General features: G+C 43.0%; 1 protein-coding gene across 2 annotated transcripts; it reads left to right on the top strand.

Annotated features, from left to right (window-relative positions):
* The first annotated feature begins 63,228 nt into the window (after nucleotides 1-63,228).
* On the top strand, nucleotides 63,229-130,066 carry LOC126484096 (cytochrome P450 6k1-like). 2 transcript variants are annotated; one of them, XM_050107472.1, is made up of 8 exons: nucleotides 63,229-63,295; nucleotides 75,916-76,142; nucleotides 78,336-78,574; nucleotides 89,314-89,576; nucleotides 103,740-103,930; nucleotides 108,108-108,326; nucleotides 113,778-114,029; nucleotides 129,860-130,066. In XM_050107472.1, exons 2-8 carry the CDS (start codon nucleotides 75,923-75,925, stop codon nucleotides 130,024-130,026), a joined length of 1,551 nt encoding a protein of 516 aa, XP_049963429.1. In that variant the 5' UTR covers nucleotides 63,229-63,295; nucleotides 75,916-75,922; the 3' UTR covers nucleotides 130,027-130,066. The 2 variants fall into 2 exon arrangements, with proteins under 2 accessions (XP_049963429.1, XP_049963428.1); XM_050107471.1 differs by having other exon boundaries at nucleotides 63,242-63,291.
* The last annotated feature ends 14,113 nt before the right edge of the window (nucleotides 130,067-144,179 follow it).

The following is a 144,179-nucleotide window of genomic DNA, read 5'->3' as shown; positions in this document are numbered from 1 at the left end:
CACCCCCCGTCCTCACGGCTTTAATTCCGCCAGTACCTTCCGCTTTTACCTTCTGTGAGCTTCTGTGCAGTTTGGAAGGTAGGGGACGAGGTACTGGCGGAATTAAAGCTGTGAGGATGGGGCGTGAGTCGTACACGGGTGGCTCGGTTGGTAGAGCACTTGCCCGCGAAAGGCAAAGGTCCCGAGTTCGAGTCTCGGTGCGGCACACAGTTTTAATCTGCCAGGAAGTTTCATATCAGCGCACACTCCGCTGTAGCGTGAAAATTTCATTCTAAGGTGACTCAGTGATGATACAAAATTTCCAGGATGATGGAGAAGGATAAATGTATCAGTCCGAGTAAGGGTCTCTGTGCCGGAAACGAACGGGCCGGAAGTTACAAACGAAAATGATCCTTAATACATCTACCGGTACTGTTGTAGCTGAGACTGTAGGCCATGTAACTTTCAGAGTTGCTACTATGGACCAAAAAAAGAAAAACTGTCTTGTAAACATGGCCTCTAAAATGCATGTCTGAGGAGCTATGAGCACCTGTTCATCTTCGCTAGTATGAAACACATCTGCTCTATTGAACGAGTGCTCGTAGCTTTTAAGGTATGCATTTTAGAGCCCATGTTTACTACACATTCTTTTGTATTGGTTCATACTACCGCCCCTAAAAGTTATATACCCTATAACCATAGCAACAACATTACTGGTACACGTATTCAACTGTTACATGTACCAGAACGATATTCGCTTTTAACTTTCGACCGCTTCCAATACACTTACCTCAAATTGATGCATGTATCCTTCTCCATCATCCTTGAACGTAACATTACGGAATCACCCTGCATATTCGAACATTTACAGCCGGCGGCTCACTCTCCTCTACAAGTCCTAGTAGTCTTAACATGTAACAGAAATTTTATATATATAAAATTATTCACGTGTGGACCCAATAGGACCACGCGAGGTACAACAAGTCGCTTTTGATGGCTGGCCAAATTTGTCCAAATTTGCTTCATCCTTTCAGAATGAGGTCTCTTTCTTTCACCAGACCACGGTGTTCCAGTCCGTTTTCTTATTTCCCTTTGACCAGCTTTCCAATCAAATATCTTTTGTCTAAATGTTTTTCTACCTGTAACGACTGCCTGAGTTATACCAGCTACTTTACGATCCTCCTTATTTGCAGCGATCCATCTAATTGGCTCAGTTTTGGCCTTTTCATAGATTTATGCTACTTGTTTTGTCAACTTACTGCGTGCCATTCTTTTAACGCGCCCATCAGATTTAAGTCTTCGTTTTCTCACGTCACCATGTATGTCTGTGTATTCTTATATTTCCTTATTACTTCTCAGCCTATAAGTTTCCCCATCAGTAATTTTGGGGTCTACTATTTTCCTAATAATCTTTTTTCCTTTGTTTTGAATTTCTTGAATATCTCTCTTTCTATTTCAAATTAAAGATTCTGCTCCATAAAGATATCCAGGTTTGATTAGAGTGCTGTAATGCCTAAGGTTACTAAACTTAGAAAGTGATTTTTTATTATAAATGTTTTGTGTTCATCTGAATGTAGCTGCCATTTTTTAACAGCGAACTTCGTTTGCAGCGTTTTCCAGTTCGTTTTCTTGTATGATTTCTCCTAAGTATTCAAACTGAGAAACCCTTTTTCTTTTCCCATATTTCGTGTTCAAAAATTTTGGTGCTCGTTTGTTGCATTTCATATATTCCGTTTTCTTGAATGATATTTTTTACGAATTATAGTTTGTTATTGAGCTGTGGTAATATACCTAGTCAAAATTTGCAAGACGTCTGCAAAGGCGAGGCAGTCTACTCTAATATTACATCTACCTAACTTGACTGATTGATCTATATTTTGAATCTACATTTTTGATCTATGCTTTGAATCTATATTTTGACTCACTTTTGCTCTCGCCATTCTGTAACTACCTTTTCCAAAACACATTTAAACGGTAATGGGAAAAGTCCTCCCACTCTATCACCAGTCTTTATATCAAATTATTCAGAAATTTCTCCCACGAATTTAACTTTAGAGCTAGTGTCACTTAACGTACCCTTAATCAGTGTTAGAGTTTTATTATCTAGCCCTTGTTGTTTTAAAATTTGGAAAATAGGTTCACGATCAGCTGAGTCGTAGGCCATTTTAAAATCAACAAATGTACGTACAATATTGTTACTAGACATCCTCCGGCGCCTAAGGATTAGTTTTAAATTAACAATTTGTTCCAGACATGATCTGTTTGGTCTAAATACTAATTTTAGATTCTAGCTGCTGTTGGGCTTGGTAAAGTAAACACTGCGACAGAGCTGAGAAGAGAGATGCCTCAGTAATTATTAACATCGGTTCTACCCCTTTTTTATACAATGGATGAATTTAGTGCAGTTTTCCAGTCCTCAGGTATTTTCACGGTTTGCCAGATATGCCTTATTAATTGAGTTATATCTTCTATAGCGTTTGACCCAGCTGATTTTAGTAACTGTGCAATCATACCATCTTCTCCGGATGCTTTATTGTTTTCAAATCTCTTAATTTGTCAGTTATTTCGATTTCGTCAGGTTCTTTAGGAGTAAGGGTTGGTGTTTTAGTTTTCTGCAGTTGGAATTTATTCGCTGGTTCTGGATAGTTCAATAGTTTTTTCAGAATAATTCGGAAGTACCTTATAATTTTCCAGGTTGTTAAGATATAAAATGCCACTTTCATTTTTAAAGCAAAGACTTTGAGACTGGTAACCGGTTAGTTTTGCTCTGAATGTTTTATAAAAGTTTCTTGCATTGTTCTTTTGGAAGTTCTTTTCGATTTCTAAAAGTTGGCCATTTTCATAGTTTCCATTAGTCTGCCGGATTAATTTAGATGTTTCTTCTCTTACTGTTAGAAAGAAGTTGCTCCGTATTTTCAGCTTTTTTACCATTTCAATTTTTGAATGCCTCATGCTTAGACTTAACCGATGTTTCACAATCTACGATCCACCAAGCGTAGTTTTGTTTCTTTCGAGGCGGAACAGAAATACCGTTGGTGGAACGCGGATAGTGGAACACCAGTTGTTTATCACACCACTGCTGCATCCTTTTCACCCTCAACAGCCTAATCAGGCGCCAACTAGCACCAAAGTTCGTGTCTTTAACAAGCCTCACTACTGGGAATCCAGCGTCGTCCACTCGTCGACCACATTACAGCGTTCGCGGCAGAACAGGAATCCGGAGACGGCATCAAAATCAACTATGTTATCGTGTTTATAGTGATACTGCGATACATCTTCGCGTTTCAGTAGCGGTGCCTGCGTTCCAGACTGCTGTCGCCGAGCACGCGGGTCCCCATACGACCCTGCCACGGGGGTCGACCCCCACCTGCGTAAGCAGCTGGCGCTGCAGCCGCAGCATCCGTCGCCGTTCACAGTCACGGCATCGGTCCTGTATCAGCAGTACAGCCTCCCGCTGCGCCCACCGATGCCGTCGGACAGACGTCCTACGTCCGGTCTTTGCAGATGCTGCCTGTGGTTCGCAAGGCGAATATCAGGACACAGACTGGTTGGCGCCATCTGGCATCACACCACAGCCAACACCGTGGCACAGAACTCCCCCCTTGTCGATGACCGCACCCACTCTATGCGGCGCAGCGCGGTTGCCGTTTTGGCTCTCGTATACAGACTGGAACCAGTATGGACTCTTCTACATCTACATCTACATGATTACTCTGCAATTCACATTTAAGTGCTTGGCAGAGGGTTCATAAAACAGCAATCATACTATCTCTCTACCATTCCACTCCCGAACAGCGCGCGGGAAAAACGAACACCTAAACCTTTCTGTTCGAGCTCTGATTTCTCTTATTTTATTTTGATGATCATTCCTACCTATGTAGGTTGGACTCAACAAAATTTTATTTCTCATTCGGAAGAGAAAGTTGGTGACCGAAATTTCGTAAATAGATCTCGCCGCGACGGAAAAGTCTTTTGCATTAATGACTTCCATCCCAACTCGCGTATCATATCTGCCACACTCTCTCCCCTATTAGGTGATAATACAAAACGAGCTGCTCTTTTTTGCACCCTGTCGATGTCCTCCGTCAATAGCACCTGGTAAGGATCCCACACCGCGCAGCAATATTCTAACCGAGGACGAACGAGTGTAGTGTAAGCTGTCTCTTTAGTGGACTTGTTGCATCTTCTAAGTGTCCTGCCAATGAAACGCAACCTTTGGCTCGCCTTCCCCACAATATTATCTGTGTGGTCTTTCCCACTGAAGTTGTTCGTAATTTTAACACCCAGGTACTTAGCTGAATTGACAGCCGTGAGAATTGTACTATTTATCGAGTAATCGAATTCCAACGGATTTCTTTTGGAACTCATGTGGATCACCTCACACTTTTCGTTATTTGGCGTCAACTGCCACCTGCAACACCATACAGCAATCTTTTCTAAATCGCTTTGCAAGTGATACTGGTCTTCGGATGACCTTACTAGACGGTAAATTACAGCATCATCTGCGAACAACCTAAGAGAACTGCTCAGATTGTCACTCAGGTCATTTATATAGATCAGGAACAGCAGAGGTCCCAGGCCTCTTTCCTGGGGTACATCTGATATCACTTCAATTTTACTCGATGATTTGCCGTCTTTTACTACGAACTGCGACCTTCTTGACAGGAAATCACGAATCCAGTCTTCAAAACTATTTCACGAAATTTGAACGTGATCCAAAGCAGTAAAGGCTACTTTTGCCTTTTCAGCGCTCTTGTTTCCCACCCTCGTGTGGCGTGATCACGCGAGAGTGCAACATTAATTTGTCCGTGAATAAAACGGCCAATGGTTCTTCTATGGTATCCCCCCCCCGATGAGAGGAAAAATTACGATCGCGCTGCATTGCAAATGCGTGCGATCGTGTTGAATAGTGACGCAACACCGCAGTGTCCTTAGAGAAAGGTTTAAAGTCCAAAGGTGGTAAAGGATGTCAGAACATCTTCCCATTGCTCAAGGCACGGCGAACTGTCGTTTTCGACAGCAAAATGTGTGGGTGTCAACACCCCAGGGAAAGGGATAGTTTCATTGACGCCCATTATGCCACCCATTGAGGCCTTTTCGTGTCGATTTTGTGAGGCAATGTGTGTGAAATATTTTGCTCGACCACCCATAAGAAGATTAGATGATTAAATTAGATTAGATTAGTTTTTCGTTCCATAGATCCGTGCTGAGGAGATCCTCATGGATGTGGAACATGTCAAATATTTTTTGAAGCTGAATAACAATATTAATAGTATAGATATATACAATATATCATTTGTTTCTATTAAAAAATTCGTCAATGGAGTAGATGGAGTTGCCCACTAGTAAGTCTTTTAGGCTCCTTTTAAACTGATCTTTATTTGTAACTAAATTTTTTATGTTTGCTGTCAAATTATTTAAGATGAGTGTTTCTGAGTAGTGGACCCCTTTTTGAACTAAAGTAAGTGCTTTTAAGTCCTCGTGCAGATCATTTTTCTTCCTGGTATTGTATGTATGAACTGAGCTGTTTGTTAGAAAAATTAAATTAAGGAGTAAACATACTGAGGGGCAGTAGTTAGTATACCCAGTTCTTTGAAGAGGTTTCTACAGGACGCTGGTGAATTTACTCCACAAATAATACGTATTACACGCTTTTGGACTCTGAAAACTTTTGTTTAACTTGAAGAGTTATCGCAAAATATACAGAGTCATTTCAACGCTGGGTGTCGTGGTTCTGACTTCCATCTTAGAAACGTCTAATGAAGGTATGAAATGTTGGTCAGAAGGTGTGTGCCGACCTTCTCATCGAAAATACGTCCATGGTGGCGTTGGGCAAGATTGTGGTGAAATTTGGCTCCAGTGTTATTTCATTTATCCGGTTTACAACTTAGAGTAATTTCTGAGCTGTGGCCTTTACTTAGCTTGTGTCCTTGCTGTTTGAAGCGTCGCAGAGGCCGACGGCTGCAGGCACCTCGGAGCGACATTTCAAACATATGCGTCACAATGGGAGACAATTATGCTGTTTCGAAAAAGTGATCCACTAATCCTGTTACGCAGTGTGATTGTTCTAGGACAGTCTTGTAGGACTTTTATCCGATATTGTTCAGAATAACGATTCAATGTTCCTTCAGATGTGCATGCATTTCTGAAGAATAGGAAATACAAGAAATATGAATCTGTAGAACCGTCTGCTCTATAATCCAACGACCACAATGAAAATTTGTGCCGGACAGGGACTCACACACGGATTTCCGGCTTACCACGAGAGGTCGCTGTACCACTAGACTATCCCAGCATGAGTCACGGCCAGGCTCAAACGTCCAGGTGTCTACAACCTGTACACGTACATCCATTATGTATATTCCCCGTATAGGGGAGATATTCATACATATCCAAAGGGGCATTGCATTCTACTCAGAATTCAGAATAACACCGGCACTACAACATCATATTTATCCGCCGACACCAGGCAAGTGACTTTCAAATAAAATGTCTCACCTGTGCGGGAATATGCATAATGGATGTACGAGCACATATTGTAGACACATGGTTGACGTCATGTGGAAATTTGCGTCTGGCTGTTAGTAGTGCTGGGGTAGTCTAGTGGTAAGGAGACCGCTCGCGATAAGCGGGAAATCCGGATTCGAGCGTCAGTCTGGCACAAATTTTAACTGCCGTCATTCCACTATACGTCTGACGGCTGTCCATATTCACAATACTACTACTACTACTACTACTACTACGTGATCAGGCCCTGTGGACCGCACGCATCTACAAGTTTCCTCCTCCACTGTATTCTGTCCATTGCTGCTATCCGCCATTCGTCCACATCTCTTGACATTTGTTTTAAATCTTCATGGAGTCCATCCCTCCAACGTTTCTTGGGTCTCCCTGGCGGTCTCTTTCCTGTAGGTGTGAAATCCAGGAGCTTCCGAGGCCATCTGTGATCCTCCATCCGGGCCCCGTGGCCGGCCCACTGCATTCGTTTGGCTTTGACAGCTCCTGCTATGTTGGGCTGCTGGTATAGTTCCTCAAGCTCTTGGTTGTATCTGATCCTCCATTCCCCTGTATCTGCATCCAGAACCGGACCGAAGATCTTCCGAAGCACTTTTCTCTCAAAGACAAGGAGCTTATGGAAGTCCTGTTTCCGGATACTCCATGTCTCACAGCCATATAGAACAACAGGCTGGATCAAGGTTTTGTACAGTCGAATCTTGAACTGTCTGGAGAGAGATTTGGACCGAAGCAGTTGTGCTAGGCTGTGGTAAGATCGGTTTCCTGCTTGTATTCTGGTATTGATCTCTGCTTCACATGACGAGTTCTCAGTGAAAAGTGCCCCTAGGTATTTGAATTCTTGCACTCTCTTGTAGGAATGGTCCCCAACCTGCAGTGATTGTAGATGATCAGCAGTCTGACAATGACCACGCGTCATAACGAGGTACTCTATCTTAGCTTCGTTTATGTTTAGCCCAAATTTGCTGGCAGCCTCCTTTAGTGCTTTGCTCGTTTGCTCCAACTCCTCTTCCGACCTAGAGAGTAAACAGATGTCGTCTGCGTAGGCTAAGTATGCCAGTCTCTTTCCTTCGATTTCAATCCCTTCGTTCTCTTGGAAGGTCTCGCGTATGATCTTCTCGAGGGCAAAGTTGAACAGGATAGGGGACAACCCATCTCCTTGCCTGAGTCCCGTCACAATTTCAAATTCCTCAGTTACGCGATTTCCCATCTTCACCTTTGCATGTGTTTCGTTCAGACAGATCTTTATCAGATTGATGAGTTTCTCTGCTATGCCAAACTCCCTTAAACAGTTCAGCAGGCTCTTGCGATGTATGCAATCATAGGCCTTCTTAAAATCAACGAATAAAATATGCAAATCTTTACCATATTCACCCAGTTTCTCAGTGAGCTGCTGGAGACTGAAGATGTGATCTACTGTTGACCGTTCTGGCCGGAAACCTCCCTGGTACTCCCCAATCACCGATTCTGCCACTGGCTGAATTCTATGTATGAGGCAATTGGACAGGATCTTATAGCAGACATTAAGCAGGGCGATTCCTCGATAGTTGTCACGTTTCAGTTTGTCGCCCTTCTTATGTATTAGACAAATCAGAGCTGTTTTCCATTCTCCTGGTAGTTCTTCTTTGGTCCATATTGCCTGTATCAGTCGGTGTATTTTTTCTGCAAGTTTCTTTCCTCCTACCAGGATCATTTCAGCCTGGACTCTTATTCTGTTTAAGGTGTCTGATTCTGGTTTTTATCTCATCCAGGGTAGGTGGGGGATAGTCTGCATCGGCTGTAATTGGGTACTGGAAATCAAACTGCAGTTCGGGTTCATCACAATTTAGCAGCTGTCGAAAGTACTCTTTCCATCTCTCAGCCATGTCCCTATCGTTTGTCAGGATCTTATCACGGGAATCTTTGACAAATTTCTGCTTGGCCTGGTGACCTTTGCAGAGGTACTTCACCTTCAGAAACATTTCCCTGGTCTTTTGTCCTCTGAAGTCTGTTTCTGCTTCAGTGATGATATTCCTTATGTATTTCCTCTTTGCTCTTCTCAGAATTGCTTGTGTAGCCTTTTGGACCTCCTCAAATTGTGCTTTGGCCTGTGCCAGATTTGTCCCCTTCAGCCATTTGTTCCTGGCTTCCTTTCTCCTTTGCAGGGCATCTGCACATTCCTTTCCAAACCAGATCTTCTTGCACACTGGATTTCCCATGAGTGTTTCCTTTGCTGTGTCCCTAACTGAGCTCTGGATGTTTCCCCACATAAGTGCGAGGTCCTGATTCGCGTCCACTTCGCTGAGTGCTTCAAAGCGGTTACTAAGTTGCAACTGGTATCTGGTCTTCGTTGCCTCATCTTTTAGTTTCTCCACATGGTACCTTTCCACTCTTTTTAACTTAGGCCCCGTTCTTCCTTTACACTGTATGTTTAAATGGCCTCTGACCAGGAAATGATCACTCCCACCTTCGGCACCCCGCGCTGTCTTAACGTCTAACACCCATCTCTTGGCTCTGAGATCAACGGCAACACGGTCTATTTGATTTACAGTTATCCCATCTGGTGATACCCAGGTTTCTTTATGTATGTTTTTCCGCTGGAAGTTTGTGCTGGAGATGAACAACCCTAATGATGTTGCGAAGATGATGAACCTGACTCCATTGTCACTGCTTAGGTTGTGTAGACTGTGCCTACCTGTTGTGTCTTGGAATATTTGTTCTTTCCCAACCTTGGCATTCATGTCACCAAGGAGGAGCCTCAGGTGTCCATTTGGTATAGCGTCCATCACTGCCTCTAGCTGTGCATAGAACTCGTCTTTCACTTCACATTCGCTCTCCTCCGTGGGAGCATGACAGTTCACAAAAGTCGCCTTAATATGCTTTACTTCCAGTGTTATAACAAATATTCTTGGGTTGACTGAAACGAATTCTGAAACATTAGTGGCCAACGTCTTACTGACGCAGAAACCAGTGCCTAACAGATGATCTCGTTCACAGGCTCCATACAGAATTGTACAGTTTTCAACATCAATGCTCCCAGCATCGTCCCACCGGATTTCTTGCAGTGCAACTAGGTCTAGTTTGTACCTCTGAATTTCCTTGACCACACTGATTGCAGCTCCTGTCTTGTACAGACTCCTTACATTCCACGTTCCAAATCGTATACTGTTTCTTTGCCATTGACGTCGTCTATTTTTGTCAGTAATGTTCCGAGGCTTAATTGTAGTCTTGAAAGCACATTTAATTTTTTACGGAGAGAGGGTGCTGGCCTCCCGTCCAACCTGCGGTGTTACCCTCACAGCTCACAGGACTGCTGGCTTTTCTTAAGGGGTGGGCTCCCCTCAGGAGTTGGGTTATAGGAAGGAATAAGAAAATTGGGAAGACGCCCTCGGGCCTCGAAACCCAATACCGTTGGGGTCGAAAAAGCAAGAGTTGGCCAAGGGAGGCCGACAGGGAAGGAGAAAGAAGGAGTCTGACACAAGTAAGTGGAAGCAATGTCAGACTCAGCTCGGGTCCCCGCGGTCGCCACCCACGTACTTCTAGCTGAAGCCCCTGGGGCGCCATATTCACAATAGCGAGTACATTTCACGTATATAGTAATTTTATTCAGATGTTATGTAATCTGATTTAAATTGTTCGAAACTTTCCAGATACACACAGAAAAATATTTCCACAGATTCATTTGAATTTGCAATTATTGAAAAATTACGTATCATATGTTATGCATTATTTCCGTTGGCATTATCTTTCACGTACGCACACCACATCTAATAGAAGTGTAATGGTTTACACAATAATTCTGATCCAACGTGATATTCAGGGTGATTCAAAAGTTCCTTGACATTTTGGCTAAACACATTGAAAGTTGTTAGTTTTTCTAGAAAACTTCAATATATTTGTAACTTTCAATTCTTCTGTTGAAAGATGTACGGAAACGTGTGAAGTTCCGTATCTGATAACAGAATACTGACAGAAAAAAAATAGAAATTAATTACACCTCCAGCAAATCATGAAGAAAACAGTTCTCAAGTATGTGACTGCGAGTTTTAAAATATTCTTTGACGTCTCCGAACAAATGTACTGCAAAACTCGTCTTGCCGCTGCAATTTCGTGGTCGGCAACACGCTAAAAATAATTCGAAAGAAATACTGCGATCCATGCAGAGTACAATGCTTGGTCACAGCTACTGATGCAACCACATCCATAATTTTTTACATAAAGTGAATGATCAACAGGGGTTTGGTCAACAAGTCTTAAGCAGTGTAAAAATGAAAGAAACCAATAACAACATTTAATTTAATATATTCAGAAAATTGATGATTTAAACCCTGACACACTTTACACAGACCTTTTCATTTGTTCGACTGTATGATTAGCAACGACTTTAATTATTCCACAATGTCTATAATTAATGATCACGTCTCTGGCCATAACAAAGAGACGAATATTACTCTCAATGTATGCATGCACAACATATGTCAGATTCAATGTTTGAGTATGCACACCACAGCAGAATCAGTGGTAATCTTTCCTAAGACATATCAATGTCCAATTTTCATAACCACCACCCTCACTTTTAAGAATTTTGTGGGCTGATTCTTGTTTAACATGTTTCCAAGGAACAAACGTGAAATTCTTACTAAACAGACTTGTGAAAAATAGCATCAGATGTCTAAAAAATGGTAAAATACATAAATACACGCATAAGATTACATAAAATATGTACACGGTATGAAATTGATATACCACACAATGTAATCAAGAAAAAATAATATACAAGTTTGATACTGTGCATGTAAGCACATGTATCTACCTCATATTGATAGTACTTCATTTGATATGATATCAAAATGTTATTTATTGTTCTCTAAGAGTGTAAAAAAATTTTTTTGTTATGTAGAGACAAATATTATGTAGAAATGGAAATAGCGCAAAGAGAGAGAAAATAAATATACAAGTAACAATGTGCAGGTAAGCACTATTATCTGCACAACATTGGCAGTAGTTTATTTGACAAGATAAGAAAATATGATTTACTGATCTTCAAGAGATTAAAAATCACTTGGCAACAGAAAACTAGGTAAAGAAACACCTGTTTTAGGTCTAGCAGACTCAGGGACAACTGAAATTATGTAGACTGATGACCACACCGAACTGTTAATATATCCATTTGAGGACACACAAGCTTGAGGTGTAAGCAAACTCAGGGACTCACTACATACGCTATGTCCACAGACAACCACACCAAAATGTTTGAGTGTCACTGCTTTTCACATTCAGACAACCATAGTGCACAAAATCAGTACTGAGAGTATAAGACACAAGTATACCTTCTTGAGTACCAAAGAACTCATGAAGATTATAAATCATTGAAGCTGTATCCCTTTGATAAAACAGGTTCTCATGATGGACATAAAAGATCAAAAGTCTCATTATGAGACAGTAACAGAAACGAATTATTATGAATAGGTGAATAATAGTAACTTACATACACTTGAATATAAAATCTACATTATGTGAATAGGCACATAAGCTTAGTGCTTACTAATCGACTCATAATATGTTGGACCACCATGTGGCTAGTTTGTAGAAGTACAGTTGTAAATATGAAGTCCACGCCAACCAGATAGTGACAGACTTGTTCTACACAAATTCCTTTTCTGATGGTACAGTACACAGCGTACCATGAAGTATGTGTCTAGATCTAGAACATGCAAAATGTGTGACATATAACATCATGGAATGATATACAGATTTGTGCCAAGACATTAATGGCGACATATTTTTAAAAAATCTTACAATTAATCATAGATCCCAGAGTTGATACATATGTAGTAATTACATGTGATTTAAATTATCATACAATAGAAAATTAGCATTCCTCGAAGATGCATTCACATACACAGTAATGTTACATGTAAACATTCGAAATATGAAGTTCATATAAAACCTATTTCTGTGGCAGATGTTTAAGAAAGTTACATGTGAGTGCACATGCCATTACGTCTTATATATCATAAGGGAGTTGAGCTCCAGTCAACATAAATTAGTAAAGAATGTAATTTTAGACAGTTTAGTTCTCATACCTTTTTATACATTCAATCACTGAAAATTGGGTCAGTCATTACCACAAGTACTTTGTAATTATAACAACATATTTATTTAATTTTTTTTAAAAAAGTCATGATAATGTTTACATGACGATCATCACATAGATAATAATAAGTACCAGCACGAGATGTCGCTATCGTCAGATGTCAAATGTCAACTTGTCTGTGTGTGGAGTCAGAATTGCATGACTGTATGCAGTTAATCACAACAAGATAAATACAGCATTCAAAAGGCATATCTTATAAAACAACTAATAATGACACGACTTACTCTAAGATGTAACACAAAAAAGATTTATCCTCATACTGTTCCGTAGTAGCTGAAAGAAATGGTTTATTAACCGAAAATGAAGCAAGTAACTTTTCTTGAGGTTGAGTATTGTTTAATAATGAGAGAAAAAAGTCATCATCTTACAGTCATTAACTTAATATGATAGTCGGCACTGCAGCACTGCTGTAGCAGAAACATAAGACAAATTCTGAAATAAAATTGTTTAAATAGAAAGGAACTAAGGTATTGATGTAACTTATTTTAAACAATTATTTATAACATGCATAAAAACTGTAGCAGATCAACTTTTATCACGGCGTAGAAATACCATAAGCTGAAAAAAGTTGTCAAAATGCATAACATATTTATATATAGTTCATGCATAAATGTCTTTAACACGACTGGGTACTTCTGGAACGTCTAGTTCTCCGTACCAGACCGCTGCAACATTTGCATTACTAGAATGTAACGCGCAGACTATGTACGTTACACTCTGGTTTGAAAATATGTTTTAGTTCATACAAGTGCATACAGTTCTGCGTTTCTTTTATTACTTCTGCAACAGAGAATATTCAATTAGGATCATGTCACACACAAAAAACAAAGTACAGCAAGTGTAAACAGTAATAAGTACAGAAACAAAATTTTTCACTGAGACACTTTCATTCCACAACTTCGCAAAGCTAGAAAATTCGTTTCACACATACATCACATAATTCAGCAGTAGAGAAAACAATCATTGTAAAACCATTCATGCTTATTACTTGACAGGCACATTCACATATGCACACTTATCTCCAAATACATGTCATCTGCAAGCACTGGTGTTTCATACAAGTTGATTTTCGTGTTCCCTGGAGTTTTCAATGTATATAACAGTTATGATTGGTATCTCAAAGTGCAAATCGTGTTCTTTCCATCATCTATAGCTCTTACGTGTCATAATACACCACGTCAGTCACAAGAAAACTTCAGTAGTACTGTCCTCTCAGAAGTCCTTTCATGACAAAACAAATCTCTTTTGAAAATATCACTGTGACTCTACCTTCGAATGATGTGTGCACAAGCAGAACCTCCACGTATCTAGTACAGCTGTGGGTTGTTCGTTTAAAGAGTTTACGAGGTGCATTCAAGTTCTAAGGTCTCCGATTTTTTTTTCCGGACTGGAAAGAGATAGAAACATGCGCATTATTTTAAAATGAGGCCACGTTCATTGTAAATACGTCCCAGAGATGGCAGCACCGTATGGCAGATGGAATTTTACCGCCAGCGGCGAGAATGAGAACTGTTTTAAATACTTAAAATGGCGACGTTTTCCACACTTGAACAGAGTGCAATCATTCGTTTTCTGAATTTGCGTGGTGTGAAACCAATTGAAATTCATCAACAGTTGAAGGAGACATGTGGTGATGGAGTTATGGATGTGTCGAAAGTGCGTTCGTGGGTGTGACAGTTTAATGAAGGCAGAACATCGTGTGACAACAAACTGAAACAACCTCGGGCTCGCACAAGCCGGTCTGACGACATGATCGAGAAAGTGGAGAGAATTGTTTTGGGGGATTGCAGAATGACTGTTGAACAGATTGCCTCCAGAGTTGGCATTTCTGTGGGTTCCGTGCACACAATCCTGCATGACGACCTGAAAATGCGAAAAGTGTCATCCAGGTGGGTGCCACGAATGCTGACGGACGACCACATGGCTGCCCGTGTGGCATGTTGCCAAGCAATGATGACGTGCAACGACAGCATAAATGGGACTTGGGACTTTCTTTTCGTCGGTTGTGACAATGGATGAGACGTGGATGCCATTTTTCAATCCAGAAACAAAGCGCCAGTCAGCTCAATGGAAGCACACAGATTCATCGCCACCAAAAAAATTTCGGGTAACTGCCAGTGCTGAAAAAATGATGGTGTTCATGTTCTGGGACAGCGAGGGCGTAATCCTTACCCATTGCGTTCCAAAGGGCACTACGGTAACAGGTGCATTCTACGAAAATGTTTTGAAGAACAAATTCCTTCCTGCACTGCAACAAAAAAGTCCGGGAAGGGCTGCACGTGTGCTGTTTCACCAAGACAATGCACCCGCACATCGAGCTAACTTTACGCAACAGTTTCTTCGTGATAACAACTTTGAAGTGATTCCTCATGCTCCCTACTCACCTTACCTGGCTCCTAGTGACTTTTGGCTTTTTCCAACAATGAAAGACACTCTCCGTGGTCGCACATTCACCAGCTGTGCTGCTATTGCCTCAGCGATTTTCCAGTGGTCAAAACAGACTCCTAAAGAAGTCTTTGCCGCTGCCATAGAATCATGGCGTCAGCGTTGTGAAAAATGTGTACGTCTGCAGGGCGATTACGTCGAGAAGTAACGCCAGTTTCATCGATTTCGGGTGAGTAGTTAATTAGAAAAAAAAATCGGAGGCCTTAGAACCTGAATGCACCTCGTATATTCCTTACCTTGTTTTGTTCCATAAATAGCTGCAAAACAAAATAAAATAAAAAAAATGCGTCCTCCTTAAATCATATGTAATGCCTCGTATGTCTTCTTCAGAACAACAAATTTCATTTCAGCATAATATCCGACAAATCATAATTCACTTGACGTAATATACCATAATTACATCATAATATATCATAGTTGCACCATATTAATGTCATAAGCCTCACATAGCAATAGTAAAGCAAATTCCTCGTCATATTGCATATCTATATCACACAGTATCCCCCAGATTTATCATGTGTATGCATCCATCTCTGAAATTATTACTCTTCAAGATACTTTCTAAATAACATAACAAGCATCAGTCAGAAATGTTCCTAGTTAAGCTACTACCCATGCACTTTCTTCAAAAATAACACAGTATTCTGGATGGTAAAGGTAAAGCAAAATGCGCATCTCAGGTTATCACAAGACACAAGAATCTTCATTATATGTGCAAACTATCCTCCTGCAGAAAAAAAGAATGATCTGATGATCTCAAAACCAATTCTACTCTGCTATAGCAACATCTCAAAGGCAAAGTTCCAAAGTCATGAAATAAATATAATGAAATGATAGATCTACAAGCAGAGAATTACATAAGTTTGGAAATTGAGACAGTAAAAACTGCAATAAAATCTTTAAAGAATGGAAGGGCTACAGGCATTGGAGGTATTCCTGCAGAATTATTAAAATTAGGAACAAAGAAATTAATGGAATTGTTAAGAAACCTTTTCGAAAGATGTTTAAATGGGGAAGATGTCCCAAATGATTTGAAAGTAGGATATATTTCAGTGATACATAAAAAAGGAGCGAAAGATGAGTGTAAACATTATAGGGGAATAACAGTGACCAATACCTTCAGTAGATTATATGGAAGAATTATTAAATATTTGTTAGAACAAGAATACAAAGAAAAGGAGGCTGAAGAACAAGCAGGTTTTAGAGCTGGAAGATCAACAATTGATCATATCTTTTGCCTACAACAAATTATTGAAAAAAAATGGTTCGGGCACAACCTATACATTTAGTATTCATAGATATAGAAAAAGCCTATGATAGTGTGCCTTTATCCAGTTTATGGAAAGCTTTAATATCAATAGGAATAAATCCAAGAATAATTAAAGCAATTCAAAATTTATATAAAAATTCTATTTCAAAAATAAAAATTGGTAAATATCTATCACATGGATTCCAAGTCACAAAAGGATTACGTCAAGGATGTAGCATCTCACCTACATTGTATAAAATATATACAGAAGTAACTTTACAGAATTGGAAGAAAAAATGTCACGCTATGGGAATACCAATAATTGATAGAACAATATACTCGTTACAATTTGCAGATGACCAACTGATTATAGCCCAAGATTGTGAGGACATAGAGTATATGACCAGAAAATTGATTCAAGAATATAAAAAATCAGGTCTAAATGTAAACATGAATAAAACAAAGTACATGGTAATTGGTGGAGTGAATGGAGACTTAATATTAGTAGAAGGGATGGGAACAATAACAGCTACTGAGGAATATAAATATTTAGGTGTGAAAATTAGAAATGATGGGAAACAGGACAAAGAAATTAGATCAAGAATAAATTCTGGAAAGACGACAATCTCTTTATTGAATGGAATTCTCTGGGACAAACACATAACAACTGACAACAAAATAAGGATTTTTAAAACAATAGTTAGGAGCATTATTACATATGGTTCAGAAGTGTGGACAACAAAATGGCAACTGAAATCAAAATTATTAGCCACAGAAATGGATTTCTGGAGACGTTCAGCAAGAATATCAAGACGAGAAAGAATAAGAAATGAAGTAATCAGAGACAAGATGAAATGTAAAAATTCAATTATTGATTTCATCGAGCACAAACAACTTAAATGGTATGGACACATCAGACAAATGGAACAGGAAAGGCTACCAAAATGCATAATCGACTGGGTACCAATTGAAAGAAGAAAAAGGGGACGACCACCTGATACATGGATACAGGGAGTTCAGTCAGCAATGAGGAAGAACAACATTCCTGAAGATTTATGGACAAACAGAGAAGAGTGGAGAAAAATAATTAGTGACTTACTGTAATCTAGAATAGGTGCTGGAAAAATGTACTCACATTGTAAATCCAGAATAATAAATAAATAAATGAAATAACACAACAGTATTACATTTCGAACAGTTACTTCACCAGTAAACTCACAATAATGCCAACTTTATAAAAATTGTTCACAAATGGCTTAACATTCCGTTTTGTTATAGTGCAAAGATTGAGGCAAAGAAAAAAATATTCTAATTCCACTGTATTATCACCTTGTCAGACTATGCCTAGCAAATTGAAAGCACTTTTCTTCACACAACACAAATCATAGATCATCCCTATTCATTAAAATTCCCTATTAATTAGATTGACAGTAAGACATACATTAACAGATACACATATTAGTTGAAGAGCATGAAACAGTGCTGAAAAGCAAGGTAAGAAAATGCACTGCAACAGCTGGGGACCCATGCTCGTCACTGCATATGTTTACCAAAGAACAGTAAACTCTCTAGGGTGCAATACTTTGTACACCTTGATGTTCGATACATGATGAAGACCTCATGATTTATGTATGCGTATTGTTTCAAGTTACACGGTAGTTGCATGTGCGATTCACAATATGCGAAAAGGACCTTCGTACACCAAGAAAAACTTGCTACTACACAAGAAAAACTTGCCACTTAAAGATTATCCTTTATGAGATAAACGATGCGATTAGAGCAACACTTTCTGGCGTACCTGCAAACTCTTGATGTTCACTCGTGGGATCTGTAGCTTCTACCTTTTCTCTGCATCTTTCTTGATGTTTTCCAATGCTAAATTATTCCACTGTGTCTTAAACGTCGTTGCGTAAGGAACGCTACTAAACGTTATATACGTTCTGGTGGTGGTTTATTTCTTAGTACAAAGAATGGAGGCAAAGTTGTAGAATCATTCGGTAGTTCGTTAATGATATTTTGACAATCCGATAGGTTTCTGTGTTGACAATAGTTATACGATCTCCACAATTTATCTAATTCTTTCTTAACGCGGTCTGAAGGGTTACAAGTTGACATGAAACGTGATATAAATATTAATTTTTCTACGTCTCAAAATTTTTAGTCATGTATTAGAACGAAATTGTGGGCCATTATCAGAAATTACTTTGTCTACATGTCCTATTTCTTTCAGAAAATTCTTTACGAATGCTTTAGAAATACATTTTGCAGCAGTTCCGTAAAGGTGTGAATGGCATCATTTATGTCATCTGGTAACAATCTGAAAGTCTCTTCCTGTAGCTTGAAATTTTGTTCCTGTTTGCTTCTGGATTATAAGATCTGTCCACGAAGTTCTTTATTAGATTTTCTACTTTCATTACTGAATTTTCTGATATCAACAGGTTGCCAGAGTAATATTATCACTGAAAGAGGGGACGAAAAAATTATTTTGCTCTGTAGGAGCAGGAGCCATACCTGGATCTCTTATTAAAAAATCGGATTGAGTCACAGTATTTTGCCCTCCTGAAATGCGTTTAGTTTCCGGTAGTTCATCACGCATGACTGGAAAATAACATCCTCCACTCTAATTATTCACAGTATCGTCTGAAACTTTCCTGACTTCATTATCCTGAGACGAATGTTCTACACTACACCTCAAATTTTCTGAAACTTCGTTTGGAGGAACTTCTACAGTCTTGTCCATTCCTGCTCTAGTTTTCATTGTCGTTGTAGTAATAAAGAAAATAACACAAAATGCAAAACAAATATCTTAACATAAAACTGTTAACGTCACTGTACCAAACAAATAAACAAATTCTTAACCAGAAAGTGGCTGAAATAAAAAAAATTTATTACTGTGAAACAGCGCGCAAGTATAAAAAATGCTATGCAGCAACTACTGATCAACTACGATTCCATAATATTTTGTAGATGCAATAGCAAGAGGCAGCACCTCTAACTGCGAAATCATCCAACCAAACGAAATCCTGGCAGACAGTTCGACAGGCAAAAGTTGTCAGTTTTAGTAAACAAGAATATATTTGTAATTATTATTTGTTCTGCTGAAAGATGTACGGAAACGTGTGAAATTCCTTCTCTGTCAATAACAGTACTCTGACTTGGAACAAAAAGCAGAAATGAATTAGTCTTCCTGCAAATCATGAAGAAACCAGTTCTGAAGTATCTGACTGCGAGTTTTAAAATATTCTCTAACGTCTCAGAACAACTATGCTGCAACGCTCGTGTACGCAGCAGATAACTTAACTCGTCTTGCCGCTGCAGCTGCGTGACCAGCAACACGCTAAAAATACACTACTGCCATTAAAATTGCTACACCACGAAGATGACGTGCTACAGATGCGAAATTTAACCGACAGGAAGAAGATGCTGTGATATGCAAATGATCAGCTTTTCAGAGCATTCACACAAGGTTGGCGCCGGTGGCGACACCTAAAACGTGCTGACATGAGGAAAGTTTCGAACCGATTTCACATACACAAACAGCAGTTGACCGGCGTTGCCTGGTGAAACATTGTTGTGATGCCTCGTGTAAGGAGAAGAAATGCGTATCATCACCTTTCCGACTTTGATAAAGGTCGGATTGTAGCCCATCGCGATTGCGGTTTACCGTATAGCGATATTGCTGCTCGCGTTGGTCGACATCCAATGACTGTTAGCAGAATATGGAATCTGTGAGTTCAGGAGGGTAATACGGAACGCCGTGCTGGATCCCAACGGCCTCGTATCACTAGCAGTCGAGATGACAGGCATCTTATCCGCATGACGGCTGTAACGGGTCGTGCAGCCACGTCTCGATCCCTGAGTCAACAGATGGGGACGTCTGCAAGACAACAACCACCTGCACGAACAGTTCGACGACGTTTGCAGCAGCATGGACTATCAGCTCGGAGACCATGGCTGCGGTCACCCTTGACGCTGCATCAAAGACAGGAGCGCCCGCGATGGTGTACTCACCGACGAACCTGGGTGCACGAATGGCAAAACGTCATTTTTTCGGATGAATCCAGGTTCTGTTTACAGCATCATGATGGTCGCATCCATGTTTGGCGACAGCGCGGTGAACGCACATTAGATGCGTGATGGCATTGTGTGCCATTGGTTACACGTCTCGGTCACCTCTTGTTCGCGTTGACGGCACTTTCAACAGTGGACGTTACATTTTAGATGTGTTACGACCCGTCCCTTTTCCCTTTCATTCAATCCCTGCGAAACCCTTCTTTTCAGCAGGATAATGCACGACTGTTTGTTGCAGATACTGTACGGGCCTTTCTGGATACAGAAAATGTTCGACTGCTGCCCTGACCAGCACATTCTCCAATTCTCTCATCAACTGAAAACGTCTGGTCAATGGTGTCCGAGCAACTGGCTCGTCACAATACGCCAGTCAATACTCTTGATGAACTGTGGTATCATGTTGAAGCTGCATGGGCACTGTACCTGTACACGACATGCAAGCTCTGTTTGACTCAATGCCCAGGCGTATCAAGGCCGTTATTACGGCCAGAGGTGGCTGTTCTGATTACTGATTTCTCTGGATCTATGCACCCAAATTGCGTGAAAATGTAATCACATGTCAGTTCTAGTATAATATATTTGTCCAATGAATACCCGTTCATCATCTGCATTTCTTCTTGGTGTAGCGGTTTTAATGGGCAGTATTGTATTTAAATGAAACTGAATAAAATTTCCAATAGTCCGCTGTGGCTGTATTTGTTCAGGTCACTTATGAATCAACGCAACTGCTTTCGCAACTTTTAATTGCTTCTTCTGGCGCAATTATAAATGCTATGTCGTAGGTCACAGAATGCCTTAGAGCAAGGGTCTCCAAACTTTTTAGTCCACTGGCCACTTTGACTCCTCCACGAAGTCATAAGGGCCAAGATCTACCTAGTGGGATTAAAGCACCCTAGCACTCCATGATCACCGTAATGTAAGGCTAAAGGAAAGATGAAATCGCAAAAATCTAAGGTTGTGGGAATAGCTAGCACTGAAACGAACTACGATTTTTCTTTGATTACATAATTTTGATTGGTGGACGTACCTGACCGAACTTCTGGCGTGTTTTATTCTGGCGAATTTCACCAACAAAAAAGTATGTCACTGCACATTCTTCACGAAAGCGTCCTGCAAAGCTAACGTAATCTCAAAATCATCGTTAGCAACACAATTACTGCAAGACGTAACAGAGGTAGAGTATGTCATCGCATTGTTGTTTCAAACGGCGTAACAACAAGTTTAGTTATGTAGTCTTGTAGCGAGTACCAGAGCCAGAGCATATATTTGATAGTTCTGTAGCGTGATTGTGTCCATGTTGCGAGTGTCTCACGAGTTTTTTATTGTTTTATGCGCTGTACTAGTAGGTGAGACGACGAAGTGTGGGACAATTCAAAAGTTTGAATTCGAAGAGACTAGGAAAATCTGAAAGTCGAAGTACGGATAGCACGACTTGAGTATTTTTTGCACCGTATTTTTTAGTGGAACTACAGTGTAATTGTGAGTATTTAATTTAGGAATTAAAGTACCTTAAAAATAAATTCATTGCATTTTGTTTAGGCAGACTACTCCCTAGTTTTATTAGTATTAAATAGCACAATTTTATTTCCGGGTTACAATCTTTTGTGAAGTTCTGTACAAAAATGGAAAAGAAAAGAAAGGTTGACAGTGAATGCAGAATTTTTAAAGAGCAGTGGGGATGTCAATATTTCGTGGTGGAGTCAAGCAACAAACCAATGTGTATTATTTGCAATGAAGCAATAACAGTCTTCAAAGAATACAATATAAAACGTCATTATTGAGACTAAGCACTCTCAGAACTACTCCAAGTTTACAGGATGCGAACGATTAGAAATGTATGAGTCTCTGAAACCCCAGGTAAAAACCCAGCAGTCGCTGTTTAAGAAAGTAAATGCTGAACAACATGCAGCAACTCGTGCTAGTTTTCGTGTGGCTCATTTAGTAGCGAAACAGTGTAAGCCATTTACCGACGGTGAATTAATTAAGAACTGCATTATTGCAACAGCAGAAGAAATGTGTCCAGAAAAAGTTAATTTATTTAAAAACATAAGTTTGTCGGCAAACACTGTGACTCGAAGAATAGATGACATTGCACAAAATATATCAGCACAACTGCGTGACAAAAAATCAAGACAGATTGGTTATCTTTGGCCGTGGATGAGTCAACAGATGTATCAGATACCGCTCAAGTACTGCTTTTTATTCGAGGGATTGACAGAAATTATGAAGTGTATGAAGAGGTTCTTGATGTTCACAGTATTCACGGGCCGACCACTGGCGAAGATATTTTTAAAGGAGTTGAAAGGGCAGTTTAGAAAAACAATCTTCTGAGGAAGAAATTAAAATATATTACAACTGATGGTGGCAAAAACATGTGTGGGAAAAATCAAGCTGTTGTTGCTCTCCTTCCTAAGTGCGTAGAAAATGACGGTGGCTCAAAACCATTAGTAGTGCATTGTATTATTTACCAATAGTCTTTGTGTGGAAAACATTTAGATATGTCAGAAGTTTTAAAGCCAGTTATTTCAGATGTTAATTGTATCAAATCCCTTGCACTCAGTCATCGCCAGTTCCGCGAGTTTCTTGAAGATATTGAGGAAAGCGACTTGGCATATTATACTGCAGTGCGCTGGCTTAGCTGCGGTAATGTTCTGACCCGTTTTTTTAAAACTCCGAACAGTAATTGAAATTTTTTTGAACGAAAGGAATCGCCCTCGGGCTGAGTTACGGAACGGTGACTGGTTATGGAAGCTAGCATTTTATACAGACTTCACTAAACCATATGAATGACCTTAATTTAAAATTGCAAGGTGAAAACCAGCTTCTGCCTGATTTATACACGCATGTTAAGTCCTTTCGACAAAAGATTGCTTTGTTTCAATCTCAGTTGAACAAAGTATGCTTCACGCATTTTAATACATGCCAAAACATTCAGTCAGCAAACTGAGATTCCGTTTCCTGCAACTTTCGCAATTGAAGCTTTGGGCGCCTTAAAAATTAATTTTGAATCACGTTTTTCAGATATCGATGCATATTCAAACGATATCAAGATATTTCAAAATCCCTTTGACGTCGATATAGAAGCGTTACCCATAGAACTTCAGTTTGAAATTATTGATTTGCAATGTAGCGACTTTTTTAAAGAAAAACATTCAAAGTCAACATTACTGGAATTTTATAAGTGTCTTCCATCCACATAGTTTCCAAATTTACATAAATTTGCCCGTGGCTTTTTTTCCGCTTTTGGCACTACTTATTTGTTGAAAAAACTTTCTCCAAAATGAAACATGCAAAAAGTATTTACAGATCGAAATTAAGTGATGAGCATTTGAAGTGGCTGATGATTATCTGTACCAGTAAACTTGATCCACAACTGGAGATAAACATGACAGGAAAGTTACAGCTACATAAAAGTCACTAATTATCACTAAGATGTTAAATTTCTTTACGTGAATTCTCTAACGCTGTGAGTTTTCAAGACATAAATTAATCACAGTTATTTTTATACATTAGTTACAACTAAAATATCCAATATCATTATGTACACCAAGTATTGTATTTTCTTTGAATTGCCTTTAAATAACACGATTTAGTTGTTATGTGTATTTTACAATGTAATCAAAAGAAAGTGAAACTTCGCTTAAGAAGCATTTTCCATAATGATTGATTATTAACACTAGTCGCCGAAGTGGCGTCCACTTGAAAGACTTGCACCAGGCTCGTGAGTAGAATAAAATGCAGAGAATTTTTTTACTTAAAGTGTTTTCGCCAAACTAGTCTGTTAACCGTTTTTCCCCTATCGCACGGTGAATGGCCTGTTTATTGTGGATAGCCACAAGTTTAACCATGACCTTCCGCTTTGTAAAGATAGAGCTCCGACAATGTCGCGGTGTATTGGTCGCGATAGGCCTTGAAACTCAATTGTTGGCAGTACAGGCACCACCTCAAATATTTGGCGGGCCGGATACCGGGGATGTCCGGCCAGCTAAAGCGGGCCGGTTTGCCGGCCCTCGCGGGCCGGTTTATGCCCGCGAGCCGTAGTTTGGAGACCCCTGCCTTAGAGTGACAATTAGCGTGGCCAGGTAAAGTTTGCAGCCCTCCTCAATTGGTAAAAAAAACCATCGTCTTGACGATGGCTTTTTATCAGTTGAGGAGGGCTGAAAAATTTACCTAGCCACGGAAATGGTTACCTATTTACATTAACAAACTAAAGGTAGGATAAATAACAACGTGATTGGAGTTTGTTGCAGGTTTCTAGTGCGTGTCGTGTACGAGATATTATATTTTGAAAGTTTTCGCACCGACACTTCATGGTGCCATTCAACCTGGATAGTTGCTATGTACCATGTTGTTATGTTTACTTACAGTGTGATGTTGTGTTCCTTGAGCTCAATGCGACGTGCGAGTCACTTAGTGTGTGACAGTCCAAGCCCTAGGTCGTGAGTGGACGATGGGATTTACCACTGCAGAAAAAGCTGACACGCTCATGGTGTATGGCGAGTGTAGGAAGATTGCAGTTCGTTCTTTTACGGTGTATTCTGAAAGACATCCTAATAGACATCAACCATCTCGGCAGCTTTTTATCAGCCTCTTAAATCAGTTACGCGAAAACCCGCCAGGGTAGCCGAGAGCGCTAACGAGCTGCTTCCTGGACACGGGTAGGCGCGCCGGCCCCGGATCGAATCCGCCCGGCGGATTAACGACGACGGCCGGTGTGCCGGCCAGCCGGGATGTGGTTTTTAGGCGGTTTTCCACATCCCGATAGGTGAATACTGGGCTGGTCCCACCTCAGTTACCCGACTCGCAGACATTTGAAACACATTCACACTATTTCACGATTTACACTAGACGCCGACAGCTGGGGTACACTACTTCCGTCCCGGGGTGTATGGGGTGGCGGCAGGAAGGGCATCCGGCCATCCCTTAAAATTAACCATGCCAATTCCGTACTTAACCCTGCCGACCCTGTGCACAAAGCAGGTTGCAGGCAGTAGCAAAAAAAGAAGAAGAAGAAGAAATCAGTATGCGAAAGCGCTAGAATAACAGCTAGACAAGGTAACAGAAGCAAACATGTGGCGACAGAAGAGGGACAAATTGAAATTCTTGCTGCTGTTGCCGTTGATCCGCACGTTAGCTCCAGCTCAATCGCACAAGGAAGTGGCATGATTTAATCAAATGTACTACGCATTTTCCGTCTATTTAGGTTCCATTCATGTTACATCTCTCTCCATCAAGAACTGTGTAGAAACGATTATGAGAATCGTGTTAACTTCTGTAGATTTGCATTAAGATAGGATGCTCCAGGTGTATCATGTATCCTGTTCAGTGATGAAACCATATTTACCAATCATGTCCAAATGAACAGCGCAAACATGTACTATTGGCATGCTGACAATCCCCTTTGGCTTCGTGAGGAATGCCGTCACCGTTCATGGAATGTAAACGTGTGGTGTGGGATAGTAAACCAGCAGCACCAGTTTTTCATAGATGGAACACTGAACGCGCACAAGTATCGTAGCTTCCTAATAGACTATCTTGCACGGATGATGGAAGGCGTTGCTCTGCAGACTAGGAGGAACCTGTGGTACCAACATGATGTCTGTCCTGCCCATAGTGTACGAAGTACCACAGCAAGTCTTCAAGAATTTTTTTGCAAATCGTGTGACTGGAAGTATAGAACCTGTACCTTGGCCGGCCCGTCCCCTGGATTTGACGCCTGCAGGTTTTTTTCTGTGTGGATCTTAGTATATCACGCCGTGATATGCAATGACGCTTTACTGCAGCCTGTTAGGATATCAACACTGAAATGCTAGCGCAGTCGTTCCATACTGGAGTAGGATCGTGTGTTGCCGCTGCCGGTGGCCATTTTGAATACAACCTGTGATGGTCAACTGTCTCCTTACTAGTCAGAATCCACACAACTGGTGTATTGCACTTGTTTTTTAGTATGTGCTACAAATATAGGACACTAAAATTTCTTCTCGTTTTGATCAACGGAAACTAACGTACATACGTCTGATAACTGAGAGCTTTACAATGGTAATCGTAATACAGACATTTAAAACAAAATTCTTGTTGCAGTATGGACGAAAAAACGCAAATAGACATTTATAGTAATACGAAATTCGAGTTAATAGATGACTGTAATAACATGGACAAAAGCACAATATGATAAAACACGAGAAATTAAAAAGAAAGTTACTACATAAAAATAATTAAAATCACGTCGACAAAGGTTTCAAATGAAACCACAGTGATAGAAAAAATATGAGAGCAAATAAAAAAAGATAATTCACTCATTAAAATCACACCGCAAACGATCATAAATTTAAAAAGTACATTTAGACTGATTAATTCAATAAAAATAATGATCAGTCATTTCTATAATTATTTAAAAATGAAAATTTCAAGTCACTTTATGGGATTCGAACCCACAGCCCCCAGTAGGTCCGAAATACACTCCTGGAAATTGAAATAAGAACACCGTGAATTCATTGTCCCAGGAAGGAGAAACTTTATTGACACATTCCTGGGGTCAGATACATCACCTGATCACACTGACAGAACCACAGGCACATAGACACAGGCAACAGAGCATGCACAATGTCGGCACTAGTACAGTGTATATCCACCTTTCGCAGCAATGCAGGCTGCTATTCTCACATGGAGACGATCGTAGAGATGCTGGATGTAGTCCTGTGGAACGGCTTGCCATGCCATTTCCACCTGGCGCCTCAGTTGGACCAGCGTTCGTGCTGGACGTGCAGACCGCGTGAGACGACGCTTCATCCAGTCCCAAACATGCTCAATGGGGGACAGATCCGGAGATCTTGCTGGCCAGGGTAGTTGACTTACACCTTCTAGAGCACGTTGGGTGGCACGGGATACATGCGGACGTGCATTGTCCTGTTGGAACAGCAAGTTCCCTTGCCGGTCTAGGAATGGTAGAACGATGGGTTCGATGACGGTTTGGATGTACCGTGCACTATTCAGTGTCCCCTCGACGATCACCAGTGGTTGTACGGCCAGTGTAGGAGATCGCTCCCCACACCATGATGCCGGGTGTTGGCCCTGTGTGCCTCGGTCGTATGCAGTCCTGATTGTGGCGCTCACCTGCACGGCGCCAAACACGCATACGACCATCATTGGCACCAAGGCAGAAGCGACTCTCATCGCTGAAGACGACACGTCTCCATTCGTCCCTCCATTCACGCCTGTCGCGACACCACTGGAGGCGGGCTGCACGATGTTGGGGCGTGAGCGGAAGACGGCCTAACGGTGTGCGGGACCGTAGCCCAGCTTCATGGACACGGTTGCGAATGGTACTCGCCGATACCCCAGGAGCAACAGTGTCCCTAATTTGCTGGGAAGTGGCGGTGCGGTCCCCTACGGCACTGCGTAGGATCCTACGGTCTTGGCGTGCATCCGTGCGTCGCTGCGGTCCGGTCCCAGGTCGACGGGCACGTGCACCTTCCGCCGACCACTGGCGACAACATCGATGTACTGTGGAGACCTCACGCCCCACGTGTTGAGCAATTCGGCGGTACGTCCACCCGGCCTCCCGCATGCCCACTATACGCCCTCGCTCAAAGTCCGTCAACTGCACATACGGTTCACGTCCACGCTGTCGCGGCATGCTACCAGTGTTAAAGACTGCGATGGAGCTCCGTATGCCACGGCAAACTGGCTGACACTGACGGCGGCGGTGCACAAATGCTGCGCAGCTAGCGCCATTCGACGCCCAACACCGCGGTTCCTGGTGTGTCCGCTGTGCCGTGCGTGTGATCATTGCTTGTACAGCCCTCTCGCAGTGTCCGGGGCAAATATGGTGGGTCTGACACACCGGTGTTAATGTGTTCTTTTTTCCATTTCCAGGAGTGTACATTTTAAACCCTTCTCTGTGCAATACGATCAACTTTACCATAACGATACACAGCTTCGCCAGATGTCACATTACCGGCGGTTGGCCCAGCAGCAGGGGCATAGGCCTTTGTGTGAATAAATATTTGACACTACAAAGTGAAAAAACCGAAAACAGACGTAGGTTGTCAAGGGGAATGAACTGGAATAGAGGACTAGCACTTATAGGTTCTCGGTTTGCCCGTCACCACACTGTAGTACGTAATTTCTTCCGTGCCTACGCATCTTTCGCTGGAAACTACAAATCGCTCAGTGACACGTGTGACAGAACATAGTCTGGTTCATATCTATAATCTCTTCAGAAAACTGATAGATATGGGGGCGGTATTGCGACAGTGTACACGATAAATCAGTCAAGTGTCCATAATCGAGACGCGTGAATCTCATCATGAGCTTTTGTTTGAAAGCAATAACAGTCAGCGTGACTGCCCATATCTGTTCTCTCTTCCTGGAACGCTCTGTTATGTTGGCCCTTCAGTGTCGTGTGTCAACACTGTGATGTTTGCACCTCGTGTTTGCTCTTATAACGTCTTACTGCCACTGTAACCGAGCACGTGTAGCCGGTAGGGTTTCTCATTCTCGCCTTCCGCCCTAAACAGAATAGAATGAGTTGATTTCTTTTCACGCTGACCTAAAAGAGTGAGTCATCTTCTCTAGCACTCTCGCGTCTTCTGCGTCTCGCACATTTGCACACGACACAAGCTCCATGCGCTGTGTCTACATCTCCTCAAAGCAACAGCAGTTGATAGGGGCAGTGTATGTTACGACTCCAGTAGCAATAGCGTCACATGGATATTTCCACTCTGTGCGCGTCATCGGCCAGTTTTTTTTGTTAGAAACGAAAACAATAATTGAACTGTGTTTGTAGTGTAATACGGAAAAATTTTCATTTCCATGTATTCGTGCAAACACCTTTGACATTGTACAAAATTCCTACAAAGAAAATATGCATGTGTACAGATCTATAACTGCAGTACCCCAGACAGTTTGCATATCCTGGGTGCAGCTGCTTGGTGTGTCTTCAACGCGATTTTGTAAATGTCTCAATGGCAACGCCTCTTCGTAGCTCTATAGACGGAAATTGTTTTCGCCTACAGACGTTGGCGCTTTGCAGTTGAAATCTGTCAAAAGCACTGACATGTGTCAGGGATTTCTTTAAGCTGACTCGCCTGGAGGAGTGGCTTGGTAGTAATTAATAAATGTATTAAAACTTCATGCAACATTTGGCATTTTTCACGCATCTCAGTGTTTATGACTTCATATGTCCTAAACTACTGTTGTAAAGTGATAAATTTATGCAGAGACATTGGGCGGCATATGCGGATATTGTCTACGAAATATGTTGCAAATTGAGTTAGTAGCTGCGAAGTACTAAATTTAAACGTCATGCATAATGCGACATTTTTTTTATGCATTTCAGTGTTCATTACGTCATATCTCCTGAACCGTGTGTGGTACCATGATATAATTTTGTAGATGCATTTCGCAACATGTGTGGATGCTCCCTGCGAAATTTATTGCGAATAGAGTTAGAAACACATAAGTAATAAATCGGAACGTCATGCATGACGCGGCTGTTTTTCACGCATCTCACGTCTCCTGCACTATGATAGGTAGGTAGTTTTTATCTTCCAGCGATTGTTGACCGACGGTAAGGGATACATGAATCAAGTTATGTTGGAATCGGTCCAGCGGTTTAAGAGGAGATGTGGAATACACACAGACATATACACACATACTTACATACTTTTTTATAATATACTTGAAATAAGAAATTCATGGAGAGACTAAAGTGTTTGGTGTGTTCAAAACCCTAGATACTACGTAGGCTGTATAGACTGTGGCGAGTTTGAAAAAATCCTTTAACAATGACAGTCATAAAATGATTAATATGTGACGTTTTGCTTTAATTCTCACACTCAGTTTAAAGAGAAACGTGTAAACGGCAACGCCACAGATCTAGAGACTTTCACCGGCATTTACCGATCTGTACCAGGATGGTAGAGCATTTAAAACATTGCACAGATTGTTTTCTTATACTGACAATGAATTTGCGGATTTTACATCCTCTGCCTGCTACTGCAAGAGTCGTGAAATTTTCCATACGTGTTATGAGAAAGCATATGAAAACGGAGGCAGTGCCGAAAAATGTCCCTTTAGGTGACCGTATGCACGAGATAGTGCATATCTGCGTATTATACACTAACCACCCAGAACATTGTGGTCACTGACCTACTATCGATATAAACCAGTCTAGGAGCTGACAGCGTCATCTGACAAGGAATCACTGCTAGTCAGACAAACGCACAATGGATGTAGTATCAGTGAGTGTGCTGTCCATGTGTAGAATGGGGAGGCGCGGCATCTACCTAAGTTTGACCGAGGGCAGAGTGTGATGGCCCAGAGGTCGGCACGAACGTTTCGTGAACTGCACGACTTTTCGGATGTTCGAGGAATGCTGTGGTGAGTGACTTCAACACGTGGAGAAACCAAGGTGAACCCACGTAGACGTCGTTGGGGCTGCCACCCTTCAGCACAGATGTCGGACGTCGCGGAATGGATAGACTGGTAAAACAGGACAGGCGGCGAACTGTGGCGGAACCAACGTCAGAATTTAATGCTGGGCAGAATACAAGTGTGGCTTGTGATGTTACAAAATAAAAGTGATGATGTTATTCAATGGAAAGTTGGAAATTGAGATTTAGCTTACTGTTTTATCAATCACAGTTGGCGTAAGAATCATGGATTGACCATTGTCATAAAATATTGCGTTATGAGATGTGATTAGTTTTTACTTGCAGTTTCGCGTGGCTTGAGGCAGTCACAACTAGCGTGCTGTTGAATAAGAAATTGCGTTATCGTCTTTCTAATTACTTCATGATCGTAGATACGATCATACCCGGTTGTGAAGTTATTGTTATGACAAAACAATTTCCTAAGGGACCAGAAAGTTCTTAAGGGCGCAAAAACAACTGTAACATCACACAAAAGGAAATTCAATATTAAAGCTGATGCAAGAAGACGATAAAACAGTTTTCTTTTTATCAATGTAACACGCACATTGGACTGCTGATCTTGGCGTCTGTAATATTAGCAAAATGCATAATTAAAATGAAAATAATACTGAGGAGATAATAGGAATGAGCACTGCTAAATGATTCAGTATTCCCAGAACAAATATTTATTATAACTAAAACATATATCGTACCTTAAGCTTAATACAACAATGACGGTAGATTTTTATGTCCGTATCATGTCCATTTAGCGCTCTTTTATATAGCCATTGTCTTCTTTGAGTCGCTCGTGCGTCGTCACGGTAAGTTATAACAGTTCTTTACACTTCACTCAACTCAGACATACACGTTTTTATACATTTAGTAAAAATTAGATCAGACTGCCACAAATCTGCGTCCGTCTTACTTCAGAAAAACAGTACAAGTCTTCTTAGCGCTCCAGGCTTCATTTGTTCTCCAGCGAACAAAATAGTGAAGGATCGTATATCTATCCGTATTTTTCTGTTTTTATTGCCGCCCAAAGACGACAAATTACATCACTAGAAAATTCCACCGTCGCTATGCGACGCCTCATTATACATTAATCATTATTTACAAACAAGTATTTGCCTTCTGGCTGAAAGTATTAACTATTCGTATTTGCTGTTTTAATGAAGTCAAAAATAGCGAATATCTCAGGCTGAACACACAGTGCACCGAACACTCCTAACTATGGACCTCTGCAGCCTGCGATCTACGCATGTTACGATGTTAACACCATGATATCGGCAGCTGCAACTGAAATGGGCACGTGACCATGGACACTAGACACTGCTGCAGTGGCAGAGCGTTCTATCATCTGATGAATCCCGGTACCTTCTTTATCATGCCAGTGGCAGGGCGCGAATCCGTTATCTTCCAGGAGAACAGCTCCCTGATACCTGTACTGTGGGACAGAGAGAAGCTGGCGCCAGCTCCATTACACCACTATGCCCTGGGGAACATTCACGTGGGCTTCCATGGGTCCACTGGAGCTCGTGTGAGGTAACCATTCATGTCGATCGTGTTTCACGATGGCAGTGGCATTTTCCAAGAAGATAACGCGCCATGTCACAATGCCAGGAGTGTGATGGAGTGGTTCAAGGAACACAGTGGCGTATTCCAATTGACGTGCTGCCCCCCTCCCCCCCTCCTGCACAAACACACAGCAGATCTGAACCCCATCGAACACATCTGGCACATGTTTGGACATGGCGTCAGATCTCATGGCCCCCCTCCCCAGAATTTACGGGAATTAGATGAGCTGTGTGTGTAGATGTGTTGCCAGCTCCCTCCAATGACCTACCAAGGCCTTCTTGTTTCTTGTGTGTAGATGTGTTGCCAGCTCCCTCCAAAGACCTACCAAGGCCTTATTGTTTCCATGCTACAACGCGTCGCCATTGTTATCCGTGCCAAAGTTGGATGTACCGGATATTATGTAGGTGCCCATAATGTTCTGCCTTATCGGTGTACTATTTCACGCTTACTGCAGAAAAGGTTTGTCTTTAGACTTTATAACAGAATGTGGCTGTTTGGTGGTTTTTTCTCTTCTTTTGAATACGACGGAAAAATAGTACCGTTAATTGGGTTGCTTGAAACATCGGGTAAATGGTTCAATTGGCTCTGAGCACTATGGGACTTAACGTCTGAGGCCATCAGTCCCCTAGAACTTAGACCTACTTAAACCTAACTAACCTCAGGACATCACACACATCCATGCCCGAGGCAGGATTCGAGCCTGCGACCGTAGCGGTCGCGCGGTTCCAGATTGTAGCGCCTAGAACCGCTCGGCCACCCCGGCCGTGAAACAGTGGGAAGCCTGAAACGGTGTTTAGTTATCAAGCTTTTAATATTCGCGTCATAGTAAGCGAAATATAAAAGATGATTTTGTTGTGATTCTGAATAACCGTACGATGGGCAGTAGTTTTAGCAACAAACTGAAGTAAATCAATGCAATTACCATCCTGTAGGTATCGTTTATGTTGTTGATGATTTATGTTGTTGACCAATAGTACGGCTTATTTCTGTATGTTATTTCCAATATGCTTATCAGTCACAAATAAAGAGGAAAGAAGACTTCGATAAAGTTTCACAAGAATCTCGCAGTAATAGTAATTCTCCTGCCTCGGGTCAGCGTCGGCAGGCAGAGGGTATGAAATATGCAAATTCGTGGTAAGTACAAGGAAACAATCTGCATAGATTCTTAAATGCCCTGCCATCTTGGTTTCAGTGGATAGATGTCGGAAAAAGTCTCTAAATACGTGCCGTTGCCGTTTACAGGTTTTATACACTACTGGCCATTAAAATTGCTACACCAATAAGAAATTCAGATGATAAACGGATATTCATTGGACAAATATATTATACTAGAAATGACATGAGATTACATTTTCATGCAATTTTGGTGCATAGATCCTGAGAAATCAGTACCCATAACAACCACCTCTGGCCGTAATAACGGCCTTGATACGCCTGGGCATTGAGTCAAACAGAGCTTGGATGGCGTGTAAAGGTACAGCTGCCCATGCAGCTTCAACTCGATACCACAGTTCATCAAGAGTAGTGACTGGCGTATTGTGACGATCCAGTTGCTCGGCCACCATTGACTAGACGTATTTAATTGGTGAGAGATCTGGAGAATGTGCTGGGCAGGGCAGCTGTCGAACATTTTCTGTATCCAGAAAGGCCCGTACAGGACCTGCAACATGCGGTCGTGCATTATCCTGCTGAAACGTAGGATTTCGCAGGGATCGAATGAAGGGTAGAGCCACGGGTGGTAACGCATCTGAAATGTAACGTCCACTGTTCAAAGCGCCGTCAATGCGAACAAGAGGTGACCGAGACGTGTAACCAATGGCACCCCATACCATCACGCCGGGTGATACGCCAGTATGGCGATTACGGATACACGCTTCCAATGTGCGTTCACCGCGATGTCGCCAAACACGGATGCGACCATCATGATGCTCTAAACAGAACCTGCATTCATCCGAAAAAATGACGTTTTGCCGTTCGTGCGGCCAGGTTCGTCGTTGAGTACACCATCGCAGGCGCTCCTGTCTGTGATGCAGCGTCAAGGGTAACCGCAGCCATGGTCTCCGAGCTGATAGTCCATGCTGCTGCAAACGTCGTCGAACTGTTCGTGCAGATGGTTGTTGTCTTGCAAAAGGTCCCCATCTGTAGACTTAGCGATCGAGACTTGGCTGCACGATCTGTTACAGCCATTCAGATAAGATGCCTGTCATCTTGACTGCTAGTGATACGAGGCCGTTGGGATCCAGCACGGCGTTCCGTACTACCCTTCTGAACCCACCGATTCCATATTCTGCTAACAGTCATTGGATCTCGACCAACGCGAGCAGCAATGTCGCAATACGATAAACCGCAATCGCGATAGGCTACAATCCGACCTTTATCAAAGTCGGAAACGTGATGGTACGCATTTCTTCTCCTTACACGAGGCATCTTCGTGGTGTAGCAATTTTAATGGCCAGTAGTGTATTAAAACTAACTGCGAAAAACAAAGCAAAACATTACTATTTAATAATTTTTGATTTATTTTTAACGATATTTTTCAAACTCACCGCATCAGATATAGACTACGTAACGTCGACTGATTATGAATACACAAAACAGGTTACTTTCTTTGTGATTGTTTCTTAATTGTTAAATATAATGAGACTACCAGCCGCGAACGAGGAGGCGTACACAGTGGAAATGTCCACGTCACACTACTGCCATTCGAGTGGCAAAGGCCACTGCCGCTGATGGCGGGCAGTGGCGAACGACCAACCACATCGCAGACATTCCGCGAGCGATACGCCGGCCGAAAATGCAGCGCGAGGCAGTAGTGTTACACAACGGAATTCGTGGAAGGCTGGCAAAGTCCTAGGCACACATCACCTGTTTTCGTGCTAATTGTGGCATTTGCAGTATTCCTGGTGCAGTAATCCGTTGTTCATCTCTTCCTCAATGCCTTAGCGACGAGTTAAAATAAAGTGTACCTCCGGTAAGCCGGTCGGATAGCGGCGAGGAATACACTCTGCAATCTTGACAATCTAAGAGAGAAAGCCATTAAATACGTCAGCTACCGCTTGAGGGGCGGTTAACACTATTAAATACTTATAAACACCCTACAACAGTGAAGTACGGAAGTTTAAACCTAGAAGTAAACGGCATCCCAGTACGACGCCACATCGACGTCGACGCGTATCAAGCGACATGGCAGACACCAGAGGCAGCGTTTACCACCCTAAGATTTCCTGTCGTCAGGGCAGAGCTTATTCGTCTGAAAAAAAAAAAAGCGACAGCACAGACACGGTACAGCGCGGAATGGCCGAAGCCCAACAGTTCTGCACTTGCCGGAATGGAATGGAAAAGGTCGCAAATTCGTAGACAGGGTTGTTATACGCACCAGCGTACCACACAAAAAGTGACAATCAACTTAGTGCATAAATCCGAGACGTGGCATATTTCGATGATAAGTGTGAGCAACTGAACGCGAACGCTTTAGAATTCTGTTTTCTGTAATTTTTTTTAATCCCCCTCGCGCAAAACGGATGTCAGCGACAACAAATACATCAGCTCTTCAGGCAGATACTCGTATACGGAAGTAATTAAAAAAATAGTTAAAAATATTTAGGGTTACATGTGGCTTACAAATTAAAATCGGACATATTTATTCCAGTTTTTCTCAAAACGTACAAGTCGATATTTTGGTGAAGGTACAATAAAACTGGTTTCTCTCGTAGGCGATTGATACGGCTACTGATGATGTAGGGCCAAATTTTGGAGAGATAAGGAGTAGGGACGGTTGGAAAATGAGAAGTGAATAGTAGGTGACCTCTCAAATTTTCCATTGATGTAAAGGTCGATGGCAGCATGTCATGAACTCACACAAATGCAGAATGCTTTTCGATCAGTATCCCTGGGATTTGCAGTGGGATGATAGAGGCTAGCAAGAGTGGGGTGGTAGTAGGAATCCGGAAAAAAATTGACATTATTCTCTTTACTTATTCTGATCAACACTAAACTGATACACAATATTTTTAGCGTAACGCGATCCGACTTTTAATAATCCCTACAAAAGAATTGTCCTGACTAACAATAACCTATACCTTTCATAAATCACTTACCTCACAAAAATCTTCGTTACTCAAACTACTGCAATACAGCGAGCGCCACTACTGCCAGCTAAATAAAAGTTTCTAACTACTGAAGTCACTAACTACTGTTAGGCGTAGTTAGCAAATGAAAGATTTTGATAAAGAACAAACAATGTATTTACCTTAATAGTGTTCAAAAGTCATAATACATATATCAGTTCATGACATCCAGTCTTACAAATTTATTGTCTCTGATGGACACACGTCCAGATCACCCGCTCTCAAAACTCCGCCATCTCTCTCCACACATCCACCACTGCTGATGGCTCACCTCCAACTGCGCAATGCTACGCGCTGTTCACATCCAGCTGCCCAACACTACAATAGCAAACAACAATGCAAACCAGCCACAGACTGCACACAGCACAGCCAGTGATTTTCATACCGAGCGCTACGTGGCGTTCCCAATATAAAAACCTAAACAGCCTACTTACATAGCCCCCATTCTCCCCACAAAACATTTTACAAATTGTTTTCGGCAGTGGCCAATACAGATTTGAAGAAATTTGTCATAATTACAATAACAAAGATCTCAAATGCACACACTTATTGATACAATGTTGGTCAAAAGCAAAGATTTTCTCACAGTAAATAAAGATAGTCCTGATCATTCATCACAGTAAAATTGCAGTGTTTTTTTTCTCAAATACTGAGCTATAAAAGAAAATGCACACGGATGTAGTGGATTTCCATTCAGTCTTGAAGAAGTAGTGTTGTCCTTCCAACGGAAAGACAATGCTGACTTTTGACATTCAGACAGGTAATGGGCCACAACAGACCAAACCCACAGCAGAATCAGTTGAAGTTTTGAAGAATATTGGTAGGTAGGTCATCACAGAGTACACCCACTGTATTCCTGGTAGAGATTATGATATTGGTGGGCCACCAGAGGTGCACACCCACTGCAGTCCTTGTAGAAATAATGGTATTGGTGGGTCATCAAAGGTGCAGACCCACTTCCGTCCTTGTAGAGATGGCCAGCAGCCATCTGTTGCGACTGTGCAGGTGCCCAATCACCATCGAAGAGTCTTACGGACAATATAGCAAGTCCATAACCACCACTTGTGCACTCACAAAGTTTTTGGAGTTGACCTTAGAACCAGCAATGCTGTTGGTCAGTCCCTTGCTGAATTGTTAACACACGTCCAAACATTAACAGTCCTCTTTTTTCACACATTGTACATATACTATGACCAACAGAAATGCTTACAAGTTACTTAATTTGATGAACTGGTGTCAATTACAATTATAAATTTTCAACATAAAAATACAATTACAAAGATACAAAATACATCGTTAAAGAACATAACAATACAGATAACATTTGTGGTAATACGGGCTTTACAAAAGAATCGAAATAACATATACATCAGTGTTACAGGAATTATGACATAAGTAAATACATAAAAGGTCCGAATAACCTTCGAAACATCAACTTCACAAGTGAGCATTAAAACATAACAGAATAAATAATGTCTAAATATCTTTACAAAGTAAATAACATATTATAAATGCAAATTATATTTGAGGATGACAGTATTCCTCGTCTGAGTATTCGAAAAATTCTACAACACGAGTCTTATCAGATAAACACATAAAGACAGGAAGAACACAAATACACAAGGTACACAGAGACATTGTGGAATAACACAAAAGGACAGGACAGGGTTTGTTTTCAGTGTGACATTTGGTACTGCAGTCCAACCCAAAACTTCATTTCATAGATGTTTCCTCTTATTTCACTTTTTTTATACCTTGTCAATGCATTTCTTCCAATTCATCACAACTCATTCTCTTATATAGCCTACTCCCTCTTAAGCTAACTTAAATTTACTGAGCTCAGATGCTAAACTAAGGGATGAGGCAATGCAGCAGCACAAAACAATTTAACTCAAACAGCCATGGCCAAAAAAATGCAAATTGGCAAAGCAACTGCAACATTACAACTAATATGAGACAATGTGCAGCAACAAGAAAAATAAATCAGTAGTAAAACTGGCACAACAGAGTAATACAAAGTGAAATTCAGTAGCACTATGCCTGGCAAACAGCAGCAGCAAATGCTATAACTTATATCTAAACATGACAAAGCTCAAGCAGAAAAAATATCACAGTAAAGATGGCCATGTCTAATACCTATGTCACATCTTAACACTAGAGTGATGCATCACCTTGACTTACTCTACGAAACACGTTACCCAGTCATTGACAAAAATTATGTATGCAATTCCTGTGAAGGGAAATGTCTTTTTGTGCTCCCTCATTGTTTTGGAAGCAGATCATAAAATTATTATTTACTGGATCTGTAGGCATAAAATATCTATATTAGTACATCTATGCGTGAAACGTCATTCACTAGGCAAATGGCGTCTCCAAAGACAGTAAAAAAAATCTCTCAACTAGAAAGACAATACATGTAAAAATGTTTCTCATCATTTCATTAGGCATTTTAGTAAATATCATAAATTAAGAGCTCCACAGTGTAATAATATGTTTTCAAGTTTGAGCGTGTCCTATTTGCGATGCTTTCTACAAAGAAATATCAATATCGAGGATAATGGCCTCTTTTTTTTTCTCCACCTAATGGCTTTCTTTATTCAGGCGACTGGCACAGCCAGGCGTCCACAACGCATTACGTCAATGTTACTTAGCTTTCTTACCGAAATATTTACGACACCAGTTTGCAATACAGTGACAGTGTCATAAAAAAATTTCACAGGTCGAGAATTTGCGTTACAAATGTGTAGAAACAAAATCCCATAACAGAGTCCAAAAAATTTTCGTCGGCATTGTGATACATTCACCCATTTACATGCATTTCATAACTCTTAAAGTACGATTCTTGGTTTCCAACATACTTTTTCACAAATCAGAGTCCCTATCCACTGCTCATTATTCCTTACCTTATTACACATATACATATTCGTCGACACCTCTTCAATATTTCATCATAATAAATTCCTTATATAGCATCAGCTTATTGATCATAAACATACCTTAACAGCATAATACACATCGTCATCGTAATAATAACATCATAACATCTCAGTCAAATCTCAAAAACGTCGTAGCCTTCTGCAATAATTTCAAAACCTAAAAAGAGTTCTCTGCTGATTTCAAAAGTGTCATTTACCTCAAACGTACTTTAAAAATCATGATCCCATACCAAATATGACATTCAAAGCTCTCATAGTATCACAATGGTTCCGAAAAAATATGAACAGTTCACACAGTTAAATAATCAGATAGCTGAGTATTCTGTGTTAAAGAAATATGGTACCGATGTGTAAAGTTGTATAAGCAAATATCGTATTAGCTAGGGCTCCTTGTGCTTGCCAAACACATGGTACACAAAGTAAGCGTGTACCCCCCTGAGGATTAATGTGATTACACCCTCAGGTGTTACAGATTACAGCAATGGAATGAAATGTATCACTGTAATTCAATAATATTTAAACATAAATGTTTTAAGTACAAAATCAATCACTCAAATACGTGTAGTGTAGCGCTAAACTGTGCGTCTTGTTGTAAGATAATCTCTGTCATTACTTAAGGGTAAAAAACGTGCCAAGTGTCGTAATTGTCGTCGTCTGTAAGCAAAGTTCTGTGGAAGTCAGTGTACGTACCTCGTAATAAACAAAGTGAATTGCTATGTGTATAGATACCATAGTTGTTACTTTTATTGCCATGATGAAGTAAGTACTGTACTGTAACGTATTGTTGTGCTACAGAAAAGGCTGTCTCATTGCAGCTATACCACAAAAGTTACTACTAAAACATGTTTTCCTTTCCAGAAGAATTCAGTAAAACTGTGCAGATATAAAACAGATACACCGCAAAAGCAACAATGCAAACTGTGTCACACATTAGTAGCATCGTGATATAGTCGTGTAGCTGTCAAATAAACTAACCACTGTGTCATCTGGTATCTCTCAGAAAGCACTTTAAATCCATAATGTATTTTCAAGTAAACCAGAATGTTGCAGTAAAATCTCATTAGCAGTACTGGTATATGTTCTAAGTTTGTAAGTCTTATAATCATTACAGAATGGTTCAACTAACAAGCAAGAATGTAAACACACAATAACACTGTGTCGTCTGTTCACTATAACAATGCATTCGTAATTACTGTCTAAATATGTTCCCTAGATTCTAGACTGGATAGTTAATTTTAAATATAGTTGCATGTTAACAGTTTCTAAGTGTGTCAAACAGTACTAGTAACGTGAAGTGAAAAATGTTATAGCAAAGACTAAGTTAAAAAAACAGATTATCTCTCAATAAACGGTTTTACATGTGAATTGTGGTGCAATCCTTTACTCTTCCTAGTACGCAGAGTTTCAACTTCAAAGCAATTATCATGTTGCATACGTCGGTAAGGAATGCTAAAATTTTTCTCAAGGTTAGCGTCTATGTTATTTTTCGCTGAGCCAGCCGGCGCACGTGGCTGCCTGCGGTGCGGGTCATTGTCTGTCTCTTCGTTATTAGGATTAGCAGACCTAACTTCTACAAATTCACCCTGACGAGAAGGCCCTGCCCTGTTTGAATCACGCCAGTTCTGATGAAATTCAGATCTGTCGTTATGATTATATAGTCTGTCGTCATGTCGGTAGATACCATAATTTCTTTCTTGTTGGTCACGTGGTGGAGAATTTCTCCCTGAATCGTAACTTCGCGCTGAACTGTTGCGTCTGAAGTTATTCTGTCTCCCTTGATAATAATTGTTTTGGTTCCCATATTGTTTGTATCTATGGTCATCTCTGTCATATTCATTACTACGAAAATGCGATCTTTCTCTGTAACTGTTATTCTGCCAATAGTTGTCATACGGGTGGTGTCTGTTTTGGTCACGATTTGCGTTGTAAGACTAGCCTTGTCGTGTCCAGCTGTTATTTCTGTCATCGCGGAATTCTGACGGATGTGACCTGTAATTGTTGTGCTCCTGTTTTCGCGTTCCGCGATTGTCAGTGTCAATTTCCAACTCTTGTAACAGTCCCTGAAAAGCTTCAATGTCGTCTTTGCAACGTCCTGCCAAAATAATATGTCGTAAATGTTCAGGCAATTTGATTAAGCAAATGCGGATTAGTTCTGAGGGGCTGTATGGGTTTGACAGGTACTGATTCTTGTGCAACATGTCTTCAAAATATTTGACAAGGCTGAAAAATTCAGATTGTTCGAAATGTTTCATCATTATAATGCTATGTTTTACTCGGTCTTGAGTACCTTGAGACCAATATGCTGAGAGGAAGACATGATAAAATTCTCCTTCACTGTGACAATCGTGAATGATCGATCGCATTCTTGCAGCTGGTTCATTCCCTAAGTAGCCACACATAAATTCTAATCTGTGCTCTAATGACCAGTAGCGAGGGAAACAATGAGAGAATTGATGGAGCTATGCTTGTGGATGAATGTCGTTGCCAGAATTCTTAAATGTTTTGAATTTTGTGTAGTAATGAATAGCTTGTAGTCAAAGTCATCATGTCGGCGATTCGCACATCGGTCATTGTTACTTCTTTTCGGCGGTTCCATCTCAAAATTCGGTGTACCTTGCCAATTTCTTTCATAACTTCCGAAGTGCCTTGTGTTATTATTTTGTGGCTGTTCTGTATTTCTATGTGCCTCTTCCGGAGCGCGAGTGTCCTCTGAAATATGTAATTCTTGTATTACCTGTGTCAACTGATCTTGTACTTCCCGGATTTCTCTTTTGTACTGTGTATTGATTTGATTTTGATTTTGTTTGAATTTTCTAATTTGTTCACACTCTTCTGTGTCAGTGAAGGCTACAGGTCTTGTGTCATTCAGATCATCATCTACCTTTGTAGATAAGTTAGTGGACTGATCCGAAAGTTCGGCTACTTTCTCCGATAGTGAACTGATTTCCTCAGTGTGTTTTTCTGCACCAAGTTTCAGTGTGTCCATTTGTGTTGAAATCATATCTGCTGTGTCCTTTAAGTTTCCCTGAGTTTTTGCAAGTTGCGTAGCCGAATCGGTAGATGCATCTGAGTCAATTTTAGCTTGCAAGGTGCCGTGATTTTCATGAACAATAGTTTGCAGTTGTTTTATGGCTGCTTTGTGATTCTTTAATGCATGTTCATGACGTGAAAAAATAGGTTGAAAATGCTCACAAATTTGTGTTTTTACGTCATTACAGACTTTTTGACATTTCGATTCGATTTTAAGTAACTCAGCAGTTAAACCTTCACGTGTTTGTTCAAGCGTTTGTTCCATTGAGTCTAACTTTTGAAGCTGTTGCTGTGTTTGTCTCTGATTTGTGTTCCATTGTGTCTAACTTTTGCTGTGTTTGTCTCTGATTTTGTTTCATTTGTTGCATTAATTGCAATAATAATGTATTAGTGTCTGGAATCTGTTTCTCTATGCTTTTTGGCAGTGGATTTGCACCGGCAACATTCACATTTTGAAAAGCAGAAAATCTGTCTTGACTTATTTGAGAAAACGGTGAGGACCCAAAACCTGAATCTGCAGTATTTGCAAGATTGTGTCCTGTCATTCCCGATTCCTGAGGTGAGCTGTTGCAGACCGATCGATCGATAATGCTTCCCTGTTCACTAATTGTTTCCCTGTCTAGACCATTATTTGCCGCCCGCTCCATTTCCATATGCACAATTACCAAATTACTATGTTGAACATTAGTTAATTCATTACAAGGTGGCGCTAACACACTGCTTTCTTCTTCACTGTTATTTCTCAGTTTACTTTGGAGCCTAATATTACGTTTTCCACACGCCATAATTGTCACAATATTTCACACGATAACACAGAAAAGCACAATTTGAAAATAATATCTAGTTAATCGCAAGTGCAGCTGCGAAATACTTGGTGCAAATCTACATGCATGCCACAACTGTTTTACTGTACAGCAATGAAAGACTAGAACTACAAAGGAAATTCTCTCTACAATTACGCACTAGCAATAAACAAAAGCTACACAAATTACAAGAAAAAATCAGAAGATTCCAGTGAAGTATCCTCAGCTAGGGTTCGACATATGAAACGTCCCCTTAGAAAAATTTATGAATGACTGTGCTGATAAAACTCTAACGCTATTTGATTTTGAAACAGCTGAGCAAAACTGAACGTACTCAGACATTATTCTCTTTACTTATTCTGATCAACACTAAACTGAGACACAATATTTTTAGCGCAACGCAATCTGACTTTTAATAATCCCTACGAAAGAATGGCCTATACCTTTCATAAATCACTTACCTCACAAAAATCTTCGTTACTCAAACTACTGCAATACAGCGAGCGCCAATTCTGCCAGCTAAATAAAAGATTCTAACTACTGAAGTCACTAACTACTGTTAGGCATAGTTAGCAAATGAAAGATTTTGATAAAGAACAAACAATGTATTTACCTTAATAGTGTTCAAAAGACATAATATATATATATATATATATATATATATATATCAGTTCATGACATCCAGTCTTACAAATTTACTGTCTCTGATGGACACACGTCCAGATCATCCGCTCTCAAAACTCCGCCATCTCTCTCCCCGCATCCACCACTGCTCGCGGCTCACCTCCAACTGCGCAACGCTACGCGCTGTTCACATCCAGCTGCCCAACACTACAATAGCAAACAACAATGCAAACCAGTCACAGACTGCACACAGCACAGCCAGTGATTTTCATACCGAGCGCAACGTGGTGTTACCAATATAAAAACCTAAACAGTCTACTTACAATCAGTCCCCTAGAACTTAGAACTAATTAAACCTAACTAACCTAAGGACATCAACACATCCATGCCCGAGGCAGGATTCGAACCTGCGACCGTAGCGGTCGCGCGGTTCCAACCTGTAGCGCCAAGAACCGCTCGGCCACCCCGGCCGGCAACCTGGAACATTCTATAATAATTAGTTCTGGAATACTTTAGTCAATAACTTTTACTTAACTTTGTTCTGCTACTGCACTCCAGGAACATAACTAATAACAACTATCTTTCTTGAATACAAATGACTCATTAACAAACATTAACTGGATTGTACAACAAGCAAGATAACACAATTCTGGTATTACGTGCGTAACACATGCAGGAACTAGAGGCTGCGAACCTAGCGAGCTGAAGGCTATTCTAATCTGACTTCGCTCACGACCTGTCGCTGACTGGGCCGGTGCGATCTGCAAGTTTCTGTCCGTGCCATACGGCGGCGCTGCAAGCGCCAGCGAGACCAGAGAGGCTGTAAGTGCTGGACCGCTATCGACTATCGCAACCTCTGGCGTGGTGTCTAACGCTGACGCCACATCCATTTTATCCACAGCTCTTCGACGACAACCCGGCCGCCTTCTTCAGGCGCTACATGTACTTGCGGAAGAATTCGTGAAATGAATAATGATAGGCGACCAGGGAGGAACGGACTATAACAGTCGACCATTCCACCCCAAACGCGTATCTGTTGAGAAAATATTCAGTATCCACCGTAAACAATTTTTTTTCCCAAGAACATGCTGATTTAAGTGGACTAAACCGTGATCGTGAAGAAATAAATATGGCAGACTTATCATAGTTCGAGACGGTCCGGAATGTTATAGCAGAACAACGAATTCGCTCACTTTCGCAGACTACACAACTCGCGCGCAACAACAGTTGTAACCTTACTAAACCACAAACGACATTGGTTTTTTAAACACTAGCCAATCTAAGAGCACTCTAGCGCCTCTAGACAAAATTAGACGATCGAGATCGTTCTGTCCAGTAGTCCATTCCGTCTCTGTCCCCACTTCTGGGTTAGAATGAGGTAGACGAACGATTCTTGGAAACAGCTGGGTTTTTCACCGGAAGTACAGCCCTGGTGAACCACGTCGAGAAAACTTGAACGATCTCAAGCCCACTTTCGTTCAAAGATACATCAGTAATTGAGTAATAGGTGATCCAGTACTACAGCCAGACTTTAATACAGCCTTGAAAGACTGGTGATCAAGTAAAAGAGGGAGGATGGATAAGATTCGTTCGAAATTTCTGAAACCATTGGAGGACGTGCCTACCAATCTGAGGAAGGAATGCACTGTACCTCTGAAGCACAGTATTATATGGAAGTGAACCACTGGCTGTGTGAAAACCGAAACAGCGTTTGACACGTGGCGCTATAGAAAGATGTAGAAAATTAGGAACACTGAAAAGGGATGCGGAGGTCCTTCACACAATCAGGGAAGACAGGGATATATCGATGGTAGGCAATGAAAACGTCGTGACTCCATATGTCTGTGAAAACACTTAATTCAAGTAATTCGTAACTCCATTGTCAAAGAGAGATTTGAAAGTGGATGAATTTCTCTAGTCTATCCACAACTAGGATTCTTATACAGTTACACATGTAGCAACTTTATCTGTATCACTTTATATATTATTTAAGAAACCATTTCTGCTTCTCCTGTAAAATTTAGCAAAATGGAGGTACTAGGTTTTTATTGCCTGCCATCGATATGGGAAACACTGCAAGAAGAAGGCACATGGTGATAGATATGTCTTAAGGCATCATTAAATATCTTCCGTGGTAGCAGAAGGAGCTGTAGAGAATATAATTTGTAGGGGAAGGCCCGAACTAGAATATGTCCAAACAAATAATTGAGGACTTACTCTGAATCGAGTGCAAATAATGGCGGAGAGGACGCCAAACCAAGCTATTGTAATGGAAGGAAGAGATGTGGGAGTGAGGGTAGTCCCAACGAGGAGATAAAAAGGAAAGTTGCGGTAACTGTGAAAGGATGGGTTGGTCTCAGGGCGGATTTTGTTGCCGGGTAAGGAGACCCGCTTCAGGTTTCTATGAGGTCATCTTTATAGTGGCTTTGTCCTTTTGAAAGCTCCCTAAGGTTACGCGGGCGATGACATTGGGCAGCCGCAGCTGGTGGTTGTGCTGGCGTTTTTTTTTTTTTTTTTTTTTTGAACGAAGCTACCACATGCACCACGGAAGATGCGCGGTCGTCGGTCCTACGATACTTGTTCTGGTGAGTTAGTTGCACCACCATGTCGTTCCACGTTACGCTGGCACGCCTGCAATGTCAGTTTTTGTTCCGAAGTTTCACGCCGACGCATCTGTTCATGAACCACGTGTTCAGCACCGTCTCACAAGTCCAGAGTCGCTGTCCTGGACAGCAGCCAGACGCCACTCGGTCCCGGTTGCGTTCCACGTGTGTTCGCTGTGTGCTCGCCCCCCGCGACTCGAGGTCGCAGCTGGAACCACACAGTCCTGGACCGCGTTTCTCAGGTCCGTTTGATCACCGCCACCGTTCCCACGACCGAAGAGAAACACGCTCATTCTGCACTAATGAGCCAAAACATTACGACCACCTGCTTAATAGCTTGTTTGTCCGTCTTTACAACGAAATACACTCCTGGAAATTGAAATAAGAACACCGTGAATTCATTGTCCCAGGAAGGGGAAACTTTATTGACACATTCCTGGGGTCAGATACATCACATGATCACACTGACAGAACCACAGGCACATAGACACAGGCAACAGAGCATGCACAATGTCGGCACTAGTACAGTGTATATCCACCTTTCGCAGCAATGCAGGCTGCTATTCTCCCATGGAGACGATCGTAGAGATGCTGGATGTAGTCCTGTGGAACGGCTTGCCATGCCATTTCCACCTGGCGCCTCAGTTGGACCAGCGTTCGTGCTGGACGTGCAGACCGCGTGAGACGACGCTTCCTCCAGTCCCAAACATGCTCAATGGGGGACAGATCCGGAGATCTTGCTGGCCAGGGTAGTTGACTTACACCTTCTAGAGCACGTTGGGTGGCACGGGATACATGCGGACGTGCATTGTCCTGTTGGAACAGAAAGTTCCCTTGCCGGTCTAGGAATGGTAGAACGATGGGTTCGATGACGGTTTGGATGTACCGTGCACTATTCAGTGTCCCCTCGACGATCACCAGTGGTGTACGGCCAGTGTAGGAGATCGCTCCCCACACCATGATGCCGGGTGTTGGACCTGTGTGCCTCGGTCGTATGCAGTCCTGATTGTGGCGCTCACCTGCACGGCGCCAAACGCGCATACGACCATCATTGGCACCAAGGCAGAAGCGACTCTCATCGCTGAAGACGACACGTCTCCATTCGTCCCTCCATTCACGCCTGTCGCGACACCACTGGAGGTGGGCTGCACGATGTTGGGGCGTGAGCGGAAGACGGCCTAACAGTGTGAGGGACCGTAGCCCAGCTTCATGGAGACGGTTGCGAATGGTCCTCGCCGATACCCCAGGAGCAACAGTGTCCCTAATTTGGTGGGAAGTGGCGGTGCGGTCCCCTACGGCACTGCGTAGGATCCTACGGTCTTGGCGTGCATCCGTGCGTCGCTGCGGTCCGGTCCCAGGTCGACGGGCACGTGCACCTTCCGCCGACCACTGGCGACAACATCGATGTACTGTGGAGACCTCACGCCCCACGTGTTGAGCAATTCGGCGGTACGTCCACCCGGCCTCCCGCATGCCCACTATACGCCCTCGCTCAAAGTCCGTCAACTCCACATACGGTTCACGTCCACGCTGTCGCGGCATGCTACCAGTGTTAAAGACTGCGATGGAGCTCCGTATGCCACGGCAAACTGGCTGACACTGACGGCGGCGGTGCACAAATGCTGCGCAGCTAGCGCCATTCGACGGCCAACACCGCGGTTCCTGGTGTGTCCGCTGTGCCGTGCGTGTGATCATTGCTTGTACAGCCCTCTCGCAGTGTCCGGAGCAAGTATGGTGGGTCTGACACGCCGGTGTCAATGTGTTCTTTTTTCCATTTCCAGGAGTGTACATCAGCGATTCTGCGCATCAGGGATCCGACAGTTTGTTGGTAACTTTATGGAGGCAAGTCCGCCTGCTTAGCTGGATGGTAACGTGGTCGCCTCCCACGCACGCTGGCCCGGGTTCGATTCCCGGCCAGGTTGGAGATTTTCTCCACTCGGGGACTGTGTGTTGTGCTGTCCTCATCATTATTTCATCGTCATCACCGGCGCGCAAGTCGTCCAATGTGGCGTCGACTTTACTTGCGCTTGGCGACCGAACTTCCCCGGATGGGGCCTCCTGACCAACGGTGCCACATGCTCATTTCCATTTTTTCCATGTGGAGGTATGTGGCAGTAGGTGCCTACGTACACGTCAATTTGGGTACGCGGTGATGGCGCCCGATAGCGACCGACATGGGATCCGTAGGATTTACATCTGCTGAATTTGGTCGCCGAGACATCAACAAGAGTTCACTACACCGCTCCTCAAACCACTGTAGCACGATTCTGGGTCCGAGAAACGGACAATTATACTGCTGAAAGATGACTTCGACTTCGGGGAAGACATGAAACATGAAGCGTCAGGGTGTCTCGTATTACTACCACAGGTCCAATGCAAACGCAAGAAATGTCTCCCATAGCATATTACTGCTCTCACCAGCCTGCCCGAGCGGTTCTAGGCGCTACAGTCTGGAACCGCGCGACCGCTACGGTCGCAGGTTCGAATCCTGCCTCGGGCATGGATGTGTGTGATGTCCTTAGGTTAGTTAGGTTTAAGTAGTTCTAAGTTCTAGGGGACTGATGACCTTCTTCTAAGTCCCATAGTGCTCAGAGCCATTTGACCCATTTTTGACCAGCCTGCGTCTGTGGTGCGCTGCACATTTCGAGTCACCGTTCACCTCGATGAAGGCGTTTGTGGAGACGACCATCGACCTAGAGTAGCAAAAATATGATGCATCTGAAGAGCCGACACGTTCCCATGATAGACTGTCGAATTTCGATGGCCCTGTGCTGCTCCGGAACTTCATGTTCAATATCGTCCGATGAACGGCGTGCTCTGAAACACTTGAGCGTGCACCAGCATTGTGATCCTTCGGTAGAGATACCACATATCTCCATCTACCCTGTTTTACACAGAAGACAAGCATCTGACCACTGCGGTCTGTGAAGAGGCGTGCATGTCCAACCATTTAGCACCTAATGGTAGTTTCACTGTACTCCTACCTCTTCCCATACACTCTCATGGTAGAAGCACGTGAACGTTCGTCCAGCTTCGCCGTTTTCGAGATATTCTTTCACAGATAATTGCGTAATAATAATGTGCCCTTTGTCAGAGTCGCTTATCTCAATGCATTCGCCCCCTTTGCAGCCGATATGCTCGTCTGCTCCGCTTACATACTTTTGTCACTGCTTCACGTGCCCGCAAGGCAACCGGGCGGCACCCAATGTCGCGATGGGCAGTGGTCATAATGTATTGACTTACCAGTGTACGTGGGCCACTATAACTGGCAACTGCCGTGCAATAACAGGCCACAACTTTTCCTTGCATAGTGAAATCACACCATGGGCTCAGTCTTCACAACTTACTCTACCAGTATGCAACGAAGTTAAACATCAAACAAAGTAAATGCGTTTTAGGTGTAAACATTCAAAAGTCTTAGCTAATTTTTTATCCACTGGGAAGAAATAGATACAAACAAAATATGTTTTATTTAACTTCCTCTCTCCTCGATGCTCATTGTTTAACGTCGCCTCTCCCGTGAGATATTAAAATCAGATAAGCTGTTCATGACACTTCCTCCACAAAAAGTCAGACAAAAGGCAGATATCTTCGAACGAGTGGTTTAGTATCTCTCAAGTAGTAAGTTAATCAGAAAATTATTGGCATACTATCTCTACAGGTCAAAGGCTAAACACTGACTCCTAGTATCAGTGAGCAAGGCCAATATTTATAACTTCGCATTTCCCGTGAGAATTTTCTCGCAACAGAAACTTTTTAATTTCAATAATTCTTTCATTAATTACGACAAATGTATCAATTTTCAGAAACATGAGAGATGGGGTTACGAGAATATAGTACTGTACCTGGGGTTAAAAGTACACGTGTGGCGAGAAGGAATAGGCATCAAGTTTTCATGTTCCTACAGCAAAGTTCACCATTCTCCCACCAGGCAGCGCACACACGATCATCTCCGCAGTTCTATACTGAAAACTCTCTGTAGTCTGACACTTAAAGCTGGAGAAAATGTGGTTAGGTCACTTTTGTACGTTTTAGATATAAAATTTATACACACATCTAAAAAAGTTTTTCATCACCCTGGTTTCCAGAACCCCTGAAGATAGAAGTTGACTTAGGATATTGTATCGCAGAACAGTCCCTTTGACTGTTCAGAGATGTCACTAAATCCGCCCAAAAATGTAAACAACCATGCATGAGCAGCGCCTGTTAGACGGAGGGGGTCCGACAGTCGATCAGTTCCAGTCATTCCACCAGGAGGAGCTACACGGCTCGTGTTGTCTGTAGTTCAACCACGCCTGGATGGCCAATACCGCGGTTCGATCGCGTCCGCATTGTTACTTTGTGCCAGGAAGGGCTCTCGACAAGGGAAATGTCCAGGCGTCTCGGAGGGAACCAAAGCGATGTTGTTCAGACATGGAGGAGATGCAGAGAGACAGGAACTGTCGAGTCGATGATACGCCTCCCTCAGGCCGCCCAAGGGCTACTACTGCACTGGATGAAAGCTACCTACGGATTATGGCTCGGAGGAACTCTGACAGGAACGCCACCATGTTGAATAATGCTTTTCGTGCAGACACAGGACGTCGTTTTACGACTAAAAACTGTGCGCAATAGGCTGTATGATGCGCAGCTTCATTCCCGACGTCCATGTCGAGGTCAATCTTTGCAACGACGGCACCATGCAGCGCGGTACAGATGGGCCCTAAAACATGCCGAATGGACCGCTCAGGATTGGCATCACGTTCTCTTCACCGATGAGTGTCGCATATGTCGTCAATCAGACAATCGTCGGTGATGTGTTTGGAGGCAACCCGGTCAGGCTGAACGCCTTAGACGCAATGTCGTCGTGTGCGGGCGGGCGTTATCTTGCTGAAATGTAAGCCCAGGATGGCTTGCCGTGAAGGGCAACAAAACGAGGCCTAGAATATCGTCGACGCACCGCTGTGCTATAATGGTGCCGCGGATGACAACCAAAGGGATCCTGCTATGCTCCTGGTTCTCGGAGCGAATGGCAGGCGGCAGTCAGGTCGGTATACCACCTTTCTCCAGGGCGTCTCCAGACGTCTGCACTGGTTATGAGACCTTAGTTCGAAACGGGATCACTAAAGACAAAAAGACAATTCTACTCCAGTTCCTGTTCCTGGCCGAAGGGCCTGAGTGCAAACAACCCCAGGTAAGGGGTGTCAGATGAGCTTCCTGCACTCAAGCGCTAGAGCAACTACAAGGCACCACTCAGCTGAATGGATGTCGAAGCCTTTGACAGTACGTTCTGAATATGCTCAATAATGGTGCATGGGTGGGACCATGGCTTTTGCTGAACAGGGAGGGGGGGGGGGGGTCTTAGAGGGCCTCTTTGCTGTTTTATTTATGCACATGTCAATATTGCACTCCTCTGTCATCACACGACAAGGGAGCCACAAACAGGGGGTCTGAAAAAGCATGAACACCCTTTGCTGCTTTTGGTCACGTGCAGTTTTCGTCAAATGGTCTTGAATTGTTCCAAGTTGTTCCACCATGTTTACCGGAGCAAAAAATGAGGTCGTATTACTCTCCAAATGGACACGTTGAGAAGGGCTGGCTCATCGACAGCCAACTACCGTTTTCGACCGCGAGCCGTGTGGAAACAATCATAGCAGGTGGAGGGATGGTTTCATTGACGCCCATTTTGCACATCCTGGGAGCTTTTTCATGTCGATTCTGAGCGACGGTGTCTCTGAAATGTTTTCCTCGCCCACCCATAAGAAAACGGCGTGATTTCAGCGTGGGGTGTCGCAGAGGTGTGAATAGAAGGGGAGCAATGAGGGTGAGAGGGGATGTGACGTCCTTCGCATTGTGTCATGCGTCCACGATAGCGCTGGGCGAAATTGTGGTGAAATTTGGTGCCACTTTGACACTATTAACCCACTTCAGATGAAACATCCCCTTAGAAAAATTATACAAGACTGTGCTTAAACTGACATACAGTATTTTTAGCGCAACGCAATCTGACTTTCAATAATCCCTACAACAGAATGGCCCTGACTAACATTAACCTATACCTTTCACAAATCACTTATCTCACAAAAATCTTCGTTACTCGAACTACTGCAATACAGCGAGCGCCACTACTGCCAGCTAAATAAAAGATTCAAACTACTGAAGGCACTAACTACTGATAGGCATAGTTAGCAAATGAAAGACTTCAATAGAGAACAAACAATGTATTTACCTTAATAGTGTTGAAAAGTCATAACATACATAGCAGTTCATGACATCCAGTCTTACAAATTTCAAAACTCCGCCATCTCTCTCCCCACATCCACCACTGCTGGCGGCTCACCTCCAACTGCGCAACGCTACGTGCTGTTCACATCCAGCTGCCCAACACTACAATGGCAGACAACAATACAGACTGCACACAGCACACAGCACAGCCAGTGATTTTCATACAGAGCTCTACGTAACGTTGCCAATAAGAAAACATAAACAGCCTACTTACATAGCCCCCATGCTCCCCACAAAAAATTTTACAAATTGGGCAGTGGCCAATAATGATTTGATAAAATTTTTCATAATTACAATAACAAAGATATCAAATGCACGCGCTTATTGATACAATGTTGGTCAAAAGCTAAAATTTTCTCACAGTCCGTAAAGACAGTCCTGATCATTCATCACAGTAAAATTGCAGTGTTTTTCTCAAAGTCTGAGCAGTAAAAGAAAATGCACACGGAAGTAGTGGATTTCCATGCAGTCTTGAAGAAGTAGTGTTGTCCTTCCAACGGAAAGACAGTGCTGACTCTCGACATGCAGACAGGTAATGGGCCACAACAGAGCAAACCCACAGCAGAGTCATTCGAAGTTTTGAAGAATATTGGTAGGTAGGTCATCACAGAGTAGACCCACTGTAGTCCTGGTAGAGATTACGGTATTGGTGGGCCACCAAAGGTGCAGATCCACTGCAGTCCTTGTAGAAATAATGGTATTGATGGATCATCAAAGGTGTAGACCCACTATAGTCCTTGTAGAGATGGCCAGCAGCCATCTGCTGCGACTGTGCAGGTGCACAATCACCATCGAAGAGTCTTGCGGAGAATATAGCCAGTCCATAACCCACCACTTGTGTACTCACAAAGTTTTTGGAATTGTCCTTAGAATCAGCAATGCTGTTAACCAGTCCCTTGCTGAATTATTAACGCATGTGCAAACACTAACAGTCCTTACTTCTCACATATTGTCCATATACTATGACCAACAGAAACGTGTGCAGTGAAATGGAACTTACAAGTTAATAATATGATGAACTGGTGTCAATTACAATTTTATAACATAAGAATACAATTACAATGGTACAAAATACATAATTAAAGAACATAATAGTACAGATAACATTTGTAGTAATATAGGCTTTACAAAATAATAGAAATATACATATACATCAGTGTTACAGGAATTATGACATAAGTAAATATATAAAATAGTGAGAATAGTTCTTGAAACATTAATTTCACACATGATCATTAAAACAAAACAGAATAAATAATGTCTAAGCATCTTTACAAGGTAAATAACATATTATCAGAAAAATTCTACAACATAAATCTTATTAGCTAAACACATACAGACAGGAGAAAGACAAATACACAAGGATACATAAACACATAGGGGAATAATACAAAAGGAAAGACAGGGTTCGTTTTCAGGGTAACATTTGGTACTGCAGTCCAACCGAAAACTTCATTCCACAGATCTTTCATCTTTTTTCAACGTTTGTGTCCACCAAAAAAATCCAATCCAAGCATGTTTTCTGTATTTACATGTTCACATATTTATTACCTCATTATTTATTTTCCATTATCTTACCTCATCATTTATTTCCAAGAAAATCCTACCTTAACTTGTTGTTCCTAAACCCTACTTTTTTGTTCATATCCTCTTTCAAAGTACTTTTTTGGCCAAACCATTTTCTTATAGCTTCTCAATGCATTTCTTCCAATTCATCAACGCTCGTTCTCTTATATAGCCTACCCCCTCTGAAGCTAACTTAAATCTACTGAGCTCAGATGCTAAACTAAGGGATGAGGCAATGCAGGAACACAAAACAGTTAACACAAACAGCAAGACGAAGAAAATGCAAATTGGCAAAGCAAGCAGCAGTAAATGTAATAACTTATATCTAAACATGACAAAGCTCAAGTAGAAAAAATTTTACAGTAAAAATGGTCATGTTTAATACCTATGTCACATCTCAACACTAGAGTGATGCGTCACAAAAACTTACTCTGGAAGAAAGTTACCAAGTCATTAAAAAGTTATTTATGCAATTCCTGTGAAGGGAAATGTCTATTTGTGCTCTCTTTTCTAAGAAAGTACATCATAAACGTATTCTTTACTGGGTCTGTAGACAGAAAATAGTGATATTAGTACATCTATTAAATTTTATAATAAGCAATGCTGCAGTGCAGCTAGAAACTAGATATTAAAGAAAATGAGCAAATATGTACAAAGGAAGGCATGAAACATCATTCATTAGCCATATGGCATTTCATAAGGTAGTAAAAAAATCTCACAGCTAGAAAGACAGTAATCATAATCAGGTGTATAGACATAAAAATATTTCTCGTCCTTTCATTAGGCATTTCAGAAAATATCATAAATTAAGAGCTCCACAGTGTTATCATATGTTTTCAAGTTTGAGCGTGTCATATTTGCGATGCTTTCTACAAAGGAATGTCAATAGCGAGGATAATGGCCCTTTTTTTTCTCCACCTGAGCCTCTGAAAGGCACACACTAATGGCTTTTTTCCAGGCGACTGTCATGCAGCTGGGTGCCCACCACTCATTACGTGAAGGTGGTCACTTAACTTTTTTACAGAAATATTTACGACACCAGTTTGCATTACAGTGACAGTCTCATATAAAAAATTTCACAGGTCGAGAATTTGCGTTGCAAATGTGAAGAAACAAAATCCTATGAATATAACAGTGTTCAAAAAGTTTTCGTCGGCATTGTGATACATTCACACATTTACACACATTTCATAACTCTTAAAGTACGGTTCTTGGTTTCCTACATCCTTTTCCACAAATCAGAGTCCCTAACCACTACTCATTATTCATATACGTATTCGTCGACACTTCTTCAATATTTCATTGAAATAAATACGTAGCATAATCAAATTCCTCATTTACGGTAGCATCATCTTATTGATCATAAACATACCTCAACAGCATAATACACATCGTCGTCATAAAAATAACATCATAACACCTCATTCAAATGTCAAAAACGTCGTAGCTTTTTTGCAATAATGTCAAAACCTAAAAAACATTCTCTGCTCATTTCAATAGTGTCATCTACCTCAAACGTACTTTTAAAATCATGCTCCCTTACCAAATATATCATTCAAAGCTCTCAGAGTATCACAATGGTTCTGAAAAAATATGAACAGATCACAAAGTACAGACAAAATACAATTTCATAAGTGTGAAGTTACCCAACTGTGTAATTGCGTAAACATGTGTCACTGATGTAGTAAAAAAAATGTTTATCTCTCAGTTAAATGATCAGATTGCTGTGTAATTTGTGTGTTAGAGAAATATGCTACCGATGTGTAAAGTTGTATAAGCAAATACCATATTAGCTAGGGCTCCTTGCACTTGCCAAACACGTGGTACACAAAGTAAGCGTGTACCCCCCTGAGGATTAATGTAATTATACCCTCAGGTGTTACAGATTACAGCAATGGAATGAAATGTATCACGGAAAACCTTTGTATGATTGTACTTCAAATATCTTTAAAAATAAATGTTTTAAGTACAAAATTAATCACTCAAATACGTGTCCTGTAGTGCTAAATGTGCGTCTTGCTGTAAGGTAATCTCTGTGGAAGTGTCGTAGTTATTGTCCTCCGAAAGCTAAGTTCTGCAGAAGCCAATGTACTTACCTCATGATAAACAAAAGTGAAATGCTTTGCGTATAGATATCTTAGTTATTATGCTTACTGTCGTGATGAAGAAAGAACTGTGCTGTAACGTATTGTTGTGCTATGGAAAAGGCAGTCTCATTGTAGCTATACCACAAAAGTTACTACTAAAACATGTTTTACTTTCCAGAATAATACAGAAAAACTGTGCAGATACAAAACAGAAACACTGCAAAAGCAACATTGTAAATTGTCACTCATTAGTAGCGTCGTGATAAAATCGTGTAGCTGTCACATAAACTAACCACTGTGTCATCTGGTATCTCACAGAAAGCACTTTAAATCCAGAATGTATTTTCAAGTAAACCAAAATGTTGCATTAAAATCTCATTAGCAGTACCAGTATATGTTCTAAGTATGTAAGCCTTATAGTCATTACGTAATCATGCAACTAACAAGCAAGAATCTACACACACAATAACACTGTAACGTCTGTTCACTATAACAATGCATTCGTAATTTCTCTTTAAATAAGTTCTCTTGGTTCTTGATTGGATATTTAACTTCAAACATTGTTGCATGGTAACATTTTCTAAGTCTGACAATGCATACTAGAAATGGGAAGTGAAAAGTTGTATGGCAAAGACAAAGTTAAAAAGCAGATTATCTTTCAATAAACGGTTTTACATGTGAAATGTAGTGTAAACCTTTACTCTTCCTAGTACGCAGAGTTTCAACTTCAACACAATTATCATGTGGTATACGTCGGTAAAGAACACTGGAATTTTTCTCAAGGTTGGCGTCTATGTTATTTTTCTCTGAGCCAGCCGGCGCACGCGACTGCTTGCGGTGTGAGTCATTGTCTGTCTCTTTGTTGGCGCGCGTCGTTACTAGGATTAGGAGACCTAACCTCTGCAAATTCACCTTGTCGAGAAGGCCCTGCCTTGTTTGAAGCACGCCAGTTCTGATGGAATTCAGGTCTGTTGTTTTGTCGGTAGTTTACATATTTTCTTGTTTGTCGGTCATGTGGTGGAGAATTTCTCCCGGAATCGTAACTGCGTGGTGGACCGTTACATCTGAAGTTATTCTGACTCCCTTGATAATAATTATTGTCGTTCCCATATTGTCTGTTTCTCTGATTGTCTCTGTGATAGTCACTACTGCGGAGAGGTGATCTTTCCCTGTAATTATTACTACTCTGCCAATGGTTGTCATGCGGGTGGTGTCTGTTTTGGTCACGATTTGTTTTGTGAGAATAGCCTTGCCGTGTCCAGTTATTATTTCTTTCATCGCGAAATTGCGACGGATGTGACCTGTAATCGATGTGTTCCTGTTTTCGCGTTCTGCGATTGTCAGTGTCAATTTCCAGTTCTTGCAACAGTCCCTGAAAAGCTTCAATGTCGTCTTTGCAACGTCCTGCCAAAATAATATGTCGTAAATGTTCAGGTAATTTGATTAAGCAAATGCGGATGAGTTCTGAGGGGCTGTATGGGTTTGACAGGTACTGATTCCTGTGCAACATGTCTTCAAAATATTTCAGACTGGAAAATTCAGATTGTTTGAAATGTTTCATCATTATGGTGCTATGTTTTACTCGGTCTTGTGTAGCTTGAGACCAATATGCTGAGAGGAAGGCATGGTAAAGTTCTCCTTCACTGTGACAATCGTGAATGACCGATCGCTTTCTTACAGCTGGTTCATTCTCTAAATAGCCACACATAAATTCTAATCTGTGCTCTAATGACCAGTTGGGAGGAAAACAATGAGAGAATTGATGGAGCCACGCTTGTGGATGAATGTCGTTGCCAGAATTCTTAAATGTTTGAAATTTAAATGTAGTAGTGAACAGCTTATAGTCAAAACCATCATGTCGGCGAGTCGCATATCGGTCATTGTTACGTCGTTTCGGCGGTTCCATTTCAAAATTTGGTGCACCTTGCCAATTTCTTTCATAATTTCCAAAATGCGCTGTGTTATTATTTTGTGGCTGTTCCATATTTCTATGCCCCTCTTCCCGTATTGGGGCGCGAGTGTCCTCTGAAATACATAATTCTTGTATTACCTGTGTCAGCTGATCTTGTACTTCCTGGATTTCTCTTTGGTGTTGCGTATTAATTTGATTCTGATTTTGTTTGAATTTCCTAATTTGTTCACACTCTTCTGTGTCATTAAAGACTACCGGTTTTGTGTCATTCAGATTATCATCTACCTTCGTAGATAAATTATTTAGCTGATCCAAAAGTTCAACTACTTTCTCTGATAATGAACTAATTTCCTCCATGTGTCTTTCTGAACCAATTTTCAGAGTATCTACTGTGTCCTTTAAGTTTTCCTGAGTTTTTGCAAGTTGCGTAACCGAATTGGTAGATGCAACTGAGTCAATTTTAGTTTGTAAGGTCTCATGATTTTCATGAACAATAGTTCGCAGTTCTTTTATGGCTGCTTCGTGGTTCTGTAATGCATTTTCATGACGCGAAAAAATAGGTTGGAAATGCTCACAAATTTGTGTTTTTACGTCATTACAGACTTCTTGACATTTCGATTCGATTTTAAGTAATTCAGAAGTTAAACCTTCACGTGTTTGTTCAAGTGTGGTGTCTAACTTCAGAAGATTTTCTTCCATTGCGACTAACTTTTGAAGCTTTTGCTGTGTTTGTCTCTGATTTTGTTCCATAGTGTCTAACATTTGAAGATTTTGTTCCATTGTCTCTAACTTTTGAAGCTTTTGCTGTGTTTGTCCCATTTGTTGTATTAATTGTAATAGCAATGCACTGGTGTCTGAAACATGTTCCTCAGTGCTTTTCGGCAGTGAATTTGCACCGGCAACATTTACATTTTGTCAAGCAGAAAATGTGTCTTGACTTATTTGAGAAAATGGTGAGGACCCAAAACCTGAATCTACAGTATTTGCGAGATTGTGTCCTGTCATTTCGGATTCCTGAGGCGAGCTATTGCTGACAGATCGATCGATAATGCTTCCCTGTTCACTAATTGTATCACAGTCTACGCCATTATTTGCTGCCCGCTCCATTTCCCTATGCACAATTACCAAATTACTAGTATGAACATTAGTTAATTCATTACACGGTGGCGCTAACACACTGCTTTCGTCTTCACTGTCATTTCTCAGTTTACTTTGGAGCCTAGTATTACGTTTTTCACAAGCCATTATTGACACAATATTTCACACGATAACACAGAAAAGCACAATTTGAAGAGCAAAATAAGAAAACACATTAACATAGCACTGAAAATAATATCTCGTTAATTGCAAGCGCAGCTGCGAAATACTTGGTGCAAATCTACATGCATGCCACAACTTTTTTACTGTACAACAATGAAAGACTGCAACTACAAAGGAGATTCTCTCTACAATTACGCGCTAGCAATAAACAAAATCTACACTAATTACACAAACTGCAAGAAAAAATCAGAAGATTCCAGTGAGGTATCCTCGGCTAAGGGTCGACATGTGAAACGTCCCCTTGGAAAAATTATACATGACTGTGCTTAAACTGACACACAGTATTTTTAGCGCAACGCAGTCTGACTTTCAATAATCCCTACAAAAGAATGGCCCTGACTAACATTAACCTATACGTTTCACAAATCACTTACCTCACAAAAATCTTCGTTACTCGAACTACTGCAATACAGCGAGCGCCAATACTGCCAGCTAAATAAAAGATTCAAACTACTGAAGGCACTAACTACTGATAGGCATAGTTAGCAAATGAAAGATTGTAATAGAGAACAAACAATGTATTTACCTTAATAGTGTTGAAAAATCATAATATACATAGCAGTTCATGACATCCAGTCTTACAAATTTCAAAACTCCGCCATTTCTCTCCCCACATCCACCACTGCTGGCGGCTCACCTCCAACTGCGCAACGCTACGCGCTGTTCACATCCAGCTGCCCAACACTACAATGGAAGACAAAAATGCAAACTAGCCACAGACTGCACACAGCACAGCCAGTGATTTTCATACAGAGCTCTACGTAACGTTGCCAATAAGAAAACATAAACAACCTACTTACATAGGCATCAACTGCTGAAATAGGACCGTTTTTCCGTTTTCTCGCATGTTTCGTCACCTTGCGGTCTGACGCGTCGCTGAGACCGCGAATGACGTCACAGGGCGCCACGCTTTAGCACCACTATAGAGGAAGGCCGTAGGCAGGGTTGAACTAAGTTTGAAACTTATGCGTCGCATTGGGAGACAACTATGGGATTAGGAAAAGTTATACTTTTCTGCGCAGTGTATTTTCTTCCCTTTATTTCGCCCTTCTCTTGCATACCGTTCATCTGCTTCCGGTTATGGACTCCTCTGTGATGGTGTTTCCTGTTTCATAACACAAGAAAATATTGATGTAGCTCCAACTAACACAGTAAAACTGTACCGGCTTCCAGATTCTCAACAGTGAATGAAATCTAGTCTAAGACCCAATGTCTCTAGTATGATACATAGCTGAAAATACAATTCTGAGAGATCAGTTACTTTTTATTTAGTAGAAATGGAATCAGAGAATAGTTAAAAATCTTTTTGAAGGTAGTAAAGCTGCTGCAAACAACACTAATCTCTTTTTCGTAAACCACGCTCGACTAGTTGGAAAGCGATTGTTACTGTTTGCTGCTGTCATCCATAGATTGTTTTAAGGATGACCAATAATTGATGAAGTAGTTCTCGCAAGTGTGTGCAACAGTAGCGAGTCGATGTTCAAACAAAATACAGCGCATTTTGCAAAGGACAGGTATTTGAAAGGAGGTGTACAAGTGGTCGTTAGGCGTTTTTGTTGAGTCTCTCTGATGGTATCTCGTACCCTGTCAGTCACAGACCCAAAATAACAGCGAATGCTACCGTTACTGATCAGCAATTCGCGGCAAACTACACTTCTGTTCCCTCAGACAGCTCTTAGTGCCTTCCTCTCGCACGAAACAACTTCGACAGTGTTTCTGCTGCCGCGGTAATGTACATCTTCAGGCATCACGCGCCTGGTCCACATCTACATAGATACTCCGCAAGCCGCCGTATGGTGTGTCGCGGAGAGCACCCTGCACCACAACCAGTCGTTTCCATTGCTGTTCCACACACAGATTGAGCGACGGAAAAAGACTACACTACTGGCCATTAAAATTGCTACACCAAGAAGAAATGCAGATGATAAACGGGTATTCAGTGGACAAATATATTTTGCTAGAACTGACATGTGATTACATTTTCACGCAATTTGGGTGCATAAATCCTCAGAAATCAGTACTCAGAACAACCACCTTTGGCCGTAATAGCGGCCTTGATACGCCTGGGCATTGAGTCAAACAGAGCTTCGATGGCGTGTACAGGTACAGCTGCCCATGCAGCTTCAATACGATACCACAGTTGAACAAGAGTAGTGACTGGCGTATTGTGACGAGCCAGTTGCTCGGCCACCATTGACCAGACGTTTTCAATTGGTGAGAGATTTGAAGAATGTGCTGGCCAGGGCAGCAGTCGAACATTTTCTGTATCCAGAAAGGCCCGTACAGGACCTACAACATGCGGTCGTGCATTATCCTGCTGAAATGTAGGGTTTCGCAGGGATCGAATTGAGGGTAGAGCCACGGGTCGTAACACATCTGGAATGTAACGTCCAACGTTCAAAGTGCCGTGAATGCGAACAAGAGGTGACAAGGGACGTGTAACCAATGACACCCCATACCATCACGCCGGGTAATACACCAGTAAGGCGATGACGAATACACGCTTCCAATGTGCGTTCACCGCGATGTCGCCAAACACGGATGCGACCATCATGATACTGTAAACAGAACCTGGATTCATCCGAAAAAATGAAGTTTTGCCATTCGTGCACCCAGGTTCGTCATTGAGTACACCATCGCAGGCGCTCCTGTCTGTGATACAGCGTCAAGGGTAACCGCAGCCATGGTCTCCGAGCTGATAGTGCAGACTGCTGCAAACGTCGTCGAACTGTTCGTGCAGATGGCTGTTGTCTTGCAAACGTCCCCATTTGTTGGCTCAGGGATCGAGACGTGGCTCCACGACCCGTTACAGCCGTCATGCGGATAAGATGCCTGTCATCTCGACTCTAAGTGATACGAGGCCGTTGGGATCCAGCACGGCGTTCCGTATTACCCTCCTGAACCCACCGATTTCATATTCTGCTAGCAGTCATTGGATGTCGACCAACGCGAGCAGCAATATCGCTATACGGTAAACCGCAATCGCGATAGGGTACAATCCGGCATGTATCAAAGTCGGAAACGTGATGGTACGCATTTCTCCTCCTTACACGAGGCATCGCAACAACGTTTCAGCAAGCAACGCCGGTCAACTGGTGCTTGTGTATGAGAAATCGGTTGGAAACTTTCCTCATGTCAGCACGTTGAAAGTGTCGCCACCGGCGCCAACCTTGTGTGAATGCTCTGAAAAGTTAATCATTTGCATATCACAGCATCTTCTTTCTGTCAGTTAAATTTCGCGTCTGTAGCACATCATCTTCGTGGTGTAGCAATTTTAATGGCCATTAGTGTAGTTAATCAAAGGGAGGAGAGGAAAAGACGAATTTGGTGGAAGTCTCTGGGTCTTTCATGATTCAGTGCGGTGTCCAGCACTCACCTCGTCGAAGAAATGATGGACGGATGATAAATCGTAGAAGATTACCAGTGGAATACTTAACTTTGACATGGCGTTGTATAAGACTGATTACTGTCGGCTGCTGTGGGAACACTCTGAGAAGACAGTGGCAGAGAGGAAAACAGGCGATATCTGCTCGTGCCGCGTCATGGTGGATTTCGTCACCGCGTGCACTTTAAATTGCACAGCCGCGCTCCGGCGCTGGCAGTTGGCGTACGGGTCCGGAATCTGCACAGCTTCCAGTGAGTACGTGCACGCTATCACTTGTCTCCTTCGTAAATGCACAGCACGTGACCTTCCTCCTGCTGCCCCTCATGTCTATATCCTGACACCTTCTACTTTCATACCCACCTCCGATTATATGAACAGCATTTCCACTATGTACCGAGTATCGAGGTAGTAATCTACGTGCCGGATGCCTGAACGGGAATCTAGAGCTCTTAAGTTTCCCTGCGGCCAAATCTGTCAGCATATTCCAATATGTTTTCCACCCTCTCGGATAAATTAACGGTGTACGACCGTGTACGCATACGTTTTCATTCTACTAAGGAATATTCAAATAGTTCAAATGGCTCTGAGCATTATGGGACTTAAATTCTGAGGTCATCAGTCCCCTAGAACTTAGAACTACTTGAACCTAACTAACCTAATGACATCACACACATCCATGCCCGAGGCAGGATTCTAACCTGCGACCGTAGCGGTCGCGCGGTTCCAGACTGTAGCGCCTAGAACCGCTCGGCCACTCCGGCCGGCAAGCAATATTTAATTTCATTTTTGACATTTCTCATTATCTTTCCAAACAACGTCTTCGTCCTCATTTTACCTGACCTTGCGTCCTTCTTCACCTAACCCATTCTTTCAATGACGCTTTCGTCTGAAACATGGCGTGGCAGACACCTGCAGCTCGACGCTTCCGCACACGCAGTTCAATGTTTTGTTCATACAAGTTCTTTAATCGGAGATCAAATTTCTTAGAAGATTTCTATGTTTAGGCAGAGATTGCATCACAAATGGGTGAAGATATTATGCCGAATAAGAATATTTTCATGTGTCGAACTGCATTTTTTCCTTTATAAAGAATTTAGTTAATGCTCATTGTGATGCGTGTGTGAAAGCATGAGAAAATTTTGTATTACAGAATGCTACTGTTAGAGTTTATTTATTTCCCAGGCTCCTTGGAACCATGCGAGTTGGTCATGAAACGTGCCAGTACATAGTTTACAGAATGCTAATTACATAATTTATAAACAAAAGCATGAAGGGAGAACGTTCTTGAAAAATACACACTTTTCAAAAGATGCAGCAAATCCACAATTTTCGATATGAGGCAATAAATTCTGTGCCATTCTTTATATGAAATTAACGCGTTTATTGTTAACTTCCTTGGATTATACATATATACATTTTTCATGGAATTTTAAAGTTTTATTTTCAAATAGTAATATATATACTTTTCTCTCAGAAATTATTCAAGAGGTTTCTACTAAATTTTCTCTGTTTAACCTCTTTGGATACAGTAGGCTTTCCCCATGAGTTTTTCGAGTATATGAATATGACAGTTTTAATAATTTATAAATTTAATTCTGTAAGTATAATACACTGAAGCGCCAAAGAACTGTCATAGGCATGCGTATTCAAATACGGAGATATGCAAACAGGCAGAATACGTCGCTGCGGTCGGCGACGCCTACAAGAGACAACAGGTGTCTGGCGCAGTTGTTAGATCGGTTACTGCTGCTACAATGGCGGGTTATCAAGATATAAGTGAGTTTGAACATGGTGTTACAGTTGGCGCACGAGCCATGGGACACAGCATCTCCGAGGTAGCGATGAAGTGGGGATTTTTACATATGACCATTTCACGAGTGTACCATGAATATCAGGAATCCGGTAAAACATCAAATCTCCGACATCGCTGCGGCCGGAAAAAGATCGTGCAAGAACGGGACCAACTACGACTGAAGAGAATCGTTGAACGTGTCAGAAGTGCAACCCTTCCGCAAATTCCTGCATATTTCAATGCTGGGCCATCAACAAGAGTCAGTGTGCGAAGCATTCAACGAAGCATCATCGATATGGGCTTTCGGAGGCGAAGGCTCACTCTTGTAACCTTGATGACAGCACGACACAAAGCACAAAGCTTTACGCCTCGCAAGGGTCCATCAACACCGACAATGAACTGTAAATGACTGGAAACATGTTGCCTAGTAGGACGAGTCTCGTTTCAAACTGTATCGAGCCGATGGACGTGTACTGGTATGGAGACAACCTCATGAATCCGTGGACCGTGCATGTCAGCAGGGGAATATTCAAGCTGTTAGAGGCGCTGTAATGGTATGGGGCGTGTGCAGTTGGAGTGATAAGGGACCCCCTCATACGTCTAGATACAGCTCCGACAGGTAACACGTACGTAAGCATTCTGCTTGATCACCTGCATCCATTAATGTCCATTGTGCATTCCGACGGACTTGGGCAATTCCAGCAGAACATTTCGACACCCCACACGTCCATAATTACTACAGAGTGGCTCCAGTAACACACTTCTGAGTTTAAAAACTTTCGCTGGCCACCAAACGTCCCAGACATGTACAATATTGAGCACATTTGGAATGCCTTGCAACGTGCTGTTCAGAAGAGATCTTCATCCCCTCGTACTCTTGCGGATTTACGGACAGCCCTGCAGGATTCATGGTGTCAGTTCGCTCCACCACTACTTCACACTTTGGTCGAGACCACGCCACGTCGTGTTTCGGCACTTCTGCGTGCTCGGGTGGTCCTACAGCATATTAGGTTGGTCTGCCAGTTTCTTTGGCTCTTCAGCGTATAAAAGTCATGCAAAATTCCAAGAACTTTGCCCGATGTCTCAGCTTACACTCCAGATTTTCAAATCTACTCTTGAGGCAACATTTATTGGCATTATAAAGTGTAAAAAATTTCATACTTCTAGCCTTCTTAGATTTTGAGGAAAAGACACATTAACTTTAAAAAATATAATTTTCAGGGAATGCAACTTACAGTTCAATCTATCGTTTTTACTCATGTCACCTCTCCAGAAGGCCTCAAATTTGTACTCAGGGTTCTCTCCTCCTTCAAGATATCTGCTCTGGTTTCTTTTCTTCTGATTTCTTTCCTTTACCAGGTCTTGAAATGACTTTTCAGCTGCAGAGAGGGACTGTAAATCTATTTCTCTCAGGATGTCTTGAGTGAAATTTCCTATCTTGAAGCCCATTCTCTCTAATACCTTCACCCTCCACACCAACCCATCATTAAATACAAGAACTACATCATAAGTTGCAGTTCTAACAGCTATAGCAGATGAAAATGTAGCAAAACAAGAATTGCTTCTTCATAAACAAAGTAGCTGGTTTGTCATTCTTTCTAAGACACGGAACAGTTACAGACGATCTATAAAATAAAAGAGTACATATTTCAGCCTTCTAGATGCATCCCGTGAAAGTTTGCTTCAAAGTAACCGACGGAACCGTTGTTCACCGAGCTAATAATGAAATTTTGCTTCAAAAAGTGGGCGTGGCAGGAAGGTCGCGACCCATTATTCACTATTTTTCAGGCACTTTGCATGTGGTTTCATCACTGAAACTTTGAGAACTTATTGTCCATGAATTCTACAAATAAATAAAAAATAAACTGAAAATTGACATTTTCGGTCAATTTCATGAACGTCCACCTTAAAGAATAATTAAACACGGACTGCTGTACAGAACAGAAGACTCTGTAGTACACGGAAACCTATTCACTTCATTTGAATTTTTATGATTTATCAATTTTTTGTGTTAGCTAAAAATCTACAGAAACTGAAACCTGCTAAGTAGTGCATAGGAAATCTTGTTCAAGTATGTACCCGTTTTCCCGTCTAGCGTTTACTGAATGAATATTGCAGTTTATTCTGAATGAGTCGATATTGTCAGCAACAAAGCCCATGATGGATTATAATTATGTACAGGGACGGCAAAGATAGAATTCTTATACACCTGAGCAGCGACCTACAAGAAGTTCGTGAAATGACGAGCCACATCAATGCGGCCGCCCTTCCCTGGACTACGAATATTCTTGATTAAAGCAGAAAAATGGCTCTGAGCACTATGGGACTTAACTTCTGAGGTCATCAGCCCCCTAGAACTTAGAACTACTTAAACCTAACTAACCTAAGGACATCACACACATCCATGCCCGAGGCAGGATTCGAACCTGCGACCGTAGCGGTCGCGCGGCTCCAGACTGAAGCGCCTAGAACCGCTCGGCCACTCCGACCGTCGATTAAAGCAGAGTTGACCCAAAACACCATACGACATAATAGAGTTAGAGTCAGCAAAGTAAATACACCGTCAATCTACCCTCAATCTTAAGAACTTTAAATTGTTGAATTTACTGAATCCTAAACCATCTTGATTTCGTCTTGTTGCGGTTAACCATTCATCGGCTCTCTGAAATCCACGGGAGGAAATTACGTTTCACAGAAATAATGATGTTTAGCTACCAGGAAATAATATTTCAATATACTTTACAAAGAAAAGTATGTCTTGTGGAATTAATCGATCCGTGGCTACTGTTACAATATTTTTGTTTTCTCTGCTTTCAGTTGACCGCTTTCGACGTATTTAATCTCGTCATCAAATGTTATTTATGGATTATTATGTCGGATGGTCTAGATTATGTCAAAGTGGCACAGTGCATTTTTTGTACTGTCTTCCCATCGACAGAACTTCATTAATTAATATAACTGCATCTACTCTTGATGCTTCCGCGGGAAATACTCATACTGTTGCGAAAATCTCGTGAGAGTTTTAGAACGAAGAAACTTGGTCTAAGTTACAATGGTATTGTATTGTACTGAACTGGGGACCTAGAAACGACGGATAGGCTCCGTCTCCGCCGTGGCCCTCGGTGGTTCACAACCCCACGACAGGCTACAGCAGGCCACTCACCCCACCGCCGCCCTACACCGAACCCAGGGTTACTGTGCGGTTCGGCCCCCAATATACTGTGGGGAACATTCAGGCGGGCATCAGTGGGTGCAGTGGAGCTCGTGCAAGGCACCATGACGGACAAGGAGTATCGTATACTGGTTGCAGACCACGTACACCCCTTCATAACAATCTTGTTTCCCGACGGCAGTGGCATTTTTCAACAAGATAATGCGCCAGGAGTGTGATGAAGAGGTTCGTGGTTCGAGGAACACAGCGGCGAGTTCGAGTTGATGTGCTCGCCCCTCATCCCTCCAAATCTGAATCCAATCGAACACATCTGGTATGTGATACAATGTGGCGTCAGAGCTCATCGACCCCCTTACCAGAATTTACAGGAATCAGGAGATATCGTGCCAGTTCCCTCTAGCGACCGCCCAAGGCTTCATTCCTTCCATGGCATGGTGCTTCGCTGCTAGTATCCGTGCCAAAGATGGACATACCGGCTATTAGGTAGCTGATCATAATGTTCTGAATGACCCTTTATACTTCTACTAACGCTGAAAGTGGTTCTAGATCACCACAGCAACTTCTTTCAGTGTCATTGCGATTCTTGCTTATCGTTACTGAAGACGATATTTTAGTCTTTGTCGCACTTACCAGAGATACTAGACAAGTATCAGAAGAATCATTGTTATCGTGGTCTTCAGTCCAGAAAGTGGTTTGGTGCAGCTCTCCATTCTTCTCTATCCTGTGCAAGCTTCTTCATCTCCAAGTACCTACTGCAACCTACATCTTCCAGAGTCTGGTTAGTGTATTCATCTCTTGGTCTCCCTCTACGATTTTTACCCTCCACGCTGCCCTCCCATACTAAACTGGTGATCTCTTGACGCCTCAGAACGTTTCCTACCAACCGATCCCTTTTTCTAGTCAAGATGTGCCACAAATTCCTCTTCTCCTCAATTCTATTCAGTACCTCCTCATTAGTTACATGATCTACCAATCTAATCTTCAGTATTCTTCTGTAGCACCACATTTCGAAAACTTCTATTCTCTTCTTGTCTAAACTACACTCCTGGAAATTGAAATAAGAACACCGTGAATTCATTGTCCCAGGAAGGGGAAACTTTATTGACACATTCCTGGGGTCAGATACATCACATGATCACACTGACAGAACCACAGGCACATAGACACAGGCAACAGAGCATGCACAATGTCGGCACTAGTACAGTGTATATCCACCTTTCGCAGCAATGCAGGCTGCTATTCTCCCATGGAGACGATCGTAGAGATGCTGGATGTAGTCCTGTGGAACGGCTTGCCATGCCATTTCCACCTGGCGCCTCAGTTGGACCAGCGTTCGTGCTGGACGTGCAGACCGCGTGAGACGACGCTTCATCCAGTCCCAAACATGCTCAATGGGGGACAGATCCGGAGATCTTGCTGGCCAGGGTAGTTGACTTACACCTTCTAGAGCACGTTGGGTGGCACGGGATACATGCGGACGTGCATTGTCCTATTGGAACAGCAAGTTCCCTTGCCGGTCTAGGAATGGTAGAACGATGGGTTCGATGACGGTTTGGATGTACCGTGCACTATTCAGTGTCCCCTCGACGATCACCAGTGGTGTACGGCCAGTGTAGGAGATCGCTCCCCACACCATGATGCCGGGTGTTGGCCCTGTGTGCCTCGGTCGTATGCAGTCCTGATTGTGGCGCTCACCTGCACGGCGCCAAACACGCATACGACCATCATTGGCACCAAAGCAGAAGCGACTCTCATCGCTGAAGACGACACGTCTCCATTCGTCCCTCCATTCACGCCTGTCGCGACACCACTGGAGGCGGGCTGCACGATGTTGGGGCGTGAGCGGAAGACGGCCTAACGGTGTGCGGGACCGTAGCCCAGCTTCATGGAGACGGTTGCGAATGGTCCTCGCAGATACCCCAGGAGCAACAGTGTCCCTAATTTGCTGGGAAGTGGCGGTGCGGTCCCCTACGGCACTGCGTAGGATCCTACGGTCTTGGCGTGCATCCGTGCGTCGCTGCGGTCCGGTCCCAGGTCGACGGGCACGTGCACCTTCCGCCGACCACTGGCGACAACATCGATGTACTGTGGAGACCTCACGCCCTACGTGCTGAGCAATTCGGCGGTACGTCCACCCGGCCTTCCGCATGCCCACTATACGGCCTCGCTCACAGTCCGTCAACTGCACATACGGTTCACGTCCACGCTGTCGCGGTATGCTACCAGTGTTAAAGACTGCGATGGAGCTCCGTATGCCACGGCAAACTGGCTGACACTAACGGCGGCGGTGCACAAATGCTGCGCAGCTAGCGCCATTCGACGGCCAACACCGCGGTTCCTGGTGTGTCCGCTGTGCTGTGCGTGTGATCATTGCTTGTACAGCCCTCTCGCAGTGTCCGGAGCAAGTATGGTGGGTCTGACACACCGGTGTCAATGTGTTCTTTTTTCCATTTCCAGGAGTGTATTTATCGTCCATGTTTCATTTCCATATATGGCTACACTCAATACAAATACTTTCAGAAAATACGATTTCCTTGCCATTGTTAGCCTACATTTTATGTGCTCTCTACTTCGACCATCATCAGCTATTTTGCTCCTCAAATAACAAAACCCATCTACTACTTTAAGTGTCTGATTTCCTAATCTAATTCTCTTAGCATCACCTGATTTAATTCGACTACATTCCATTGTCCTCGTTTTGATTTTGTTGATGTTCATCTTATATCAACCGACTTCTGCAATCGCCCCTGGTGCGACGTACGATGACGTCGTATATTTTCACCTAGAATTAACTAGAGTTTTCGCGGAAAAGAATACAAACACAAGAAACTGAATTAAACTCACCACACTGGCTGCTGTTGCGCTGCATTTGATTAATGCGAGTGTTGTGCTACAGCGTGGCTCTCCTATTCCGCAGCTACAGTCCCTCATAAATAACAACAGCACGACTCTCCATTGACATACTGTTCCCACGACAGACGAGCGTTTTCATATTTCCATTCTGTTAAAAGGAATTATTTTGTTTCACTCCCAGTTATCGTATCCTCATCATTGCTTTCGACATTTGAACATCAGAACCTCGATAATCCAAGAAAATCAAGAGTTTGAGGTAACACAACTTTGGTGCATACACTAGTTACTGATATGCAAGATCCAGCCGATTTTTCAGTTCCCTCCTGTAAATCCTTCCAATGCCGTTTATTTTTATACTACATTGTGTATGTTACCAGCAGGCTCTATCTCTGTTAATTTTTAATGCGCCACTTGTTTCTTCACGGGGTCGGTTATCTTACTGTAGCACTGATAGCCGCCTATGTAGATAAACAAGGAGATGGCGCCATGAGGTTAAAAAAGTCTTATCGAGGAATATGATACATATACTGCCTCTTTAGCTCCCTCTTATTTTTACTTCTATTTGACAAGAAAAGGAACGAAAAGTCATTCCGCACTAGCGCTGCCTCTCGGCTCCCACATTTGTCCGTGTAGATTACAGAGCCGAACGGAAAACAGAGAGACTGTTTCAGCGCATGATTTACTGCATATGACGACCGAACATTGGAAGCTGTAAGATAGGTATGCAGTATTTTCCTGTAATTAGCTGCTTAGCAGATATAATGTTTCTATTGCCTTTTTTCGTAGTTGCAGTGTGCAAATATGTGAAAAGCTGAAACATGCGATGCGCAATAGCGCAATAAAACACTCCTTAAACAACGCAGACTGAATTACTCAGGATCGTTGTAATCGCGGACTAATATCGAGAAGTTGTAGACTCTTTATTTGTAGGTAAAGTAAGCCGGCCGGAGTGGCCGAGCGGTTCTAGGCGCTACAGTCCGGAACCGCGGGACCGCTATGGTCGCAGGTTCGAATCCTGCCTCGGGCATGGATGTGTGTGATGTCCTTAGGTTAGTTAGGTTTTAGTAGTTCTACGTTCTAGGGGACTGAAGACCTCAGAAGTTGAGTTCCATAGTGCTCAGAGCCACTTGAACCAAGTAAGTAAAGTAAATACGTAGTTGCTGATTTCGAATGTGTTCCATCGTGAACGTGATATTATGTCATGATCGATTATCAAAGAAAAGTCGGTCGCAACACCTAACAATAACCTGTTTGAAACTAAACAAACATTTTATGTTATGTGTATTCCTCTTTTTATACATGAGACGTATTTATGATGACACTACATTATTGTTGATCGCTTGCTGTTTGCATTTATACAATACGATCCTTCAGAAATGATATTATAGGATTACTGCAACAAAAGGTTCATGTGCGCGAAGACAATTTCTGATGGTCACACGACGTGTCATCCCAGCAGATTTGCCACCTGTCAGCTTCGGTGGCACACCTGTTCCCTGGAGACATCATCGACTTACTTGGCATCTGCACAACCAGGAAGAGGGATCCAATACTTTACACAAGCTGTATCCCTTTTTGAAGCTTCCTCCACGTGTCGGTGTCTCACTGTACAAGGCGCTCTTCCGCCTCGTCATCAAGTATGCCGCCGTCGTCTGGGGGAAGGCAGCAGAAGATCACATGAAGAAACTCCAATCTCTGCAGAATCGCGTTCTCCGTCTGGCTCTGCACCTACTAACAGGTTTTCCATCTGGACCCCTCCACGATATCGTGGAAGTCCCACGCCCGCAAGACCGTTTCTGGACGATGCCCGTACCTTCTAAAAGCAGATTCAGCAATCGCAGAAGATGAAGAAACATACGCTGGACCGAAAAATTCAGCGGAAAGTCACAACAAGATAGCCGCATCTCTTACTGTGCAGGCAGCCCTTATAGAAGAAACCAAAAGCTGGACAATCACAAGCTAATCCAAACCTGAAGACCACGTTCATCAACATTGCAGCGGGAGCAAAACACATACTGCTGCGAACTCTACCATGTTCAGGCGGCCAAGAGACACCGTGGAGTCCCAGAAGCAGCGAAGCATCACCACTTGCGCACCTGCCTCCGTGGCCGACGTCGGGGCAAGGCGGTGTATTACGTTTCACAAGCTGCGCCCAAAACAATCTCGACTCGTGTTTCTACCTAACGACGACTCACGAGGCCCTCCAGCGCCATGTGCTGTACCGGACACGACTAGCGAATTATTCAGGCACATTATTCGAGGATCATTCTGCCCATTGCTGCGTTCCGAGTACGAGAAGGCACACTTGAAGACAACTCACGGAATTTGATTGACCCTCCGAGGAAGCTATTTAAATGGAGTCCCCCCTTCATTAATTTGCGAGAAAACGACTCGGAAGCTTCAGATGGCGATTGGCGGAAGTAGGATCCGGTGGGAGCTGGGGAACAAAAGAAAAAGTCGCTAATGCACGCCTGTGCGGTAGCGCTCCTCGACCCAGAGGTAAGCTGGTTCGAATCCTGGTGGTGGAAGAAATTTCCACTGCCAGTATCTGGCCTGCAGCAGGACGGGAGATGGCGGTGTAAAGTTTCTGATCAGTAGACTCTGCGACAAGGTGCTGGTTTAAATACCAAACCTGTCCGGAGTCGCTCAGAAGTAAATGCATGTGACGCTGCTAATGGTGATCCGTCCATCGATTGAGAACATTAAGATCGGCGCGGCCCGCATATTGCTTTTCGAGAGGGATAGGCTATGTGCCAGCATCAGGTTTCACCTTCTCCCTTCTGACATCACCTCTAACACGAACATGACACTGCACTACGCACACCCCCATTACAATCACCTACACTTAACTTGCGCACATTGTTCTCATACTTTGCGAAGGAAAGGCGCCTCCTTGGGCGAAGGATAGGAAAAATCTTTCCAATTAAGATCAGATTAATTACAGCAAGCAGAGGCATTTAAATGATCATCACTCCCAGGCTCCATACGTGAATGGACCGTAAAGAAGCCCTAATAACTCGTACAATGGGAAGTACCCTCTGCCGTGCACTTCACTGTTGTCCACAGAGAGCGGGAGAAGAGTTCTTTTTTTTATTTCAGATTGCCTTTAGACGAGTACCAACAGCGATAACTACGTGTAATCTACTAAATGTCGCTGAATTTTATCTTATCTGTGAAAATGCATTGCAGACAATCAAGGCTACGATTACAGCACGGACATATCGGATGCGCTTCTTTTCATACCGTTACTGCCGCTTCGTCACAGACATTCCGGTTCGCAGCGTTTCTCCTTCTTTGATGTATTAATCTTTGGACAGGTGTGCACCGTCTACTCTCCACTTTGAGCACGTACAGTACATCCATCCGTCCCAACACTGATATATCTTGCCTTATCAAGATGATCGTTTTCCACTACGCTCAAAATGGTTCAGATGGTTCAAAAAAAAAAAAAATTCTCTGAGCACTATGGGACTTAACATCTGAGCTCATCAGTCCCCTAGAACTTAGAGCTACTTCAACCTAACTAACCTAAGGACATCACACACATCCATGCCCGAGGCAGGATTCGAACCTGCGACCGTAGCGGTCGCGCGGTTCCAGACTGAAGCGCCTAGAACCGCTCGGCCACACAGGCCGGCGTTCAGATGGTTCTAAGCACTATGGGACTTAACATCTGAGGTCATCAGTCCCCTAGTCTTAGAACTACGTAAACCTAACTAACCTAAGGACGTCACACACATCCATGCCCGAGGCGGAATTTAGAACCTGCGACCGTAACAGCCGCGTGGTTCCGGACTGAAGCGCCTATAACAGCTCGGCCACCGCGGCCGGCTTTCCACTACGTAGGTGGAACTCTATGAAGTATTTTGGCATTCTGAGGTGAAAGCTGGTAACAGAAATTTCTATGAGATCTCGGCGCAACGAAAAATGCCTTTGTTTTCATTATTGCCAGCTGAACTCGCTTATCAACTCTGTGACACTCTCTCCTCTATTACATAAAGAGCTACACTTCACTGAACTGTTTCGGTATCCTCCGTCCACCGTATCTGGTAAGAATCTTACACCGTGCAGCAATACTACAGCAGATGACAGAAAAACGAAGACTAGGCAGTGTCTTTAGTAGATTTATCGAACTGCTAAGTGTTCTGCCGTTTATACACAGTCTTTAGTTCGCCTTCCCCGCAATATTTTCTATGCAACAGATCCAGTTTAAGTTGTTCGTAAATTATAATCCTAGAAACTTATTTAAACTGATAATCTCTAAATTTGAGTGATTCATCCTGTAACGAAATTTAACGAATTTTTATTATTTTCTGCTTATACACGGCGTAAATGATAACTGTTAACAGCGTACCACAGTCGTGTAGGTGAAGTAGAGACGAACGGATTGATGTAGAATACTCTTTGGCAACAGCCTCAAATCGGCCTACAAAAGCCACGTAAGTTACTATGCTTACGTGGTAACACGGCTTCATTTTTTTTTCTCGCTAGAATCGTCCTTGACTGTTAACAATTTATTCTTCTTGCACCTACACAATGTAAAACTGACGTTTGTGGAAATGTTACCTCAAAATATGGTGAATTTTCACAGCATAAAATTACATCCATTTGTTGTTTGGCCTTCCTAGTACTAAACTACTATGCTTCTAACAATTTAGGTCCAATTGTAAACGTAATTAGTTTTTTATTTCATTACCCTCACGAGAAAGTTTCATTTAAATTGTAACGAAACATCTGATTAAGCCGGTGGCATAAGAGAGCTAGAAGACACTGTCTGTAGTAGTCATGCAGTGTGCACTCTATGTAGCTTACGTGGCGCTTGTAGGCCAGTTTGAGGTTTGTTTCCGGGCTTGATCGACTGCAAGTATTTCGTGAATTCGTTCGCACTGCATTTCCCTGCAACACTATGCTATGTTGTAAACAGTTTTCGTTTACGCACTGTATCGCTCTTTTACTTTACACGTTTCATAAGCGCTCTGCTAATTACTCCTTACTGAATGTTGAAATTATACTTTAATCGCATGGAATGATAACGCCGTTTCTTTATTTGTGTTCCAGACTGAAGATGGGTCTCTACTTCGACTCCTGGATGACAGAACTGTTCGTCGTTCTGTCGGTGGCCTCTTTCACTCTCTACTTGTGGTTCGACCGTGCTTACAAATACTGGAAAAACAAGGGAGTGCCCTATGTGGAGCCAAGCATCCCGTTCGGAAACGTGCAGAAGTGCTTGCTGGGCCAGCAGACTCTTCCAGACTGGGCTTACGACTTGTACAAACAGTTACCAGGTAGGCAATTCGTGACAGATCTCGCCTCGCGGTAACGTTTGCTTATCGGCGCGATGACGAAAGTCACTCTTGTTTAATTATAAAGGAAACACCAACACATCAACAACTTCCTGCCCTACATCGTGTAAGGTGATCCCATTTCAAAGTCATCTCATAGTTCTACTAACTTCTCAATAAGTAAAGCTATAATATATGCAAATAAATCCACTCTGAACTCAACCCCGTTTTTATTTGCAAGTTTGATAAGAAAAATCGTCTTTCAGGAAAGAAACTGTTTAGAAGAGTGTTGTAGTTACAGGCACATCATCTGAAGCATGTGGTTAATCGGTGGAAATCGGAACGGGGGACGTAAGGAAGGTAAACCACTGGGGAGGGGCATCAACACAGCGTCGGCAGAGGCAGAACAGAGAGAGCAACCTCTGATGTAGAAATGGTTGTGGTGAAGCGGCAAGGGTTACGATAACGGTCGCTGCCAACAAGAACAAAAACTAGAAATAAGAAGTGATAAATGAAAAGTGTCATCAAGTGTCTAACTGGAACACTGTGAGGCCCACACATCTCTAGGAGTGGTACCTGATAGATCTCTCACTTCCAAGAGGCACTGCATTGGCTGAAAGTGAAAAGTCTCCACAAGGAACGATATTGTACGGAAACTGGCAGCATCACAGCAAGTTAGTCAAAGTGAAACTCTACGGACTTCTGTAATGGCACGTTGCTAGCCTGTAGCGGCATGTCTTGTTTGGTATATTTCAAGATACGCCTAACACGTGAACGTGGCTTTCAATGACATCACGTCGGTAAATGCCAAACGACGCATCGCTTGGTGTAAGGAGCGTAAACATCAGACGATTTAACAGTGGGAAAACTTTGTGCGGAGTGACGAATCACGGTACACAAGGCGGCGAACCGGTGGCAGGGTGTGGGTACGGTGACTGCCTGGTGAACGTCATCTGCCAACGCGTGTAGTGACAACAGTAAAATTCGGAGGCGGTGGTGTTATGGTGTGGTCGTGTTTTTCATGGAGGGGACTTGCACTCCTTGTCGTTTTGCGTGGCACTATCGCAGCACAGGCATACATTGATGTTTTAAGAACTTTCTTGCTTCCCACTATTGAAGAGCAATTCGGGGATGGCGATAGCATCTTTCGATCGAGTACCACTTCATAATGCACGACCTGTGGCGGAGTGGTTACACGATAATAACATCCCTGTAATGGACTGGCCTGCACAGAGTCCTGACCTGAATCTTATAGAACACCTTTGGGATGTTTCGAACGCCGAATTCGTGCCAGGCCTCACCGACCGACATGGTTACCTCTTCTCAGTGCAGCACTCCGTGAAGAATTGACTGCCATTCCCCATTCCTTCCAGCACCTGATTGGATGTATACCTGCGAGAGTGGAAGCTGTTATCAAAGCTAAGTGTGGGCCAACACCATATTGAATTCCAGCGTTACCGATGGAGGGCGCCACGAACTTGTAATTCATTTTCACCCAGGTGTGCGGATACTTTTGATCACAAAGTGTAGCTGCGAATAAGCAAAGGAAGATAGGGCAGCAGGAGAGAACCTATCCTGTGTATGGACACGAACCGCACCCGCAACGACTGAAGTCAAGGAGGATTTTCCATGAAACATCGACGGCTCTTAGAACCGTTGCTGAAATACACACTTGAGACACATACGCACCACGAAAGAATATCCGGATGGGACAGAAATCGGTAGATCTGATGTACATGAACAGACAAACAAATGATTAAAATTTCAGAAAATTGGACGATTTATTCAAGACAAAGAGCTTCAGAAAATGAGCAAGTCAATAACGCGTTGGTCCACCTCTGACCATGGAAGCTGACGACTGAAGAATCACTGGAGGAAGTGCATTATGCTAAATGGGTGAAAGGGGGGGGGGGGGGGGAGAGAGAGAGAGAGAGAGAGGAGATGAACAGATCGAAAAATATAATCAGAAATACCGTGACGCTGCCTTCTTGAGACCTTTATAGACTTACGAAACATAGCGTAATACAAATATCACTCATTAAATGTATTATGTTCAATTTATTACGTTTTCCTTAAGTTTAATCAGCACAGAATCGCGTAGTAGCAGTCACACATTTGTACATGTTTAATTTAGTGCGTAAGCTGTTCTTCCAATGCTCTCACTCACTTGCCTTTTCTGCGTTTTTCTTTTTCCAGGAGGACGCTTTATTGGGTTCTATTCCTTCCGCCGGCCACACCTTCTGGTACGAGATCCAGACCTGATACGCCACATACTCGTGAAGGATAGTTCAACCTTCGTAGACAGAGGATTCTTCATCGACGATGAAGAGCCTCTCAACTACAACCTGTTTCTCCTGGGAGGGCACAAGTGGAGGCAACTGAGAGTCAAGCTGACGCCTACGTTCACGTCCGGCAAGTTGAAGGGCATGTTCAAGGTAAGCTGAAAGTAGTGCCAGTACAGTGTAATTCATTACGGAGGTGGCAGTTCTGAATGAACTGAGGTCTCTGACTGCTAAGAGGGAGAGTAAAACTGTTAGCATAAAACAGGTCAACAGCCATTACTGGCATTCCTCATTCTGTTCTGGTCACGTCAGAATAATGGGAGGCAATTCAAAAACCGAATGTGACTCGGCGGATAAAGAAAAATGGAGGATTCTGAGAGTAATTACGAGAGGAAGGAAAATAGACAAAAGGAACAGGTAACTTACTAGAGACAAAACGTAATTACGAGTGTTGTTCTTGTGATCTTCAGCCCAAAGACTGGTCTGCGCAAACCTCTTTATCTCTGTATATCTTCTGCAGCCTACATCTATTGGAACCTCAGTTTCCCTCTGCAATTTATATCCCACACACTTCTCTCCATTACCACACTGACGAGTCCTTGATGCTTCAGGAAGTGTCGTATCAGTCGACCACCTCTAATGGTAAAGTTATGCCATACATTTCTCTTTCCTCAATTCGACTCAGTACCTCCTCATTTGTCATTCAATTTACACATCTGATTTTCAGCATTCTTCTATAGCACAGTATTCCATATTTTCTAGTCTTCTCTTCTTTGAAATGTTTACCGGCAACGTTTGTAAGGGGTACTACTACAGTCAGAGGTTTGGCGCAGTAAATGGCACCCTTCTCTCCTCTCTGGTTCTCTGGAACTATCGGACCTGAGCACATTTTTTTTACCGCAGGGGCATTGTCTCACGGCTACGTTCAACAATGGCCAAGTGTCACCGGTCAAAACGCGAGGAGGGACACGATTTTCGGATTTCTTGCCTAACGGTAGCGAGTAATTACGTAGCATCCAACTCATTTGAACAGTTTTGTAAAGCGATGAATTATAAGATTGTAAGAACTACAAGATTGGTTGGATAATTGTGAGTAATGACTCACTTTATTTCGCCGAAGTTGCGCATAACTGAATATGAAATCAGAAGAGAAAATACTATCGTCATTCGTAACCAATAGCTTCCATTGGCGGAATGTACTATTACCTCTACACTAGCTGAATATTGGCGTTTCCCAGGCATGTATCTATTCTAGTTTTCCATCTCCTCGTTTCACCTCTCTTTGACCGTCTCCTCTTTCCCCCCTCTCTGTCCACGTACCCCACCCTCTCTCTCTCTGTTCACGTCTTCCAACCTCACCCTCTGTCCATCTCCTCCTGGCCCTCCCTGTCCATCTCTACCCTCCCTTTCTGTCAGTCTACACCACTCTCACTCTGTCCATCTCCTCCTCACCCTCTCTCTGTTCGTCCTCTCCTCCCCCTCTCCGTCTTCTCGTCTTTCCCTTTTCTATCAATCTCCCCTCTCCCCACCCTCTGCCCAGATAGTCCTCTTCTCTTTCTCTGTCCATTTCCTCTTCCCCTCTAACTGTTCACCTCATCCTCCCTCCCTCTGTCTGCCTATCTTTTCCTCCCCCTGTCTCAGTCCATCTCCTCCATTTCTTTCCAGATTGTAACTAATATGTTACATGTAATTGGTTGAAATCGTTCCAGGGGTTTATAATTACCTTCTTATCCATGACTTTGCCCACGTACATACATGTCGAATGTATTACACATATATGTTTAAAATACAGCATAGGTATTTGCACACATATTTTACCTGTATCTCTGGCCAATTTCGCCCTGCAGTTTCATGTCCATGGAGCTCGACGTTTATGACTATCTCCTGAACTACGTGCTGTAAAAAGATACAATTTTGCAGCTACATTCAGTGGCAAATGTACCTACTGTTTGCAAAATGTGTTGCGAATAAAGATAGAAGTAAAGAAGTAATAAATTAAAACGATATGCAAGATGCCGCAGTTTTCCACTCATCTCCGTACCCACGACGTCATATCTCCTGACTTATGTCTCGTTCAGTTATATAGTTTTAAGGATACATTCAGTGGCGTATGTGGATACTGTCTGAGAAATTTGTTGTGAATAGAGTTAGTAGTAAAGAAGTAATGAATTAAAACACCATGTATTATGCGGCAGTTTTGATGCATCTTGGTTCTGACGTCATATTTTCTGAACTATGAGTCATGCAATGACATATCTTTGTAGGTCCATTCAGCAGCAGATGTGGGTGCTGTTTGTGAAAATTGTTGCGAATAGAGTTTGTAGCAATGAAGTACTAAATTTAAACATCTTGCTTGACGCAGCACTTTTTGACGCATCTCAGTGTTTATAACGTCATATCTCCGGAACTATAGTAAATTCTGTGGTATACGAAAATATTATCTGCAAAATCAGTCGTCAATACAGTGAGCACTAAAAAAGCAATGTATTGAAAAGTCATGCGTCATGCGGTAGATTTGCAGCGTGAAGAGCGAAAATGTAGTAAGCAATAAACTTTTCCCCTCTCATCATTTTGTGGCTGTTGTCAGTGAGAAAAAGGTTCGAAAAGGTTTCAGTTAAGTACAAAGTTTGTTGCAAGTCTCTAGCGCTCTAATTCTCAAATAGTGAATGATTAAATTATGGGTATACGCACATCGCGGGCTACTGTGCGTGTTTACCCCCACCACCACTCCGTCGACAGGTAGGTCTCCTTTCCCCCAAAGCGATGATATCCATACAGAGATAAATGTACCGAGTTTGGTTGAAACTGGATCATAGTTTAGTAGGTGATGTGGAAAATATATACAATATCCATTTTTATAATATGGATGGATTTATCAAAAGGCTACTACGAACAGTTGTAACATAAAACATTAATTCGGAAAAGCAATATGGAAACAGCAAACTTCAAGGAGAAAGTGGAATACCTGCATGGTCTAGGCTTTATTAGGAAGGGGGTTACTTGTAAAAAGTCAATGTTCGTGTTGCGGTCTCCAGTCCAAAAACTGGTTTCATGCAGATCTCCATGCTATTCTATCCAGTGCAAGTGTCTTCATCTCCAAATAACTACCGCAACCAACAGTCTTCTGAACCTGCTTACTGTATTCATCTACGACCTTTAGCCCCCACACTTATCTTCAGTACCAAAATTCGTGATCGCTTGATGTCTCAGAAGGTGTCCTACCAACCGATATCTTCTTCTAGTCCTGTTGTGCTACAAATGTCTTTTTTCCCAGTTCTAGTCAGTACCTCCTCATTAGTTGCATGATGTACATATCCAGCTTTCAGCATTCTTCTGTAGTATCATATTTCAAAACGTTCTATTCTCTTCTTGTCTAAATTCTATATCGCCCACGCTTCACTTTCATACATGACTACACTCCATATAAACACTTTCAGAAAAGACTTCCTAACACTTAAATCTACATTCGACGTCAACAAATTTCTCTTCTTTAGAAACGCTTTCCTTGACATTCCCAGTCTACATTTCATATCCTCTTTGCTTCGGCCATCATCAGTTATTTTGCTGCCCAAATAACAAAACTCATATACTACTTGAAGTACCTCGTTTCCTAATCTAATTCTCTCAGAACCCCCTTATTGAACTCATCTACATTCCACTATCCTTGATTTGCTTTTCCTGGTGTTCATCTTATGTCCTCCTTTCACGACACTGTCCATTCCATTCAACTGCTCTACGATATCCTTTGCTGTTTTTGACAGAATTGCAATGTTATTGGCAAAACTCAAAGTTTTTGATTTTTCTCCTTGGTCTTTAATCCCTACTCCAAATATTTCTTTGATTTATTTTACTGTTTACTCACTGTATAGATTGCATAACATTGGCGGGGTGTCCGAGCGGTTCTAGGCGCTACAGTCGGGAACCACGCGACCGCCACGGTCGCAGGTTCGAATCCTGCCTCGGGCATCGTTGTGTGTGATGTCCTTAGGTTAGTTAGGTTTAAGTAGTTCTAAGTTCTAGGGGACTGATGACCTCAGACGTTATGTCCCATTGTGCTCAGAGCCATTTTTTAGACCAAGGGCCAACAGGCCGGCAAGGGTGGCCGAGCGGTTCTAGGCGCTACAGCCTGGAACCGCGCGACCGCTACGGTCGCAGGTTCGAATCCTGCTTCGGGCATGGATGTGTGTGATGTCCTTAGGTTAGTTAGGTTTAAGTAGTTCTAAGTTCTAGGGGACTGATGACCTCAGAAGTTAAGTCCCATGGTGCTCAGAGCCATTTGAATAACATTGGCGATAGGTTACAACCATGTCTCACTCCCTGCTTGCTCAGTGCAGAGACTGAATAACGTTAGGGATAGGCAACAACGCTGTCCCACTCCACTCTCAACCACTGCTTCCCATTCATGTTGAAATACCCCCTTAGAAAAATTAAGAATGACAGTGCTGGTAAACCTCTACACTCAACAACCGAGCTAGGTTAATAATTGGCTCCTTTTACCGACCTCCCGACTCAGCAGCACTAGTGGCAGAACAACTGAGAGAAAATTTGGAATACATTTCACATAAATTTTCTCAGCATGCTATAGTCTTAGGTGGAGATTTCAATTTACCAGATATAGACTGGCACACTCAGATGTTTAGGACGGGTGGTAGGGACAGAGCATCGAGTGACATTATACTGAGTGCACTATCGGAAAATCACCTCGAGCAATTAAACAGAGAACCGACTCGTGGAGATAACATCTTGGACCTACTGATAACAAACAGACCCGAACTTTTCGACTCTGTATGTGCAGAACAGGGAATCAGTGATCATAAGGCCGTTGCAGCATCCATGAATATGGGAGTTAATAGGAATAAAAAAAAGGAAGGAAGGAAGGTTTATCTGTTTAGCAAGAGTAATAGAAGGCAGATTTCAGACTACCTAACAGATCAAAACGAAAATTTCTGTTCCGACACTGACAATGTTGAGTGTTTATGGAAAAAGTTCAAGGCAATCGTAAAATGCGTTTTAGACAGGTACGTGCTGAGTAAAACTGTGAGGGACGGGAAAAACCCACCGTGGTACAACAACAAAGTTAGGAAACTACTGCAAAAGCAAAGAGAGCTTCACTCCAAGTTTAAACGCAGCCAAAACCTCTCAGACAAACAGAAGCTAAACGATGTCAAAGTTAGCGTAAGGAGGGCTATGCGTGAAGCGTTCAGTGAATTCGAAAGTAAAATTCTATGTACCGACTTGACAGAAAATCCTAGGAAGTTCTGGTCTTACGTTAAATCAGTAAGTGGCTCGAAACAGCATATCCAGACACTCCGGAATGATGATGGCATTGAAACAGAGGATGACACGCGTAAAGCTGAAATACTAAACACCTTTTTCCAAAGCTGTTTCACAGAGGAAGACCGCACTGCAGTTCCTTCTCTAAATCCTCGCACAAACGAAAAAATGGCTGACATCGAAATAAGTGTCCAAGGAATAGAAAAGCAACTGGAATCACTCAACAGAGGAAAGTCCACTGGACCTGACGGGATACCAATTCGATTCTTCACAGAGTACGCGAAAGAACTTGCCCCCCTTCTAACAGCCGTGTACCGCAAGTCTCTAGAGGAACGGAGGGTTCCAAATGATTGGAAAAGAGCACAGGTAGTCCCAGTCTTCAAGAAGGGTCGTCGAGCAGATGCGCAAAACTATAGATCTATATCTCTGACGTCGATCTGTTATAGAATTTTAGAACATGTTTTTTGCTCGAGTATCATGTCGTTTTTGGAAACCCAGAATCTACCATGTAGGGATCAACATGGATTCCGGAAACAGCGATCGTGTGAGACCCAACTCGCTTCATTTGTTCATGAGACCCAGAAAATATTAGATACAGGCTCCCAGGTAGATGCTATTTTTCTTGACTTCCGGAAGGCGTTCTATACAGTTCCGCACTGTCGCCTGATAAACAAAGTAAGAGCCAACGGAATATCAGACAAACTGTGTGGCTGGATTGAAGAGTTTTTAGCAAACAGAACACAGCATGTTGTTATCAATGGAGAGACGTCTACAGACGTTAAAGTAACCTCTGGCGTGCCACAGGGGAGTGTTATGGGACCATTGCTTTTCAAAATATATATAAATGACCTAGTAGATAGTGTCGGAAGTTCCATGCGGCTTTTCGCGGATGATGCTGTAGTATACAGAGAAGTTGCAGCATTAGAAAATTGTAGCGAAATGCAGGAAGATCTGCAGCGGATAGAAACTTGGTGCAGGGAGTGGCAACTGTCCCTTAACATAGACAAATGTTATGTATTGCGAATACACAGAAAGAAGGATCCTTTATTGTATGATTATATGATAGCGGAACAAACACCGGCAGCAGTTACTTCTGTAAAATATCTGGGAGTATGCGTGCGGAACGATTTGAAGTGGAATGATCATATAAAATTAATTGTTGGTAAGGCGGGTACCAGGTTGAGATTCATTGGCAGAGTGCTTAGAAAATGTAGTCCATCAACAAAGGAGGTGGCTTACAAAACACTCGTTCGACCTATACTTGAGTATTGCTCATCAGTGTGGGATCTGTACCAGATCGGATTGACTGAGGAGATAGAGAAGATCCAAAGAAGAGCGGCGCGTTTCGTCACAGGGTTATTTGGTAACCGTGATAGCGTTACGGAGATGTTTAATAAACTCAAGTGGCAGACTCTGCAAGAGAGGCGCTCTGCATCGCGGTGTAGCTTGCTCGTCAGGTTTCGAGAGGGTGCGTTTCTGGATGAGGTATCGAATATATTGCTTCCCCCTACTTATACCTCCCGAGGAGATCACGAATGTAAAATCAGAGAGATTAGAGCGCGCACGGAGGCTTTCAGACAGTCGTTCTTCAAGCGAACCATACGCGACTGGAACAGGAAAGGGAGGTAATGACAGTGGCACGTAAAGTGCCCTCCGCCACACACCATTGGGTAGCTTGCGGAGTATAAATGTAGATGTAAATGTATTTGATTTTCAAACAGTTGAGCAAAACTGAACATACTCAGACATTTCTCTCTTTACTTATTCTGATCAACACTAAACTGACACACAATATTTTTAGCGCAACGCAATCTGACTTTCAATAATCCCTACAAAAGAATGGCCCGGACTAACAATAACCTATACCTTTCATGAATCACCTCACAAAAATCTTCGTTACTCGAACTACTGCAACACAGCGAGCGCCAATACTGCCAGCTAAATAAAAGATTCAAACTACTGAAGGCACTAACTACTGATAGGCATAGTCAGAAAATGAAGGATTTTGATGGAGAACAAACAATGTATTTACATTAATAATGTTCCAAATATCAGTTCATGATATCCAGTCTTACAAATTTACTCTTTCTGACGGACACACGTCCATATCGTCCGCTCTCAAAACTCTGGCATCTCTGTCCCCGCATCCACCACTGCTGGCGGCTCACCTCCAACTGCGCAACGCTACGCGCTGTTCACATCCAACTGCCCAACACTACAATAGCAAATATTCCAACATCGCAAACCAGCCACAGACTGCACACAGCACTGTCAGTGATTTTCACAACGGGCGCTACGTGGCGTTACAAACATAAAAATCTAAACAGCCTACTTACATAACCCCTCAAATCAAAAACATGTGTACGTGAACCTTTCACTAGGTATATCACTGAAATTGGAACTGAAACTTTCTTTCAAACTGAAGTAGACAGGCTACCTACTGTGAGCTAGTATCGGTAGAGGTTATATACGACAGCCAGATTATATTAATAATTAGTTCCTTTCACCGATCGTCCGAAATTGTTTAATGCGATAATTATTTTAAGCAAATAGTTCAGAAGCCCAGACACGACAGCCAGATTATATTAATAATTAGTTCCTTTCACCGATCGTCCGAAATTGTTTTATGCGATAATTATTTTGAGCAAATAGTTCAGGAGCCCAGACGAAGCGTGTATGGTTGTGATAACATATTAGACCTGGTGCGGAGCGATAAACAGTGCCGCCGCAGCCTCTCAGCGACAAACAGTCCTAAGGAAACAGAGAACGTCATGACCAGCGTCGTTGGTGACCACAAGATCGCTGTAGCCAAACAGAATACCGTAACATCCATATCCACCAGATATAAACGCAAAATATATCTGGTAATGCGTGAGATCGTCAGGAAAAGAGAAAGCACTCATTAGTTAGTTTATTAAAGAATGAAATATTCACTCTACAGCGGAGTGTGCGCTGATATGAAAGTTCCTGGCAGGTTAAAACTGTGTGCCGGACCGAGACTCGAACTCGGGACCTTTGTCTTTCGAGGGCAAGTTCGCAACCAACTTTTATTTATTTTTTATTTTTTTATTTTTTTTATATTAGGGCCTCCCATCTCCCCTTCTAGCCCTTCCATTCGCTCTTCTTCATGCGCCTTCTTCGGCGAGCTTCAATGCCTCACTTTATTTTTTGTTGTTGTTGTTTTTAATGGGATGGGTTATGAAACTGAATTGCATCTTGAAGACAATGTTAGAAAATTGTAAATTGTAATCCGAATTGATTACGGTGAAAATAACTCTCTCTATAATACTATTGACTGCGTTAACGGAACGGAAAATATTCTTCCATTAGAATTTAAACAAAAGTGAGAGAGAAGCAAAGTAAAAAGTAAGATAGGAAATTAAACTTCTTCAGTGATGCACGTCTTTTGCATGAGAATAGTTTTTCCCTACTATTCTTGTGCTGTGGCATGACTGCTGTTACTTCTTGGGAAAACATGCCTTTTCGGGGTTCTGTTGAGGCCTTCACGGCTACCGTATCGGTCCCGGGGCACACGAAGTCCCCACCGTACTTCACCCTCAGCAGCAATCCCCTACTTTGGCAGTCTATCTTGTTCGATCGTTTTCATATTATTTAGGTATTAACCGATGCCTTGTTTCTGAAACAAAATTTGCATCATATTTCCACACTTCTTTTTATGGTCTTTGTTGCGGTATATTTTGAAGTATTCGTCTTTCATATATTCTCGATATTCTTGTAGATTGTCATTGCCTTTGTTGTTAACAACATAATAGACAATATTTCCGAATAGCCACAAGACAACATTGTTTTTTTGTGGTGGAAAGGAAATTTCTTCTGGGAAGAGTATATCGTTTAGTGTGATTTCTCTTCCATCGGTCCGTTTGAGAAAAGCGGCTTGCAATACAATGTCATTCCAAATATTCTTGTATCCATTACAGATGAAGCGATGCTTTAAGGAGTCCAAATTGTGACATTTTTGGCACACATTGGTTGCTTGTAGTCCTATTGAATACAGTTTTTCATTGGTACTAATAATGTTGTTGACAACACTATACCATGTACCAACTGAGCTACCCAAGCACGACCCACACAGTGTCCTCACAGTTTTACTTCTGCCACTACCTCATCTCCTACCTTCCAAACTTTACAGGAGCTCTCCTGCGAACCTTGCAGAAGTAGCACTCCTGAAAGAAAGGATATTGCGGAGACATGGCTTAGCCACAGCCAGGAAGTTTCATATCAGCGCACACTCCGCTGTAGAGTGAAAATTTCATTCTAGAAACATCCCTCAGGCTGTGGCTAAGCCATGTCTCCGCAATATCCTTTCTTTCAGGAGTGCTAGTTCTGCAAGGTTCGGAGGAGAGCTTCTGTAAAGTTTAGAAGGTAGGAGACGAGGTACTGGCAGAAGTAAAGCTGTGAGGACAGGGCGTGAGTTGTGCTTGGGTAGCTCAGTTCGCCGGCACGGTAGCTCAGCGTGTTCGGTCAGAGGGTTAGCTGCCCTCTGTGATAAAATAAAAAAAAACACAAAAACAAAAAAACTGAGTTAATCGATCAACAACGAACTTAAACGGGTGTCTTACGACGTCCGCCCCGAGCAGATGCAACGAACAAAAGCGAGCAAAATGAGATTTTTTTAAAAAGAAAATAAGTGGTGGTAGCGTACTTGCCTGCGTAAGACAAAGGTCCCGAGTTCGCGTCTCGGTCCGGCACACAGTTTTAATCTGCCAGGAAGTTTAGTTTATTAAAATTTATTAAGTTATTACAAAAATTTTAGTTCCTATTCCGCATTTTCATAAAGCACATAATTTTAATTTCTTTATGTAAAAGTGGTCTAGGCATGAAAGTATTTTGTAAAAGAATAAAATTTTAGCGAAATATGTTAAAAAACGAAAAAAACATCCGTTTGACGCCTTCCTGAGACAAGCACTCCACTCCTTCAAATTTAACTACATTGACGAGAAAACATCAAAAATAATTAATGCAAAGTAACGAAATTTCGGGAATACGTTTGTCTAGGTAACATATTTAAGTGACTAACACTTCAAGATCTTCTTTAGTATCTTGCGGTATGCATTATTGCTAGAACACTGTCAGAGACCGGTGTCTCTTTTTTGCTCCAGAGGTAAAACTTCCCTTTATAAGAGAACGCGACACTGGTCTGACAGTATTCTAGTAATAGTGGGTACCGGAAGATACTGAAGAAGATCCAAGCAGAGGGCCCGAAACGTCGACTATTTTAGAGGAAACATGACGCGGCCCAACACCCGAGAAGATTTTAACTTTAGTAACCAGTATGTGTTGTTGCTGATAATTCTTCCGGGTTATATGGCCGTGGTCCATGGAATTTTTCTATTCCTAACGTTTCGTCCAATACTACGTTGGACATCTTCAGAGGTATGGCTGGTCCTGCTGAGTCGGCAGCCATACCTCTGAAGATGTCCAACGTAGTATTGGACGAAACGTTAGGAATAGAAAAATTCCATGGACCACGGCCATATAACCCGGAAGAATTATCAACAACAGTACCATCCGGTCGTGAAAGCCTTCATTGTATAACTAGTAAGTGTGTTGGCGGGAAGTCCAGTTCGGCAGCTGAACTCTCTGGTCGGTGCGGACAGACGCTGCAGGTCTGCGGCGAGCAGATGGTGGAGGCGCTGCAGGAGCCGGCGGCGCGCGCCGGGGTGGTGGAGATCCGCGAGCTGGCGGCGCGCTTCACCACCGACATCATCGCCTCCGTCGCCTTCGGCATCGAGGTCGACAGCCAGCGCCAGCCCGACAACGAGTTCCGCCAGTGGGGCCGCAAAGTGTTCGAGCCCTCCGTGCCCGGCTACTTGGCCGTCGTCATGAGCTTCCTCAACCCGGAAATAATGAACCTGCTAAGGTTGGTGTTTCTACACAGATGACCTCATTAAACAGTAACCACATCGATACGTGATTATTGTGACAGTAATAAAGCATAAGGAGGGGTACAACCGACTGTTATCTCCTCGCCGTCTCCTTCCACCATTGAAGGGGTGGCCAAGAATTCGGCTGACGAACTCGGGGCGAGCGGCACGGCGCTCACCCTGGACGGCACGCTTCCCACACCGCTGTGGAGGGGGAAAAGGAGGAAACTGAGGATGCGTCGCATTTGAATGGCGGTGCAGTTGCACAGCATGCGACTTGGGTGCTATATTTCACGTTTCTCAACAGCACAGATAAAAAATAAAACAAATTTCCAGTATTATTCAACAATTTTACAGTGTTTCACACTAAAGTTGCCATCTGATCGTGACCTATATAGTTTAACCCTTTCAGACTCTGTGGTTACAATTGTGTACATTAATTTTCACGACGTCTTAACAGCAATAGAAATATTTTTCCTCAATTGGGAGCTGATGTACACATTTGTGAATGTTCATTCCTTTCACCGTGCACAAGTGCTGCCATCTGTTATACAGCGCTATAAACATATCAACAGATTAATGTAGCAGTGCAGAGCAGTTTGTGGCCTTGAAAGTACCTGGCAGTCTTTGGTAAGCTATAACCCACAGTATATTTGAGTACCAGTATTGTTGTTTTGCATGAACATTGAAGAATGTTTGATTTATTTATTACAACAATCAATATTTCAAAATCATTTGTTTTAGTCAACAAAAAGAAGCGATGTTTTTCTGTGTGCACAATTGTAGCCATGAGGACTCAAGAACAATGTTTTAGATAACATTGAGTATCTTGTGTTTCCTTCACATGAAGTGCTTGTTGGAACAGTTTTTTTTTTTTATCCTGACGATTGTATGAGTTTTGACTGGGATTTATTCAAAACATATGAAGTAAGTTGTATTACTAGGTATTGTTACGAGCAACAATTAGGAAAATAGACATAGCATTGAAGCTCCAGTTGATGACAATGTCGTTAGGTCTACTGTCAATTATTATTTTGGGGAAATACCACTACTGATATTATTATTTGTGAATATTTCAGTTCTGTTCATCATGTCGAAGAAACAGTATTTCAACATTGAGCGAGATGCAGATGCAATTTTAGTGATGCTGCTGAATGGAGAGGTATCAGATTTCGATTTATCATCAGATGAAGAATCAGTTCCTGATGAAGAATCCTACTGTACTTCAAGAGAGAAGGAGGCGAGAGTGGGGGCTGACAAAATAAACAGGGGTGAAATCAATGATGAGTCAACTGCAAATAATGAAAGTGATGTGTGCAGTGATAATGATAACAACGATAGTGATATTCAAGACAGTGATCCACTTACCAACAATGAGCTCAGTGATGTAAAATACATTTTGTCTGAAAAAAAGGACATCAAGTGGCGTCATCGTTCTCTCTCTATACTGGATTCATATTACGAATGCGAACAATGTATTCAAGAACAGGAAATACTTTCTCCTTCAACTTATTTCAGCAAGTACATTACCGATGATCTGTTCAGTACTATGGCTGATATGACAAACCTATATGCGTTGCAGAGTGGAACAATTAGCAATTTCAAACAAACTATAACAGTGGAACTCCAAATCTTGTTTGGGCTTCATATAATTATGGAAACTGTAAAATTTCCTAGAGTCCGAATGTATTGGGATACAACATTGAAAATGCAATTATTCTTGGAGAGTATGCCCAGAAAAGATTCTTCCAACTTAGAAGAAATTTACATCTTGTTAATAACATGGCTATACCAGCAGACAATAAAGACAAGTTCTATAAAGTTTGGCCTGTATATACTGCCATCTGTAACAGATGCCTGGAGTTATCTGTGGAGGAAGAGCTTGCTGTTGATGAGGCAATGATCCCATTCACAGGGAAGCTGTCAGTAAAACAGTATGCGAAGGGAAAGTCTTCTCCGTGGGGTATCAAAATGTACATGTTATGTGGTAAGAGTGGACAAGCCTATGATTTTATTCTTTATCAGGGAGAATCGACTGAATTTCAGACATCTTTGTTGAAGAAATTTGGCCAAGGTCCAACAGTAGTTTTACAATTAGCGCAGAGAATAATAAACCAAATGGGGCATAAGATATTTTGAGAATTTCTTTTCTTCATACAAGCTTTTCCAAGCGTTGAAACAAGAAAAAATTTGTGCTGCTGGAACTGTCAGAGCTAATCGTTTTGCAAATCCCCCTCTAATACCAGATAAGGAGGAAATGAAGAAGGAAAGAGGATTTTCAGAAGAAATTTGTAGCACAGATGACATAACACTGGTAAAATGGGTTGACAACAAAACAGTTGTTCTAGGCTCTAATTTTATTGGAAAAGGAGAAGTTGACAAAGTTGAACGCTGGGACAAAAAAGAAAGTAACTATGTTACTATCGATAGACCAGAGATTGTAAAATTCTACAACCATGGCATGGGCGGAGTTGATCTTTTTGATCAATTGATGTCATACTACAGAATTTGTATAAAGTCAAAGAAATGGACACTTTGAGCAATTTTCCATGCTGTAGATTTTGCTGTGGTACAGAGCTGGCTCGAATACAGGAAAAATGCCAATGCAGTTGGTCTACGAACGAAGAAAATAATGGATCTCCTACACTTCCATATGAAGCTGGCTGATGTTCTAGTGTTAAGTGGGATGGATACCTCAAATAGAAAACGAGGCCGACGATCTGCCTCACCCCCAGATACATCTGTTCAAAGATGACAAGGAGAAACTAGGCCTCCTGAAGAGATTCAGTATGATGGAACACAACATTTGCCTCTTCAAGAAAGTGGTGCTCTGCCTATCAGGTGCAAATTTCCGGGATGCAAGGGGCTTTCAAGAAAAAATGTGAAAAATGTAACGTACACCTTTATTTGTCAAAGGAAAAAAAATTGTTTCCATTCATTTCATGTCAATTAGAACCACATAATGAACATTATTCCTGACTCATTTCATTTTTAATCAAAACTATGGTGAATTTTGCATTTCTTTTGTTTGTAAATGATTTCAAATATATGTGTGATGTTTAAATAAATTAGTTTTGTCTGCTATGATTTCAGTGTTGATTGTGACCCAGTGTACACAAATGTGTACAAAATATTTTTTGAAAATGGTAACATATATTTTTATAAATGTTGCTTCTAAAATCATCAAAAATCAAATGCACGAATTTTCGTCGAAATATTGTTAACACTTTTGGAGCCTCATTATGGAGACGTGGAAACTCTACCTGAGGAAACCGACGTTGACGCCCTAGGCAGTTTTAATGTTAAAGATATTTGTCTGTAAAACAGGAATTATCTTGCAGATCAAACAGTTACGTCTTCACATGCATAGGGGCGCTTTCAGCTGGATCGGCAGACGGTCTCGAAAGCAGCTTGAAAACAGATGTAATACTGGCAGTGTCCTCGAAACGTTTAGGAAATCATCCCTGAAATTAATATTTTGAAGGATCAGCCTCAGTTTCGCAAATTTTCTGGTCTTTGTCAGGTTTCGGCTAAATTAATCTAGCCTTCTCCAAAAGCATAAAATTACTGTAACATGCCAGAGTGAGGCACAGTCAACATTACAATTAAAACGTATAGTACCATGGTCCCATGTCGAATTAAAACTACTGAACTGAAGTGCAACCCCGGCATCATTTCACGACGTGGTTGGTTGGCAGCGGCAACTACGTTGGCACTGACCGTTGCACGCGGAATTGCACTGAGCACGTAGCAACTCGTGCGCGTGCGCATACGGAGAGTCAAGACTGTATGTCATTGGCTGTCTGTATATCACGTGTTGGGGCCTGATAACCGTAATTGTAAGCAAACTAAGTATTATGTAGATGAAGTCCCTATGTGCGTTAACCATACGCAAATTGCATTAAATGGTAGGAAATTTGCTTGGTTGGGTGTACAAAGTTTAAGGTTAATCTTTACGACTTTAAGCACATATGGTTATCGTGTAAAGTATCCCCACAAAACATGCCTAATACCGAGCACCATACTTGTCTCACTTGTTTAAAACCTCAATCATTAACTACAATTTAATTAGGGTGTGACTGGACGCACAACGCCCCTGTCATCACACTTAACTAGTACTAGGTCACGCATATTAATTAAAGTGTGGCGGAGGGTACAACATCTCCGTCATCACGCTTACGTACTATTGACCGACATAGGTCAAGTGTACTAACATATAATCTACAATGTGCCTTGGAGAGAAATGTGGTGGTCGATGTAACAGGTTGCCGCATTCCATGTTCAGACATCACGCCTCGCGCTTCTCTTTAAATTTAAATTTGGCCCACTACTCTTTCACGAGAGTTTGGACGCCATTATAGTTGAATTGAACAATTATGCAGCAAAGTAAGTAGAACTTAGCTGCTTTAAATACTTCTCCTTTCTATGATACTATAACGTTACGCCCCATGTCACCTTACTTACATTGTTACCTGTGGAAGAAGATTCCCGTCAAAGGTACATTGTAGATTATATGTTAGTGCACTTGATCTATGTCGGTCAATAGCACGTAAGCGTGATGACGGAGATGTTGTACCCTCCGCCACACTTTAATTAATATGCGTGACCTATGTCGGTCAGTACTAGTTAAGTGTGATGACAGGGGCGTTGTACATCCAGTTACACCCTAATTAAATTGTAGTTAATGATAGAGGTTTTAAATAAGTGAGACAAGTAAGTTGCTCGCTATTAGGTATGTCGGGTGGGGATGCTTTACAGCCCGCATCTCGTGGTCGTGCGGTAGCGTTCTCGCTTCCCACGCCCGGGTTCCCGGGTTCGATTCCCGGCGGGGTCAGGGATTTTCTCTGCCACGTGATGGCTGGGTGTTGTGTGCTGTCCTTAGGTTAGTTAGGTTTAAGTAGTTCTAAGTTCTAGGGGACTGATGACCATAGATGTTAAGTCCCATACTGCTCAGAGCCATTTGAACCATTTTTGATACTTCACACGATGACTATATGTGCTTGAAGTCGCAAAGGTTATCCTTAAACTTTATATACCCAACCAAGTAAATTTCTTTCCATTTAATGCAATTTGCGTATAGTTAATACACATAGGGACGTCATCTACATTATGCTTGGTTTGTTTACAATTACGGTTATCAGACCCCAACACGTGATATACAGACAGCCAATAATACACAGCCTTGACTCTCCGTATGCGCACGCGCAAGAGTTGCTATGTGCTCAGTGCAATTCCGCGCGCAACGGTCAGTGCCAACGTAGTTGCCGCTGCCAACCGACCCCGTGGTGAAGTGATGCTGGGACTGGACTTCAGTCAAGTAGTTTTAATTGAACATGGTATCACGGTACTACATGTTGACTGTGCCTTACTCTGGCATGTTACAGTAATTTTATGCTTCTGAAGAAGGCTAGATTAATTTAGCCGGAACCTGGTAGAAACCAGAAAATATGCGCAACTGAGGCTGATCCTTCAAAATATTAGTCTTTCACAGTTGCTGAAGGGGCTGCAATACACTAAAAATTCTTAGAAGCTCGAAATTCTTTCAAGGCTAAAAGAATTCTTCGAATCCCGCGTTTTCTTTAATGTCAGTAACTTTGGAGACTGGATTGCCTGCCTCAGAATGTGCCCCTCCGAACACGCGATTTTCTTTTTAAATGCATACCAATCAAATCAGATGGATATTTATACTAAGATGGTATCTGTCCTTTAGGACATGCACGAAAGAACAGATACCATCTTAGTAAATATATAGTTAAGGCTCACCGGCCACTTGACCATCTTCTTCTTCTGAGCGAATGCACAAACAGTGCCCGAACTCTTTACGGGAATCGGCAACGCGCCGCGAGTAATGAGTATAATGGGCGGGGGCACAACGAATGTAGTGCGGGACAATACGTTGAGAATGGGGGTTTCGCGGGAGGCGTGCCAGAGATAAATCCCTGCAGTCGCGCTATCCTCTGTGTGTTCGGTGGCTCAGCCGGCGCGGTATCTCAGCGTGTTCGGTCAGAAGGTTGCGTGCTCTCTGTAATAAAAAAACTGAGTCACAGGATCAACGATCACCTTGAACGGACGTCTTGTGACGTCCGCATAGACCAAACGCAACGAACAATATCGAACAAAATGAATTAAAGAAAAAAAAGAAAATGTGGGGCAGATGGATAGAGCGTCTGCCATGTAAGCAGGAGATCCCGGGATCGAGTCCCGGTCGGGACACACATTTTCATCTGTCCCCGTTGACGTATGTCAACGCCTGTAAACAGCTAATGGTGTTCATTTCAGTGTAATTTCAGAAGGATATTACCTTGCAATGTATTACCGTGGTCAGTCTGCAGTCTAGTCTAATTACCACGTGAATTTTCCAATTCATTCCGGATGTTCAAATATTCGTTTCTGCGATCTTTTTTTCCTTCATAAGTACACCAATAGCGAGTTTTAAATCGAAAAATCGTTTCAGGCATGCCCCTTGACTTAACTAACATACTCTATAGTAACATATGAAGTCTCCACAGCCTTCATTAATTTCCATTGAAAGCTGTTGCATCTGACAATGGAATAATGAGTGCCACTTCAGGAATTTTACTACCACTAATTTCTTCAAGTGCTCCATGCCTGCAAATTTAGCACAAAGTCCTTCTTCATGAACAGAACGACGAATCTCATCTGTCGACCGTTGTAATAGATAGCCCTTTCATCACCAACTAATTCTTTCTGTATTTCGTTTCATAGCAAATATACACTACCCATTGTCCATAAAAACTGAGAATGCTCATCCCTCTCTTCTGTCATTTCCATTCATTTTTAAAGGATTGTCATGATGGACCGCTAGACTAGCTGTTTTTGCGCAAACAGCCACTTGACCTGAGTGCGCCCTTAAACCACCAAGAAATAGCGAAGGGTAAACAGCGTCGACACCACATTTCTGCCGAAATCAGAGCGTTGTGCTGACCGCAAAATGCCGCACCGCAGTGCTAAATGAAATGTCCGCGATGTTCCGGATACTTCCTAGAGCGACCGAGCAAATCCGAGTGACAGGCCGAGCCTCGCTGAACCCGCAGCCCGCACACGCTTCACGCGTGAAGTTTGGCACGCCGTGGCCGGCGCTGCACTAATGCATGTCCGCGATCACATTTCCTATATAGCCTGTCGGTTCCCTTGGGGGATCATCAGTGACTGAATATCGTGTAGACCCGCCCATTGCCTGGTGTTTCACAGACAAGACGTCTTGCACTTGCCCGCGAAAGGCAAAGGTCCCGAGTTCGAGTCTCGATCCGGCAGACAGTTTTAATCAGCCAGGAAGTTTCATATCAGCGCACACTCCGCTGCAGAGTGAAAATCTCATTCTGGAAACATCCCCACGCTGTGGCTAGGCCATGTCTCCGCAATATCCTTTCTTTCAGGAGTGCTAGTTTTGCAAGGTTCGCAGGAGAGCTTCTGTAAAGTTAGGAAGGTAGGAGACGAGGTACTGGCGGAAGTAAAGCTGTGAGGGCGGGGCGTGAGTCGTGCTTGGGTAGTTCAGTTGGTGGAGCACTTGCCCGCGAAAGGCAAAGGTCCCGAGTTCGAGTCTCGGTCCGGCACACAGTTTTAATCTGCCAGGAAGTTTCATATCAGCGCACACTCCGGTGCAGAGTGAGAATCTCATTCTGAAGCCGACTTCCTTCTTCCAAATCCACTTCTGATTTCAATGACAAGTTTGTTTTCCTGGCCATCATCCGCAGATAGCTCATAAATATTCGTTCTGCACATAAAAAACGCCTGTTTCTTGCTCCAGTCTATTTTATTTGTTCCAGATGCATTTCGCCTTCACTTTTAAGCATCTAGAATGACACAGTTTTGTATTCGTGTGCGATATTTGTGTAGTATAGATAGTTCACGGCTTATTTTTTTACGTAAATGAGTCATCCCTTACAGTCATTCGCGTTTTTTGCTGTCATCTGCGTGTCCTTTCATCTGGAGACATGCTGGAGGTCGCTCTATAACTTTAGATATGAAACATAAACACGTTTACACGTTACGAAATTTTTTCCTCACAATTTCCATGTTCCTTGCGCTAACTGTTGTGCAGCACTATTATTCTTGTCACTAGCTGCAGATATTTTACTGGCAAGTGTGATTTAAAGTACACTACTGGCCATTAAAATTGCTACACCAAGAAGAAATCCACATGATAAACGGGTGTTCATTGGACAAATTTATTATACTAGAACTGACATGTGATTACATTTTCACGCAATTTGGGTGCATAGATCCTGAGAAATCAGTACCCAGAACAACCCCCTCTGGCCGTAATAACGGCCTTGATACGCCTGGGCATTGAGTCAAACAGAGCTTAGATGGTGTGTACAGGTACAGCTGCCCATGCAGCTTCAACACGATACCACAGTTCATCAAGAGTAGTGACTGGCGTATTATGACGAGCCAGTTGCTTGGCTACCATTGACCAGACGTTTTCACTTGGTGAGAGATCTGCAGAATGTGCTGGCCATGGCAGCAGTCGAACATTTTCTGTATCCAGGAAGGCCCGTACAGAACCTGCAACATGCGGTCGTGCATTATCCTGCTGAAATGTAGAGTTCCACAGGGATCGAATGAAGGGTAGATCCACGGGTCGTAATACATCTGAAATGTAACGTCCACTGTTCAAAGTGCCGCCAATGCGAACAAGAGGTGACCGAGACGTGTAACCAATGGCACCCCATATCATCGCGCCGGGTGATACGCCAGTATGGCGATGACGCATACATGCTTCCAATGTGCGTTCACCGCGATGCCGCCAAACACGGATGCGACCATCACGATGCTGTAAACAGAACCTCGATTCATCCGAAAAAATTACGTTTTGCCACTCGTGCACCCAGATTCGTCGTTGAGTACACCATCGCAGGCGCTCCTGTCTGTGATACAGCGTCAAGGGTAACCGCAGCCACGGTCTCCGAGCTGATAGTCCATGCTACTGCAAACGTCGTCGATCTGTTCGTGCAGATGGTTGTTGTCTTGCAAACGTCCCCATCTGTTGGCTCAGGGATCAAGACGTGGCTGCTCGATCCGTTACAGCCATGCGGATAAGATGCCTGTCATCTCGACTCTAAGTGATCCGAGGCCGTTGGGATCCAACACGCCGTTCCGTATTACCCTCCTGAACCCACCAATTCCATATTCTGCTAACAGACATTGGATCTTGACCAACGCGAGGAGCAATGTCGTGATACGATAAACCGCAATCGCGATAGGCTACAATCCGACCTTTATCAAAGTCGGAAACGTGATGGTACGCATTTCTCCTACTTACACGAGGTATCACAAGAACGTTTCACCAGGCAACGCCAGTCAACTACTGTTTGTGTATGAGAAATCAGTTGGAAACTTTCCTCATGTCAGCACGTTTTAGGTGTCGCCACCGGCGCCAACCTTGTGTGAATGCTCTGAAAAGCTCATCATTTGCATATCACAGCATCCTCTTCCTGTCGGTTAAATTTCGCGTCTGTAGCACGTCATCTTCGTGGTGTAGCAATTTTAATGGCCAGTAGTGTACATGCCGGAAACTAACGTCTGATGATTTATGCTCTCTTCATATCTCTGTTTCTGTGTGTGTGTGTGTGTGTGTGTGTGTGTGTATGTGTGTGCTTAGTCAGGACGAGTTGTAGAAAGTTGAATGTAACAGCTGTCAGAGAGTGGCTGAAAGTTACAGTGTTCAGATGATCTGAGTATTGTGAGTCTTGGTTTAAATCAGGGCCAGACACGGCATGCTAAACTTCACGCGTGCAGTTTGTGCGGGCTGCGGGTATGCCAAGGTCCGGCCTGTCACTCGGTTTTGCTCGGTCCTTTTCGGAAGTACCCGAAGCAGCGCTGCTTTTCATTTAGCATTGCGGTGCAGCACTTTTCGGTCGGTGCAACTCTGTGAGTTCGGCAGAATCGTTTTGTCAGCTTTGTTTATCCTTCGTTATTTCTTTCTGGTATAAGAATGTTCACAAGTCCAGTGGGCTGTTTGTGTAAAAAGAGGTAATCTAGCGATCCATCATCACAATGCTTTATAATTAATGGGACTGACAGTAGAGAGGCGTGAGCATTCTCAGTTCGCGTAACCGATGGCTACTGCTTATTTCCTATAAAACGACACTTCAGTACCATGCAGAGAGAATTTCAATACTTAGATGACAATGACAAAGCTAAAAATTACAACTACCGACAGGCGGGATTCACTGTTCTGTACATCAAGAAGTACTTTGTGATAATTTTGCAGGCAAGGAGCACTTGAAGAAATTGGCGGTACGAAGAGTAAAACTCCTGAGGTCGCACCATTTATTCCATTGTCAGATGCAACAATTTTCAATGGAAGTCAATCACGATTATGGACTATTACTGTAGAGTATGTCGGTTAGTTCAAGGGGAATACCTGGAACGATTTTTCGATTTAAGACTCGGTGTTGTTGAATTGATGAAGGAAAAAGGAGTGCAGGAACGAAAATTAGAACATCCGGAATGGTGTGCACACTTCGCATTTTAAGTGGACTTGACTGCACAGTGCCCACAGTAAAACACTGCAAGGTAACTTCTTTCTGAATTGACACCGTTTGCCCTTTCAGTTTAATGCGACCTGTGCATGTGCATAACTGATTGACCTGCAAGGTAATTCCTGTTCTAGTGGCAATTATTTTACATCAAACCAGCGTCTACATTGCTTTGGTGAGATAGAGTTTCCATGTCTGCATAATAAGGATGCAAAACTTCTACAATATTTCGTTCGACATATTTGTGTGAAAGATCTTTATTCGATTGCGAAACTAAGTAAGTCACAATTACGAGGCAACTTGCGTGTGAAACTCTGTGAAAGAGTGTGCATCTTTGCGTATGTCGATAGTCTGTACCAGACAACAATTATATTATGGCGAGCTGGTATGACATGGGCATACAAAAACTGCCACAGCAGCTACAAAAATGCATCGACAGAAATGGTGACTATGTCTAATAATAGCTAAATGTTCAAGGTATAAACTAATGTAAACCATTGTAGAAATAAATGGGTCTGTGTACTCATAAAAAATAGGAGACCTTACTTTTGGGATTACCCTCGTATATGTCACTAAGAGGCAACTTAAAAGTGAGAGTGGCATCAAGAAAAGGAATGTTTTGCCATACTAGATCTCAACGCATTTCACCCTTTCCACATATTGCTCCATCAACGGTTCAATAGCAGTGACATTCAAAATTATTATTCTCCAAATGGAATTCACAAAAACCGCAAGGAAATGCGGAGCTTCGATGCAAGAAGTTGTTTACAGATGAAGCAATGTTTACAAACCGTGGGCTGATAAATCTTCTCCAAGTGAGCTACTTGTCATTTAACGTCCGATCTGGTTCCACGTAAGTTATATGGGGGAAAAATCTGGGGATCTTGCTTGCTACAAGAGTGCCTCAGCACCTTGCTGATAGTTCGCAGAGACTCACGCCATGTATTGACGAGCATTGCCTTGTTGAAAAATGCCAGCGGGTTACTGTCGTATTAGAGTTAACACGCGAGGACGGAGAACGTCTGTGACGTACTGTTGTGCCGTCAAAAGTCCCACGGTCACTACAAGCCGTGCCCTGATACCGTAGCCGATGGCTGCCCACACCACGACGCCAGAGGAAACAACGCTGAGTCTCTCGAAATTGTTGGAACTATGAGACCTCTCGTCACCATATTCGCCGGCAATGGTCATCCACAGCAGAGCAGAACGAAGATTCATCGCTGAACACAGTTCGACGTCATCCACCAGCCGTCCACATTTCCCTATCACGGCACCACTCCTAACGCACCCGATAGTGTTAACGGCAGCCTATGCGTAGAACCGTAATTCCCTGGGCCGTATGCTGCTGGTCTGCAACAAACGGTACGGGATGGCAAAGAATGTCGCTGGCAGTCCTTTACTTGTTCTCAGGTGGCAGGCGCAGATGCGAAGGATTACGTTGTTTAGGTGCACAATACAGCGGTCCTCCATTGTGATGGTGAGACGTGGTCCATTAGAAACTTGATGAGGAGTACGATTGGTCTCGCTTTAGCATGCAGTCGAACATCAGGCCACTATCTCACTGGAATGCGCCACAAATATGGATACTGCACGATTCGATAGACCAGCCAAACGGAAACCCACGATTAAAGTACTCGGTAGTGAAGCCACTTTATAAAAAGGGAGACAGGGATAATGTTGACAATTATATACCTATTTCTATGCCATCAGTGTTTGCTAAAGTTATCGAGAAGGTTGTATATACAAGGTTACTGGAGCACTTAAATTCAAATAATTTGCTGTCAAATGTACAGTTTGGTTTTAGAAATGGTTTAACAACTGAAAATGCTATATTCTCTTTTCTCTGTGAGGTTTTGGATGGATTAAATAAAAGGTTGCGAACGCTAGGTGTTTTCTTTCATTTAACGAAGGCTTTTGACTGTGTTGACCACAAGATATTACTGCAGAAGTTGGACCATTATGGAGTAAGGGGAGTAGCTTACAATAGGTTCGCCTCTTTAAGAACAGAAAGCAGAAAGTAATTCTCCGCAATATTGAGAGTGGCAGTGATGTTCAGTCCCAATGGAGCACTGTTAAGTGGGGCGTTCCCCAAGGGTCAGTGCTGGGGCCACTGCTCTTTCTTATTTATATAAATGATATGCCTTCTAGTATTACAGGTGATTAAAAAATACTTCTGTTTGCTGATGACACCAGCTTGGTAGCGAAGGATCTTGTGTGTAATATTGAAACATTATCAACTAACGTAGTTCATGAAATAAGTTCGTGGCTTGTGGAGAATAATTTGATGCTAAATCACAGTAAGACTCAGTTTTTACAGTTTCTAACTCACATTCAACAAGAACTGATATTTTGATCAGACAGAATGGGCATATTATAAGCGAGACGGGACTGTTCAAGTTCCTAGGCGTTCAGATAGGTAGTAAGCTGTTGTGGAAAGCCCATGTTCAGGATCTTGTTCAGAAACTAAATGCTGCTTTATTTACCATTAGAACAGTATCTGAAATAAGTGACAGTTCAACACGAAAAGTAGTCTACATCTCATATTTTCATACGCTTATGTCATATGGTATTATTTTTTAGGGTAATTCTTCTGATTCAAAAAGGGTGTTTTTGGCTAAAAAACGGGCTGTTCGAGCTATATGTGGTGTAAGTTCGAGAACCTCTTGTCGACCCCTATTCAATAGTCTGGGAATTCTGACATTGCCCTCACAGTATATATTTTCTCTAATGTCGTTTGTTGTTAGCAGTATTAGCTTATTCCCAAGAGTTAGCAGCTTTCACTCGGTTAATACTAGGCAGAAATCAAATCTGCATGTGGAATCCACTTCCTTGACTCTTGTGCAGAAAGGAGTGCACTATTCTGCTGCATCCATTTTCAATAAGCTACCGCAAGAACTCAAAAATCTTAGCAGTAGCCCAAACGCTTTTAAGTCTAACCTGAAGAGTTTCCTCATGGCTCACTCCTTCTATTCTGTCGAGGAGCTCCTGGAAGAGCTGAAAAATTAAGCAAATTCCAGTGTTACATTGTTGATTTTCTTTATTTAAACTTACGAATTGTCGCCTGAATACGTTACTTGTATTTCATTTTATCTGTTTCTACTATCGTGTTATAATTTCATGTATTGACTCGTTCCATGACCATGGAGACTTCTCCTTAATTTGGTCCCACGGAACAATAAATAAATAAATAACAATGAGTCCACTTTCAAAGTCTTTCACATGCCGATTACGCCGTCTCGAACGACCACGTGGCACCTCCGTGTCCTGCACCATGATCACTCAGTACCTGACGCTGCTCACGCCCTCCGTATACTCTGCAGGGTCTGGTAGCAACACTAAACACAAACCACACTAATTCAGTCCGATGGCCGTTCTACATGTCACAGAGAATTGCAATTCTAATAACTGACCTCCACACCGATGGTGAGTACAAGACCGATGTTTCATAGACATCTGATGTCCTCTGGGTCTTTCACTCTTCGGCAGACAATGTACAAAATTTGACTAATTGCTTTTGTTTTTGTGTCACGTAATATATTATTTCAGCTTAAGACAGAATAGCTAAATAGCTTCATCCATAGTTTCGCCTTGCAAAAGGTGAATCTGTCTTCAAAATCATCACTATTTTAATCAATAATTATTTTTCTCTTGTAGGTTCAAAGGTGGAGCGGCAGCTATTAGTCACTATTTCAGACGGATGGTTCGGGAGACGGTAAATTATAGAGAGGAGAAAAACGTAAGCAGAAAAGACTTTTTGGAACTTCTCATTCAGCTGAAAAACAAAGGATACGTTGACGTTGACAAGGGGGACGATGGTGAACTGAATGGCACCGCAGACGTCAGCAGTGAGTTTTCAGTTATATCAGAAAATGTGCACACACTTAACAATATTATTAATAATTATAGTTAAAACTCGGAGATCGATTTCAGCACAAACATGCATAACTAAGCACGATCCTATTTGAGATGGAATGCTATGCCTTTGCTCACTAATCTACTGAACCGGAAACACACACGCGTCATCAGTGTCTTAAAAAGAAGGAGGACCTGTGTCAATTTCATCATGCCGTGTGTGTTTCCAGTTCAATAGTTACACTAGTACATCTTATTGTGTTATGTTTGCTGATCTGGTGACAAAACAGGCATATTGGCTGCTTATTTTCCAGCTAGCATGTGAACTTCATATCTGAGACAGCTGTGACCGTATGTGCAGTGGCTGTGCGGAACTGTTACTAACCGCTCCATCGCATGTTGCTTTCTCACACACTGCTGTGTGGGTCCTCTACCATCCTAACTCCACACAAGTTCTCCTTCACATCTAGCAGGACTAGCACTCCTGGAAAAAAGGATACCGCCGAGAAATGGCTCAGACACTGCTAGGCGTTAATCTAGAATCAATTTCCACTTTGCTGCGAAGTATGTGCTGACTTGTAACTTTCTTGCAGATGAAAACTGAATCCCAGACTGAGACACGAACCAAAAACCTTTTTCTTTTTTTGTGGCAGAGTGATCTACCGTCTGAGTTAAGCACGCGAGAGTCACGACCACCCTAACATCCTTACCTCCCCCCCCCCCCCCCCTACCCCTTACTCAGAACTACTACCGCCAGTAGCTCTTTCTGACCTCCCAAATTCCAAATACATTTTCCTGCATACCTTGAGGTACCAGCACTGCTGCACGAAAGAAGATTCCGGGGAAATGACGGAAGTAAATCTGTGATGGGAGTTCGTGAATTCTGTCTGGGTATCGCAGACGATAGAACATTCTCCCACAAAAGGTAAAGGTCCCAGGTTCCAGTTGCCAGCCTGATACACAGATTTAGTCTGCCAGGAAGTTTCATATTAGCGTTAACTGCGTTGTAGAGTGAAAATTCATTCTGGAAACAATGCTTCTTCCCATGAAGCGTGATAATGCCCAAGAGTTTGAAAACAGTTATTTGATAATAACGAAATAAAGTGTTTACTTCGAAATTAAAGGAGCCGCCGATGCAGGTAAATTCTTCGTTTTAGGAAATGTACAGCAGCTGTGGACACACACATGATTACCCCACCTGTTTCCTAATACAGCTACACTGTGCTATAGTAAGTAATAGCCACTAACTGCTTGTAACATATTTCACACATAACACTATTTATGTTCCCTAGATATTACAATTCCTACCTAACTTCATGAACAACGCTTATCAGCACCAGTTGAGTCAGCGCAGGAACACGCAGGGATCCGGTGATGTGGAGTTCCATGTTCAACAATGGCCCTTGAACAGTGTGCTCCGAAACGCGTGTGCTTGCACCATCGTTGTACCCTTTCCTCAGATCTGTCACATGTCGCTGCCTATCCTGGATTACATACTGGGCGATTCTCCGACCTCGTACGTTTTGTGCTGAGATGTGGTCGTCCAATACCATACGGCCCACTGGATATTTCACCAACATTGATCCGCTTTCCATAGGTTCTCACGACAGTAGTACGCCAAAAGGCGACTAGATCCGCCGTTTCAGAGATTCTTGTTTCCTGTCGCTGGGCCACAACAATGTGCCCTTTGTTGAAACCGTTAATATGAGGGGATTTCCGCATTTGCGGCCCGTATCTTCGCTATAATGACTGCCCGGTCGCCTATCTTCCGCTTACACTCTTTCCTTACTGCATCACGTTCTCGCAACACTTCCAGGAGGCATTAAACCTCGCGGTAGGCTGTGGTCATTATGTTTTGGTTCATGAGTGTATGTTGGAAACAAAGATTATGCTTGAGTGCAGGTGTTCGTCACCCTGTTTTATACGTATGTGGACCTGGACCCCATACTGCGCAAGGCGCATTACACGTAAAACTGCAAGACGTGAGTCCCTGGTGTCTATGGCTGGTCCATCGTGCACCACCTGTCAGAGGTGATCACTTCACCTCATACCCTCCCTCTTTCTTCCGAAACGCGATCCACAATTCCCAGCGGGGTTCTGCCGGACACCAACTCACTGGCCTGGGCTTCTATGCGCAACCTAGCTCATCACGTACCCAGCTAAACTACAGGGAATGTTACACGCAAAAACCATTAGGAAAGAGAAGGAATTAGTACAAAAGTAGATGGTTCAATTCTGGCAATCACTGATTAAATACAGAGTGCGTTCCATAAGTAATGCGACCAATTTTTTCTGACACATCGGGACACCACAGCGTGTAGTAACCGGCAGGGCAAAGTGGAGGGGGGTATCAGCATCAAAACGCCCTTTGTCTCATTCGGCTGCGAGCTGCCACAGAGTCAGCATGTGCGTTTCCGTCAACCCCGTTTTGAGTTTATGTAACACGGCACAATGGATAATTCTGTAGAGCAATGGTACGCTATCAAATTTTGTGTTAAACTTGGTAAGTCCGCCACCGAAACGTTTTCATTACTGCAGCATACTTTTGAGACTGATTGCTTGTCCAAATCACAAGTTTTCCGGTGGCACAAGTCGTTGATGGAGAGCCGAGAGGAGATCACCGACAAACCTCGCAGTGGACGGCCACCAACCGCACGAGTCGACGAAAACGTGACGCGTGCGCGCGATTGTTTGAACTCTGACGGATGGCTGAGCCTTCAATTGATAGCAAAAACTCTAAACATGTCAAAAACAACCGTTTTCCGCATTGTGACTGAAGATTCGAACATGAGAAAGGTGTGTGCCGAACTCGTCCCAAAAGTGTTGATTGCCGAACACAAGCATATGCGTGTGCTTTGGCGCCGAGAAATGTTGGAAATGTGTAAAAATGATCCTCATTATTTAAACTAAGTTATCACTGGTGATGAGTCGTGGATTTTTGAGTACGACCCTGAGACAAAAAGGCAGAGTTCAGAGTGGCACACCCCATCGTCGCCCCATCTCAAGAAGGCACACCTGAACAAGTCCAGGATCATAACCATGCTCATTGTCTTCTTTGACGTCGGAGGCTTTGTCCACCACGAATTCGTACCTATCAGGATTACAGTGAACTCAGCTTTCTACTTGTAAGTAACTCAAAATACTGAAAAGGAGGGTCTCGCGCTGCCGATGCGACATCAAGGACACGAGGAAAGTTCACCACGACAACGCCCCGAGGCACAGCGCCTTCATTGTGAACGACTTCCTGGCCAGGACCAAGACCACATTGGTTCCCCAGCCTCCATACAGTCCTGACCTGGCTCCCGCTGACGTCTTTTTGTTTCCTCGGTTAAAAGGAGTCATGAAAGGAAAATATAGGGACACGATTGAAAGCATCCAGCTCTAAAGGACATTCCGGAAAAGGCATTCCTGGATGCCTTCCAGGCATGGAAACACCGCCTCCAGAAGTGTATCGTCGCAAGAGGATGTTATTTTGAAAATTTTTGATTATTTGTACGAATATATTTTTAAAAAATTTCAAATGTGTGTGAAATCTTATGGGACTTAACTGCTAAGGTCATCAGTCCCTAAGCTTACACACTACTTAACCTAAATTATCCTAATGACAAATACACACACACATGCCCGAGGGAGGACTCGAACCTACGCCGGGATCAGCCGCACAGTCCATGACTGCAGTGCCTTAGACGGCACGGCTAATACCGCGCGGCCGAATATATTCAATAAATTAATTTTTTTATGAATTTCGTCGCATTACTTATGGAACGAGCCATGTATTTTATTAACTGACGAGTACGGAATTCAAATAGTAATAACTTTAAATCAGTTATCAATAACATGTGAGACGCACCAGTCAAGCAATGGATAGAAGATGAAAGAAAAACTACATTTGGACAGAATCTAGACTCTGGTAGGAAGGTTGGATTAGCAGTATAACTGCGTATTAAGGGTGCAGAGTTGGAAGTGGTCGAAAACCTAGCAAATGTTTTATTTAGAAAAACGTCTATATGAAGAGATAGTATATCATTATGATAAAAGTTGCTAGTCCTGTTGTGAAATGGTACCCTTTCGTAGTTTTTCATATTTTGCTTACATGTTGTTGCTGATATGATATTTTGTTGAGCCACTTTGCTCTGGTCTGCTTACCGTATGTTTCCATGTTGCTTACAGAACTGACAATGGACGAAGTGGCGGCACAGGCGTTCATCTTCTTCGCAGCTGGATTCGAAACTTCTTCGTCGACAATAAGTTTCACTCTCTTTGAGTTGGCTCACAATATCAGCCTGCAGAACAAACTGCAAGAAGAAATAGACTCAGTGCTCAAAGAGGAAGGGGACGTCACTTACGAATCGATTGCTAAGATGACGTACCTCGATAAAGTTGTGTCAGGTAAGTTCAGCAAACTGTTGTTATTGTTGTTGTCGTCGTTGTTATTTAAATCAGGGCAGACGACAGCGCAGTTGTGAGCCCTCGAAGCAATAGATGTAAAACAGTAGATAACCAGAGTCAATGGGAACAACTTCACCTATTTCCGGATCCACATCTGTCCCGTGTTGCTAGAACGACATAACCATTGCTCCACCTCGTCTGCAGAATGTCGTGTTTATTTCATTCATTTTGCCGTTTTCAGTCCGTACCTGGATAAAAACGAATACCACAAACTGTACACCTGTAGCCCATAGGGAAACACGTTACACCTCACGAAAACACTGAAGTTTATAACAATTTTGAAAAGTTAGTTATACAGGGTGTCTCAGGAACAGTGGTCAGTATTCAGGGATTCGACAGAAACGATCACTCGAAAGAGACAAATCCAGTAAATTATGGGCTCTATAACGCATACTTTAAGATCTATGAGTGCTTCTTCATCTTCGATACTGCGAAACAAATCTCTTCTGCTGCATGCTCTTTGCTTTCTATATTTTGGGAGGTGGTAGCATGGGTCAAAACAAGAAAAAAGGACATCAAGTAGACACTGCAAAAAAGAATTTTTCTGACCAGGAATATTCCAGACATGTTCAATGGGCAACTTGTCAGGAGCGTGTACTTTCCAATAAACCAGTGGTCAGTTCCGAAGAAGTCCCTACCATAACTCGCCGGCCATTACACTTTGCTTCGTGCGGCTGCATGAAGAAGAGACATCTCGGATTGTACAGGGTGTTACAAAAAGGTACGGCCAAACTTTCAGGAAACATTCCCCACACACAAATAAAGAAAAGATGTTATGTGGACATGTGTTAAAGCTCATTTTAGTTTCGTCAGTATGTACTGTACTTAGTCGATTCACCGCCAGTTGGCCCAGTTGAAGGAAGGTAATGTTGACTTCAGTGCTTGTGTTGACATGCGGCTCATTGCTCTACAGTACTAGCATCAAGCACATCAGTACGTAGCATCAACAAGTTACTGTTCATCACCAACGTGGTTTTGCAGTCAGTGCAATGTTTACAAATGCGGAGTTGGCAGATGCCCACCTGATGTATGGATCAGCACGGGGCAATAGCCGTGGCGGGGTACGTTTGTATCGAGACAGATTTCCATAACGAAGGTGTCCCGACAGGAAAACGTTCGAAGCAATTGATCGGCGTCTTAGGGAGTACGGAACATTCCAGCCTATGACTCGCGACTGGGGAAGACCTAGATTCTAGAACGACGAGGACACCTGCAATGGACGAGGCAATTCTTCGTGCAGTTGACGATAACCCTAATGTCAGGTCAGAGAAGTTGCTGCTGTACAAGGTAACGTTGACCACGTCACTGAATGGAGAGTGCTACGGGAGAACCAGTTGTTTCCGTACCATGTACAGCGTGTGCAGGCACTATCAGCAGCTGATTGACCTCCACGGGTACACTTCTGCGAATAGTTTATCTAACAATGTGTCAATCCTCATTTCAGAGCAAATGTTCTCTTTACGGATGAGGCTTCATTCCAACGTGATCAAATTGTAAATTTTCACAATCAACATGTGGTTCATGCACGATGGAGCTCCTGCACATTTCAGTCGAAGTGTTCGTTCGCTTCTCAACAACGGATTCGGTGACCGATGTATTGGTAGAGGCGGACCAATTCCATGGCCTCCACGCTCTCGTGACCTCAACCCTCTTGACTTTCATTTATGGGGGCATTTGAAAACTCTTGTCTACGCAACCCCGGTACCAAATGTAGAGACACTTCGTGCTCGTATTGTGGATGGCTGTGATACAATACGCCATTCTCCAGGGCTGCATCAGCGCACCAGAGATTCCATGCGACGGAGGGAGGATGCATGTATCCTCGCTAACGGAGGACATTTTGAACATTTCCTGTAACAAAGTGTTTGAAGTCACGCTGGTACGTTCTGTTGCTGTGTGTTTCCATTCCATGATTAATGTGATTTGAAGAGAAGTAATAAAATGAGCTCTAACATGGAAAGTAAGCGTTTCCGGACACATGTCCACATAACATATTTTCTTTCTTTGTGTGTGAGGAATGTTTCCTGAAAGTTTGGCCGTACCTTTTTGTAACAGCCTGTATAGAATACGTGATGTGCTGGTTGTCTTGTGCAGGACAAGTAGCAGTCTGGATTAGAGGCTGCCCAAACAGTTTCTTTCGGCTGCGTTCCTCATCTTCCTAAAGCCATTTCATCTAGGCTTATTCATTGTTGATTATGTTAGTCTATTATTTTGTCCCTAATAGCTCATTTCGAGCTTCTGGTTCTTTTCGAGCGATGCAAGTACTTTATGCAGTTTCGGCCAAAACATCCGACCACCAGCTTAACAGCGTGTCGGTCCGCTTGAAGCACACTGCATGTTGCTCTGCAGTACAGGACGAGGGTCCAGCTCACGTCAACACGGACCCTGGACCCCGCTAGTCCGCCACCATGCGCGCCAAATGGGAACGGCTTTGATTCCGAACGAACACTACAAAATGCGCACACATCCCGTCTCTCAGAAAACTTCAAGATTTCTAGCTGAACCGTACAGCCTGCTATATCTTCCCCTCAAAAAGGACATGGCCGGCAATCGCAAAGTATGAACACTCTTACGGCCAATGGCGAGCTTCCTTCATGCACAATAACGAGGCCAAGAAAAACGCGCTGCGATAAAATACCAATTACTTTTCGATTCACCCTTCTTCTTCCCAAAAGCTGCTCTTTCTGATTCGCCTCTGTGACATCAAAAACATTTTTTTTTCCAGTCGCGCGTTTTCGGCCAGTAACTAGCCTCGCATCAGAAGTCCTCTGAAAGTAAAAAACAGTGCCCAATGCTAAGCTCTTATATTTTCTGCAAGCCATGTTTCTTTAGGAATCCGTAAGATTGTTGTCTTCTGAAAGCACTCATCCGAACACGAGAAATCGCCGGCCTCCCACTGACAGTGGGCCTTCCTTGGCCTCAGCTCGGCCACAGGGTAGGCCTCAGTTTAAATGCACAGTAGTTGACAGCCCCGTAGGGAGCCCGGTATCGTAATTTTCATGGAGTCATCACTAGAGGCTGCCCACCTGTGCAGGTGCCGGTGGGCTGCTGTTTTTCGTTATGTCAGTCACTTCATTGCCTGTTCGTAATCCACCATGCTTTCATTATCCCCCAATTAGTGTGATTTTCTCATATTAAATGAAAATGGGCTTTTCAAAAAAATCGAGTTTTTCAACTGAACACCACATTTCTTAGAAGACAAACTACGGTTCTGAGCCGAATATTATGATAAAATAGTTTCCACCCATTACATATTACAGTGTTTATCATGCATGATGCGTACACACAACTTGCCATAGGTTGGAAAGGAACAGCTTCTGCTTTCCAGTCACGTGTACGAATAACCTTTGTTGGATTATATTTGGCTATTTTTCTAGAACCGTTCATATTTGAATTGTTTAAAGTAATGATAGGTAGTTATCCAAGCAACGTAAGGAAATTATCCCAAAATATTTGTTCATTGCCTATTAAAAAGAAGCCTTAGTGGTCTCCAATGAATGACTTTGCAGCTTGATCAATCATCATTAAATACTGATAAGGTCAAAATGCACTTTCTTAATAGCTTGTTTGTCCGTCTTTGGAACGAAATGCATCACTGATCCTGCGTACCAGGGATCCGACAGTTTGTTGGTAAGTTTGAAGTTTGTGGAGGTATATATCATTAGATGTCTACGCGTAAATCATACACCTCGTGTAAATAACGCGCCACTGATTTGCGAACCCGGTGATGGCGCCCGATAGCGACCCACGTGAGTTCCATAGGATTTAAACCAGGCGAATTTGGTCGCCGAGACATCAACGGGAGCTCATCAAACCACAGTAACACGGTTCTGGCTCCTAGACAACGACAATCATACTGCTGACAGACGATATCACCGTCGGGGAAGACATCAAGCATGAAGGGATGCAGGCGGTTAGCAGCTGTCAGCGTGTCTTGGATTACTCCACAGGTCCCGTGCAAGCGCAGGGAAATGTTTCCCATCGCGTAATACTGCTCCACCAACCTGCGCCGGTTGTGCGCTGCACGTTTCGAGCCACGTCGATGGTGGTGTTTGTGGAGACAACTAGCGACCTAGTGTAGCAAAAATGTTATTCATCTGAAGATCCGACACGTTTCCATTGATCGACGGTCGCATTCCGATGGTCCTGTGCCCACTACCATCGTAACTGACGACTTCGTTGGGTCAATATGTGAACACGTAGGCGTGGTCTGCTGCGAAGCTCCGTGTACAACAATGTATGATGAACGGCGCGCTCCGAAACACCTGTGCGTGCACCAGCATTGTGCTCTTTCGGCAGAGATCGCACACATCGCCATATATCCTACTTTACAGAGATGACGAGTATCCGAACCCCGCCTGCTGCTGTGGCCGAGTGGTTCTAGACGCTTCAGTACGGTTCAAAATGGTTCAAATGGCTCTGAGCACTATGGGACTTAACTACTGAGGTCATCAGTCCCCTAGAACTTAGAACCACTTAAACCTAACTTACCTAAGAGTATCACACACATCCATACCCGAGGCAGGATTCGAACCTGCGACCGTAGCGGTCACGTGGTTCCAAACTGAAGCGCTTAGAACCGCACGGCCACACCGGCCGGCTCTTCAGTCCGGAACCGCGCTGTTGCTACGGTCGGAGGTTCGAATCCTGCCTCGGGCATGGATGTGTGTGATACTCTTGGGTTTCTTAGGTTTAAGTAGTTCTATGTCTAGGGGACTGATGACCTCAGATGTTGAGTCCCATAGCGCTTAGAGCCATTTGAACCATTTTTATCCGAACACCACGTTCTGTGAAGAGTCATAGACTTCCAACGATTTAGCGCCTAGTGGTAACATCACTGCCCTTTTGTCTCTTTCCATAGGTGCTTACGACAGTAGCACGTGAACATTCGACCAGCTTCGATGTTTTCGAGATGCTCGTTCACAGGCTCTCCGTAATAATAATCTGCCCTTTGTAAAAGTCGCTTAAGTCATTTGATTTCCCCATTTAAAGCCCATATCTTTGCGACGATGAACCCGTGTCTGCTGTGCTTACGTACTTTTGCTACCATGCCACGTGCCCGCAACGCAACCAGGTGTCGCGGCGGGCAGTTGTCATTATGTTTCAGCTACCAGTGTAACTGTCACATGCGCCAATGGAGAGAGGAAACAGCTCTTAGTAATAAGTGAAGGTGTCATTAAAATTATCCGCCACTGTACGAACACAATTCCAATGCTACTTTTCGTTGCTTCCTGGTTGCGCTCGTATACGTTAGAGCCTGGATCTTGCTGCTTTCTTTATGGCGTTGTAACTTGTATTCGACTGATTTGAGAATTTCGCGTATTTTGTTACCATGTTTGTCAGCTGTGATTCTTAGCCGAGAAAGTTAACTGATGTTTCATTCACTTCCAGAAACACTGAGAAAGTACCCGCCACTGGCTTTCTTGAACCGGGAGTGCAACAAGGACTACCAGGTGCCGGGCAGCGATCTCGTCCTGGAGAAGGGCTCCACCGTGCTGGTGTCGACGCTGGGGCTGCACCGGGACCCCAAGTACTTCCCGGACCCGGAGCGCTTCGACCCCGAGAGGTTCACCGAGGAGGAGAAAGCCCGCAGGCACCCCTATGTCTACCTGCCGTTTGGAGAGGGACCGCGCATATGCATAGGTGAGTACTCTCTGTTCAGCTGTACAGTTCTTCACTGACACGTTGATCTCCACAACCCTTATATTTTCCTTTCAGGACCTAATATAACATGGACTACGTCAATCTCTTCCCACAGCAGAATGGTGACAATAACCATCGAAGGGCCAAAGAAACTGGTGTAGGCATGCGTATTCAAATACAGAGATAAGTAAACAGGCAGAATACGGCGCTGCGGTCGGCAACGCCTATATACACTATGTAATCAAAAGTATCCGGACACCCCCAAAAACATACATTTTTCATATTAAGTGCTTTGTACTGCCACCTACTGCCAGGTACTCCATATCAGCGACCTCAGTAGTCATTAGACATCGGGTGAGAGCAGAATGGGGCCCACCGCGGAACTCACGGACTGCGAACGTGGTCAGGTGGGTATCACTCGTGTCATACGTCTATAATCGAGACTTCCACACTCCTAAATATCCCTTGGTCCACTGTTTCCGATGTGATAATGAAGTGGAAACGTGAAGGGACACGTACAGCACAAAATCGTACAGGCCGACCTCGTCTGTTCACTGACAGAGACCGCCGACAGTTGAAAAGGGTAACAGGCAGACATCTATCCAGACCATCACAGAGCAAATCCAAACTGCATCAGGATCCACTGCAAGTATTACAACATGTAGGCGGGAGGACAGATAATTTAGATTTCATGATCGAGCGGTTGCTCGTAAGCCACACATCACGCCGGTAAATAACCAAACGACGCATCGCTTGGTGTAAGGAGCACAAACATTGAACTACTGAACAGTGAAAAAACATTGTGTGGAGTGACAAATCACGGTACACAATGTGGAGATCCGATGGCAGGGTGTGGGTCATCTGCCAGCGTTTGTAGTGCCAACAGTAAAATTCGGAAGCAGTGGTGCATGGTGTGGTCGTGTTTTTCATGGAAGAGGCTTGCACCCCTTGTTGTTTAGGGTGGCACTATGACAGCGCAGGCCTACATTGATGTTTTAAGCACCTTCTTGCTTCCCACTGTTGAAGAGCAATTCGGCGATAGCGATTGCAACTTTCAACACGATTGTGCACCTGTTCATAATGCACGGCCTGTGGCAGAGTGGTTACACGACAATAACATCCCTGTAATGGATTGGCTTGCACGGAGTCCTGATCTGAATCCTATAAAACGCCTTTGGGATGTTTTGGAACGCTGACGCCTTGCCAGGCCTCACTGACCGACATCGATACCTCTCCTCAGTGCAGCACTCCGTGAAGAATGGGCTGCAATTCCTCAAGAAACGTTCCAACACCTGATTGAACGTATGCCTGCGAGAGTGAAAGCTGCCATCAAGGCTAAGGGTGGGCCAACACCATATTGAATTCCAGCATTACCGAACTTGTAAGAGAGTTTCAGTCAGGTGTCCGGATACTTTTGATCGCAAAGTGTAAGACAACAAGTATCTGGCACGGTTGTTAGATCGGTTACTGCTGCTACAATGGCAGGTCATCCAGATTTAAGTGACTTTGAACGTGGTCGGAGCACGAGCGATGGAACACAGTACCTCCGAGGTAGGGATGAATTGGGGATTTTCCCGTACGACCATTCCAAGAGTGTACCGTGAATATCAGGAACCCGATAAAACATCAAATCCCCTACATCGGTGTGGGCGGATAAAGATGCTGCAAGAACGGGACAAACGACGACTGAAGAGAATCGTTCAATGTGACAGAAGGGCAACATTTCCACAAATTGCAGCAGATTTCAATACTGGGACATCAACAAGTGTTAGTGTGCGAACTATTCAACGAAACATCGTCGATAAGAGCTATCAGAGCCGAAGGCCCACTCATGTACCCTTGATGACTGCACGACACATAGCTTTACGCCTCGACTGAGCACGTCAACACCGACATTGGACTATTGATGGCTGGAAACATGTTGTCTGATCGGACGAGTCTCGTTTCAAATTGTATCGAGCTGATGTACGACGAAGTGTATGGAGACAACTCATGACAACTCAAGAATCCATAGTCCCTGCATGTCAGCAGGAGACTGTTCCTGTTCAAGCATGGAGTGGGGCCTGTGCAGTTCGAGTGATAATGGGACCCCTGACACGTCTAGACACAACTTTGTCTGGTGACACGTACGTAAGCATCCTGCTTGATCTCCTGCATTCATTCATGTCCATTGTGCATTCCGACGGACTTGGGCAATTCCAGCAGGGCAATGCGACACCCCACACATCCAGAATTGCTACAGAGTTGCTCCAGGAACACTCTTCTGCGTTTAAACACTTCCGCTGGCCACCTAACTCCCAAGACATGAACATTATTGGGCATGTCTGGGATGCCTTGCAATGTGCTGTTCAGAAGAGATTCCATCCCCTCGTACTGTCACTGATTTATGGACAGCCCTGCAGGATTTATTATGTCAATTTTCTCCAGCACTAATTGAGGCATTAGTCGAGTCCATGCCACGTGTTGCAGCACTTCTGCGTGCACGCAGGGGCGGTACACAATATTAGGCAGGTTAACCAGTTTCTTTGGCTCGTCGGTATAAATAACTCAAACGCAGACACAGGTTAATCATGAATTATGTTTCTTTTTCTAATTATGAAATGTATCCGTTCACACTTAGAAGTAACATAAACACATTAAAAATTGGAATACACAGTACTGACGTTGCAAAATGTTTATTTTATATTGCGTTGTGAACCGGCTTTCAGCCTTCCAGGGGATTAGCAGAATACTGAAGACTGAACAGGCAGTCCACACAACATCAGGGACAGCCTCTATTTGCGCAAAGCTTGTTCTTTCGAAAGATCTGTAACCATTTCACGACTACATTTCTATACGAAAAACACAAATTATAACGCTTCAATGTTATAAGGACATGAAGAAAGAAATATTCTGTAATTTTAGGAACTGAAGATGTAAGTGTAAATTCCTAAACCCACTGATTGACTGACGTAAATATCTTGTGCCAAGCTAGTTGTTCAGATATTTCTTAAGGTCTCTCAACGATACAAAAAATGGTAAACTGTCATTAAGGATACTGAAACAGAAACGAAGAAGGTATGGACAAATATAACATAGATTACACTCAAAGATTAAAAACGTAAGAATATGAGGCTAAAAGAATACACAAAGTGAGCAAGAGAGTGCCGATGCGGACTACAATGTTAGGTGAAGAAAACTACTGATAAAAGTGATGAACAAGCGAAGAGAGAGAGTGGTGGGGGGAGGGGGAGGTGAGGAAGGAATCAATGCAGTGTGCGGAGTGGGGAATGTCTACACTGTTTACAACAAATATATTATCTAATGGTGGGGAAAATGTTAAGTGGCAGCTTCAAACGTAGCAATGGTGAATAGTGGAACTGTATTTGATCATGCAGGATTAAGTCAGGATTCTATGATTGGTGTTTATTGATAGCTAGAGTTTTAATTATCGTCAGCCTTCCGCCTTTATTTGCTCCATGGGCGATATCACATTCAATATCATAAAAATGACATTGAATCAGGGCATGCTCAGCAAATGTTGAATCTTTCTTTCCCAATCTCCACCTCATTTCATGTTAAGTCAGGATAGTGTTATAACCATACCTGGCTGACCCACATATAACTGGCACACAACCTGCAGAAAATCCTGTAAGCCCCACTACGTTGTAACGGTGAAATTTTATCTCTGCTATTGAACGGAATGTGGACAACATCATTCCGAGCACAAAAAGTTGATACGTGAGTGTATTTTCACAGTCTAAAATTTTCAATACATCATTACAGATTATTTCTTGGTTTGTACACGTATAGAATTGAAGAACTGTAATTTGCATTTGTTGTATAGGTGTACGGTAGTAAAAAGTTGCATGTCTTTGGAAATAACAAGCTTTGTCCAAGTAGAAATTTTCTCTCATGTTGTATGGACTGTCTGCTCAGTCTCAAGTTTTCTGATCGTGGTTTAGAAAGCCAAATGCCAGTTCACAACGAAATACAAAAGGAGCATTGAGGAACATTATATTGCGTATTTCAGTTTTTAAATTTTTTTAATGATTTTTAAGTCATCATTCTTCATTTAGACTGTTTTGACGCTGTGTTCTAACATTTACAGTCTTGTGCTAGTATTTTTCTTTCTCTGCTTAGCTATTGCATCCAGCACAATGTATAACCTCTCGTCTTGGCTTGCCCCCACAACTTTTCCTCTCTACTGCTCTTTCAAGTGCCAACTTAACTATTTCTGTAGGCTATAACATATGTTCCGTCCTCTGGTAAATGTCTACCATAGACTTCTATTCCCGAATATTCCTCCTAGTACTTAATTTCGTGTTTCGTGGGTCCACTTAATTTTTCAGTCTATTCGATAGCAGCACATTTCAGATACTTTCCGTTTATTCTTCTCTGGACTTCAGATGCTCAACATTTTACTTTGACAAAATACTGTGCACCAGATACAATTACACGGACCTCTTCCTCAGTTCTACGTGAATATCTGATATCAGTAAAAGCTCTTCTATTGACGAAAGTGTTTTTCAGCTGTGCCAGTCTAGAGGGTGTTCAGCAGGCGCTGACGCACACTTATAAACAGAGATTAAAAATCGAGTAGCATAAGATGGGTGGGGGAAGAGGGAAGAGAGATCCTATGGGGCTATATTAACTACATGGCGTCCATTTTGGAAGCCGCCATATTGGATGAGATTCGTAATTAAACGGACAAGGTATCAAGAGATATACTGGGTGGTTATAATTATGTGCAGCTACTGACGCAGGTGTACTCTGGGCTGCAATTATCGTACGGCACCGAAACTTGCTAAATTTTCTGATGTGTTAATGTGGAACCAATTCACGCTGGAAAATAATAGTTCCAGTTTTGGCCACCAGGCGGAATTCTAGCGCAGTGAGTAAAGGAAAGGCGTATAGAAATGTTTCCGTATTAATGGATTAGGAACGGAACGTGGGCAGAAAAGGTCAAACAAGTGAGGAAGGCATAATGTTGATTTTATTATTAACCGCCATTAACATAATTTGTTCAGAATGAATATTGTAAAACGACGTGATCAACAGTTGCTCGCAGCAGTTTCGATAAAATTTGAGCAACGTGTCCCTGGTTACAGGCCTTCATATCAGGTAGAGATCAAACGTGCAGCTAGTAAACGCGTTCTTTCAGATATCCCCAGAGCCAAAACTCACGTCCATTCAGATCAGGTGATCTTACAGACCATCCATCTGGAAAATCTCTGGAGACAAGACGTTCGTGGAACTGGATCTAGTATGGCTGCCAGTGTAGAACAGAGCGTAAAACTTTCCATACTGTTGACTATGGGATGGACAATTCTCGTGACACTGCAGAGCCACTGCACTCTACCCAGGGCACTTGCTACATGGTCGATTACAGCAACAGCAACCTTGTAGATAACTTCCACCGGAATAGGACGTCTTCCTCTTCCAGGTAACGCACCAAGCCCACCCGGGTTTTCGAATTTCATTATCATCTCCTGTAAACAATTTAATGGCATCGGGTCTGGAACTGTCGGGAACTGTTTCAGTGTTTCGGAACGGCTGTGGTTCACTGTTTCGAAACAGTGGTCTTTCATTCCGCCACTGTCTCGATAACCGGACCAGATTCGATCTCGAGCCAGACACAGAAACTGTATCGTTGTTTCAAAATAAGGCTGTTTCATTCCATCTGTGCTTGGAACGGACGAATTGTATCGAAACAGTGATGTTTCATTCCGCTCTGTGTCGGACGAGATTCGGGCTCGGCACAGGTACTGAAACACAACATACCACTTCATGAAACACTTTCAAGAGTGTCGAAATCTTTTTGAGAAGCAATAGCATGAAGCTTAAGATATCCGATAATAAAGCTTCGTTTCTAGCTGACTGTCCTATTCCAAAATGGCGTAACATCTGCTTTATAAACACTGACCAAACAATAAAACAACGCATACTATTCACATTCAAAATAATAAATATGTGAAAATCATTCAGTTAAATTACACTTTTTTTATAACATACGCTTCTCTGTTCGTGTATAGTAATCATATTAAGAAACGCAAGTAAGCCTACAACATTTTGAACAACAAAAGGCGTAGAGTGACAGTTATTACACATATACATAAATTTAATGTAGGTATAATTGCAAGCAATCTGTTTGACATATCACTGATAGTGTAATGGTGAACGGGAAGGGCTGGGAAGCATGGTGAATTTATAGTAAGGGTTCGAAACACCTTGCAAGACAAAATTTTTTTCTGTTATATTTTGTTGTTGATTCGAGTTATTTGTGAGTCTATAGTCACTGTGCCTATTATCCACGATTCCCTTTGTGTGCATGGAAATTAGCAGGATGGGTATATTACCCATACTAACGGAATGTGGGAATCCCAGTAGCATATCCGTTGTTTCTGCAGTTTGCTCCCACCTCCAGTTCCGTTCGTGGTGGTTCTTCTGTCTTCAGCTATGGCTGTCCTCAGCCAATTGAAAAGTATGAAAGTCACACGACACGAAAGCAGCGCATTTGATGCCGGAAAGACGCCTAAGTGATAGTTTCATACTTCCTGCAACATGATCAGTGCTCTCGCACCTCATTTGTGTTTATATGGACATACTTATAGAGTAGACATTCAAGATGATAAAATGTGTAGGTTTATTAGATTAGAAAACACAAACTGTTTCACTGTTTCGAAACATCGTATCGAAACATTACATTGTACTGTTTCATTTGTTTCGAAACAGTTACGTGTTTCAGTTTGCCCATCTCTAGAGCATATCTTTATTTATTCTCGTGTTCCATAGCGTTCTGCACAGAGCGAGGCAGATGCTGGTGGTAACATAAAGGGCCTACATGATATGCTCGACGTGTTGTCCAGCGCCTTGTAGCGTTGTTGCTATCCGCTTTAGCCACTGCTTATGGACTTTAACCAGCGCATGTGCTGAAGAGCGAGCAAAAGCATCAAGATCCCATATCCTCTAACATACAGCGTTTCAAATCGTTGCATCGGCATGCGCAATTACGACCAGTCCTCTGAATGTGACCACAGCTTACCTTTTTTTTTTTTTTTTTTTTGCATCTTTCATTCTCTCTCATGAGAGAGAGCGGGCTGGTGTTAGAGCTTTGCTCTTTTCAGCCGTGGGATATTTGTGCTGTTGGGGCTCCATTTATTTGTAATTTGGGACAAGATGATGATCGATTCATTTGATTCATACTTCCTTATGTTATATATGCTTTATATATGCTCTTTCTTTCTGTCTCTCTGAGGGGGTGGTTTTATAATCCCGGCATTTGCCTTACAGGTAAGGGACACCCCTCTAAAACCTCACCTGGGATTATTGGTTTCAGTTTAGATTGTCTTCTTGATCTCTTCTTTAATTCTAATTTAGTCTTCTTCTAGTAAGTGTCCAATATTATCTTCTGGTCCTGTCTGTAAGTTAAGTTCGTCAAAATCTTCTTGTGTGTGTCTAATGCATTGTATTATGGTGTGTGTCGGATATTTATATTGATGTTTGGGGAAGTCGAAAGTGATGATGTTTTCTTGTAGCAGCTCAGTTGTCAATGTGCTGGAGTGCAGTCTGTTCAGGCCAATCTTGCTTGCCAGTTTGATAAGTCGACTTTTTAGCGTTGTGATTTTTGCTGTGTCATAGACTTCACTATTTCTTGTATAGGTGCCAGATCTTGTGGCTAGTGTTAGGATGCGCCTCTCTGTACTTAGTATCCTATCGGTTTGGTATGCGTTTGCTATCCATACTGGTGCTGCGTATTCTAGTACTGGTCTGATGATTGACTTATATGTATATACTAATGTGTCGTTTGGGGCTCCGTTGAATCTGCCTTTGATCAACTTAAGCAGTCCTTCTCTCCTCCTGGCTTTTGTAATCACCTTATCAATGTGTGGTTTCCATGAGAGGGTGGAGTCCATAATGAGGCCTAAATAGTTTGCGTTTTTTGTTGCTTTTATTTCTTGTCCCCATAACTGTAGTCTGACATCTTCTGGTTTTTGTTGCCGGTTTTGAGTGTAATTTCGGTGTCTGAAAACCACCAGCTGGCTTTTAAGGGCATTTGGTTTAATTAGCCATTGGCTGAGCCATTCTTCTAGCCTTTTTAGGTATGTGGTGTTTGTGAGTTGCAGTTCTTCAGTTGTTCTCTCGTGACACCAATATACTGTGTCATCAGCATATAGTGCAAGGCCTTCATTCCAATGGTTAGGGCGAGGTATGTCTGCTGTGTATATGCTGTATAGCAGCGGTGATAGTATGGCCCCCTGTGGTACACCGGCTTCTGGTGAGAAAGTATTTGAAAATTTGCCTTCTACTGAAACTGCTGATAGTCTATTGTTTAGGATGGTCTTGATAAGCTGGACTAGTTGTCTGGGTACGCCAAAGTCTATTAGCTTGTGGAATAGACCATTATGCCAGACTCTATGGAATGCCCTTTCGATGTCAAGATAGAGGGCTGATGCACAGTCTAATCTATTGATGGCTTTTGCTACATGGTTGACTAGCCTCAGGATTGGATCTATCGTAGAGTGTTGTTTCCTAAAGCCAGCTTGAATGTTCGGTATTATATTTTGTTTCTCCGTATGGTGTTGTAGGCGGTTTTGTAGGATGCTTTCGAAGCATTTTCCTATTACGGGTAATAAGGTGATTGGCCTGTAGGATGTCGGTTTATTGACTGGTTTCCCCGCTTTAGGGATCATAATTATTTTTGCTGTTTTCCATTGTGTCGGAATTTGTCTAAGATTTAGTGCAACATTGAAAAGACAGTGGAGTGATGTGGCTAGTGCTTTCTTTGGTGCCAGTCTTAAGTGTTGTCTGGTTATCCCGTCCAGGCCGGGGGCGGACTTTTTGCCTTTATTTAACGCTAGTTCTATTTCTTCGTCTGTTATTTCTTGAAGGAGTGAGGTCTGTTCTTTATCGAGTACCTCTGGGGCCGCTATTATGTTTTCTATTTGTTTGTCGACTTCATTTTTGTGAGAGAAGTTGGAGAGTGGATCTTCTGGTATTTGATGTGTGTCCATAAGGACTTTTCTGAAAATTTCCGCTTTTTCCTGACTGTCTGTGATTATATTTCCTTCGTTTTCAAGTGGTCGGTCGTTTCTTGTTTTAGCGCCAGTAATTCGTTTGAAGGTGTTCCAGAATCTTGTTGATTGTTTATCGTCTAAGAATTGGCACGTTCTTTCCCATTTTTGGGCTCTGATTTCCGCCAGCTGCCTCTTGACTAGATTGTAAAGCCTGACCCATTCTATTCTATGTTCGTCTCCTTGAGTTCGTTTCATTTGTCTGTATGTTCTTCTCTTTAATTTGATGGTGGCTAGTATATGTTCTGGGATTCTGCCGAGGCCTGGTTTAATCCCTATTGTAGGTGCAGTGTCTCTTTCCGCTTGTGTTATTGCGGCTATTACGATTTTGTTACATTCGTTTAGTTCATCTGCTGTGATAATGGGTTCAGTTCCTGGTAAGTTTGTTTCTAGGCTTTGCTGGTATTTTTTGACATCCATGTTTTTGATGTCGTAAATTATTTTTGTGTCTGTGTGAATCTTTGTGGCATTGAATAAGGTTGTTCTTATTAGAATAGGAAGATGGTCGCTTGTTACACTGTTTCCAACCCAATGGGTGGTTATTTGTTTTTCAATTGAGGTAGTGAAAAGAATATGGTCAGGGATGGAGGATCCTCTGTGATTGATAAAGGTTGGTTGCCTATTGTCCACTCTTTTGATGTTACTTGTTTCAAAGAGTTTTTCCAATGTTCTGCCATTTATGTTGGTATCTGTATCCCCGAACATGGTTGAACGTGCGTTAAAATCGCCCATGATAATATTTGTGCCTAGGCTTGCGAGGTATCTGATGAAATCTTCTCTGATGTTTGCTTTTGGTGGGGTGTACATTGTTGTTATATAGACCGTTTTCCTGGTTTTTGTTTGGGTTCTGGCCGGCCGAAGTGGCCGTTCGGTTAAAGGCGCTGCAGTCTGGAACCGCATGACCGCTACGGTCGCAGGTTCGAATCCTGCCTCGAGCATGGATGTTTGTGATGTCCTTAGGTTAGTTAGGTTTAACTAGTTCTAGGGGACTAATGACCTCAGCAGTTGAGTCCCATAGTGCTCAGAGCCATTTGAACCATTTTTTTGTTTGGGTTCTGAGTATAACAGCCTGTATGTTTTCAAATGTTTCTGGGATATCTATCCGAGTGGCTGGGAAATCTTTGTTGTGTAGAACAGCTACTCCTCCATTCCTGTGTCTTCCAGTTTGCGGGTTGTCAAACCTGTGGCAGGTGAAGTTTTTGATGTCTATTGGGATGTCAGTTGCCTTCGTTTCTGCTATTCCTAGCAGACTGATGTTTTCACTTACAATTAGGTGTTCATTGAGGTTCTTTTTTGTCCTTATCCCATTTGAGTTAACGAAGGCAATGACGGAGCCTTCGGTAGTGCCTTCTCTATCCTTGGTAGCCATTTTGTCCCTGGTGAAACTGTGGGGTCTTTTTTTTGGTGGGGGGGTGGGGCTGTGTTGCTTTTCTACTGTTTTCCGCCTGTTTGGGCGACTGCCGGTGCTGCACTTTCGTCTGATTGCGCAGGGGGTTTCTTCAGAGTCGTTTCACGAGGTTGCGACTGGGCGTGTCTTTGGGGCGTTAACTTTGGTGGCGCGATTGAGGAATGATATTCTGTTGGCATGTCACTTTTATGTATGTGCAAAGAGCTCCAGCTTTGTGTGACTGCAATTTTTCTGTTGAAGAATTTCTTGGCTATGTCGTTTATGGCTGTTTCAACTTTGCCCTTTCGCTCAGGTAGTATGTTGATGAGAGCAGTGGCGACAGCTCTAAGGAGGTCGTTAATCTGTACGTATTTCTCGTCGTCGGAATTTGCCTCTTTTTCAGCTGGGGTGTTGATGCAGCGGACTGGGGCGGTGGTTTCAAATGATGCAGGTTCCTTTGGTCTCAGCGGACATCTAACGTCGTTTGCAAGGTGTTCTCCTCCGCAGCCTTGACATTTGGGTGTGGAGTCTTTTGCGGTGCAGCTGCTGCTAAAATGCTGACCGGCGCATTTACTGCAGACAGGTGGTTTTTTGCAGTTGCTGGTTAAGTGTTCATAACTGTGGCACTTGGCGCATTGCGCTGGTTGGAGAGGGGGGAGATTTGATGTCTCTACCTCGTGGACCTTGCAGTGCATTTTGAGGTTGTTTGCTAGAAGCGAATCCACCGTTGCCTGGTCACGGGTGATCACTCGCATTTTTGCGATTGGGTTTCCTGTCGCCCTGGAACGGATTCTGACCACTCTTTCGAATTTTAGATTTATTTCTCTGAGCGCCTCTTCTACGTCGCTTTCTGTCACATCGAAGTCAACTTTAGTGGTTACGACACTTAGGCTTGGTGAGAAAGACTTTGGTCTTGTTGATTCTTGGTTTATTTCGGAGAGCTTGATTGACTGTATTCTCATTTCGGGCCTACAGTGTGTTTTGAGCTTTTTGATTCTGAGTTCTTCGAGATTTGGATTTCGGCTTACTAGGACAGCGCTCCCGTTTCTGTTAAGTTTGATGTCCAAGATTTCCGCGGCGAGATTGACTTGCTTTAGTTTTGTGTACAGAGACTTTGTAGTTTCCTCTTTCTCAAGGTTTGTCAGTCTCACTGCGTATTTCTGGGCATGGGTGATTGGCGGTTCTTTCTCATCCGACGAGGTGTCGCTCGTATGACTTTTCCTTCTCGATTTTACTTTTGTGAAGTAACCGTCGTGTTCATTGCCTTTTATAATTACGCTGATGAGGGGTTGACTGGGGTCCAGCGTTTCCTCAGTAAGAGAGGGCTGGTGCGGCTCTTCCGCAATTTGGTTTGTGTGCCGCTCCCGTTTCTGTTAAGTTTGATGTCCAAGATTTCCGCGGCGAGATTGACTTGCTTTAGTTTTGTGTGCAGAGACTTTGTAGTTTCCTCTTTCTCAAGGTTTGTCAGTCTCACTGCGTATTTCTGGGCATGGATGATTGGCGGTTCTTTCTCATCCGACGAGGTGTCGCTCGTATGACTTTTCCTTCTCGATTTTACTTTTGTGAAGTAACCGTCGTGTTCATTGCCTTTTATAATTACGCTGATGAGGGGTTGACTGGGGTCCAGCGTTTCCTCAGTAAGAGGGGGCTGGTGCGGCTCTTCCGCAATTTGGTTTGTGTGCTGGTATGGTTCCCCTGTGGTATCATTTGTGAGCGGGTGTTGGTGTTGGTCTTCGTTGTTTTCGTTCGTGTGATTTTCCGGCTGTTGAGTCATGAGGTTTGGTGGTTCCGCGTCCGTTTGTTTGTCTTGCTTCCGTTTCTGTCTTGGCCTTTCAGTTAACTTCGACATGTTGGGTTTTTGTGTGGCCTTTCTGTCTTGTGTTTATCATCCTACTCGCCTCTTGCCCTCATTCTATGCCTTTGCCTCAGTAAGCGCGGGCAGGCCGACGTATACGGGCCCCTGACTTACTAGTTTCCCTAACCATCAGTCCCTATTCCGGCTGTCCGGAAGACTCGCCTAGCACTACTCGGAAAATAACACCGATAATTTGTTTAGCTTGCTTGCTTAGCTTGCGTCTGCCAGCGTACTTGCGGCTGTCGATTAATATTCCTTTTTTTTTATTTTAATGGACTTGTAGTTCGGGGTGATATGTTACAATACAGCGTCACCGGTCTATTGCGGTCTAACTGTGTTGGTGAGGCGGTAAATTTCCCCGTCACTGCAACTCGCTTTGGGGGTGTGGCGGTGGGACTTGTAGTCCCGTTCCACCCTCTGACGGTCAGGCGGAAGACTTATGCCTAACATGGGCAGGTGAAGGTATGGAGCTGGAACTTGTAGTCCCGTACGCCAGGGCAGGAGTGGGATGTGTACATTCCTTGATCCGTAGCCATTTTACATCGTGCAGCTCATAGTCTGCCTGCGAGAGAGCAGTTTTCACGGAATTTTCAGAGGGGTTCCACATCAACACTGAGTGTAATAGGTGGTCTGTTGGGTGGCGTTTAAATCCTTCGCTATAACATGGTTGTCTCCCCCCCCCCCCCCTCTTGATATCGCTACGGTGTCAATATGTTCGGGTTGTGGTTACACCATCAACTTTCACACCATCAAAAATCAATCATAATTCGAGAATGAACAAAGCCATGCTCAAATGAAAGACGTAACCATTTTTTCTCTTGTAATTCTCTAACTGTTTGATCTGTTATATGCAACCCTTTGCATGTGAAAACTGCGAGCTGCATCTGAGATGGAGGTTCTCGAAATGGACGTCTTGTTGGTAACGCAGCCTCACAGATTTGTCCTCTCTCCCATTTCGCATTACTTGCTTTAAATCTTTGTTTATCCGCCCATTTACTTTTTAAAAGTATGACAGTCACCTATCGACCACCCTATGCTTTAATCTTCCTCAGATCTTCGTTTGCCTCACAAAGACACGTGTAGACAGACGTCCAACACATGAAAGTTCCGCCAAATTTGTGATGCTAAGCACGAACTACACGTTCAGCAAAAAGTTCTTTCACTACACCACGGCAGACAAGAATGCCCACTCCAGTTCCAGCTCCAGCGTTTCTGGCGCGGCAAGTAGCGATCTGATTGGCTCGCTCGTCTGTAAACCTAAGCTATACTTCCCGTACACTGCAAAGACAATCCATAGCGAATCAAGTCGTTCGTTATTGATGCTAGATACAGAATAGCATCTTTTCCAGAGAGTCTGCAACGACTAGTACGCGAAGTAATTGAAATATTGATGTAGTAGACACAAATATAAAAGCTGTGAAGTAACAGCCAACTTTCAAGTTCAACGTAGCATAGAGTATGAGGTTATGAGAGACCAACGAATGCTGCAGGGTGGCTATAATTAAAGTGCTGGTACTCACGGAGCTCCAGTGTAGCCTGTAATTTTTGTATGGCAGCGAAACAGGGACACATACGCTAATGCGTTAATGCGGAACCGATTTATATTGTAAAAAAATTGGTTCCAACTGTGGCCACCAGGTGTAAATCTGGCACCATGCAATATTTGTATCACGATATGACATCCACGCTATTATTTAGCAAGCCACGTCATGAGTCAACAATACAGCTCTCGAGAAGAGAAGCCGTTCCTTGTAAATGAAAATATTTTATGTAAACGGCAGCAGTTACAGCTTCACTGAGAGAGTATCGCTATCTGAAAGGTCTGAAGACAGGCCTGATATCATTAAATGGTTTGAAGACGATGTTAATGAAATCTGAAAACAACTGTGAGCTTGGTGTGGTATCAGAAAAATGATGGTGATATTTGGTTTATGAGGCTCTCAACTGCGCGCTTATCATCGCCCGTACAAATTCCCAATCTTTTCACAGTCCCGTCACGTCACTTTTGCTGAATGATGATGAAATGATGAGGACAACACAAACACTCAGTCCTCGGGCAGAGAAAATCACCAACCCGGCCAGTAATCGAACCCGTGACCCCGTGGTCCAGACGCAGCAACGCTAGCAACTAGAGCACGAGTTGTGGACACCAGTAAAATGAAGGCGACCCATCGGGGTGGGAATTATTGACGAGGTTTCCGTTGCTGTAACTGACCACGCGTCAGGTGCACTGGGTGGTGTTACTGCCCGAGCAGTGGCACGAGATTCGTCCCTCCCATGGTCAACAGTACGCAAAGTTTTGCGGTCTGTTTTACAGTCATACCCATAGAAGATCCAGACGGTGCAGCAAGTGAAACATTATGATCCCCTGCAACGTTCAGAATTTGTTCTTTGGTTTCTGGCACAAATCGAAGATGTTGACATGTAGCCGGACAATATTCTGTGGAGTAATGAGGAACATTGAACACTTCAGGGTACAATGGATATACAGAAGCGCCTAATTTTGGGTGCTGTTAAACAGTGTTTTGGGGCACGAAGAGCCATTGCACTCGCCATACGTGACTTTTCGATGTGGATCCACAAGCACCTTAATTCTCTACTCGTTTTCCTTTGAAGAGAATAACCCAGAGGGGTCTGCCAGATGTACCACGACGTCTACATGGTATAGAGATCTCATTCTTCATTCTTTGGAAGAGCGCAATTCTGTGGAAACCACTGTTTTCACGCAACATGGGGAAATACCTCACGCCTTCAGCCAGTGAAAGATCTACTTAACGCAGCCTTCCGCGAACGTATTATCTCCAGAGGCTTTCCAGAAGCATGGACTATATGACACCTGATCTGAACCCATGCGATGTTCGCTTAGGAAATATCTCATGGAACTTGTTTACCAGAACCACGTTCGATCTCTACGTGATCTGTTGGCAAGTATTCAGGAACAATGGATAGCATTCCACCGGAAATGCTGCGAGCAACTGTTGATCACTCCCGTTTTAGGGATGCTGCATCTCGTCGACATCTTTGATACTCGCACTGAACAAATGGCGTAAGCGGCGGATAGTAAATAAAATCAACATTATGCTTTGCCCAAGTCCACTAATTTTTTTTCCAGCGCAAATCGGTTCGGCATTAACGCATTAGAAAATCGACCAAGTTTCGCTGCAATACGATAGTTACAGCCCACACTCGCCAGCACCTGTTGCATTTACGAGTGTCAATATCACTCATAAGGTCTTCTTTGCGGTGTTTCTACTGTCTTTCTATGTCGAACCCTTGATATTCAGCTTTCATTATTACATTCCATATCGCCAAAGTACATTCTAATACTTGCAAACCACGTGTATGAAAACCTGCGGTTTTTGTTGTTGTTGCTTTCGTTGTGTACTATGTTTTCAGTCCCATCGTTAAACCTTGGCATTTGACGCACATATCTTGTAATATCATGTTCCACCATATTATATTGATATTTCAGTTGTAATAGGACGTTTGCCAAGACACTGCCTGTTCGTTTCACCTCTGTACCTTTGTGTTTCAGGTATGAGGCTGGGGCTGCTGCAGACCAAAGTCGGACTGGTGTACATCCTGTCAAAGTACAACTTACGAACTGTAGAGCACACACCATCGAAGTTGGATTTCCACTCAAGGTCTTTCATACTCCTATCGAAAAGCGGTATTCACCTCCGCCTCGAAAAGAGGAAATAAAACAAAATTCCAGACAAATAAAACTTTTAAAATTCTAGAATTGCAGTTACGACCCTTCTTCTTCCTTAAAACAAACCTCCATCCATTTTGCGATTGGCCTTGTTGAGTTATAACGTACATTGTAATACATCTAATTATTTTCGAAGATAATAATGAGTAACGAAAACGTGCAGTCACTTTGAACGTTGGTACTGAACTTACGGCCAGATGGAAAGAGGTTCACAATTTCAGTGAGACATGTTTCAAATATTTATTTTATGCAACTAAACTGCGTATATCAATGTGTACATCACCACTGCTCAAAAGAATTAGAGGACCATGATTTTGGGTGTCTGCGTACTCCAGAGAAAGAATTGAGGGGTGGGTGTGTTACAAAATGATTTTTTTTATTTGCGAATTGACCACTTAGGATCACACTACCATTTCATTTCTTCTTTGTCTAAAGTTTTCTCTTTCATCTACATCTACATGGATACTCTGCAAATCACATTCAAGTGCCTGGCAGAGGGTTCATCGAACCACCTTCACAAATTTCTATTATTCCAATCTCGTATAGCGCGCGGAAAGAAGGAACACCTATATCTTTCCGTACGAGTTCTGATTTTCCTTATTTTATCGTGGTGATCGTTCCGCCCTATGTAGTTCGGTGTCATCAAAATATTTTCGCATTCGGAGGAGAAAGCTGGTGATTGGAATTTCGTGAGAAGATTCCGTCGCGACGAAAAACACCTTTCTTTTAATGATGTCCATCCTAAATCCTGTATCATTGCTGTGAGACTCTCTTGCATATTTCGCGATAATACAAAACGTACTGCCTTTCTTTGAACTTTTTCGATGTGCTCCGTCAGTCCTATCTGATAAGGATCCCACACCACGCAGCAGTATTCTAAAAGAGGAGGGACAAGCGTAGTGTAGGCAGTCTCCTTAGTAGGTCTGTTACATTTTCTAAGTGTCCTGCCAATAAAACGCAGCCTTTCGTTAGCCTTCCCCCCACAACATTTTCTATGTGTTGTTTCCAATTTAAGTTGCTCGTAATTGTAATACCTAGGTATTTAGTTGAATTTACGGCTTTTAGATTAGACTGATTTATCGTGTAACCGAAGTTTAATGAGTTCCTTTTAGCACTCATGTGGATGACCTCACACTTTTCATTATTTATGGTCAACTGCCAGTTTTCGCACGATCCAGATATTTTTTTCTAAATGGTTTTGCAGTTTGTTTTGATCTTCTGATGACTTTATTAGTCGATAAACGACAGCGTCATCCGCAAAAAACCGAAGACGGCTGCTCAGATTGTCTCCCAAATCGTTTATATAGATAAGGAACAGCAAAGGGCCTGTGACACTTGTGGTGTCACCGCCAGACACCACACTTGCTAGGTGGTAGCCTTTAAATCGGCCGCGGTCCATTAGTATACGCCGGACCCGCGTGTCGCCACAGTCAGTAATTGCAGACCGAGCGCCACCACACGGCAGGTCAAGAGAGACGTCCTGGCACTCGCCCCAGTTGTACAGCCGACTTTGCTAGCGAAGCTACATTGACCGATACGCTCTCATTTGCCGAGACGATAGTTAGCATAGCCTTCGGATACATTTGCTACGACCTAGCAAGGCGCCGTATTCAATTGATATTTATTATGTGAAGCATGTATCATCAAGAGAGATGTTCTACAATTGTGGATTAAAGTTAAGTATTACATCATCTACGTACTTTATTCGCAATTCTCAAGATATTGTCCTGTTCCAGACTTCACGCCAGTCAGCGTGTAATTAAACGCGTGCATTTCGGCCTCCTCTAGAAAAACAGTGTTGGCTCTTCTGCCAACACTACAACACTATCTTGGGGAACGCCTGAAATCACTTCTGTTTTACTCGATGACTTTCCGTCAATTACTACGAACTGTGACCTCTCTGACAGGAAATAGCAAATCCAGTCACATAACTGAGACGATATTCCATAAGCACGCAATTTCACTACGATTCGCTTGTGTGGTACAGTGTCAAAAGCCTTCCGGAAATCCAGGAATACGGAATCGATCTGAAATCCCTTGTCAATAGCACTCAGCACTTCATGTGAATAAAGAGCTAACTGTGCTTCACAACGGTGTTTTCTAAACCCATGTTGACTGTGTGTCAATAGACCGTTTCCTTCGAGGTAATACATAATGTTCGAACACAATATATGTTCTAAAATCCTGCTGCATTCTCCATTAATACTTCATATGGACCCTGTGCTGTTGTTTCTGTTTATCCGTCGAGGCTCTTCCAGTCTTCTCAGTTCTTTAGACTTGAAATCCTTCCAAATTTTGAATATTGGTCCGAAATGTATCCGTATTTAACATCTGAACATTTGCAGAACTTTACGAGCTTCCTTAATCCATGTCGTTGTTGTCTTCTTTTTCCACAGGTAGTCGAATAACCTTTTGGTTATTCTGGTTTTGTTCATTTTGATAACCTCCTATTTTTCAAGGTCTCCGAGATTTTCTCCACCTTTTTGTAGATTTCACTATTGCTCCGAAGTTTCCAGCCAATTTCAACCTGGGTTGGTCCAATGATTTTCCGTAATATTCTTCTTCTTAGTATCTCCAACTTTTCCAACTTGTAATTTAGGGAGAGGCATTCGCTGGCATACAGGCACTCTGTTTTTACCGCATCAATGTAGTGCTTTATTTTGGCATTCCAAGACATGCACTTTTTGGTGTAAAGTTAATTCGTAAGCTCTGTCCATTTTTGACACCTGTTCCCACACAGCACCTTTTTTCAGTCAGTTGTTTGGCATGGTTTCACCGGGGTACTTGAATCTTTTTACCCTCTCAATCTGTCCAATCTCTGCTACAAGGAATTGTGATCATGTTTGACACTTGTCGTGAATTGGGTCTTCTCTTTCAAGATCCTAAGTCCTGTTCAAATGGTTCAAAAGGCTCTGAGCACTATGGGACTTAACATCTGTGGTCATCAGTCCCCTAGAACTTAGAACTACTCAAACCTGACTAACCTAAGGACATCACACACATCCATGCCCGAGGCAGGATTCGAACCTGCAACCCTAGCGGTCACGCGGTTCCAGACTGAAGCGCCTAGAACCGCACGGCCACACCGGCCGGCCCCTAAGTCCTGTCTTGCCAGTGATACTTTCCAGTACGTTGATCTGTATGGCCACTTCTCCTAAGTTCTCTGAAAGTCTTACAAAATCAGCAGCAGTAGCCAAGCAGTTGACTTTGATTCCTCCCGATTTTCTTCCTAGACAGATCGGGCTAATCCCTTGATTTTCAAGCTCGGAATTCCAAATTCCCACATGCTTCCCCAGGACACAGATAAATAGTATTGGTGATAATACACATGTCTTGATTTCAAATGGATGGGACAGTTCTCCCATAAACTTCACTTTGGAAGATGTGCCTGTTAAGTTTTCTCTGATAATGTTTGCCAGCTTGTTTTTGACCCCAAATAGTCTAATGATCCTATCTAGGGTCTCTCTATCCACCGAGTCAAAGACTTTTTTTAAGTCAGTGAAAGAAACCACTATATTTTTGCCATTCAGCTTTCTGTGTCGGATTACTGATTTAAAATTAAAAATTTGTTCGGCACGGGAGCGGCCTTTCTAGAACCCACCCTGGTATTCTCCAAGCTGTCTATCTAGGATTCCTTCAGTTCTACTCAGCAGTATCTTTGAGAGGACTTTGTAGGTGACTGGAAGTAGTGACACGCCTCTGTTACAAAATTATTCCCTTATATTTCACAAATTAACTGAACACTAAATCTTCATTATATCCTCGTTCATTTACATAACAGGAAATGAAATGTCCTACAGGTGTCGAAAACAAAGTGGAAACAGTCATTCATCCCGTCGTACTGGGTGCTGTTCAATGGACTTTGAGAGCTTCAATTTCGCGTATGCCCTCCATGAGTGTTTATCACTGCCTGACACCTACGTAGCGTGCAACGTAAAGCCTACGAAAGTCATCCTGTGGTATCTGATCTCATTCTTCAATGAGAGCCCTTCAGAATCCCTGGGAGTTCTTGGACTGTCTGTGCTGGAACAGGGCGACCACGAACACATCTGCCAAGCATGTCGACACATGATCTATGGAGCTTAAGTTTCCATAACTTCAATATCCAGGCTTCGCAAGACATCCCTGGTGATGCCCGACACTGGGACCTCCCATTATCGTGCACGGTAAGGAATTCAGGGCCACCATCGTATGCAGAAGCCACTGCTTTGTCCAACAGGATCTCTGGCTGGCGGTAAGGCGACAATGACAAGATGCGTACGGATGTCAACAATGATGCCTGCCCGCACCAACACAGAAAATTGAAAAGATTTCCTGGATAACATTTGGCAAGTAACCCTCACAACGGCGTCTCCACGCACGAACGAGGCCATCACCTTGCGTCGGAGGGGATACGGCCTCGTTTGTAAATAACAGTTTCCGCCAGTCAAGAAGTTGCCAGTTGACATGGGAACGGCTGGAACTGAAGGCGAGCTGCGAGGTATCGTATTAAGCGCCGGCCGAAGTGGCCGTGCGGTTAAAGGCGCTGCAGTCTGGAACCGCAAGACCGGTACGGTCGCAGGTTCGAATCCTGCCTCGGGCATGGATGTTTGTGATGTCCTTAGGTTAGTTAGGTTTAACTAGTTCTAAGTTATAGGGGACTAATGACCTCAGCAGTTGAGTCCCATAGTGCTCAGAGCCATTTGAACCATTCGTATCAAGCGCGGTACTTGAACAAAACATTTGGGTCGTCATGTACTGTGTCGTAGCTTGTTGCTAACAGTCTGATCGGACACAACGGCTCCAGTAGCCCTTCTGAGACGGTCTTGCAGTGCTCTGGCGATATCCATACGACGCCGCAATGCAGGGACGGCCAGATATACAGAGTGGTCCATCTGAAGATTCGGATGAGTTTGTCTCGGAAACTATACATCGGGTAAAAATAGTGGGTAAGACATGTTCGTAAGCTCAAAGGCGGGCATCAAATAATTCTACATGTGACTGGGTGGGGCAGGGGGCAATTTTTAAATCTCAAATGGAAACACCCATTTTTTATTGCAGATTCTGATTCTCCATAAAAAAAGTAATCAAGTTTTGTGTAACATTTTTTAAAACCATTAACAGATGGCGCTGAAATGGAGAAAAATTAAAATTGGGGAAGAACTGCGATTGATCCGAGAAGGACGCATCAAATTGATACAAAATGTGCACCAATAATGTCGGTACGCCAAATTAAGCTATTTTTTTACAAAATGTAACCTACCCGCCATAGTTTTTAATGGAGGGAGGCGGAATGTTATTAAAATCACGTTAGGGAACTCGTCAAAATTACATTACTGACCCGACTGTGGCGGTACTGTGGCCAAACCGCGAACTATGGCTCAGTATAAAGGTCGGTGCAGTACGATAAGACGTCACTTCACTTTCAGATTGTGAACCATAAACATCAACTGACGAAAGTAAATTATTCTCCTACAGAGATTGTTGATATGATGTTGATTTTAGGTGAATCCCATAACAACTACGCTGCAGCTGCGCAGTTGTTACCTAGACAGACGACATCCAAGCGTAAACATTATTCGAAATTGCACTCAACGAGCTCGAAATGGATACATCCACCGTCCACCTCGTTATCACGAATACAATGAAAATGACGCTCTACCCCTACCGTTCTCGCCTGTGTTCAACTGAATCCCCAAATTAGTAATCGTGCGATTCAGAGACAAACTGGAATACCGAAATCAACTGTTTTCAGGATTTTGAAGGCACATAAATATCATACGGATCATACCACACTGACACAGGCATTAACGCCGAAAGATATGCAAATAGGCGTGCATTTCTGCCAATGGGCCTTGGAAACGATATGAGGTGACAATGTTTTTTTTAGATACGTTATGTTCACCGATGAAGCCACATTCAAAAACAATGGCGAATTAAACCGTCATGATTGTCATTATTGGTTCCCTGTCAATCCACATTGGCACAGACCCGTTGACAATCACCACAAATGGTCGTTAATGGTCTGGTGTGGAATTTTTGGAATTTTAAGCGGTTACTTGATAGGACAGTCCTCTTTTTTTTTTTTTTTTTTTTTTTTTTTTTTTTTTTACCGAAATGTTATTGGAGGATCTTATTTACAACTTATCCGCGATGATTTGTTAAGGCTAATGGAAGATGTTGATTTAGAAACTAGGTAATGAATGTGGTTCCAACAGGAGAGAGCAACTCCCCATTATGCTAAAAATGTGCGGAAAGCTTTAAATTTGCGGTACCCTGGTCGGTGGATAGGACGCGGCTGACCAATTCAGTGGCCTCCACGTTCACCAGACCTAACATCTCCTGATTTTTTCTAGTGGGGTTATTTAAAAAATATTGTTTATGAAAGACACCCCACAACCAGAAGCGATATGGAGAAACGCTTTCGAAGAGCGTGTGCAGCCACACCACGGGATGTGCTGTTCAAGACTGTGGACAACTTTCGCAGACGATTGACGTTACGCATTGAAGCAAATGTGGACAATTTTGAACAATTTCTTAGTGGCTAATTTTATTAATTAAGCACCACAAATTGTGAGAGGCAAGGGGACTCACACTAATGAAGCACCCCAACGTGTGAGAGGCATGGGGACTCACACCAATGAAGCACCCCATGGGAACATCATTCTACTACGTCCATGTCGTTGTTCCTGGGGAACGCTAAAAGTAGGATACAGTACAGTTTGTACAAAAATAGCTTAATTTGATGTAACGAAAGAATTGGTGCACATTTTTTATCGATTTGATGCGTCTTTCTCTGATAATTCTGTCAATGGTTTAAAACAATGTTTCAGACAACACTTTATTACTTTTTTAAGGAGAATCCGTATCTACAATAAAAAATTGGTTTTTCCATATAAGATTTAAAGGTTGCACCCCGCCCCACCCAAGGGGGATGTCCCCCTTTGAGCTTACGAACTTGTCTTACCCACTATTTTTAACCGATGTTTAGTTTTCGAGATAATCTCATCCGAAACTTCAGATAGACCACCCTATAGGTCTTCAGGTGGGGTTATAATGCGTCGACGGCCTCGCCCAACTCTCCTTGTGTATTGATCTGTCTCCGTGTAACGTGTCAACAACCTATGGACGACATATGGCGAGATATTGCTGTCTGCAGCAAGACGACGAAAAGTCCGCCCCTGTTGGATCAAACAGACTGCCCTTTCCATTTGCACTGCATTAAGACGTCTCACTGCATGTGCTCAGTTGAATACAATGTCCTCAGATACTAACTGCCGTCTATGTACCTCACTACAGAACACTGGGACACTAACACTCACTTCCTTCTGAGGGGTCAACTGATATTGTAATGCATAACACAGCCAACAGATACATACACTACTGGCCATTAAAATTGCTACACCACGAAGATGACGTGCTACAGACGCGAAATTTAACCGACAGGAAGTAGATGATGGGATATGCAAATAATTAGCTCTTCAGAGCATTCACACAAGGTTGGCGCCAGTGGCGACACCTACAACGTGCTGACATGAGGAAAGTTTCCAACCGATTTCGCACACACAAACGCAGGTGACCGGCGTTGCCTGGTGACACATTGTTGTGATGCCTCGTGTAAGGAGGACAAATGCGTACCATCACGTTTCCGACTTCGATAAAGGTCGGATTGTAGCCTATCGCGACTGCGGTTTATCGTATCGCGACATTGCTGCTCGCGTTGGTCGAGATCCAACGGGTGTTAGCGGAATATGGAATCGCTGGGTTCAGGAGGGTAATACGGAACGCCGTGCTGGATCCCAACGGCCTCGTATCACTAGCAGTCGAGATGACAGGCATCTTATCCGCATGGCCCTAACGGATCATGCCGCCACGTCTCGATCCCTGAGTCTAGAGATGGGGACGTTTGCAAGACAACAACCATCTGCACGAACAGTTCGACGACGTTTGCAGCAGCGTGGACTATCAGCTCGGAGACCATGGCTGTGGTCATCCTTGTGGTTGCATCACAGACAAAGGCGGGTGCGATAGTGTACTCAACGTCGAACCTGCGTGCACGAATGGCGAAACGTTATTTTTTTCGGATGAATCAAGGTTCTGTTTACAGCATCATGATGGTCGGATTCGTGTTTGGCGACATCGCTGTGAACGCACATTGGAAGCGTGTATTCGTCATCGCCATACTGGCATATCACCAGGTGTGATGGTGTGGGGTGCTACTGGTTACACGTCTCGGTCACTTCTTGTTCGCATTGACGGCACTTTGAACATTGGACGTTACATTTCAGATTTGTTACGACCCGTGGCTCTATCCTTCATTCCATCCCTGCGAAACCCTATATTTCAACAGGATAATGCACGACCGCATGTCGCAGGTCCTGTACGGGCCTCTCTGGATACAGAAAATGTTCGACTGCTACCCTGGCCAGCAAATTCTCCAGATCTCTCACCAATTGAAAACGTCTGGTCAATGGTGGCCGAGCAACTGGGTCGTCACAATACGCCAGTCACTACTCTTGATGAACTGTGGTATCGTGATGAAGCTGCATGGGCAGCTGTACCTGTACACGCCATCCAAGCTCTGTTTGACTCAGTGCCCGGGCGTATTAAGGCCGTTATTATGGCCAGAGGTGGTTGTTTTGGGTACTTATTTCTCTGGATCTATGCACGTAAATTGCGTGAAAATGTAATCACATATCAGTTCTAGTATAATATATTTGTCGCCGGCCGGAGTGGACGAGCGGTTAAAGGCGCTACAGTCTGGAACTGCACGACTGCTACGGTCGCAGGTTCGAATCCTGCCTCGGGCATGTATATGTGTGATGTCCTTAGGTTAGTTAGGTTTAAGTAGTTCTAAGTTCTAGGGGACTTATGACCACAGCAGTTGAGTCCCATAGTGCACAGAGCCATTTTTTAATATATTTCTCCAGTGAATACCCATTTATCATCTGCATTTCTTCTTGGTGTAGCAATTTTAATGGCCAGTAGTGTACATTGAAATCAGAGATCTCAGGCTATCCAATAACACCACAGGTACAGCTCATATAAAAATAGATTAAACATAGCGGACGTCGATGTAGGTGGTCCGCTAATTCTTTTGAGCAGTGTGTAATCCTGATTTCTGCATCGTCAATGAGATCATCGATCACCCTTTTGCTATAATATGCGACTGTCAACACGTTAGTAATTTGACCACTTCACAAAACTGAACAACATACCCATCGTGCTGCTGTCGAAGCTGGGGCGCCAGAAGATTACGACTTGGTCGTTATAGGAGGAATGCATGTTGGTACTGAGGGAACGATGGGGAATAAACTCGGCTTTTTCATTTCCAAGAGCTTCACCCTGGATTTTTGCCTTAAGCTATTTGGGGAAACCTAAATCTGTGTGGTCGGCTGGGTGTTGCTGGAAGCTGACTCTTAATTGTGCTCTGTGTATGGTATTCGTTGACGAATCGTAAGTATTTCAGCGGGTAATGTTTGCCGTGAAGGCGCAAAGCAACAGCAGAAGGTCGGAATATAATATGTAACACACAGACTCTAAGCAGACAACTTTTGAATATCAGCCATCATTTTTCAGGTTCCCTGTAACAAATTTACTGACATTAATGTGCGAACTCTACGAGAAATCTACTTACCAGGACAACTGCTAACTCTGTATGACGTATTATGCCTTAAAATATCGTAAGAAGACGTTTTTTAATTGCAATGTATTTTTACGTTGACTTAAGAAAAGTACTTTTTATCAAAACTAATCGTCAGTAAAGCATTGTTAACTAAAATCAATTTATGGTAGTACCATGACTTTCTCCTGCTATACCATAGTAGACACAGGTAGCCACACTATTTAGTAATGACAACTTTTTTGCTGGCAAGACAGCTCATTGAGAACTGTAGAATAACACACGTACAGTCTGTACGATTTCAGATCATGGCAGACACACGTAGCATGATGTCAGAAGCGAACAACTCACAGAGCCATGCCGTGTGATACATGCCTACAGCTCGTTACAAACAGGCCGACCACATGCGGCAGTGTAAAACTATTTCACAGTTCTACGTTGTTTTTTTTTAACTAATGATCGGTCTCACTGGAAAAAGTTCATAACAGTTTTTTTTAATAGAAACATAAGACTTCTTAAAAAATTTTCTTATCTTATAATCCATCACTTACCTTTGGAAAGCTTTGGGGACGTCACGAAAGCAATCGGAAAATGAGCAAAAATTACCACAGTGAACACATTCGATTCAACAATTGGAATCAGCAAAGCGGTGTTCGCTTCATCATTTCATTTCTTCCTCTCACACCAGTCAACAAGACAAACATGACGTTCCTACCACCTGCACTCGCCACTTCCATGTACGTAGAACGGTTTCGCGTAGGTCATAGCAAATACAGTTAGCAGTGGGAAGATGCCGAACACTGTGAGAATTGAGAAAACTTCCTGACTACGTTGCTAGCCGCGCGGTTTGAGGCGCCATGTCACGGACTGCGCGGCCCCTCCCGGTGGAGGTTCGAGTCCTCCCTCGGGCATGGCTGTGTCTGTTGTTCTTAGCATAAGTTAAAGAAGTGTGTAAATCTAGGGACCGATGACCCTATCAGTTTGGTCCCTTAGGAATTCACACACTACGTTGTTGTGTCCCGAAGCGATTTACAGGCTAGCGATGCAACGAGACGTCACATTCGTACAGCGACATTTCAGCTCCGGCGCCACATCTGATCGACGCGGTTCTGCACATCTGGCTGCAGCTTGTAAACCGGCCTGCCCGCCACGAATGGCCGAAATTACGGTTCACCATGCTGTCGAGATCACAGACCGTAGCCTGTATTCGAGTGGCAGGAGACACTCTGAATCCGGTACACGTGCCTGTCACATATTCAAGATGCAAGTCAGCAAATCACGTAACCGGTTTGACTACAAAACGGTCCTACTGTCTACTGCCATCTCCCATAGGGACCACGAAGACAAGGTACAAGAAATCAACGCTTGTATACACTGACCAGCCAAAATATTATGACCACCTACCTAACAGCCGGTACGCATAGCAGCGGCGAAGAGTCGTGGTATGGAAACAATAAGGCCTTCGTAGGCCGCTGGAGGGAGCTGGCACCACATCTACACACGCAAGTGACCTAATTCCCGTAAATTCCGGGGAGGGAGGCGATGAGCTCTGACGCCACGTTCAATCACATCCCAGTTGTGTTCGATCAGGTTCCAATCTGGCAGGTTTGGAAGCCAGCACATCAACTGGAACTCGACACTGTGTTCCTCGAATCAATCCATCACACTCTTGGCCTTGTGATGTGGTGCATTATCTTGTTGAAAACTGCCCTTGCCGTCTGGAAACGTGATCGTCACGAAGGGGTGTACGTGGTGGTAAGATCTTATGGGAGCAAGCTGCTGAGGCCATCAGTCCCTAAGCTTACACACTACTTAATCTAACTTAAACTAATTTACGCTACAGACAACATACACACCCATGCCCGAGAGAGGACTAAACCTCCGACGGGAGGAGCCGCGCGAACCGTGACAGGATGACCTAGACCTTGCGCCTTGTGTACGTGGTCTGCAACCAGTGTACGATACTCTTTGGCCCTCAAGGGGCTTTGCTCGAGCTACACTGGACCCGTAGATGCCCATGTAAGTGCTCCCCAGAGCATAATGAAGACGCCGCCAGCTTGTCTCCGCCCCACAGTACAGGTGTCAAGAAGCTGTTCCCCGGGAAGACGACAGATTTGCACACTCCCGTCGGCATAGTGAAGAAGGTATCGGGATTCCTCAGAGTATGCAACGCTCTTCCACGGCGCCAACGTACAGTGCCGATAGTCACGTGCCCATTGGAGCCGTAGTTGGCGATGTAGTGTTTTAACATTCGCACATGCGTGGGGCATCGGCTGCGGAAACCCAGCGTTAGGAGTGTTCGGTGCACGGCGTTTCAAACACACTTGTACTCTGCGCAGCATTAAATTCTGATGTTAGATCCGTCACAGTGTGCCGCCTGTCCTGTTTTTCCAGTCTGCCCAGCCTACGACGTTCGACGTCTGTAATAAGGAGTGACCGCCCAACCCCACGACGTCTGGAAGTGGATTCACATTCGTTTCTTCACGCGGTGAAGACACTCACCACAGCACTCCTCGAACACCCGACAAGTCGTGTAGTTTCCAAAATGCTCGTGTCGAGCCTCTGGGCCATCACAATATTCCCTCGGTCAAACTCGTATAGATCGCGTGCGTTTCCCATTCTACGCGAGGACAGCATAATCACTGATTACGTGCATCTTGCATATGTCTGACTAGTAGTCATTCCTCTCTAGGCGACGCAGTTATCGCCCCGCCGACCGGGGTGGCCGAGCGGCTCTAGGCGCTACAGTCTGGAACCGCGCGACCGCTCCGGTCGCAGGTTCGAATCCTGCCTCGGGCATGGGTGTGTTTGATGTCCTTCGATTACTTAGGTTTAAGTAGTTGTAAGTTCTAGGGGACTGATGACCTTAGAAGTTAAGTCCCATAGTGCTCAGAGCCATTTGAACCATTTTAATTATCTCCCGGACGGGTTTATGGCGATAGTAGGTCGGTAGTCATAATATCCTGGCTGATCAATCTAGATACCGTCCCCCTTGTACCGTGTCTTGGCTTGTGAAGTACGAATATAGATGTAGAATATCGGCGAGCGCGAAATAGGTCTTACATTTTAAGAGAAGACCACATTACCTTTGAAACGCAACCGTTAGTATTTTGAAGTCCTCCTCAGTTGCTAATAAGAGATGATCTATTAACAGTTTTCATATCCGGCTGTAATTGTTCCCAGGTCCACACAGTTTAATCAGCTGTTCTAACGCGATTTGTGAACATGTTAAACACAGACAGATGAGATGTGTTAAGGTGTGGTAATGCTAATCGGGAAAGAAACTGACCAGCATTGCCTCATATTAGTTACCGCTGTTACCCCTACAGCTACTGATATTTTTGGATCATTCATACACACTTACGAAGTATTCTGCAATAAAAGCAAACATAATATTGAATATGTACTTACTACAGTTGGGTTCACGGTAGTTGGAATTATTACCTCAGTGAAATATGAACACTTACCTAGGTTTAAAAACTGTTATTTCTTAGATGAAAAGTTTCGGACTGCAACCTCAATACTCTACAATTGGAGATAGTTTGCCAATAACGATGCTTCATCACCAGTAGTTCCCGAAAACGGCGACGAGATAGTAGCACCAGGTAGAATGCTTCTACAGCATAACAAGATATTTTACACTTTAGTGATGATTATCGCCTTCAGCCAAGTCTCCAGTCTGGCCGTGGGGAACAGAACTGCAAATATAATCTGTCCTAAAGGAACAAGAGTTAAAATCAAGCGGATTTATGAGAATCATAAGAAGAGTGCTTTGAGGCTTCCTTATGGTCTGAATTGGTTCTTTCTTGTTTATTGACATAAACGTCTTACTACTCATAGCAACAACAACATAACTGTTGTAAGTTACGGTCAGCCTCATTGCACGTATTACAACTGTGAACAAAAATTTTACACCTTTTCTTAGATATCCGTGCTGTATTCTGTTGTACGATGAGGTAAGTAGGTGGGTCCCTACAGAACTGCACCTCTTCTGTTTCTACCGGAATTTCGTACAACGACGACTTCATGAATGAAATAAATACAGCGTGCACATACGGTTCGTTATATACACGGTGTACCATTCATTTTGGCGACCTCTGGCAACTTCTTGCCCAGAGCGGAATAAAAAATATTGCAAGCAAATGTCGTTGGGCATTAACAAGCATGATCGCCTTTCTTATAAAATTGTTCGTCATGAAGACGTAAACAGCAGTACGTTTTTTTAAATAGGTCCTTGTATTTACTATTCCGTAATCCATTCCCTTCCCTAAACACCTGTCCAAAAACGAATCACAATGTATCATTCGCGTACACATGGCGTCATTAAAAATGTTACACAAAATTGTCTTTGATTCCTTTATAATAGCACACTGTCGTCGTACGTGGGGTATCACTACTGAAGCTGGGAACACAGGGAAAATGTATTTTTTTTTCTTTTTTTTCCCTATAGCAAGACGGTTGTGTGCCAAGTAATCCACAATTTTGGATTGACTTCGTTCCATTTTTGGAACAAGAATATTTTTCATTTAATTTGTTTCAATG

The sequence above is a fragment of the Schistocerca serialis genome, chromosome 6 (genome assembly GCF_023864345.2).
Source record: "Schistocerca serialis cubense isolate TAMUIC-IGC-003099 chromosome 6, iqSchSeri2.2, whole genome shotgun sequence".
In the NCBI taxonomy this organism is placed as follows: Eukaryota; Metazoa; Arthropoda; class Insecta; order Orthoptera; family Acrididae; genus Schistocerca; species Schistocerca serialis.
This window is presented reverse-complemented; position numbering and strand designations above follow the sequence as displayed.

Excerpts from the sequence above, each read along its gene's own strand:
- LOC126484096 (XM_050107472.1), top strand. The coding sequence starts at position 75,923 with ATGGGTCTCTACTTCGACTCCTGGATGACAGAACTGTTCGTCGTTCTG. Across the intron at positions 108,327-113,777 it reads CCTCGATAAAGTTGTGTCAG|AAACACTGAGAAAGTACCCG; the intron begins GTAAGTTCAGCA and ends ATTCACTTCCAG. Across the intron at positions 114,030-129,859 it reads GGGACCGCGCATATGCATAG|GTATGAGGCTGGGGCTGCTG; the intron begins GTGAGTACTCTC and ends TTTGTGTTTCAG.